Below are 109,146 nucleotides of genomic sequence, written 5' to 3'. Positions count from 1 at the left end.
GGGGGGGGGATTGTTTGTTGTGGTAGCAGGGATTAAGCCCATGGCCTTAGCACTGAGCTACATCCCTAGCCCTTTCTAGTTTAGTCAGTGTCTCACAAAGTCACTAAGTTGCCTGGACTGGGTTGGAACTTGTGATTCTCCTGTCACCGCCTCCCAGAATGCTGGGATCACGGCAGTGCGTCCCAGCAGCAGCTTGTGGAGAGTTTCAAGGAGAGGTGTGGCTGGTCTGAGCTTAACCCCGGCCCCACCCTCACAGCAGAGGGCGCAGGGCGTCCAGTTTATGCCAGGCAGGCCCATTTGGCTTTTTGCAACCAGCCGGTCATCAGCAAATAACCACAGGGCCCTGCACAGGTGCTGTAGCTTTGGAGTGTTCCTAGCCCCATCTAGAATGAGAAGCACACAGCAGTCACCTGCACTGGCACTCACAGGGTCACTGGGAGGCACAGTGCAGTCGCAGAAGGTGGCTTTTCCAGGAAGCCTTGCCTTGGGTGGTGATGAGAGCAGGCAGGGCTTCGCACTCAGGAAAAAGGCTGGGAGTCAGGTGGCAGAAGGTGGTGTACAGAGGGCATAGAAGTGTGTGACAGCCTGGCAGGCTGGGCACCACATACATGACTCAAGGGGTGAGGCCAGCAAGGTGTGTAGGGCTGGAGGGCCTGACTGCCTTCTTGGTCAGGGAAGGCAGAGTGAGCCACTGGAAAGGCCAGGGAGGGTTGGTCATGAGCTGTTTTGTTTGGGGAGGCCTGAGCTTCCAGGTGAAGGACTGGCCAGTAGGCTGCAGACAACAGGCTGAGGGTGGGGACACTGAGCAGCCTGGTCATTTGGAGAGGCATAAAGGAAAGAGCAAGGCTGAGGATGATGCAGATATGACTGTGAGCCTTCCAGGCCAGGACTGTCTCCCTCCTGACTGGTGTCCAGGAGAACATGTAGTCCAAGTGCTGCCTGACCTGCAGGCATTGGGTGCGTGTCCTCCCTCCTGCTTCTTAACCTTGGTTCCCTCCCTTATTCTCCACTTCATCATGTTCTCGAGTGCAAAACCCATAAAGTGCTTTTGCTTCTGTTTTACTGTTTTCTGGGGAATGACAGTGTGCCTAAGGCTGGGAAACTGACAAGGGGTTTATTTTATTTTTGAGACAAGGTCTTGCTATGCAGTTCATGCTGGCCTTGAGCTCACTTTGTAACCCAGGCTGGTCTCGAACTCTCGCAACAGTCCACCCACCTCAACCTCCCAAGTGCTGGGATTACAGGGGTGAGCCACCACACCCGGCTAGGGGTTTATTTTAGTTTACACTGTGATGCTGGGAGTGCAAAAAACATGGCACTGGCATCTTCTCAGCTTCTGCAGATGGGCAAGCATGCACGTGCGAGAGAAACCCCAGGGCAAGTGCCAGTGTGGACCACTGTGAGAACAGTGCTAGAACAATGCTACACCCAAGCCAAATACCTCCCAACACCGCTGCCTTGAGAACAAAGCTGCAAGGTGAGTTGGGATGGGGACAAACTATATTCAACCATAGCAGCTTCCAGTTTTGGATTCCTATAGGAACCTTGAGAGATAAGAACCCATTTTACAGGTACCAGTAGGCTCAGAGACAGGAAACAATCTGCTCAGGGCTCTTGAACCTTGGCACCCAAAGCAGTTATGGACCTGATGAATAGCCTCTGCTCCAAGGCCAATGAACACAGCACGCTCTGATAGAAAGACGGCATGAGAGTTGGGGCGCCTTTGAGGAACACACTTCCACTGGTTTCATGTATGACCATATGACTGTGGTCGAGGTCCAGCGCCCTCTTGAGCTCTGTTACGCTGCATCCTTATCAGGAAGATGTGAGAAAGCTGACCTGCCTTCCAAGATCCACAGGGCCTATAGTTAGGCTCAGAGAGGCAGTTTGCAAACATGGATTGGTTGTGCAGATGGCTTTCCCCATGGGAAGATGATTGTGCAGTGAACTTTATAGGTGTTTCATCCCCTAAGAGAGCTTAGATCAGAGCCACTTGGGCTCATGTCTCAATAGAGTCTCACCATACCCCCTCGCTAAAGCTGAACCCTAAATCTGTTTCCATCTCTGACCTCTGCTGAGTTCAATGCAGTACAGCTGTCTTAGTCTACCAGGCAGTTGTAACCGAGCACCACAGACTTCGTGGCTTAGGAGCTACATTGATTTTGAAGAGGTTACAGGCCTAGGAAGTCCAAGGTCAGGCCACTGACAGATTTGATGTGAAGTTTCGTGCTTCACAGATGCTATCTTTACTGTGTCCTCCTGTGGTGGGAAGGATGAGGGAGCTCTCTGGAGTCTTTTATAGAGGCCAATGCCATCTGTTAATCCCAAGTCACTTTTCTGTAATCTCCAGTAGTGGGGATTGAACCCAGGGCCTTCGTACTGAGCCCCGTCTGCTGCCCTTTTTAAATTTTTTATGTTGAGGCAGGGTCTCACTAAGTTGCCCAGGTGGGACTTAAACTTGAAATCCTCCCACATGGGCCTTACAAGCATGTGCCTCCTTGTCCAGCTCATGCATACATTTTTCAGTGTACTTTTCTCACCCTGCACAAGGTTTAAGGTCCCCCAGGTGCTGTGTGACTCTCAGTGCCTCTAACTACACTTGGGACTCCATGGAGCTCATTCTGTCCCCAAGGACAGTACCAGACTGCCTCTTTCCCCTGCATGACAGACACTGCAGTGGATGTCCTCGTACATCTCTTGCAGGGGACCTAGAGAAGGGTCCCTTGAGATAGGTACCCCCTGGTGGAGCTGCTGAGAGCTATATGTAAAGTTACTGTGCCTGAACAGTGACAGAGCCCTGTCCAGAGTATCTGCAGCAGTCTTCCCTCCCCCCAGCAACACCAGGGGGCTATTGCATCCCCATAAGGAAGGAACCTTTTCCTTTTTCTTTTTTAAGGTACAGCCTTGCTGTGCAGTCGAAGCTAGCCTTGAATTCTATGTAGCTCAGGCTGGCCTTGGCCTTGGATCCTCTTGGATCCTCAGCCTCTCTAGTGCTGAGATAACAGCCTAGCTGAGGATAGAGCATCCTAAAGCCAACATCTGCCCACATCTGTTCCTTGCTTAGCATCCTGCAGTGCCTTTCCATGCTCCCTGGATGAAGTCTCCCGCCCAGCACAGCTCTGAGGCCTACGTGCTATGTCCCATCCCCTGCTGTTCCCTGCTCACTGGACTCCACGGCCCTACAGACCTGCAGGTGTCCACACACCCTGCTCCACTGCACACAGGCCCAGCACGTGGCCATCTTTTCAAAGCCCTGGGGGTCTGTTCTCTGAGCAGCCTTCCCTAACATGGCAACAACCCATCTGGCCTAGTGTGTCCTCTGTACCCCACAGCCCCCCTGACTCCCTGCCATGCCCTTGGTGTCTTTCATGTCCCTGATACTTCCATTAAGCCAAAACTCCTCAACTGTAGCTCTTTAGATAATGTGGACAGGGAGCCCTGCTACAGGAGGATCCTGCACACTGTAGGCCGTTTACCGGCCTCCCTGGCCTCTGTGGAGTCAATGTTAATAGCATTGCCACCCTCAAGTGACAACAACCAGAAATGTCTCCAGACACTGCTGAATATTCCCTGGAGTCAAGAGCACCCTTGCTTGAGAGCCACTGCCCAGGGCCTGGTGCTGGATCCTGCTCTGGTCTGTACCCGTGGCACCTAGAGCAGGCCTGGCCAGGTTAGGAGCTCACCAGTGACTGCTGGAATCAGCAGTGGTCAATGCAGGGCCAGGGCCTAGGAGTGGGGCTCACACTCAGGGTTCACAGAGTGGGAGGAGGCTCTGCTTTCCTTCTCCTTTCCCCAAGGGCCACCCAAATCATCACCTCACTTTGCTCCTGCAGTGTGAAAAGAGGGAAGCTGAGATGTCCAGTAGACTTACTGTGTGACCTTGGACAGGCCACTTGGCCTCTCTGAGCCTCGGCATCCCCAGGGACACAGAGACAAAACAGCCTGCGTGCCTCAGTGAATTGCAGTGTAGTCAGCAAGAGAAGGCCACACCCACTCAGCTTTGCCACACACAGTGCGGCTGTGTTCAGAGCCCGCCTGTCCCATGAGGAAGTGCCCAGAATGCCCTCATGGAGCATTTATGGTGAGTTAGGAGCGCAGGGCCCGAAGTCACTGCTTCAAGGTGGTTTTCCAGGCACCCAGGGCCTGCATGATCCAGGAGCGCCGCTTGTGGGAAGTGGGCAGGTCCTCAGGGCTGGGGCTGCAGCAGTGCGAGGGGGCCGGGCCACACACCAGTGAGTCCCAGCCCGGCAGTGGCCAGGAGTTCCTCCAGCAGCTGGACAGGATGTAGTCCTGGGCTTGGGCCGCATAGATACACACAGATGCCTCTGGGTCATGTCTCAGATTCTCTAGAGCTGCATCGTGGGGAAGAGAGGCCACTCATTAAGCTCACATTCCCACGTCTTGGCTTAGGCGCCCTCTCTCAGCACCTCCTGGGCTCGCTTCCTCCCAGCTCTTTATCCACACCTTTCCAATCCTGAGTGAAAACCTGCCTCCTCTAGGAAGTCTTCCTGGCTTGCCTGTGCAACTTCATGTTCCCATCTGCTCTCCTCACTACAAAATAAACTGTGTCCTCTTAAAAGTCTATACTACCTGCTGGGTGTGGGGGTGCACACCTGTAATCCCAGCACTGGGAGGCTGAGGCAGGAGGATTACAGCAGTTCCAGGCCAGCCTGGGCTACATAGTGAGTTCAAGGCCAGCCTGCACTACCAAGGGGAACCCTGTCTCAAAAGACCAAAAAGGATTACACAGCTTCTGGCCTTGGCTTTTGTTTTGAAGGGCAGTTGGTTTTATTTGTTAGTTTTTCAGTACTAGAAATCACGACTTCGAATTTGCCAGTTAGTTTCATGAACAGAATCTTGCTGGCCTTGAACTCACTATGTAGCCCAGGCTAGACTCTTTAACAGTCCTCCTGTCTCAGCCCCGCAATCTCCGAGTGCTGGGATTCCGGGCATGAGTTACCACACCTGGCCTGACCTCAGTTTTGAGCCCCATTTCTTTAATGGAACTGTTGGCTTCTGCTCTGCACCTTGGTCACCCCAGGTACCTCACACTGCCCTCACCCCAGGTTAGGACCTGCGTGACTGAACGTCACTGAATACCTCCTCTTGGAACATGTCCCTTCCCTTCCCTTCCCATTATCCACTGACATCTACACGTGGTCTCCCTGACCCCAGAAACCCCACAACCTGGGTATGCGACTCACCAGCTTTCACTTCCTTCAGCCAGTCTTCCGTCATTATGTTCTCCAAGCAGGGCACCAGGGACCCTTGAGCATAACCAGAGAGGTGAGGGCTGGCAGCTCCTGCCTCCACCCCCCTACCCACCCTCAGAGCAGACTCCCCAGGAAACTGTCCCCACAGGACAACACAGAAAGGGAACTTCATCTGGACGTGGGACAGATTCCCCAAGGGAATCCTGAGACAGGGCAGCTGGTGCCATGGGGAAGGATGACACCAGGGCAAGGCAGATGGTGCCAACCCTGCTGTTCCCACCTGTGACATGGGAAGGGCCTCCCTGCTACCTGCCTCCAGGGAGGCTGGCTGCTGGGTGTGGCTAGCCCTGGTGGTGTGAGTCAGCCCTGTGGATACGGACCTGTTCCCAGCCTGGGCCCTGGCTTATGTAGTGCCTGCGGCCTGCAGAAGGCCAAAGGCGGTTTTCCAGGCACAGCCCCATCTGTCCTTTGTATTCTGCATACCAAGTGTCTCCTGCACAAAGTCCTCCCTCCCCAGCCCTCAGCTAGGCGAGGTGCCTGTCTAGGTTCGCAGAGTCCCTGAGACCTTTCGGGGGTATACTGGGTCATGTTTTAATTGTGATTTAGGAATCTTTGTCCCCTACCAGACCAGGAGCTTTAAACACTAGCTCCCCTTGACAGGGTGAAAGCAGGAGGGAAGTTCTCCAAGGTTCCTAAAATTGTATGCCAGATTGCTCGCATATGTGCAAGAGAAGCGTTCGCGACTTCCTGTGCAATCCCAGAGAGGGCGCACCAGGCTCCGCTCACAGCCAGGCCCTGGCACAGGTGTCAAACGGGGGCATTTTCAGGAGTGATTATTTGGGGAAAGACAAAGAAATCAGCAGTGAGAAAGCAGATGTCACTCCACAGAAGAAGCTTCTCGGGGAGCTCCCCCCACATTCTGGTGATGCCCTGTGTCCACGCAGGGGTTGTGTTAGCAGCCACCTCAGCCACCCCCCACCCACCCACTGAATCAGCATCGTTTCCAGAAGGGCTCTTCCTGTCCTTAACCTGACAGAGTGAAGTATCAATCAGTGCACAGGTGGTGGGCGGGTGAGTCTAAAATAGCAAGCAAACTGGAGAGTATGTGGCAAGGGTTACGGGCAGTAGCTTAGTGGTGAAGCATGCATAGGAATGTGGCTAACTGGGGACAGGGAGATAGAAAGGGGAAGGTGGAACCAGGAGGGCCCTGGGGGATTGGGGCAAGGGGACTTTTTTTTTTTTTTTTTTGAGATGGGGTTTCATTATGTAGCCCAGGCCGGCCTCAAACTCACAACAGTCCTCCTGCCCCAACCTCCTGAGTGCTATGATTATGGAGATGTGCCACCATGCCCAGCTATTTTTTTTTTTATTTGCTACTTTTTTTCCTAGAGAGGCAGAGAATGGGAAAGAAAATAAAGTGACTAACACAGAGCACTTTGATATTCCAAGGACCTCACATTTTAAAAAATATTCCCAGGAGGAGAAAGGGACTTAAAAAGAATATGTGTCATGTACAACGTACACCCTCCCCGTGATGAATGTAATCATTATGTACTGCAGATGTGTACTAATAAATGTAAAAACCTGAAGAAAAATATTTTCAATTTATGTGTGAAATACAAGTTGATTCCTATCTTGCAGATGAGAAAACTGAGACCCAGTTGGAGTCACACAGAAAGGAGGTCACAGAGCTGAGATTCTGCTTGGTTCTCCACCCTGCCATGTGGCTCTTGTGCCATAATCCAGGGGGCTTGGCCCTGCTCCTGCTGGACTTGGACACATGTTACATGTGCTCCAGGGGGAGGGGCAGCTTGGGCGCATACAGCTGCCAGGGTGTGGCCTGGATCCTACCTGCAGCCCACTTCCTAGAGGAGAGAACCATTCTCATGTGCTCTTGGGCTGGCTGCCTGCCCAAACCCAAAGGGAAGGGTCTTCCCAGGCTGGGAGGGCTGGAAGTGGGGAGTCAGCCAGAAGAGAGGCAGGGCCCTGGATGCAAGACTGAAGATTCGAGAACATTACCTATGAACATGACAGAGCACTTCCGGAGGGAGGCCCGTGGGTTCTTGGCATACTCCAAGCCCTGGCTGAGGAATGTCAAGGCGTTGTTTGGGTGGGTGTTCACCTGGGGCAAAGAGAAACCCCAAGGTGCTGGACCCTCCGAGAGACTCACTGCAATACTTTTTTTTTTTTTTTTTTCTGGTACCAGGAATCAAATTCAGGACCTTGCACTTGCCAGGCAGGTGCTGCACCACAGAGCTACATCCTTACCTCCGCCCTTCTTGAAGCTAGGAATAGTGAAGAATCTTGGCCCTGCCTCCTTGAAGTCTCTAGCACCCAGCCCTCCACCAAGGCCCCAGCCATCAGGCAAAATAATTTGAGAGTGGTGGTCAGGGTGGATTTGATGATGGGAATTGTCCAGCTAAGCAGCAGGAATAAGCAAATTATTGTATGTGTGGTGCTGGGGATTGAACCCAGGGCCTTGTGCACGGAAGACATAAGCTCTACAACTGAACCGCATCCCCAGCCCTCAACAGGTGAGGGACACATCAGAAATCTGATGCTGCATGTTCCGTGTTCAGCTTTCCTTCTCCCTCCACTGCTGCGACCACAAACACTGCACGGCCATGCAGTGCTGAGCCTTCCCCAGGTACCCTTCCCTCTCTGCTGCACCGGGTGAGGGGCCTCCCACCCCTCCAGCCTCAACTCAGACGCCACCTCCACGCTGAAGCCTCCCACCACCCTCCCACAGAGCCCATCTGCCCCCAAGATGCTTCTGCACATCCTGCACATGCTTGGGGTGGCCCCTGTGACAGTGGGTCAGAATGATTTACACCACCTGCTCACTGTGGAGGAACGTGCACCCCAAAGTGGCCTTTTTACTCAGCTCGTCCTCGGCTCCCTGGACAGGGCCTGTTTTGGAGCTGGAGCCCAGAGAATGTCAGGTGAAGAAATCAATGGGTGAGCCAGTGAATGAGCAATAGCTTTGTAAGCCCTTCTTAAAGCTAAGCCTAGAAGTGGACCTTGGCATGACAAAGCCTTGGGTGATGTGGAGACTCAGGAACAAAGTGAGGCTCCAGGGGCTCTGTCACAGAACAGTGACAGCCACTGTGTTTAAAATGAGCTAAACTGCTGGGCATGGAGGCATGTGCCTATAATCCCAGCATTTGGGAGGCAGAGGCAGGAGGATCACTGTGAGTTAGAGGCCAGCCTGAACTACCCTGTCTCAAATACATACATACATACATACATACATACATACATACATACGTACATAAGCAAGCTAACTTGATGTTTGATTAATGTCTTATAAATGTATATGCTTAAGTGGGTATGGTGGGGCACACCTGTAATCCTAGTACTGTGGGAATCTGAGGCAGGTGGATCACAAATTCAAACTTAGTCTGGGCAACTCAGCAATTGAGCATGCTCCTACCTAGATAAATAAAATAAAGGTTGAGGATGTAGCACAGAGTAGAGGCCCTGGGTTTAATCTGTGGCTTTGGGGTTTTTTTAATGTAGGGGTTTTTGGTTTTGTTTTTTTTTTTTCTGAGACAGTGTCTTGCTATGTATTTTTAGGCTGGCTTTGTTTTCTTGTTTGTTTGTTTTGTTTTTGCTTTTTACCAGGGATTGAACTCATGACCTTGTGCTTGCTAGGCAGGTGCTTATGCTGCTGAGCTAAATCTCTAACCCTTATTTTTGCTTTTGATACAGTCTCCACATGTAGTACAGATGAGCCTTGAACTCACTTTGTAGCCCAGGCTGGCCTCAAACTCACAGTGATTCTCCTACCTTAGCCTCCTGAATACTGGTATCACAGGCGTGCAAAACCATGCCTGGCTCAAAAAAATGTAGGTTTCTAACTGCTATGGTTAAATATCCCCCAAAAGGCTCATGTATTCAGAGGCTGGATTTTTGGAAGGTGATTACATCATGGGGTGCTAACTTTAGCAATATGGATTAGTCCACCACTGAGTTCCTCACTGAGTGGGCTTAGGAGGCAGCGGCAGCGTTGACTGGAAGGAGGAAGTCACAGGTATGCCCTTCACAAACTACATACCATCCCCAGCTATGCGTAGCTTCTCTGGCTGTTCACCCGCTCCCTGCTTCCTGGCTGCCTGGAGTTGAACAGCTTTCCTCTATCATGTCCTTCCATCGTGAGTTTTCTTTTCTTTCCTTTTGGAGACAAGATCTCACTGTAGTTCAGGATGGCTTTGAACTCACTGTGCAGCCCAGGCTGGACTCAAACTTGCAGGAATCCTCCTGCCTCAGCCTCTCAAGTGCTGGGATTACAGGCATGAACCATCATATCTGACCATTCATAGTGGAGTTTTTGTTTGTTGTTTTGTTTTGTTTGTATTTTTGAGAACGTTCTTGCTATGCAGTTCAGACCGACTTTGAACTCACTTTGTAGCCAAGGTTGGTTTTAAACTTGCAACAGTCCTCTTGCCTCAGCCTCCCTAGTGCTGGGATTACAGGCATATGCCACCACATCCGACTATTCATGGTGTTTTTAAAAGACTACCTTGGTGGTCTCATAGGGAATGGGTTGCAAGGGATGAAATTAAAGGCTGCAGGCCAACTGGCTGGCTGTGCCCATGACTCAACCATGGCTTGAACTAAGGGCAAAGACAGTGGGGATAGAGATGGAGAAAGATCCAGAGATCCTCAGGAGTGGAAGGTAAGGAGAAAAAGGAATGCAGGATGATTCGGCCTTGAGGACTCAGAGGGCCAGAGCAGAATTAAAAGGACAGGCCATGTGTTCAAAAAGAACACTCCAAGGGGCTGGGGATTTAGCTCAGTGGCGTAAGTGCCTGCTTTGCAAATGAACGGTCATGAGTTCAGATCCCTGGTACCAAAAAAAAAAAAAAAAAAGACAATTAAAAAAAAGGACATTCCAGCTCTCCACGCCTGTGGGCCATCAGTGTCCACCGTGCCTGTGCAGAGGGAACACCGGACGCAGGGAGAGAGACAGGTGAGAGGTGGAGGTGGATATTCCTGGGCCAGGACTCCAGGTCGTGGTGGAAATCACCAGTCAGGTCGCTGGTGTGGAAAGCAGGGAGGGGGAAAGGCGGGCCCCACCTGTGCATGTGCAGAAGGAAGCACTCACCAGGTACTTGCAGAGTTTAGCCACCGCCTGCTGCCTGTTGTCCCAGGACTTCCGGCTGTATGCTGTCTTAGGCAGCTCCCAAGCCATGAAGCAAGAGCAGCGGAACAGGGTCTTCAGAGACTTCTGGGGCCAGCAGGAAAAGGACACCAGAGCTATGGGATTCTGGGAGGCCCAAACGTATTCCAGAACCAAACGTGTGTCTAAACTGGGTTTTGGAAAATCAACTGCTTTTTGAAAATGTACAAATGGAGTTAACTATTCTGAAGTGGAACCCTAATGTGGACGTCTTTGGGAAACAGATCTGATGAGAAGTAAATAACTGCTCCTAGGTATGGCTTGCGACTCTCAAGCAGCCCTCACTTGGTTTCCATAACCCACAGGGCTGAGGCTAGCAGAGGTCCCCTGCCTGAGTGCACTTACCTGGCCCACCTTGGCATTGCCCTCCTGCATGATCAGCAGGAGCGGCACCAATGTATTGGTCAGCTGCTCTTCCATGGCCTGCGTGCAGGGTGGCCGAAGCTTCTGGACCACCTTCCCGTACATGTTGATGCAGGAGGCACGCACATCCTCGCTTGACTAGGGTAGACCGGAACCTCAGGGGACCCCTTCTCCAGGAAGAGGCTTCACAGCTGTCCTACCCCTCATCCCAAGGGGGCCTCCAGGCACAAGGATGCAGAGGCAAAAGCCAACCTGGGCCACCAGGAGCAGCGCTGGCCGCACGCACGCCTGGCTCTGCCATTCCCCTCAGCCAGGGCCTGCTAACCTAAAAGGTGCCTTCATGGCACCTGGGGAAAAAAAACCCTTGCTAGGACTGTTTAAAAAAAAAAAAATCTGTCCCCTTTGGATGGATCAGTGGCTTTAATAAGATCTTTTCTGGGGAGATGTCATAGAAAAGAAGAGCTCTCTCCAGGAGAACCAATTAGAACAAAAATCTTCTCTGGAGGAACCAATTGCAAAACAGCACAGGCCATTTGGAAGCAAGTGCCCCCTCCTGGGCTGGCTCCACCCTCCCCAGGCCACCCATCCCCTGGGATTCCTCACATCACTGAAATGTGGCAGCAGGACCTGCAGCATCTCCACGTAGACTGAGCTGTCCCTCTGCTTCTGGTCCTTTCCCTTAAAGATGGTCTTGAGGCTCTGGACCGCCTCCACCACCAGCACCCCATCCATATTCTTCAAACCCTTTACCATGGAGGGCAGCAGTGCCTGCACCTTGGCCATCTGTGGGGGCAGAACCCTTGAGAGCAGGGTGGCCCAGCAGGGGGGAGCCTGGCCTGATTCACCAGCATGAGCAGGGTAGCCCCCCTCCTGTCTCCAGGCCTTTGCCTGTGCCCAGCCTCCTGTTTGGAAGGCCCTCATTCGCTTTCCAGACACTGTCAGGGGCCCTCTGTATCCCCCAAGTCCTGCCTGACTTGGAGCCATCAGGCCCTGCGGTATCTTACACCTTCATGGGCACTAGAAGGGTGACATCCTCCGCTGTAAGTTAGCCTTCTGGGTTTACGTCCTATCCCTTCATCCTGGCTACGGCATGAGTCAGGGGGACAGGGTAAAGCACAGCACTGTTGTGAATGCTCAGGGTGTACCAAAGATTGGGGGGCTCAGTTGCCTGGTCTAAGAAATAAGAATGATTGCTGCCAACCTTGCTCCCCTTACACATCCATCTTTGGAGCCACTGGGGAAAATCTGGACTAGAAATTCTTTGACAAAAGATAAAATATATAGAGTTTGTGAAGGCAGATCTACTTTATAGATAAATCACTGAGGCTGGCCAGAGATGGCTTTTGCTCTAATCATCAGTGTCTGAAAGACTGTGATGGCCCAGCTCTGCCACCCTCCAGTCTGGGGCCGGGCTGGCCAGGTTTCCCTCTGCCTCGCACTCACCTTCTCTGACCTGTGAGCCAGGATCATCAGGCCCCGGATGGACAGCACCTTCATGACAGGGTTACGGTGGCCCAGGCCTTCTGTCATCCGCCCCAGAGAGTACTCCTCGGGGATCCTTCGCACCTGCTCCATCTGGAAGAGCTGGGGGTAGCAAATATAAATGACTCTCAGCCAATGGGCAAGGGGCCGCAGTCCCCATGCACTGAGTGCCCGGAAAAACCGGGCTCAGCCTCTGCCCAGAGCTGCAGACCTGGAAAACTGACATTTTTCTGGAACAGCCACCTGATGTACACCAGCTCCTCCTGGCAAAGCCATAAGCATCTCTCCCCACCTCAGGGTTCCCCATGCCTCCCCCTGCCCCTTCTTGTCCCCATAGCCTCAGTCATACCAGACCTACCCTGGAGCCCATGTCACACACCTGCCAGCCAGACTCTAACCAAGATGCCCACATTCCCCGAATGGCTCTGGCTGCGCGTCCCTTCTGTGTGAACGAGATGCCCTTCTGCCGGGACACTGCCTCCCCATCACCCTCTTGAGCTATGCTTGATGCTGCCCCTGCCCCTTCCCCAGTGCCCCCACTGCCCTGCCTGTGCCCCTACCACATAGAGGCATCTGACGGCTTCCCTGAGGACAAACGCTCAGCCGTTCCTCCTTGGGACTCTGCCACCCAACTGAGACTCTGAGATGCAGTGTGCACTCAGGGCACCCTGGGGCATGAGTTCAGGTCCATGTGAATCCCAGTTCCTCCCCCGCCATGTCCCCACTGCAGTCAGCACTGCCCCCATCTCCTCCTCCCCTGCACGGATCCCTCACAACCAGCAGGGCTTCAGCTCCTGCTGCAGTGTCCTCACCAGGACCCCTCCCTGCCCTTGTCTGACACCTGATGCCGAGGTGGACACCTGAGTCTCTGAGTCAGGGGCACTGGGGACAGAGCCATAGGAGAGACAGGACAGCTGTCTGGGGACAGGGAGCCACTGTCTGTCCTCGATCCTCCACTCACCAATACCCAGCAGAACCTGTCCACCCAGGGTCTGGGTCAGGCCTGGAAGACACGGCAGTGATGGGCCTCACCCTAGCTCCATGAGGCAGGCAGTTCCTAGTCCTCAAGTTACACGTGATGCAGTGGGAACACAGGAGACCATGTGACTCCCCCAGGTCGCACAGCTCCCTGAGCAGTTGGCCCTCCACAGGACGAGCCAGCACACACACAGGCAGTCACAGATGAGGGCCACCAGGTGTCAAGGAAGAACAACTGAGCTGTAGTGCATGGTGCAGGTCTGCTTGAAGTTCTGGGGAGCTGGGAAGACCTCTGCTCCAGGGAGGGAGGGCCAGCATGCGGGTTAAACCCAGAGTCCCTGCTTGCTGGTGCACGCAGGAAATGGCTCCTGAGTTTCACCACTTAAGAAGAAACAAAGCTAATTTTATGTTCCGTGTATTTTATCATAATAAGGATAAATTAGAGAGACAGACAGAGAAGGTTTTATATTTTTGAGACAGGGTCGACTATGCAGTTCAATTTGAACTTAACAGCGGTCCTCTGGCCTCAACCTCCAGAGTCTGAGATTACAGGCATGCAAGAAGGACCAAGAAGGGTTTAGAGTCCAAAGGTCTGGGTTTGAATCCTAGATCTGCCACTTGGCCCTGGGAAAGGTGCTGTCACCTGTGCCCAGGTCCCTTCTCAAAAGTGGCCCATGGGCTGGTCCGAGTCCCAGACTGCCTGTGACAGGGGAGTGACTGAGCAAGTGTAAAGCTCCTGAAGGCACCTGGAAAAGTAAGCGCTCAACGCTCCCCAGCAGATGCCACCAGTGAGCTCCCCCTTGCAGATCTGTCCCTTCCGACCCTTGCAGACCCACCTCCACCACCGACTCACGGAGGAAGCCCTCCTCGACACCTCCTGCCTTCCTAGAAGTCCTCTGTTCTCTCCCCACAGCCTGGACTGCTCCCGGCTTAGCACAAGTCCCTTCTTAGAACCCTCCAGTGTTGTCACCGGTAGTGTCAAATTCAAATTGGCACCTGTGGTGCCTGGCACACACAGGGGCCAGCAAAGGTTGCTGGTAGCCTGGGGGCCCCCAGAGGGTCTTGGGAAGATTGAATGGGAGGGGAAGGGACAAGGGAGGGAGACCAGGGGGCCTCGGGTTCAGGGGAGCGCTGCTCCCCGGAGGGCTCTGTAAACTGCAACCCTGTTCACACAGAAGGCCCTGAGCAAGCCTGGCCTCGTGCCTGGATCCCTGTCGTACCTCCACAAAGAAGGCGGTGGCCGTGATCTTGTGCTTCTCGTCGCCGCGCTCCAGGAGCGGGATGAGCAGGTAGAGGATGCGGCACAGCTCCTGGCAGGAGTAGTGCACCATGGCCCTGGGGAGGGGAGGCCCTCAGGTTCTGCAGCCCCGGGGGCCCACTGGGTGGGACTCTTGGGCCACCTGAGTTCCTGGGTGCCCAGGTGGTCTCAGAGGCCACCTGGTTTAACAGCTCCATTTTACAGATTAGGAAACTGAGGCTGAAAGAGGAAAAGTGATTCGCCTGAGGTCACCCAGCAAGTCAGTAAGAAGGACAGCTACAAAGGCCACACTGCAAGGAAGACAGAGGAAGAGAGATAGCAAGGGCCGGGTCCCTGAATGCCCTGAATGGAGCAACCTGACCTTTGCCTTGATACTTGTCCCACCTCCCCATCGCCCTTCCAGGCAACTGTACTGTTAGCCCCATTTCCCAGATAAGGAAACAAAGGTCAAGCACAGACTGTCAATGTCACAGAGCTGGGAAGGAAAAGCCAGAGCCCTGAACAAGGGCTCCTTACACCAGTACCCCCCAGCACTGGTGCACCGAGGGACTTGCTAGAAATGCCCATCTCGGGCCCTGGCCTGGGCCCACTGAGGCAGAAACTCAAGGCAGGGGCAGCAGGCCTTCTAGACCATTTTGGTGCATGAAGACCAGTCACAGTGAGTCCAGGGAGGTGTGAAGCGCACGTGGGGGTGGACGTGGGGCAGTCACCGCTTTCTCGTGTACAACCCCTGGCTAGTGACAGTGCTGTTCCATTTTATGGTGAGTACCAAAAGACTGTCGCATACACCTCTCTGCATGGTGCCTGGAGTGCAGTTAGCATTCAGTAAATGGGGCTGACTCGGAGACCCCTGGGGAGGGTGCAGGAGTCTCAGGAGTCAAACAAAGGACCCCCGCTGATCCCAGGGGGGCAGTGTGAGGCTGGGGGTTGACCTCTGGTCTGGTCCAGCAGGTCCTTGCCAGCTCTGGCGCTTCCCATTATGTGACCTGACATGCAGGGCTGCCCCTCTCTGGTCCCTGGCTGGATCGGTCTCTGCCCCAGTCACCATCAGGCCAACAAGACAAAACTGCATTTCGTTCTCAGCATATGCCAGGGATGTTCTGAGTACTTTAAGCCCTCCCGGCCCCTTGGAGGGTGGATGCAGACTATTTCCACACTTCTGAGGAGGAGTGGAGGGACAGGGGAATCAGTTTTGCCCTGTTGATAAGCTGGTAACTGCCCGAGACTGAGTAGAAGACAGACGTCCCCAAGGCTGCCCTCCCAAGTTCTTATTATTAGTGTGGGAACAAAATTCACACCGAAGAGGCATGTGGTGAATCACTAAGGGCTCTGCTGCTGCCCTGGCGAGGAGCCCTGGCTTCCTGGGTACCGCCCACCACCCACCTGCCAAGGGGGCAGTGTCCACCCAGCTGCAGAGAAAAGGTGATGGAGGGACTCTTCCTCCCCCGCCCTGGGTGTCCAGGCCTCACCTGGCCAGCAGTGACACTCCGAGGTGGTGGCCCTGCGCCTGCTCCATGAGATCCCAGCCACCCTCCGCCTCCACGAACGCAGCCTCCTGTGAGCAGCCCATCTTCAGCAGCAGGGTCTTGACCACTTTCACCACCCATCTGTGAGAGGGGGCCAGCACCCTGAGGCCTCTGCCCCTCGCCACAGGCTTCTCCCCACAGTGCTGGTCATCATCTAGGGCTCTTTACAAACAATAATTCACTTTGAGGACCAGAGAGGAAACAGAAGCGGAACTCCCCGCTCTGCGGAGACGGGGCTTTTTCCTCCCTGTTCCCCTAAGCGCTCTTCCGGGGGCTCCTGCAGCATCCAGCCCCTGATCATCTACTCCACAGCAAGCCCAGGACGGCATCCTCTGCTCACCTGGGCGCCCAGCCTCCCACCACGCCCAAGATTGAGTGCCTGAAGAGGAACTTTATAGATGGCTCACATTTGAGTAAAAAAGAAATTGCTCTCTCAGATCGCACTTCTGATGGAAAATTGTTTGTGACACAGTACTGTGGTATGGGTTAGTTCCTGGCATATAACTTTATTAAGGGACAGGAATACTACCTAAGACAAGTCCGCCTACAGTACTAGAAGACAGCTATCTATTGAAGAGAATGGATTGGTTGCTGACCTTAACCAGGAACCAGGGCCATTTTTATTGCAATGAACTCAAGACTGGCATGTGGTTGTTCCATTTTCATAAAATTAGAAACAATGCAGTAATAGCTTATTGTTCTTTTAAAGAAGGCAGTTTAGCCGGGCATGGTGGCTCATGCCTGTAATCCCAGCACTTGGGAGGCTGAAGCAGGAGGATTGTTGAGCGTTCAAGACTAGCCTGGTCTACAAAGTGAGCTCAAGGCCAGCCTGAACTGCATAGCAGACCCTGTCTCAAAAAGACAAAAAAAAAAAAGAAGGCAGTTTATTATCTTTTACAGAAATTTACGATTGATGTATTTTATCTATAGTTATTTACATGTTTACATGTAGCAGATAATTTATTCACAGTGGACTGAAAACTGCTTAATATGGAAATATACCAGTGTAGCTTGGTACTGTATTTTTTATATTGATCTGCTAATCCCAATTATAGGTTTAAAGACTACAGTTTCACACAACAGAAACCAGTGTATGAATTACTATTGAAGGATGTTGCAGTATTGTGTGTTCAGGAATTTGAAGCTAATTCTTTAAAGACCTGAAGTATATTTTGAAGAAAGCGCCAGGGAGAAGGAAAGTTGTAAACTGCAGGGTAATTTGGAACAGTGGGCTTTTTCTTCCATTTCTCTTTCCTATCCTTGACGTCAGGAAGAAGGGAAGGAGGTGAAGAACTGAAGCTTTCCTTATGGAGAGCTGCAGATGACTGGAATTATAAAGTGTGTCCTATGAATTCATAGTTTTATTCTGGTTCCATTTCCTAATTTTTATTTTTAAAGAAAGGCAACTTGGCACAAAAAATCCAAATAAATAAGTAAATAATCAGCCAATGCAGTTCTTCCCAGCAAAAAACCTGTGAAGCCTAGTCTTTACCACAACTTTTCTATCAGCATTCTGGTGTTCTGAGCTCTGATGAAAATCTCCCATCAAGTACAACCTAAGATGTTCAAGCTCTACTTTTTTACTGGGCATCTCCAAACCTTTCCTAACTCTTCCCCTTCCAACAAACAGCTCCAAAAACCCCTAAACCACATGGTCAAGTATAATATGGTACTTAGTACACCCTTCTTAGTACCAATGTGTTGCATTTTTTGTTGCTAAGACAAAATACCCAACACCCACAATTTAAGGGAGGAAAGGTTTACTTAGCTCACAGTTTGCAGAGATTTCAGCCCATAGTTGGCTGGCTCCAGGGCAGAGTGGCATGGAAAACAAGAATCACAGGAGAAATAGTTCATGGAAGGCAAAAAGTGGCAAAGCAAGCCACAGCCACAGCTCCTTCTGTTCTGTTCTATCCAGGCTGCTTAGGGTGAGTAGCACTCACACCCTTAATCCTAGTGCCCTCAGTCCTAGCCTTGTGGAACAAATCAATTCCAGCACCACACATTCTAGATCCAGCAACCTCTGAAAAAGTCCCATTTATGACTGCATGAGGCTTTGGAGGGACATCTAGACACAAACCGTAACACCAGGCTGCACTAGTATAGATGATACTGAGAGCTGTTATCCTCATGAATCAGAATAGAGTGCTTTAATTTTTGTTTTCATTTTAAAGAGAATAAAACCAAGCAAAATAAAACAGAATAAAGCCAATCAAAACAAACTACTGTGAGTGACACAGGACTTCAAAACAATACAAAATCAACAGTGATTACCATAATGCCTCTTGTTGTCTTCAAAATAGCTGCAGGTACCTTCAGACATAGTAAAAATCAAATAGAACAGAACCAATAAAAACAAAACAATGAATGCAATAAGGGCTTCAAAACAAGACAATAGTAAATTCAAAATGGCTACCATAATAGGTCTTATTATCTTTGAAATAGCTGCTCCTGCTATCGGATTTAACATAATCATACAAAACAAAAGAAAATAAAACCCAACCCAACAAAATAATGGAAACAATATAGGATTTCATAACAAGATCATAAGGAATCACCAATGGCTACCACCTTCAGAAGGAGATTCCCCCATAGATGCTACATTGTGTACTGTTATCCTCAGAATAGATGATCAGACTACCAGCTTAAGACCTGCAAAGTCAGTGAAACACTAAACACTACACGGAGCATTAAATTGTGTTTTACTTCAATAGCTACCATCACAGCCTGTCATTTACAGCTGGGGTGGGGTTGCGTGAGGAGGGTTAGCTCCTCTTGTTTCCCAGCCTACACACTGGAAGAGGCCGCCCTCTGGCTGTCCCCTCAGTGGCCTGCACGTGCACCGACTCACAGGGAGAGTTTGCTTCTTGTTGGCTTTTTGTTCTCTTCCCCACAGTTCGTAAACAGCCAAGACAGTGTTTCAGAGCTCAGTAATCGGACAGAATTTGCTCTTAATAAGAACAATAATGTGTGCAAATCAGTGCTTCCTGAAGGCTGAGCCTTCAGCGTTGTTTAACCTTAGTGTATGCTACCAGGAGAGTCCTGCCAGCAGTGCCTCCTCCTTCAAAATTATAAAGAAGGCAGGGAGGGAGCAGCGTGGATTCCAGGTGCCCATGTGGGCCAGGCAAACTCGTTGCCATCCTCCTCGCCCCAGAAAACCTGGCACTGACAAACAACAGAGCTGAGAGGCTCAGGTTTGCCTTGGAGAGAGAGGGTGGTTTTTCTCAATGTCAGCACTAGTGTCTTCAGCTAAAGTTAAAGAGCCACCTGCACGTGTGTCCCCACCTTCCTCGCTGGGCACAGCCCCTTCTCTGGGGGCATACTTGGTGCCTTCTCATGAACTGTCCTGGGGACAGGAGCTCAGAGAGAAACTGCTTAGGGACTTCTGTCAGCTGCAGCCAGGCCAGACCCTGCCAGGCTGAGGGTGCAGTGGGATGAGGCTGTGTAGGCTGGAGCTTCTGAGCCCAGCAGGACTCCCGACTTCTTGTCCCCCTGCAGTTCACTCACTTCCTCAACTGAGTTCCACATTTGGACAAAAACCACCTTATCCCTCCTGTTTCCCCGCCCACTCCTGAAGGTTTGCTGTAGGCCCACACAGTGCTGTCACCTGTAGATAGATAGAGTAGCCCTGCGAGGAGGGTGTGGGAAGTGCCCGTCTAATGCCCATCTGCGAGTTCATCCTCCTGGGAGATTTTCTCAGCCAAGTGGGGTAAAGGATGCCATGAGAAACCACTGTCCATGCCCCACTGGGATGGAGGAGCCACTGATCCCCTGAGGAACAGTACAACAGCCCAAAGGCTGCCTCAGGGCCCAGGTCTCAGTGTCCCTAAGACCGAGTCCAGCCAGGTTTTCCGTCCCCTTCCAGCCGCTGCATGAGGTGTCAAGGCTGGTGTCCTCAGGGCTAGCTATCACACTTATCACACACATGCCCTCCTCCTCAAGAGGATTGGGGCATGAGTGTGCACAGATAGGCAGGCATGCACCAGGTTCCCACCTCACAGTGGTGTCTGGAGCGCATACCATTCACGCCAGGGTTGAACTCCAGAATGGCAGGGTTCAGTGGCTGCAGTACCAAGTCACCATTGGGTGACTTAAAGTCATAGAAAGGAGTCTCAGTTCCAGAAGCCAGATGCCCCAAATTGGGGTGTCAGCCACACACGTGCCCTCTGGATCTCAGAGGGCTGGCCCTCCCTTGCCTGCTGCAGCTCCTTGCTTGGGGCAGGGTCCCTTGTCCACTCGCTGTCAGTATCTCCAGAACCCTCCTCCCATGTCCAAATCACTCCTCCTCTCAGAAGAGGACTCACTGTTGGATGCAGGGCCCAAGGTTAACCACGATGAGTTCCTCTGGAGATCTTTGGCCTAATGATACCCGCCAAGACTCTTCTTCCAAAAAAGTCACAGGCTCCAGGTGGATGTATCTTTTGGGGACCCTGTTTGAGCTTCCCTCCAGCCACTCCCATGGTCCTCGGCTGATCAGTGCCCTTCACCACCCAGGGAGAGTGCCTCCACTCCTTGCTCCCTTTCCTCCTCCTGTGGCATCACCGTGTCTTCCTCACATTACCTCCAGAGTCCCTCAGCTTTCCACGCAGCCCCTACGAATGCGAGGGAAATTGGAACTAGGATGGAGCTTCACAGAGGGCAGGCAGTATGATTCTATTTGGTCCTCATAACACTTCTATGAGGCAAAAACCATCACCCTGTTATGGTTTGTGTCTGGGTGACCCCCCAAGCAAGCCTCATGCAGTCATGGAAGCAACTGAATCTAGTGTTTGTGATTGGTTTGTTGTCTAGCACTGGGATTGGTGATGTGAGTGCTGCACCCGCCCAGGGGCAGGGAGCTGGCACACAATATAAGGGAGGGAGGAAGGCATCTTTTCCCTCTTTTACCCTTTTAACTTTGTTGCTTGCAGCCACTATGAGCAGCTGCCCTCAGCCATGCCGCCCTGCCTTGGAGCCAGATAGTGTGGACTAAAACCCCCCAAAACTGTAAGCTAAATAAACCTTTCCTTGCTTCACTTAGGGCATCAGGTATTTTGTCTCAACAATGAGAAAAATTAACCAAGAAACACCCTTTTCATAGGCAACGAAGTCACCCCCAAGAGGCTCACTCAGTTCACCAAACAAACAAAGCAGCAGGCAGACACTCACATCTGAGGTGACCCGACTTCAAGCCCAGCCGCACAGCAGCCCACCCTCTGCCCCTCCACCTGCACCTTGGTATGCCTACTGTGCCATGAGAGTAAAACAAGAAAAGGCTTGTCGATTTGGCTACATACAAACTTAAGTTTCGGACGGCAAAAGACCGTAAAATAATTGCAGGCTAAGTGTCAAACTGGAATGCCACGGACAAAGAGTTAATTTCCTTCCTATATTAAGAGCTTTTACAAATTAATAAGGAAAAATCTCCAAAAGTTCTATGTAAAACTGGCCAGGGGATAAGAACAGCTTATTCACAGAGGTTTATTGCACAAATAACATTTAAACCTCAATCTCACTTAAGTAAGAACACTATAAATCAAAACTATGCCAAAAATTCCTTTTTTTTCCCCTTTTACAACTTTCGAATTAGCAAAGATAAGTTTTTTTTGGGGGGTACTGGGGACCAAACTCACAACTGCATGCTTGCAAGGCAGGCACTTATGCCGCTGAGCTAAATCTCCGGCCCAATAAAAGTGTTTTGTCACTGTATTTTTAAATACAAATACTGTGAGGATCCAGAACTTGCTCCCCAGGTGTTTCCTGCTCCACCTTAACGTCCCAATGCAGGAGGCCCCAGGCCCATTCCACTTTTGAGAGCTCATTCTGCATGTAATCAAAAGTGTGCAGAACAACACACAAGCAAGTCCACGCCCTGCAGCCCTGTCTGTGATAGTCTGAGGTGGGAAGGAGCTAAAGAGGACCAGGGGCCTGGGTCAACAGTTCTGCTGCCTCAAGGCCGTCAGAATTACGAGGCAGCTATGCCGTGCTAGTCTCCAAGGCAGTGTGTGACAGGTGCACACCTGCATGCCCGCGTGAGGCCTGCGGCCCCTGCTGTAAAAACAGGATGGAAACGTGTCGCCCTTGACAGCCACTCCCAGAAGAGCAGGAAAGAGCCTGCTGGTCTTTGAGGAAGGGAACTGGAGCCAGGCAGGAAGGAGTCTCACTTTAACGTCTTTTGAGTTTTTTGCCCATGTGCACATATGACCTATTCCAGCCAAAAATTAATGAAAAATAAAATGGGTGGGGAAGGATAATGGACTTTCATCCCCGAGTCCTTGGGGGAACCTGAGTTTTTCAGGCCTTCCTGTACTGAGTGTGATAGAAGACACAGGAGCAGGTGCTCGACAGCAGCTGCTGCGTGAAGCACGGACTCTAACGGAGGTACGCTTCTGCTTCCTCTCATAATCCCAGAGCTCATTTCTGCCAGCCGGAGGCCAGCTGCAGGGGCCCTGCTGAGAGGCTTTCCCTCCCTACTGCCAGCAAGCAGGGCCCAGAGAGACGAGAGCTTACCGCACAGGCGTGAAGACGGGAGGCCACGCTTGGTCCTTGGTGTCCTTGCCAGGCACCCCGTGGCCAGGCAGCTTCAGGCCGATGTGGTAGTGGACCTGAATGAGCAGGGCCAGGAGCAGCTGGGGGTAGATGCGCTTCACTTGGCCTATGCAGCTGTTGACAGACAGGAGCTCGCACAGGCCGCTGGCTGCCTGGGGGCAAAGGGGAGGCCAGTGGCTGACCTGACCAACCTGACCCATCTTCCCAGCACGCCTGGCTGAGACCCACTCCTTGGCCTCTGCGCAGCTGGACCTGGGTCTCTGCTCTTCTCTGGCCCAGCCTGAGAAAGCCTGAATCCTATCTGCTACCTCCAGGCCCTGAACCCCAACACTAGAGCCCCAGTCCTGTCACAGCTGGCCTTTTGACTTTGCCCAGTGCCCGGGTGTTATGTAACCTCTGTGGAATCGTAGTGAGGGGACCCTTCCAGCTCCTGAGATGAACAGGGGCGTAGTCCCACTTTGCAAGTGAAAGATGGCTTGGCTCTGAAGGACAAGGCAAGTGCCGAGACCCCAAGCCCCAGGGCAGATGCTGGCTGTAGTGCACCTGGGCTCTTCCTCATGGACAGCATAGGCAGATGGGATGTGGGGTGGCCTTTTGTCCTAGACCCAGAGCCAAGCATCCAGAAGTACAAACCACTTTGTATAACCTATATGAATGAAGGAGTCACCCATGAGATAGATATTATAGAGGTGTGTGTGTGTGTGTGTGTGTGTGTGTGTGTGCTTGTGTGGCCCTGAGGATTGAACCTGAGGCCTTCACTCTGAGCTATATCACCAACCCTTTTAAAATTTTTTTATCTTGAGACCCAGCCTTGCTAAGTCATTAAGTTGCCTGGGCTGAACTCAAACTTGCAATCCTCTTGGGAATGCTAGTACACATCCCCACACCAAGCTGGGTATTATGATTATGATTATGATTATTATTGTTCACAGATGTCCAGACCAAGGCTCAGAGATGAGGTTACTTGCCTGTCTCTCAAAACAGTGACAGCAATTTTAGGACCTAAGGCCTGTGATTCCAAAATCATTCTGTTCCTGTCATCCCAATGGCACACCACAGGAGGCACTACCGGTTCACCAGGTGGGTCCCAGTGAAGGGCCCAGAGACAGGAGCCTGCCCAAGGCCACATGTTAGGCACTGGCAGGTGAGGTCCCGGTGGCCAGGGTGCCACACCCAGCAGGGGGTGGGGGCTAGAAGGGCAACAGCAGGGTGAGCTTGGGGCTCTGGCAGGTGCCCCTTACCGCCAGGGGCACAATGGAGACCCGACCCTTCTTGGAGACAGGCTTCTCCTTCAGGCTGGCCAGCAGCAGATCCAGAAGTTCTCGGACGTCACAGCTGGGCTTGCGCAGGATCAGCTGCCTCCACATCTGGGCTCCATTGCTGAGGACAGGGCAGGTGGTCAGTGGCTCCTGACCCCAGTGGCTTCAGGGTTAGGGCAAGTGAGAGCTCATGAAAGGGCACCTGTGGGCACTTCATCGAGGGTGCCTGGAATACCTCCTCAGAGCCCAGTCCTGGCTCTGCACCAGCGCTTCAGTGATGGTTGTGGTACATACACAGGCTACGCATCAGCCACTGGGAAAATCTTCAGGGATATAGCCTTGAGCATGAACTCAAACATTCTAGGTCACCAAATTCTCACAATGACCCCCAAGGTGGGTGTGGTTACTCCCATTATCCAGATGTGGAATGGAGGCCCAAAGAGGTGAAATCACCCATTCAAGACAAGACGGCACAGCAGGTGGCAGATCTGACGCCTACAGAGCCTGTACTTGCCCCTCTGTGCCAAGGAGCAGAGCTGAGACCACGGAGCTCTCAGGGGCCTGGGTAAGACTCAAGTCAGAGGGCAGCTGGGGAGCTGTCTCAGGCCCCTGCAGGGCAAATGCCCAGGCAGACAGCAGCCTGTGGCACTCCTGTGGGGGTGGGGAGGGGTTAACTGTGTGCTGAGCACGAAGAGACCTTTTGCCCTTCCATGTGAGCATCAGAACCTTCTAGCTTTCTTGATTCCCCTGGAAACCTGTTTAAGATAGTCTGTCAACTATGTTGCTAGGCAATATTTCTGATGGTATGAGCGGTCATCTTGTGACCACTTGGTAAATCGCATCAGTTAACTAAAGGCCCCAGTGGCAGTGCCAGCTGTAGGACTGAGCTCCTGAGGTGGCGGCAGCTGTCATGCAGAGCTTGTGCTCCCAGGGCCTCGGGAAGCAAAGCCTGTGGGGTCGGCAAGAGAGATGAGAGACTGCAGGCCTTCCAGTCCCACACCCCCAACCATGCCACGGGGGTTCCTGCATTGGCCATGGCCTGTGTCTCCTTCCCTTGTACCAGATTTCTCCTTGGGAAGCCCAGCTCTGAGGCTTAGGCCCAAGACGAGAGAGGGAAGGGCGGCAAATGTGAACCTCGTTTACTCGAATGTGGTCTGGACCTGGGGACCGTGCTCCATGCCTGGCTGCCTCCACCCTGGCCTCCCTCCTGGGTGACTGTGAGATCCAATAGGGCCTCTGTGAACCCTTTGAGTCCACTGAGTGGACCCAGAGGCCGCTCCCCAGAGGAAGTTGCAGCTGGAAAGAACTAAAGCCTTCCAGCCCAAGCAGCCTGCTTGACTCCTGGGAATGACCCAGCCGTCTTCACTGGAGCACACCCCACTCACACACCTCTGTAGGATTCTCCCATTTACACCAAACAGCCATGCTGATGCACAGATCAAACACTGCCTGATTTTTCTTGCTTAGCTTTGGTTTTGGGGGTATTTGTCTGGCGCTGTTTTGTCATCAGAAGCAGTGTCTCACGATGTAGTGCAGGCTGGCCTTGAACTCACTGTGTAGCCCAGGCTGGCTTCAAACTTGCAGCAACTCTCCTGCCTCTATCTCCGTAGTGCTGGCATTACAGGTGTGCTCTGCCTTGCTTGGCATTACTGCCTTTTTTTGTTCACCCACAGAAGGGATGTGAGTGTTTCTGAGCCCCCTGCCCACAGGCATAGCCAAAGGCCAGAGCAGCGTTCAGTGCAGCTTCCTCTCACCCCCCTCTGGGTGGGAACACAGGGACTGTTTCCTCCTTTTACCTGTGGGGAACACAGAAGCCCAAAGAGGGTAACCAGGATGCCCAAGACCATGTGATGCCAGAGGCTGAATCAGGGCCAGGACACCAAGCTCCTTCTGCAGCATCACTGAAGAGCTCTGGGCAACCCTGAGCCAGGTCCTCTACCTAGTGATAGCACAGTGGGACCCTGTGGTGGCCTGACAACTGGCAGGCAACTGGTAAGGCCCAGCTGAACTGAAGCAGTATGGTACTGAGTGTGGACGGCCCATCTGAGGACTGCTGCCAACACAACAGGGAGAACTGGAGAGGAAGAAGTGGTGTCATTGGCTCTCCTGTTGACACTGGTTCTCCTAGAGGAGTTGTCAAGCTTTTTTTCGTATATGAACTTGGCTGTTCTCATTGTCGAAGGAGCTTGGGACCTTGTCACTGAGAACGGCTGCAGTTCACTTTGGGGGGAGCTCTGGTCCCTACTGTGAGCATTGCTTCCTGGCTCTGGAGGGGAAGATGTGTGCTGTTCAGTCTCCTGGAGAAGCTTGTCATGCTGGTTTCCTGGTATGAATTTGTCTGTTCTCATCATTGGAGGGGCTCAAAATCTCACTGCCACTGAGGACGCCTGTGGTCTTTCCAGGGGAGCCTTGATCCTTACTTTGAATGCCACTTCTAGGCTCCAGTACAGAACCCTCAGATTACTGGCACAGATCCTTCATCCTGCTGGCACAGACTTTCTGGCTTCTGCTGCTGAATTTTGGTTCTTCCCAGTGCAGATCCATGAAACAGACTCGCATGAGTCATCATCATGGGCTCTAGGTCTTCAGCTGGACTCAAGCAGGATGTTGCCACGGGATCCAGGTTCTCAGCTGGATTTGGGGGGTGTCTTCAGTGTGTGGAAGATTTCCTGTATTTTTCATGATGACTATTTTGGTGACTATTATAAAACCATTCTGTAAATTATGTGTTCTGTGTTAAACTGTTTCCCTTGTAAACTTTGACTGCAATAGCTCAAAGCAAGAAACTGCCTTCAGTCTCAGTTGCATCTATAAAATGGAGCTGCTAACACCCGGCACTGCTTGGAAGGGTCTAGTGGTCACAGGGACCAAGATCACAGAACAGGGACCACTGGGGAAGGCAAGGGATTCTCTGGACAAGAGGATAGGGATGCGGGGCAGCTGGGAACCCCCTTACCCCATACCTGTCCAGCGGGAGGGGGCACATGAGCAGGGCCACCACAACCTCCGTCATGAAGGAGCTGGCCAGGAAGGAGACAGGCAGCAGGGCCAGCTCTCGGGCCCGTGGTTCCTGGATGTGGCTCAGCTGCAGGTAGATGCCCTGCATGATTTCTGGGATCTGGTGGCAGCCAGGAGCAGACAGAAGGAAGGCTCAGTGGAGAAGCTCAGGGAGAAAGGAAGGTGGGAGACAGGACAGGAACAGGGAGGAGGGTGGAGAGCAGCACAGGGCAGAAGGGCTTCTCCTCCTCTGTCTGCCCCACCCATGCCTGGGAACAGCTGAGGTCTCAGGGCAGTCCCTACCCTGCCCACGCCCAGGCAGGCCTGGGGAGGGGAGCCCAACCCCCCACCTTACCACCTCCAGCGCCTTGTGGCGGTACCACTCCAGCACAGAGCCGAGTGTGACCTCAGAGGCCAGCTGCATCATCTCCCCAGAGTCCTGCCCCTGATCCTCCACGTCGCCCCTCAGCCCCTCCACAGCTGCCAGCAGCAGGTCCTTCACCTGCTGGGGGCCCAAAAAGTCTCCGAACTCCTAGGGTACAGACAGACACAGAAGTCCCAACATGCATGGGCAGCCCCAGAACCCCACATGCGACAAGGACATGACCATGGGCACAGAGCCAGAGGCAGGGTCACGTGCACATCCTCATCCAAATCTAGGGGCAACAAGGTCCCCACACCCAGCACTGGAGAGGAGCATCACAAGAAGAAATTCACAGCTCTCAGCGGGTGGTGCAGACCCAGGAGGACAGGGCTGGGGTGGCTCCATGGTAGGGAAGGGCCCGGGCTGCCTGGGAAGCTGGCAGGCAGCGGGCGCTGGGCATTGGCCTCCCTCGCTCCCTCCCAGCTGAGCAGCAGCTGTCCCTGCAGTCACCGCGATCACACGCAGGATGTTCTGGCACGGGCTGACGGGGTTGTAGGGCCCCAGGAAGCGCTTGTTGCTCTCGTACAGCACCTTCTTGTTGGTCTCCTCCTCACCTCCGGCTCCTGCAGGAGAAGAGGCCTCACCAGCCTGCAGGACGCAGAGGCAGGAAGTCCCCAACTCCTACATAAGCAGCTAGATTGACCGTCACACGGTCAACACGCCTAGGCAGTGTAGGTCAAGAACAGAACCTGATCAGCACCCTAGATGCCCATCCTACACCCCACTTGGGATTAATCCCTCCTGCACCCAGGCAACCATATCCTGACTTTACATGCCCTGGTAGAGCCGTTTGGACAGACAGACTCAAACACCATTGTCTGTAGTGCCTGGTTCCCCTCACTCAACGTTCTGTGAGTGGTACCCATTAATGTGTCGTCAGCATTAATGTCATCAGCTCTCTCCCTCCTTCTCAGGGCTGTAGATCAAACCCAGGGCATCACACTAAAGCTTTTAACACGTTTTAAGACAGGCTTGCCCTAAGTCACTCAGTTGTTCAAGCTGATCTCGACTTGCAATCTCCCTGCCTCAGCCTCTAGAAGTGCTGAGACTACCCGTGTGCCCTATCATGCTACGTGGTTTTCCAGGGTACAAAGGTGCTACGGGCTACAGACCTGGCCCGGTGAGCACATCTCAGGCAGGTCCCTCATGAACACAATTGCACACTGGTGAGGGGCGGGCCAGAGAAGGAATGTCCAGCTCACAGGACAGACAAAGGGGCAGCTTCCGTAGACACTGGCCGCCCATTTTCCACAGTGGTTGCCGATTAGTTCCTGGGGCAGTGTCTGAGGCCCCCGTCACCACACATCTCACTGGCACGGGCCATTTACCTGTCACAGTTTTGCCATTCTCAGGGAAATGCCCTTTTTCATTTTACCTCCTGCGCTGGAGATAAAACCCAGGGCCTGCTCCAGCTAGGCGGGTGCTTTCTCAAGGTGCTCTACCCCAGCCAGGGGAAGCTGCTTAAAACTGCAGGCTCTCCAGCCCTCGGCAGTCCCTGTCCCCTCTTCTACCTTTTTCCCTTTTGTGCTTATCATCTGACAGTCTCTGCGTGTCCCTTGCTTATTTCTGGCCACTTCCTGTCTGCTGACAACATGCATCCACCAAGAGAGAATTAGTTCCCAAAGCTCCTTTCTCCCTGCTACGTCCCCAGACCCTTCTCAGCCCACAGCAGCTCTGTATTCCTGTCGTTAGAAGCACATTCTGGGCCCACTTCCAGGTGCCTCCCTGTGGCTAGGTGATGCCAAGATGCCCTCAGGATACAAAAACTCAGGCACCAGAAGGGAATATCCATGGACAAAGACCCGGAGGTCCACTGTCAGGCAGACACAGTTCCCGTCACAGGCGCCTGCCGATAGGTGACCCAGATGAGTTGTGTTACTCCTGGAGAATCGAGCAGTTGGGCTTGGCCTAGAGCTCCCACATAAAACACTAGAAATTCAGAATATACCCGAAATTCAGATCTAACTGGGTGCTCTATATTTTTAGCTAAATCCAGTAACTTTAATTTGGTCTGTGCTGTGCCTGCCCCTAAGGCTGCTCATTAATGCGACTTAACCTTCTTCATCACTCAGAAAGCATGGTGGTGCTGGGAAAAGCTCCCAGGGGGCAAGAACCAAATCTTTGCCCCAAATGCTGGAGAGCAAGAAGGGTATGGACTGTATCCCAGTACTTGTGAGGCTGGGGCAGGAGGATTGAGTTCGAGGCCAGCCTGGGCTACATAGCGAGTTCAAAAGCAGCCTAAACTACATGAGATCCTGTCTCAAAAACCAAAAAGGGGGCTGGGGACTTAGCTCAGCAGCATAAGCACCTGCCTTGCAAGCCCGAAGTCCTGAGTTTGATCCCCTGTACTGATTTTTAAAAAGGCCATGCAGGGTGTCACATAACTGTACTTCCAGCACTCAGGAGGCTGAGGCAGGAGGATCACCCTGAGTGTGAGGTCAGCCTGAGCTACATAGCAAGATTTGTCTCAAGAAAAAGAGAGAGAGAGAAAGACAGACAGAGAGAGAGAGAGAGAGAGAGAGAAACAACAACAACAACAAGAGGAGGAGTGGGACACCAGGCAGATCCCAGAGCCTGGAGGAATGGGGAAAGAGAACCCCATTTGACGGGAGCCTATGCTGGGTGGCACTGAGCTGGTCACGCACTTTCTAAACAGATCTCATTAGGTATCTCACAAAGCTCCTGGATTGTGTCCTACTGCTTCCTCTCACAGGTGGGGAAGTTTAGGCGCACACATACACACACACACACACACACACGCACACGCACACGCACACGCACACGCACGCACGCACGCACGCACATGCGCATGCACAGTGCTTCCTGAGGCCTGAGGTCGCACAGCTGAGAAGGGTCTAGCAGGTCTCCAGTGAGGGTCCTTCTGCCTCCAGAGCCAGGGGAACTTAAACAATAGGCCAGCGTCCCCTAGATGGGAGCAGAGCTGGGGCTACAGACAAAGGAAAGAGGCAGGAGACAGCGGACACCGACCATCCCGACCATCCCAGGAGTGGGGAGCAGTGGCAGCGGGACTCCCTGGAGCTGCCACGGCGAGCTTTCCCGCTCCAGGCTCGGGCGCACCACATTGTGAGACAGGCCCTACTCTGGCCGTTCACGCAGGAGCACCCGTGCCCTGCGCCAGGCCTGGCCTCCACCTGGGAGCCCGGCGGTGACCAAGGCACAGTGCTGCCCAGTGCGCCAACAGGACTAAGCCGCAGAGAGGCAGAGCTGACTCTCCGCAGGTCGGATGGAGCTTGGCGGGTGCAAGCTCAGCTGAACCTGTCTCTGCGCATGCACCAGACAGGCCTGGCGTGGCCTCTGCCCCTGGTTCCGTGGGGACTCGACTCCATGCCACTTCCCGCAGTCCCCGCTTGACCCCGTGTGCCTTGTGCATCCTCATCTCCCTCCAGGGCCTCAGGGCCGCTCCAGCCCAGCCCAGGTGCCTTCCTCCAGACCCGTCTGTGGTGCTTACTTTTCTGGAGCTCCAGGATGGTGTAGAGGATGGTGATGCCGTCCAGAGCTTCCCGACCAATCTCCTCGTCGGGATCCCCAACACGAAGGACGAGCCTCCCCAGTAGCAGCCCAAGCGCAGGGAACCCAGAGGACACCTGACATGGCACAGGGACTGAGGTTTCTAGGCTCCACCACACTGCATGGCACTGCATGGTAACCAAGCAGTCCACACTGACAGGGGAACCCTCGGAGCCAGAGCCGAGCTGGGGAGACCCCACCTCGAGCCTCAACCCCGTGGGACACTCACGTAGAAAGGCAGGCTCAGAAGCGTGTGGTTCAGCAGGGACACGTTGCTGTTCACAGCTCGAGCACGCTCGTGGGCCTTCCCAGAGTTCATCCAGGGAGCCAGGGGCTGGGGGACAAGGGCAAGACTCAGCCCTGCTGCAGGGTGAGCAGCCAGCCTGCAGCGATCTGCAGGAAGGTGATTCCCCAAACCCACCGCCTCCTCGTAGGCATAGGGAGAGATGGGACAGGGAGCTGAGAGCCACACTTGTAGGCCAGAAGGAAGGAGGAGGAGTCCCCAGGATTGGGACAGATTGAGCCAGATGATAGCGGAGTGGGGTGGGGGGGAGCAGCAGTGAAATGTGGAGAGGGAGGGAGGATGAGGTGGGAGAGACCTGCAAGGCTAGGAATGACACATCCTGAGGTCCTATCAGTCTTCCTGGCCCAGATCCTACTGCTCTGGAGCCATTTCCCCTCTGCCCTCCACCACCCACTCCCCAGCCTCCATGCCCTGCACCTCCAAAATGCTCTTGAGCCCAGCAGGAGTGGGGTCTTCAATAAAGAGGGCATTGAGCAGGGTCTGCAGGGCATCCAAGGTCTGATGGTAAAGCGTCTGCAGACAGAAGGACCAAGCTGCAGAGTGGCTCCAGGAGCCACTGCCACCTCCGGGGACCCCACTCCCACATCGGCAGTATCTGAGAGGAACCAGCACTTGGACCCAGCCAGCACTATCCGGACTCATTTCTGAGCCTCACCTGCTGGGCACTGGACAATTACTTCCCCTCCAGAGGTCAGCGTTTCCTTACCACTCACTGTAATCTCTGCACTTCCTCCCTTAAAGGGGAAGGAAGCAGAGACCTGGAATCTACTGAGGCTCTGCTGGGGCCAGTTGAGTCCCTTTGAGCATCTAAAGATTTGCATAGCCGCGTTATTTTGTATCAAATTATCTTTCTCATTTGATAATTTAGAGCAGCAGTTCCCAACCTTTTTTTTTTTTTTCTCAGAGATGGGTTTCACAAGCTTTCTGCAGGGGTGGGGGCATCGGGATGTGCACACATTAGATCCATCATGTGTGCAGGGTTCCAGCTCCTCTGAGGATCCAGGGCCCACAGGCCTGACAGGAGCCTGAGCTCAGGAGGGAACATGAGCTGTGGAGAGTGAGCAGTATGAGCACGGAGGACACTTTCCCAGCTGCTCTCATCCTGGCTTGTAGCCGGTTTCTAAATGGCCACGGCCCAGAAGTTAGGAAGCCCTGATTTAGAAGATGCTTTTGTACAGCCACATAGGGAGTTTTAAGTGGTGAGGAGCAATAAGATGTGGGGGAAATGCTCCAGGACTATAAGAATTATGGGAGTGAGAGGGTCCATCTTTCCTTTGGGGAAATGATCTTGGTTTTTGAAATGCTACACTCAAACTCAAACAGACCCTCCATCTCCCACCAAGGAGCCCTGTGTGCTCTCCTCCTGCCAGCTCCAAGGTCTCTCAGATCACCTTTCTCCAGGCTTTCTGAGTTTGCACACCCTAGAGCTGATGATCCTTTGTGGTACACTACAACCAGGAGCAAACTTCACTGCCACTACCTCCTCCTTCCTGCCCATGCACTGCTGACTATTGTGCAGCACTTCCCTCTGCTGACACTGCCAGGTATTGCAAGAGGGTTGCTGCTCAGACCACTCAGTAGATTCCTTGCTTTCATTAAGGTCTTCTTTCCCTGCACCAGCTGGGAATCCCCCTCCTGAGGCCACCTGCTGGCTCCCCCTCCCCTTCCAGAGCTCTTGTCTCGCCCTTTGTGTTGCAGTCAGTATCTGCCCACAGACTTCCACACAGCCTTTTTCTTTCTCCTCCCCACCGCTCAGTTCCTGACCTCAGTATCTGGTTCCTGACCCAGTGTAGGCTCTCTGCTTGCAGCACTGAATCCTGGTGTGGTCTTGCATTGATTTGAATGGTCTTTCATTGCACACTGCATTTGTCGCAGGGAACTCAGCTGATACCCACTGAGTGAAAGGGTGCACCCTCAACCCTCCTCAGCCAACCACCCCCATCCCCTAAGCCTACACCAAGGGTCCTCCATCACTGGGCCTAGGACTGCACTGCGAGGTGTGAAGAGCTCTCTCCGAAGACCCCTGGGCTCTGCCTTCCAGGTCCCTGGCTCACTCTTTCTCAGTGTCCAGTCCTCAGCCTGCCCTCCAGGGCAGCCACCACCTCTGACTGCAGCAATATCTGCACTCCTGGGGCTGCCCAGAGGCCAACAGAGCCTCAGGCAGGGCTTCCTTCCTTTGCCAAGGCCTAGAGTGACGAGCTGGGTCTCCTGGGCCACAGAACCGCACAGCAAGGGCTTTCTCAGAGGCCTTGATGTGCGGGCCCACCGAATGGGCACAGGCACTCACCTGGATGGCCTCAGCCTCAGCCTCAGCGTGCTCCTTCATGGCCCGCAGGGAGGGCAGCGAGAACACACTGTGAACACACACGCTCACCAGCTGCACCCGCTCCTGTCCACCCAGCGCAGGGCTCCTGCGGCTGCAGGAAGACAGTGGGCAGGCAAGGTGCTGGTTAGGAGGTTGTGGGCACCTGCAGAGGCCGGGGAGAGGAGGCCCCCAATACAGGGAAGGGCAGGCACCTCAGCTGGGTCAGGGTCTCCAGGGCCTGCCGGCGAACAGAGGTGGAGAGTGAGTCCAGTGGCTCCTCCTGGATCTGCCTCTGCACGGGGATGCACAGGGACAGTGGGCATCCAACCAGGCAAGGTCATCAGACACACCCATACTTCCGTACCCCACAGCCCTGTGCCCCACAGCAGCACTCAGAGGAAATGTCCCACCCTGGCCCTGGGGACCAGGGAAGAGGCCCAGAGCAGAAGGACCCAGCTCAACTCAGAAACTGTCTGGGTGGGTGCTTCAAAGCCTCTTCTCGGTCTTCCTCACTTTCAAGTAGCACCTGTACACAATAGGCCTCCGGGAGGTCCTCAGATGCAGTAGGAAGGCCAAGGAGTCTCACTCCCCCCACCCCACCCCACCCCCCCGCTTTAAGGGGCAAAGTGCCAAATATTATATGCATTTGTGACCTCTAGTGGCTAACCCAACTCATTCTGGTAGGTTTCTGAGAAAAAACTGCACTTAGCAACTCCTGACGGGGGGGGGGGGGGGATATGTTAATACATTTAATATATTTATTAAGTAACTCTTACAAGGTTGAGCATGGTGGCGCACACCTGTAATACCAGCCTCCAGAATACTGGGAGGGTCAGTGCAAAACCAGCCTGGCCTACATAATGAGTTCAGGGCCAGCCCTGGCTATATCCAAGACCCTGTCTCAAAAAATGAAAGGAAACCAAAAAGCTGCTCCCAGCTGCACTAGGTTCTACTCCCCAGCGGCTATGTCCTTTCAAGTCAATGACACAGCCATCCTCACACCATTTGTGAGTGAAGGAGGATGAGGCCAGGCCCCTCAAGGGAAGGGAGGCTCAGACAAGGGCCCAGGTGATTCCTCCTCAGTGGCCTGCAGCTGCTTCCTGTCTGCCTGGTGGGCTCAGGACTTCTGCCTGCCCACAGGGGGCTCCGCACCATCATCTTCATTATCAGCATCTTCTTCTCTCCTTCTGCTCCCTGCAGGTCCTGTGGCACAGCGTTCTCCACCTGGGGACAGCAGAGGGCGGAGCCACAGGGTGAGAGTCGCTCAGCTGTGGCCCTCTAGAGACCAGCCCGTACTTGCTCCTCCTACTAGCCAGCCCTAGCGCTGGCTCAAGGGAAAGGCCAGGTTCACACAGGGTCCCTGGGTGACCTCAGGGCAGGGGCGGGAGGGTAGACCCCTGAGGCCAGAGCAAAGAGAAGCTCACACATAGCTGAAGACAGAGAATACCTGCTTTTTTCCTTCCACTGAGGCCAGAACAGAAAGGACCCCAATATCTGGGAGTGATGACACGCTTCTAACCCCAACCAGCCTGGGCTACAAAGTGAGCTAGAGACCAGCCTGAACTGTATAGCGAGACTATCTCAAGAAGAACAAAAAAGAAAAGAAAGGACCCCAACATTTCAGGCTGGAACTCCACATCAGCAGTGCTTCCACCAGCTGCCAGGACATGCCAATCAGATTTTCTCCTCTTCCTGGGAAAGGGGACTCCTTAAGCAACGGGTAAGCCAACTACCAGTCCTCATCATTCGAGGAATGAAAAGATAAACATGACATTGCAACAGCAAGAAGAAACACTGAGAGGACAGCCAGGATTTAGAGGTGCATTTATTTTACACTGAGGAGCAATGATCAGAATCATTCCCAGAATATCAGGCCCCAAGGGCCCAGGGCAGCAGGTTTTTATGGAGGAAGGAGAAGCACAAAGGCAGAGGACTTGGCTGCCTTTGATTGGTTTTTACAGTGTGCATCACAGTGACCAGCCATTTCTAGGAGACAGAAGCAACGGGAACTGCAACCAGAACTATCACCTGGCAACTAACTGAAGCATGTTGGTTAGGATGGGGCATCTTATGTTACAAAATCAGTAAAGAGCTTCACATAGGAAAGAAAGAGGAGTTCCAGCCAGTCAGGGCACTCGGGTCTTCCCTGGCCCGGCTGCCACGCTGCCCGGAAGCCCAGGCGGGAGGAAGGAAGATGTGAGGCCCTGTGAGGGGAGTGGCACTCTTGACACACCGAGACCTGGAAATCCATCTACACTGTGTGGGCAGATGAGCCCCGAGCAAGTCTAGGCCCCGTCCTGAGTAGGCAGCCCCCCCACGCCTGCTCTCCGGTACCCATGGCCCCATGGCACCCCGGGCTGGGGTGTCAGGCAGCAGCAGCAGTTGGAGGGAAACTCAGCACAGGCTGGGCTGAGCCCTAAGTGACAGAAAAACACTGGGGGAGGATCTATCTGTCCCCCAAAAAGAGTGACAGCAGTGAGGACCCTCTTCAGCCACACTCCATCTGCCCTCGTGACCTATCTTGCACCTTTCTGATCAGGTAAAGCTGAGGCAGGAGGAATCTGGCTACTGGCCTGGGAGTGCTGTGCCTCCAGACTCCACCTGCTGGTCTTTCCTATACTCGTGTCCCCTGGCTTGTCCAGCCCAGCAGATGCTGTGCATCCGCAGCGGGCCTAGCCTCCCAGGCTGCTCGTGCCCCCACACTTGGGTCCAGCCTGCCCATTTCCTCAAGAAGCCATTTCCAGCTTCTTTGTCCCCATCACAGCCTCCCACAGTTCATTCAAATGTTTTGAAAACTGTTCAGCTGGGCACAGTGGCGCACACCTATAATCACAGATCCTCAGAAGACAGGAAGAGCATGAGTTTGAGGCCAGCCTGGGCTACTCAGTGACGGAAGGGGTGCAGTTCAGTGGTAAGCACCCCTGGGCTCAGTCAACTCCCCTGCAGAAAAAGAAGGCACCCAGTATGTGTCAAGCACTGATTTTGATGCTGAGGATAAAGCAGTAAGACAGACAAAACCCCGAAGGAGTGGAAGCCTGGTTTCTAAGCGATAAATGAGGAGCCAGGGGAATGTGTGAGCCAGGGCTCTGTGGGGGCAGAACTGCATAGAAGTGGGGCTGGGGTGCAGGATGGAGTGGGGAAGGGCACCTGGGGAGCAGGGGCCAGCCATACCAGGGCCACTTCACTGCCATCTTCTTTCTTCTCTGGCACCTTCTCCGGAGATTTGGTCACTTCATCCGAGGCTCCTGCACGGCACCAGTGCGTGGGAGAGAAGAGGGAAAGGATGGGGTACCCTGGCACGGTGGTTCCCACTCCACGGACCCAGGGCTCACTCCCCACAGCCAGACTGAGCAGTGCGGGGTGCAAACCTGCTCACAGGCCTCTCCTCCCTGATGCCCTTTGGAGAGCTCCACCTTGGAGCACACGGACCCCACCTTACAGGGCCCAGGCCCCGCCTCCCTGGCCCTCAAAGCCCGGCCTCCAGCACACTCCTGGTGCCAGGCTCTGGCCACACACTGCCTTCAGCCCCAGGCCAGCTTCCCTGGGGGCCTGGGCACTTTCCGCCCAGCGCCCTTGCTGTGTCCACTTGTTACCAGGCTCTCTTCCTTGAGCCACTTGCCTGCAGGTGGAGGCGGCCAGCCAGTCCCCCTGTGCAGGCCACTCTGCTCCTCAGTCCTCCCAGTGTTCAGCCCTGTGCTCCCCTACTCTGGGCATCTGCAGTCCACCCATCCCAAGCCTCCGCCTCTTTGGGCAAAACAGCCCCATCTTTCTGTGGACTTCCCAATCCTGTTCTGGACCCACACCTGGCCAGAGACAGTGTTGCATGCCCAGCCGCAGGGACTGGTCCAGGCAGGGCCGCTCACTGAGCAGTGCCAATAAAGACCTTTTGTTTATGGGAATCGAGGGGACACAGGAGAACAGATCTTTGTGCTCCCATGGTCACCAAGCCTGGGAAAGCCTGAACTCCAGAAGTACCCAGACTGCAAGGGCTGGAGGTTGGAATGAGGTGTGGAGAAGTGAACACAGCTTGCCTGACCTTGGCTTTTAGAAAAGGCCCCAGGCACACAAAATTACAGATCTTGGCTTTGGGCAGAGGAGGTCCAGATGAGTCTGAGAGGACTTACATCATGAAATGAGAAAGGCCCAAAGGGTAATGGGCACCTGTGAGGGGGCACAAAGGAGGAGGCCCCTGCTCCAATTAAGGACATTTTGAGTAGTGAGATAGACAATGGCAGGGCATGCTGGCACACACCTAGAATTTCAGCACTTGGGAGGCTGAGGCAGGAGGATCGCTGTAAGTTCTAGGCCAGACTGGACTACAAAGTGAGTTCAAGGCAAGCCTGACCTGCATTAGTGAAACCCTGTCTCAAAAAGACACATACTAGGGATGGGGATTTAGCTCAGTGGCCTAAATTGTGAGTTCAATCCCTGGTACCACCAAAAAGAAAAAACAGAAACACACACACACACACACACACACACACACACACACACACAACCAGGAGCCTCCAGAAGAAATACAATAAGATAACCAATATCATCTCCATGTCCATGAGAACCATCAGACCAACCTAAATCTAGGCACACAAACCTCTTTAAAAGAATGAAGACAAAATATAGATGTTTTCAGAGACATTTTCCACTGGAAAGTTCATTAAAAGAAACTCTATTTTCCAGGCCAAAGGAAATTAATTTCAAAAGAAAGTTCTTCAATGAGATAAACAGTGGAGGTGACCAAAAGAGGTTACTATCTGGGCAAACATAAAGATGAGTGATATAAAGAGGGAGTTAAGTGGGCCTAAAGTGTTCTTAAGTCTTTTTATTGTAGACTGCTGAGTTAGGGAGAAAAATTCTAGGCAGTCAGACAGGACTGGGCTCCAGAAAGTCAGTGCAGAAGATAAGAACACGTCACAACTGTGGCTGGAAGTCATCTGAAGAGTAAGGACACAGTGGCCGGATTCACCCTTCCCTAAAGGGGTAAACGGAAGCTCGAGATTGTTGGTACCCCGCTTCCGAGATTCCTGGATAAATAAACCATTAGCTCACTAGTGGTGGGCCTTTTTCTTCCACTCACTGAGACTAACACTACAGATTATCCTCCATGGTTAATGAGGTCACGCATATGCCTTAGCTACTACTGGATTGAGATTACTAAGGACTATACTTGTAATCTGACTGTTACACCATAATTTTGTCCCATCTTGTACCCACCTCACGACTCCTGTAGAAGTGGGTTCGTCAGCAACCCACTGTGGGGGACTCCTGTCTCTCAGGAGCTATTCCTGTCCTCCATTCCTATTCCCCAATAAATCTTCCTACTCTTAACCTCCGTTGTTCCTTAGAATTCATTCCTTGACTTTCAGGAACACGAACCTGATATAGCTGACGTCTAGCATTTCCTCTGTGTGGCAAAGGCGGGCAGAAACACCCAAATGACACACAGGATTTGGAGGCAGCTTTATCTACACCACAGGGACCTGACTATGATCGGTCCCGGAATATCAGGTCCAGGACCAGAGCTAGAGGCTTTCACGGAGTTGAGAGGGGACGTACAAAGGCAGACTACAGGGCTGCCTTTGATTGGTTCTTACAACATGCATCACGGTGACTAGCATTGCTAGGAGTCAGAAGCCACTGGAACTGCAATAGAAACTGTTATTACCTGGGCAACCCAAGGACACTGGCTGGACGGCACGTTCTGCTGCTTATCCTTTGTTGCTGTTGTTATCTTTGAGACAAGGTCTTGCTATATAGTTCAAACTAGCCTTGAACTCACTATGCAGTCCAGACTGGCCTTGAACTTGATGTGATCCTCCTGCCTCAGCCTCCCAAGCACTGGAGTTGTAGGCATGCACCACCATGCCCAGCTGTGTGTTTTCAAATTTCAAACCATCAGAGAGGAAGATACTGGTGTTGGGTAAATTGGACCTTGAAAATTAGTCAAATATGCACATTAAAGCTCCTCGGAATCATTAAGAGCACAGTTTATAATTTCCACACAATAAAAGGAGGAAAAGGGAAGAAAAGCACCACCTAAAAGCCAGAAAGGGGGTGAAAAGAATAAACAATGTGGTGGTGCAGTCTTGTAATCCTAGCACTCAGGAGGCTGAGGCAAGAGGATCACTATGAGTTCAAGACCAATCCGGGCTACATAGTGAGTTCAAGGCCAGCCTGAACTACACAGTGAGACTGACTCTGTCGCAAAAGAAAAAAAAAAAAAAGATTCTAAAAAAGTCACATTCAAAATCTTTACAGTAGTACACTGTCCATAAATTCAAGAACAAGCAAAATCTGGTCTATGGTGACAAACTCAAAGAGCAGTTCTGTCTCTCGGGCTGTAGTCTTCAACAGTGGAATGATTCTGCCCTTCATGCATCGTTTATCAGTGTCTGCAAACACGTTGAGGTGGCCGTGGAGGCTGCTACTACATAGTGTCCACAGACTCAGCCAGCAATGCCAAGACCACCAGCCCTGGCCAACACACCTGGCCTCGAACAGGAAGACCCCTCAAAAAAAGTCGGGGTCGTGGGCAGAGCCCCGGCCCAGGAGAAGGGTGATGACATTGAGGGGCACCAGGCCTCCCAAGCTGCCGGGAGAAGCCCTCCTCTCCCGCATTGCTGCCCAGTGTATGGCTTCCCACGCTGGACACCTGAGACTCCCTCCCACTGTCCACGTTTTACCACCACGATACACCTTAAAAAGACTTTTACAAGGTTAATGTGATCTGAAAAGCTGTCTTCCACGATGCCAACGGGCCATGCCACTTGGACCCATCTTGCTCCCTGGCCCCCAGTCCCTCACTATCTGTCCATCTGTCAGTTTTCTCCTTAGTCTGCATTCTCTCCTACGTCCCCACCCCTCATCTTGGAGCTTGCAACCCTATGCTCAGGGGTCCTCAGCATGAAAAGGCCGGCCTGGGGGTGAGGGTCCTTGCCCAAGTGTCCTGAGATGAATGTCTCCCTTGGCCTTCTGTCAGAGGAGCACCTGGCTCTGCGGGTTCACGGCTCATCTGTGAGCCACGGCTGTGGCTGCCACAGAAGAAATAAGGCCACCCGATACAGCCGTGCTGCAGGACTCGCTGGGTCACAGCCTCCAACAGGGACCAGCTCCCAGGGAGCCTGCCCTGACTCTGAGGTGACGCAGCAGCTGCGAATGAGGATACAAAGTGGACGGCTTTGTGCCACACCACTGGGCACAAAGATGGTGACCACCCGAGGCCACCTGCCTACCCAGGCCACAGGGTGATGCCGATGTGTCTTCATCGGCACTCTTGGGTACTTTAGAAAACACCCCAGAAAAATGGGCCCAGGAGCCGAGCATTCCTGTCCAAGTAGCCATGCTCCCAGCTGTGAGCCGGAAGGGTCTGGCAGACACTGAGCAACTGCGGGGCGCTGGCCACGAGGAAGCTGGGGCCACAAAAGCCCAAAGACAGAGATCCTGGAAAAGACTGGCACTTCCAGGTCCACGAGATGAATAGCCAAGACCACAGCGAGAGGCGGGAGAGGGGTTTCTGAAGCAGCTGCCTCATCTCTGAAACCCGTGCAGTCCATTTCCAAGAGCTATTTATTAATTGTAGTGTGTGTTTACTTGGCATTTCCCGTTTGTCTATAATCTACCTAAGAGGACAAACCAGTATTTAAAGCTATCAGTATTTAGAAGCAAGCAACGATCACTAAGGACATCCGACGGGCAGACCCTTCCCACTTCTGTCCCTGCAGCACCTCCCTCCCAGCCACACCTGACACGCGCCACGCTGAGCTAAGTGGTCACTCGAGTTCATGCTTCTGTGCAGAAACAGAAACCCCTGGTAACTTCTTTTGTTACTGGGGATTGAGCTCATGACCTTGCATTTGCCAGGGAGGTTCTTGTGCCGCTGAGCCATCTCCCCAACCCCGTGGGTAACTTCTGAGAGTCACAACTTCCGTGTAGCTGCTTTACAAGGAACACGAGTGGCTGTCACCTGTCAGCCTCAGGCAGCTCTGGCCAGTCCCTGCTTCCCATCTCTCCCCCTCTCGGAGTTCTCCGGTGGAGCTCAGGGCAGGCATCCATTTGTTCAAAGCCAAGCTTGGCCAGGAGGCCAAGTCCACACAGACGTGTCAGAGCTACAGGGCTTGGTTTCATGTTCATTGCCTTATATTTGCTGTGTAATTACTGCCATTTCACTTATGTTACCAAAAATAAATATAGCTACTCCAGATTAAATGTAGTATTTTTACGTAAAATTGGCTTTCCTGATACTGATATTTGTCAATCTCACAGAAAGTGTATTGGTTATTTTTTAAATTTTTTTAAGAACATGTATTTGCGCTATAAAAGTTTTTTTTTTTAATTTTGGTACCAGGAATTGAACTCAGGACCTTGTATTTTCCAGGCAATCACTTATGCCACTGAGCTATATCCCCAGCCCGAGGAAAGTGTATTTGGAAATAAAGTCAGATAAAAATTTTTTTTAACTAATAATACAAATGGCTGGGTATGGTACACACCTGTAATACCAGCCCTGGGGAAACTGAGGCAGGAGGAGCTCTGCAAATTCCAGGCCAAATTTGAGTTACATAGTGAGTTCCAGACCAGCCTGAAGTACATAGCAAGACCCTATCTAAAACAACAAAAAATGTGAAACAAAATTTAGTAATAAAAATGGTCCTATTTTTTTAAAAAAGCCCTAAATAGCCAAAACAATCTTTAAAGAAGCCTGGAATTGGAAGACTCATACTTCTGTTTTTAAAACTTACTACAAGGCTACAGTAATCAAAACAGTGTGATACTGGCATCAGGACAGACAAGTAGTTGGTTGAAACTGAATAGAGAGCCCCAAATAGATAGTCATATATATGGCCAATATTTTGAATAAAATACTAAGGACTGTTTACTTGAGTAAAGGTTAGTATTTTCAAAAAATAGTACTGGGAAAACAATATTCAGGTCCAAAGAATGAAGCAGGGCTATTAGGCATGTGTCAAGCCCCAGTCGAAGGAGAGAAAGAGTGATGCCTGCCTGGGGCAGGGAGGTGAAATGGAAAACTGCTTTTTAAAGACTGTTAAAGATTTACAAGATTTAAAAGATACTACATTTGATCTTAGCCAAAAGGTCGAGAGGTGATAGGATTTAAAAGATGAACAGAGTCCTGGAGATGCATGGCGGTGATGCCTGCACAGACACTTAGTGAACTGTCCACTTAAAAATGATGACGAAGATGAACTTGTCTCCGTGGCACCGGCTGAAGCCACGCGGGGGTCAGGGCGCTCTGCAGACTGAGGCTGCAGGAGCTGCGCAGGCGCAGGACTGCATCGCCGCCCGCGGCGCCCCAGCGCCCCCTGCCGGAGTACAGTGAGAAGCGCGATGTGTGAGCCTGATGCAGGCCAGCTGGGCCGCAAGTTTAGCGGCCGATTTGTCCCGCTGGCCCCTCTCTGCAGGCCACAGGGCCGGGGTAGGGGAGGATCGCCCCAGTTTTCCAGGAGATTTTCTTAGAACTTGAGTAATGAGCTGGTCGTGAAACGGCTGCGCCTGGTGAAGCGGTGGGAAGCAGCTTTACCAGGGATTATGCGTTTCGGCGCCCAAGAACCTCGCTGGGAAAGGCAGGAACGTTGCGCATGCTCGCGCACCTTCCTTCTCCAGTTTGGTTCCGAGCTGTCATTCTGCTGTGTAGCTGTTAGATGCAAAGTGTGGGCCCAAGTTTCCATGGCATGGATGAGGCTTTAATATTCAGGGGTCCCTTCTTTTTTTGAAGGAATGTTTTCCAATGCTAATAAATGGGCCCACAGCTTTGTAAACAATATATTACATTTGATGTTGTACGTAATATACCACAATTTCTGGAACAGACAATTTTTTGTAATATACCAGTTTTTAAAGTTGGGAAGGAAACTTTTTGCTAAAAAAGAAATAAAATTGAACTCTTAACATGTATATATGAAACTATAGACAGGTGTGGTGGTACATGTCTAAAACACCAGCATTCAGGAGGCTGAGGCAGGAGGACTGCTGTGAGTTCAAGGTGAGTCTGTGCTACAAGGTGAGTTCAAGGCCAGCTTATATTATAAAGAGAAGCTGTCTCAAAAAGCCAAGAAGAAAGGTGAAGCAAAGAAAGAAAGAGACTTCTGTGCATCAAAGAATGCTTGTCAGGAGATCAAAAAGATCACCCATAGAATTGGAGGAAATATTTTTAAGTTGCATGTCTGACAAAAGAACAATCCTTAGAATATGCAAAGGACTACAACTCAATGACAAAAGACAAAGCAATTCAAAAGCGGGCAAAGGGGTCGTGCAGAGACTTCTGCAGAGATGTCATATGGCCAGTAGGCACAGGAAACGGTGGCCCACACTATTAGTCATTAGAGATGTGCAACTCAAACCACAGTGAGCTACCATCCTACACCGCTTCAAACCACTGTCGCTGAAAAACAAAAACAAACCTGAGCGAAAACCGAAAACAAATGTTGACAAAAACGTAGAAAAATGGATCCCTCCTATGTCTCCTACACTGCTGGTACAAACGCAGAACAGGCAGCTGCCCAGGACAGAAGGCTGGCGGGTGCTCACAGAGCTGACCCTTCGCAGCAGGGCCTCCTCTTCGAGGCCTGCCTTGCTCATCTCTGAGGACAGGGTGCCTGTGCACCTGACGTCCCTCTTCAGGGGGGCAGCCACAATCAGCTGGCTGCGAGACGGCTGGCAACAACCACTACACAACCTCCAACTTCGTGTTGCTGTTGCTGGTGGTGGTGGTGGTTTGGTTCGGTTTGGTTGTTTAGTTTGGTGTTTAGACGAGGTTTTGGGAGGTAGTTCAGGCAAGCCTACTAGTAGGTAGTTCACCTACTCACTAGGAGGCCCATTTCGCTATGTTTTTATCAACATTTGTTTTCAAAAACTCAAAGAGTGAGGGGGCAGCTGACATCGAGGTCTCTACTCCAACGCCCTTCACACTGTAGAGCGTAGTTAGTTTTCCTTTCTTTCCTTCACATTTTTATTTGGCCCATACTTGCTCAGCAGAGCCTTTTTCCCTTCCTGCTTTTAGTGATTGTAAAACCTTGCTGTAGTTTGCACTCGTCTTGAACATTTGTGATACCAGCAAAAACTCTAAATCTCTAGGGTCAACCCATCAAGGGCAGCACTAGTCCTCTATGGAGAATTTTAAAATTCTAGTAAAGTATGCGCCCTACAGAAAAAAAAAAACTGAATAGGTAGCTAAACTGAGCACATTCTAATAAAATACTAGTAAGGCTTTCTTTTTCTCTTGTCTTTTTGAGACAGAGTCTCTATGAAGTTCAGGCTGGCCTTGAGCTCACTTTGTAGCCCAGGCTGGTCTTGAACTCACAACAATCCTCCTGCATCAGCCTTCTGAGTGCTGGGATTACAGGCGAGAGCCACCATGCCCAGCTTTTTTTCTTTTTTGAGGTTCTAGATAAATGTACTCTGAAATGTATGAAACCAAAAAAATGGAGGTCTCCCAATAGCTAAGTCAAAGATTTTAAACAAGACTCCTCACCCTCCTGAACACAAATACTGTGCATATTTACCAAGCCAAAGTAATTTTTCAAAAATCATAATATTGGGGGCCAGAGGTATAGCTCAGCAGCAAAGCACCTGCCTAGCAAGCACAAGGTCATGAGTTTGATTCCTGGTACCAATAAGTAAATAAATATCACAATATATGATTGGTACGTGAACAACAGAGAATTCTTGGGAGAAGATATTTATAGCACCAAAAGCTGGTGGAGGGGGTAGATTTCCAGAATGTTTACTTTTCAGGGGATAATGCAGGTTCCAGTTAGGAGCACTAAGTTTCCCAGTGAGCTGAATGGGTCAAGGGCCTGAACCTCACTGCAAGAGAGAGAGACAGAGACAGAGACAGAGACAGACACAGAGACAGACACAGAGACAGAGAGACAGAGAGAGAGAGAGAGAGAGAGAGAGGTGTAGGAGACACAGTTGTTAAACAGCCTTAGCCTGATGGGGTGCCACACTCAGAGAGGTCAGTGGCTCATTCTGTCCCTCAGGTCTCTGTGTATCATCCTGTCATGTGCTCTCCCTTCCTCCCCTCCCGGCCCTTCCCTGAGGGTCCAGCTACAGCAGTCTCCTAGGCAGGACCAACTCCACTCACCCTCAAGGAGGCAGCTGGAGGATGAGGCGTCCTGGTTCCTGGGGTCAGAGGTGGTCGGTGGCGGCGATGAGACCTGGGCTCTGTCCACGCTGGCCCCCTCACCCCAACTCTCTGGGTTCTTCAGGGGCGTGGTGAAGATCCCGCTGTCCTCTGAACCATCTTGTGGGCTGCTCAGCGTCAGGGTGGAGGTGTCACTGATCAAGAGGCTGGAGCCCATGCTCAGGGTCTCCTTGGAGCCGAGGACCAGGGTCAAGCACGAGGGTGGGGAGCAGGCTGACTGGGGCCCACGGGTGATGGAGTGCAGTCTGCTATAATCACTGGAGCTCGGGATCAGCATCAGGCTGGAGGCCCGAATGACACTCATGTTCACATTGGATCGGGAATGGCCATTCAAAGCTACGCCAATCATCCTCTGGGAAGCTGCGCTCCAGGCTGCTCCAAAGGCTCCTTTCAGGACACATTCAGACAGGTTGCGGGACACCAAAGTGACAGGCTCCTTTGTGTCTCGGATCAGGGCCCCCCAAGAACCTGCAGTGATGTTCAGGCTCTGCTTGGAGACACTTGGGCTACCCGGGTCTGGCGGCTGGCTGGAGTCAGAGCCCAGAGATGTGTCAGAGGCGGACAGGAGCAGCGCTCGTGAGCCCAGCCTCGAGAGGTGGTGGCTCAGATCCAGGCTTTCCCTGGAAGGGAGCCTTACAAATGGGTTTGACGAAGGCCTGGAAGGATTGGAGTTACTCTGACCCAACTCAAAAACCTTGCTCCCCGAGAGGGACGGGAGTGCCTCCTCAGAACTCTGCTCAGAGGGGTTCCTGGAGCCCTGATCGGTGGTCTCAAGAGAGCCAGTGCTGAGAGCAGGGCTTACAGCTGGAGATGGGGACTCCTGTGGGTCCAGCCTGGAGATGTGATTCACGTCTGGATCCGGAGCTACCAGACAATAGGAAAAGGTGGTCTGGAGGGAGACTGGAGTTGTGGCCTTGCTGCCAGTAAGTCTGGGGGTGTCATCAGTTAGTAAGCCAGGGACCTCCCCTGGTTCAGGACTCAGAGTTGGATTCAGGTCTGGAGCCAGGACCAAGCCAGGATTCAGGGGCCGATCTGAGTTAGGGGTGAGGGCTGTGTCAGAGTCAGGCCCAGGGATGCTGCCAAAGCCCAGGCCTGGGCCCTCGCAGGGCTGGAGATTTGATGTCATCTCTGGGTCTTCACAGGGCATGAGATTTGCCGTGTGTGTTGAGAGGTCTCCCAGTACCCCTGCCCCTTCAGTCCAGTGGCAGGCTGACTCACTGTGGTGCTCCTGAGAGAGAGAATGTAGCTGTGCCACGCTGTGCTGCCACGTCTTTCCCTCCTTCCTGTCACCCCATGGCAGGCTCCTCCTGCCTCCTGTGATGGTTCCCTTCTTGGGCCATACCCTGCCCTCAGGGCAGGGCCTGCTCAGAGGAAGCAACCTGGATCTGCAGCCTCCTCCATAACCTCCCACTGCTCCTGGGAGGATCCTTGTCCCCCTTCCTTCCTTCCTTCCTTCGACTCCCAAGTGACTGGCCCCTCGCTAGTGATGAGCTCTGGGTGACAAGAACACCATGCCTTGTGGACCGTAGGCATTCTAGGTCCTCACAAAGGACCAGGCTCCAAGAGGGGCTGGAAAACAGAGAAACAAGGACTGTCTTCCATTTGAAGGCAGGAGGAGGGCGGAGGAGACTCCTTGCAGGTCACCTACTCCAGCTGACCACGTGTGACTTGGTGACCACATTCACCAGCAAGGATCACTGAGCTTGGGAGTTCAGGATGCTCTAAGCCAGACACAAACTCTGAAGCCGCTAGGATTAATCTTCAGCCTCAAAGCCACCTCCCAGAGCTGCCTCTGGCCCTGGGCATCCAGCCCATTCTGGGTGAGGCAGGTGATGGGGAAGAGGGCATGATGCCATGATGGAAAATAGAACCTGCTTGACCCAGGTCTCTGACTGCCAGCCTCGCTGCACCCCACCCTGGCTCACCTCCTCTGAGGACTTGGGGCAGCTCACCTGCAAGCATGATGTTCTCAAGCAGGAGCCGGCCCCTGGGGGGAAGCAGAAGGAAGCCTAGTCAGGGCAAGAGTGACCTTTGCTATTCCTCCTAAGCAGCCCGCAGGCCAGGCAGGATGCACCAGCTCTCTGCTCCACACGTGTGTACACACACACACACATACACACACACACATGACTCCTGGAAATCAAGTATCTTTGCTCCCTTGTTACACAGAGGCAAAGGTCAGGAGGAGGAGGATCATCCACTTCACTGGCCCTCAAAGCAGCCACGAACACACCATGGCGCGCCCTGCCCATCCTCTCGTAGCTTTCCCTGGTCTTTAGGATGGAGATCTGTGTACCTGGCTCCCACCCCCTTGCCCTTCTTGGCCCTTTTCCCTCTCTGCCCCATTGATTAGGTTTGGGTTCCCACAGCTGGCATCCCTTCCCCTCCCTTTCTTCATCTGATGCTCCCAGAGTCCCCCTCTGCAGGCCCGGCAGCCTCTGCCCAGGTGAGGGCCACCTGCACTTCTCGGGGCTTCTTGTTCTTGTCCCCTTCCCTGCACACACATCTGGCTTCCTGTAGACAGTTGGTTCCATAGAGTAAGCACACATCCACCGTGTCCTCTGCCAGGTCTAGCTGAGCACTCGGCATGCAGTGAAGCTTCAGCGAAGCTTGGATTCACTGTTTCCCCTCATCCCTTCTTCACCGAGTACCCATTCCCTCGCTTGTTCACGTTCTCATGGATTCCTTTACATTCATTTATGCAATGACTCCTTCACGTGGTCATTTGCTCACTGCACACATTTTGCTCTGCACCTGTCTTTAGTAGTATGGATTTGGAACGAGCATCAATGTGGCATCACAATGCAGGCCTGAGCTCAGATCTCAGCTCAACCTCTTACTAGCCTGGGTGAGCCTGGGAAAGAAACACTCCTGCTCTACCCTTGTCCTCCTCCAGGGTGTAAATCTCTGTCTCACAGGGAGCTTGGACTTACAGCGCCCAGCAGGGAGTGGGTGACTGTCAACTCTTCCCTAAGTGATAGCTACTCACTCTGTTCTACCGAGGGCAGAGTCAGGCCAGGCACCCTGCAGGAGCTGCCTTCATTCCTAGCCTGTGTCCTCAGCCCTAGGAGCAGGAAATATGTGCCCACTGGCAGCACCCATGGGAGATTCTGTCCTGAAGCTACACATCTACGATGTCAGGCCTCCTTGGTTTCACAGACCCTTGCCAAAGCCTCGGACTTAATTTCATGTTCATAATTCTTTGACTGAAGAGGAGCCTGGGTTTTCCTTATCTACCCCTCCTCCATGTGCACAGGCACATGTACACACACGTACACACACAAACACATGCACACACATACACACACACACACACACACACACACACACACACACACACCATAGTTGGGAAGGAACACATTTTCAGGAGGGATGGAGAAACCTGGGTGGTGCATCCCAGGCAGCCAGAGGCTCCTGGGAGCCCAGTGGTGAGGCAAGTGTACCGGCTGGGTCACTGGGTAAAGACCACAAGGCTCAAGCCTGGCCACCTCTCCTCTCCCATGAGAAGAGGTCAGCTTTCCCCTGTATCTCCTGCTCCCCTATCCCCCTTCTCCTCCACAATGGCCTTCAGAACCTTGGGACAGAGACTGTCACAGAGGCTACCTCTCTACTGGACACATGCATGGAGAGTGGCAGGGGCTTTGGGGCACTGGATGGGACCCAGGATGCTAAAAGAACTCAATTCATATTGACAGCTTCAAATTGTATGTTGACCTTTGTCCCCAGCAGGCAAGGCAGAGCCTGGCCATCCAGCAGGCCCTCCTGTGCAAGCTCCACCCTCTCACACTGACCTCAGCACTCAGCTCTAGGCCCTGGATGGGGGTTAATAGAACCCCCACAGGGTGAAGCCAACCATGAATTCTAGTTTCTCAGTGTAGGACCGTGACGTGTCAGGCACGCCTGCCACCATGGCTATACACATGTACACTTGCACAGTGTCTCATGCCAAGCACCTCAGACCTAGAGAACCCACCCCCCACCAGGAGACCTCCTTAGATTCTAGCACAATCCTGAAAGAAAGCCAGGCAGAGCACCTCCCTGGCAACACTCACTCACCACACCCAGATTTGGTCAAATTCTGCTAACTCTGGCAGCAGGACAGTTTTCAGTCTCTCCTGTCTTTCCAGCCATGCTCACCTCCCAAATCCAGAGCCCATCACCTCCAGGCTGAATCTTGGAATCGTCTCAGCAGTGAGAGTTCCTGAATCTATCCCAGCTCCCAACAAACCAGTTCCAAAATGAGCCTCTACGACCTTCCTTTAAAAGCCCACGAAGCTAGGTCAAGTGGTACACACTTATAGTCTCAGCACTGTAGGAGACTGAGGCAGGAGGATCACAAATTCAAGCCTGGCCTGGGCAATGTGGTGATTTAGCAAGCCCTGTCTCAAAAAATAAAGAAGGGCTAGGGAGGTAGCTCAGTTGTAGAGTGCCACTGGGTTCATGCCCCACTACTACAAAAACAAACAAAACTAGATTAAAGAGCCAGGTGAAGCACTATATGCCCACAGTCCTACCTACTTAGGAGGCTGAGGCAAAATGTTCACAAATTCAAGGCCAGTCTGAGTAACTGAGCACAATTCCAGTTTAAAAAAGAAAGAGGAAGAGAGTAGTAGAAAAAGAAGAAGAAGAAGGAGGAGGAGGAGGAGGAGGAGGAGGAGGAGGAGGAGGAGGAGAAGAAGAAGAAGAAGAAGAAGAAGAAGAAGAAGAAGAAGAAGAAGAAGAAGAAGAAGAAGAAGAAGAAGAAGAAGAAGAAGGAGAAGAAGAAGAAAAGGAAGTAAGTCAGGCATGGTGGAGCATACCTATACTGAATCCCAGAATCCCAGCACTTGGGAGGCTGAGGCAGGAGTTCAAACACTGGGCTCTGCAGTGGGTTCAAGGCCAGTCTGAGCTGCACAGCAAGACAAAAAAACTACAAAACTCTTAGAAAACAAGCTATAAAAGTAAATCTTTACTGGAGAACCTAAGTTAGGAGAAACCCAGGTACATGGCCCATCCCCGTACACTGTAGATGGGTAACCAATGTGGGAAGCTACATTCCTCTCATCTGGAAGAACTCTGGAAAATGTCGTCAAGATGATCAAGCAAAAGGTGATCTCTGGCCTCCAGCTCAAATAGAACAAGTCCAGGGGACATGGACATGAGAGAGGAAGTCGACACCTGCAGTTTCTGGAATGATGGCAGCTGAAGTAAAGAAACTGCTTCATGATGCTGTAAAAGAAATCAGATCAGAAAAAATGACAAACATAATAAAGGAGTTGCTGAGTGTATCTAGAGAAGATGCAGATTTAAAAAAAGAAGAGTATAGGAGAATGAAGGAAACTCGGAATGAACAATATAGAGAAGAATTGGAATGCATGAAAGAGACTCAAAGAGATACCCAGGAAATTAAAAACTGCATTGAAAGCTTTCAAAATAGTTTGAAAGAAACTGAAGATAGACTTTCATACCTTGAAGACAGGATCACAGCTAGTGATCACAAAAGGAAAGATCTCTTAAAAATAACAAAGAACCAGGAAATAACAATTCAATAGCTGCAAGAAAATAGTTTAAAAATGATAGGTGTCGGTGGAAAAGCAAGAGTTAACACAAATGATATAAAGAGACTATTTACAGAAGTAATAGCTGAGAACTTACTAAGCATGGGGAAAGGATCTGCCATACAGATAAGTGAGGCATATAGAACTCCAAACAGCCATAACCAAAATAAATCTGTACCCAGACATATAATAATCAAAATCCCAGAAATTCAGCACAAGAACAGAATATTGAAGTCTGTTAAAGAAAAGAAACAAACCACTTATAAAGGAAAATACATCAGGATCACAACAGACTTTTCAACATAAAACATCGAGTTAAGAAGAGCTTGGAGTGAAGTATTTCAAGTCCTAAAAGAAAACAACTTCCAACCCATATTAATGTACCCTGAAAATGTTTCAAAACTGATGGAGAAATAAGATACTTCCATGACAGAGAACTGAAGGAATTCATGACCACCAAGCCAAACCTACAAAGAGTACTGAAGGACACTCTAGAGAGATAAAGATGACCACAGTCCTAGGAACAGCAGCAGAGGGAGTACTGAGTGGGGCAGACAATTAAATGGAGGAAGAGGGGAATAGGGAGCCAACAGAACGGGGGGGAAATGCATGGCAGAGACAAACCAGTGCTACTGGCCATAACCATTGATGGAGAAGGTCTTGATTCACCAATAAAAAGGAACACAGGCAGAGTGGATCAAGAAACAAGATCCATCAATATGTAGCATACAAGAAACAATTATCTCAAAAGAAAATTCATAGATTGAAAGTCAAAGGAGGAAAAACAATACTCCGTGTGCCAGGGAACCAGAAAAAGCAGGGCTAGCTTGTCCATCAACCACAGAGTGGATAAGAAAGACACAGCATTTTCATACAATGGAAAGCTACTCAGCTATAAAGAAGGATAGTCACAAGACTTGGTAAATAGCTGCAACTTGTGATCATGCTTTGGGCAAAATGGTTTGGACTCGCATAGGTGACCATCATGCTGCCTCCCTAATACAAAAAACTGAAGGAGTTGATGGGATCCAAAATGTACAATAGATATCATGAAGTGAAAGAGAAGAAATGTCTAAAAGGGGAAGATGGCAGCCATTGTCGATTCTCGGTTATTTTGTTTTAAAGTTCTGTATCATTTTCATTGTTTTGTTTGATTTGATTTTATTAGGTCTGATGTATGGTCAGCTCTTTTGAAGATAACAAGGAGCATTATGGCAGCTATGGTTGATTTCCTATTATCTTGTTTTGAAATCCTGTATCACTTTCACTGTTTTGATTGGTTTTCTTTTGTTTTATTTGGTTTGATTTTAATGTGTCTGATGGTATGGGCAGCTTTTTTGAAGATAGCAAGAGTTTGGTTGATTTTGCAGGACTGGGGCCGGCAGTCTCAGCATCTCTTGGGAGGATGACAGTATGCAATATAACAAACATGGGGGATTTCCTTCTGTCTTGTCTTTGAAACCTAATATTGCTCTCCGTTTTGCTTTGTTCTGATTGTTTTGCTCTATTCAATATTCTGTTTTGATTGGTTATATTATTTTGGTTTGGTTTGATTTTGCTATACCTGATGGAATGGACAATTATTGTGAAGTAACAAGATATACTATGGTAGCTATTGTCGTTTTCCTAGTATCCTGCTTTGGAGTTCTGTACCAGTTTTGCTGCTTTGTTTTGATTGGCTTTGTCCCGTTTTGTTTTGTTGGATTTTACTATCTTTAAAACAAACAAAAAAAATGAAGACAACAAGGGGCATTATTGTCTTGAAGTCCTGTATCACTTTTACTGTTTTGTTTTGATTGGTTTTATTCTCTTAAAAATAAATGTAAATCGATATAACCTTGGATTTGGGGATGGGGCAGGAGAGGGCAGGTCACTGGGGACTGAACTCAGGGCCGTCACACTGAGCTACATCTCCAACCCTTTTCTTATTTTGAGATGAGACGTTGCTAAATTCCTAAATTTCTCAGGCTGAGCTTGATATTTGTTTTGTTTTGGTTTGGTTTTTGTTGTTCTTTTGCTTTTTGGTACCAGGAATTGAACTAAGTGTTCCTCCTTTCTCAGCTTCTCAGAGGGCTTTCACCACCTATAAACATGGCAGTGGTTTCTTAGATACAATATCAGGGGCGTAAACAACAAAAGATAAAAAAAATTCATCAAATTCCAATTCATGAAAATTTATATACATTTAAGGACACAATCCACAAATAAAAAGGTAACCTACAGCCTGAGAAAAATATTAGTAAATCATATAATATATAAAGGTCTGATGTCCAGAATATAAAAGAACTCTTATAATACAGCAACAAAAAGACAACCCAATTAAAACCTGGGCAAGCTGGGTGTGGTGGTATATACCAGAATCCCAGCCCTTGGAGGCTGAGGCAGAAAGACTTGCAAATTTGAAGTCAGCCTGGGCTATTTAGTAATCCCTGTCTCAAAAAACAGATAAACAACAACAACAAAATTGAATAGGACTGGGAAGAGCTCCACTGTGTCCTGACACCTGACCCACAGCCGTGAAGACAAAATCAGGCAAGCAACTCAGACAAACATTTCTGCGAAGAAGACAGAAGGTGCACAGGCGGCCAGTAAGCCCGTGGAAATGCACTCACGGTCACTAATCATCAGAGATGTGAGTCAGAACCACAGTGGGTGTCACTTCACATCCGCTGGTCTGGCTTGCACTTCTTAGACAGAAGTACCAAGTGTCCATGAGGCAGTGTCACAGACAGAAGCTTCCCAGATGGCTGCTGGGCGCAGAAAGTCCGCACAGCCTCTGCCACCAGCCTCGGGAAGGAAGGCCAGAGCCAGCAGCCCCGCCGGGAGTCAGACCCTGATGGCCCAGCAGGTCCCTTCTGGTTACGCAGGGATCGAAAGCTGTGAAGCCAAACTGATCTACTTTTTTTCTTTCTGTCTGTCTCTATACGTGGTAAAGGGGGGACTCAAACCCAGGTCCTCTCAGCCCAGTTTTCCCCACAATGCCACAGATTCCCAGGTCACGAATTGCTCGGTGACATCACATCTTCCAGTTTCTCATTTGGGTTCCCTCCATCACTGCTGCATTCCCTACCCCGCCCCCAGGAAAAGTGCTACAAAGTCTAGGCAACAGCCTGGATTCCGAGCTCCAAACAAAACCACAGCGCTCTGGAGTCTCACAGACCCTAACAAGTCTCACAGCCCGGGGGCCACACCAGTCTTTTTCTCTTTTCTTTTCTTTTTTTTTTTTTTTTTAACGGTATCTCAGTTTGTAGCTCAGGCTGGCAATCCTCCTGCTTCAGCGTCCCGGATGCTGGGATTTCAGGCATGCATGACAAAGCCTTGCAGGTCTTAACACGTCTGATGGGACAGGGCGAAGGAAGGACAATCATAGTGCCTGGCCCAGGGTGGGCACTTGACCAATGCCCACCCCCATCTTCCTCCCCTAGGCGGGGAAGGGTAGGTATACTGGGGGAAGGGGTTAGGTCTGGTCTGTGGGTCCCCTTCTTTCTCTTCACTGCACTGCATGCCTAGTCTTTAAAACAAAAAAATTTTTGAGACAGGGTTTTACTCAGTTTCCCAGGCGAGGCTCAAATTTGGGATGATCCTCCCGCCTCAATCTGCCAGCCTGACACAACACCCAGCCTCCCCTCCCCAGTCTTTCACTCTCCTCCTCTCACCTCCCCCCTACTCCCACCCACCACAGTCTCAGGACACAGTGCCCCCTCTTTGAACCTTGAATTTCTGGTGTCAGTTCCGAGCGTTACCTTCACCTTCACAGAAAATTCAGTTTTAAATCAAAGATACAAAGTTCTAACTGCGAGATTATAGCCAAAAGGGAGCCTTTTCCCAGAGGGGTGGGGTCAACGTGGTACCTGCCTGGTGGAGGCCGACCCCACCCCTGGAAATTGCCCACAGGCACCCCTCAGTTTACCTGGCTCGGCTCCCGCAAGGCCAGGCTGGGGTTGTGTTCTTTGTGAGGTCACCAGCATCTGGAAGTTCCCCAGCCAATAAGGCCCCTGCTCCTGCCTGCATGCAGGAGAATCTGTCCCAGCACTCTTGGGGGCTGAGGCAGGAAGACTGCAAGTGTGAGGCCAGTTTAGGCAATTTATTTAGACCTTGTCTTAAAATAAAGAGTGCTGGGACTGTACCACACATAAAAGCTTTTTTATTTTTATTTTTTGGTCCTGGGGATTGAACTCACAACCTTGCAGGTTCCAGGCAGGCACTTATGCCACTGAGCTATACCCCCAGCCCAAAAACTTAAATTTTAAAAAAGTTTATGCTCAGGCCTCCCCACTCTGCCTGGAAAGAACCTCACTGACCTGCAGTATGAATGCCTGGCCTGGTGCTTAAAATGCACCATCCAAGCCGCTCACCGTACAACCTCAAACCTCTGTTGATCTTGGGGGGATGAGAGCTTTGGAACCAGGCTGCCTGGGATGAGGAAACTGAGGCCCACAGGAAGAAAACACTGGCCTAATGTCACAAACCAAGACATGTATGTGTCTTCCCAACGCCTTGATGTTTGCCTACCCCAACCTCATCCTCAGTAGATAACTGTGTGGGACAGGGCAGGAGGAGGGCAGGGCCAGGGCACAGAGACCTTGGGACAAGGAATGGAGGACCCTGTGGCTGCCGGTCTAAAGGACATCTTTTTAAGGATGACCAATCACTAAGATAATTAAGATGATAGTAACTGGATAGAAGTGTTACAACCTAAGGCCCCCTAACTATCTGTAAGGTCTGTTCTGTATAAGCCCACCTGCTGCTTCCCCTCCCCTTCTCCCTTCAAATCTAACTAGGTTAAGTTTTAATTTCCTAAAGGCCTTAAAACAAAGGCCTGAGGTACTAGCTCCTGACATCCTGGGTCTTCCCTACCCAAGACCCGGTAGCCCGTCACAAGTTGTGTTAATTACATTAGATTGTATTACACTGTACATTCTTCACAAAAATAGCTTCGTTTATATCATAGCAATACCTGTAACTTGGCCTTACTGTAAATGTGTGTTTTCCTTTCCCTCTGGGCAAAGGATTGATATGTTAATCAATGCTCTCCTCTGTAAAGAATTGTAAAATCTTACCTAATTGATATGTTAACCATTGTTGCCCTCTACAAATAGAACAGTTGTGCTAAAGTAAGGTAACTAAGGTTGTTAATTGCTGTTAGACTTCTCTATTCTTTGCTAAAAAAAAACAAGATTTCTTCTTATCTAAACTTGCTAGTATTCGGGGAGACTTGCAATTGCCGTTTCTGCTTTGTAGTGCGTCACACCCCCAGCCCGCTCCTTACATTGTGTGACCAGCAGCTGTTTGTGGATTTACAAGATAAAAAGTCCTGACTTTTAGCTGTGAGGTGCGCAGTCTCCAAATTGGCTCCAGGAGACTCGTCACCAGGCCTGGATTTTACCTAATAAAGCCTTTCTTCCCAAATTTTAATTTCTTGCTTCCTTGAATTTCATACCGGGGTCCGAGTTATCACAGAAGAACTTCAGAACTCACAAAATGAGAGAGGGAGAACCGGGTATGGTGGTGTACCCCTGCAATCCCAGCACTCAGGAGGGGGGCTGAGGCAGGAGGATTCAGCAAGTTCAAGGCCACCCTGGGCTACACAGCAATACCCTGTCTCAAAAACTTTTTTTTTTTTTTAATCTGTACCAGGGATCTAACTCACGACCGCGCTCTTGCAAGGCAAGCGCTTATGCCACTGAGCTAAATCCCCTCAAAAACGTTTTTAAAATAAAGTCCTGGGCCCACCAGGCTTTTTTTCTTTCAGCCTCTGGCTCCCTGGCATACCTTGGGCCCAAGGTTCGGTCTCCAGAGCCGTATAGTGGTGGTTTCCCTTTTCTCCACAAGTTCAGCACCAGCTGCAGTCTGATCACTGATCTGGGAAAAGTGGCTTTGTCTTTACCAGAAGCACAGCCCCTCCTTTTTGATTCTCACTTTGTTTTTCCACTTTTCTGACTTTTTTCCCTCTGATTTTCTTCCAGATTCCTGGATTTGTGTTTCTTCTCCAACTCCCCACTTGTTTTGAGGCTACATACTGTCTGCTCATTAGAGTTCCTTTAATCACTTGAACATTCATACTTCAAGTAGCAAAGTCTGAAATTAATACTACTAGCCACCTTCAGAAAATAAGCAATGAGACCAAAAAAAAAAAAAAAAATACAAGCTGAGCTTGGTGGTAAAGCCTCCCACTTTCGAGGCTGAGGCAGGAGGATCACCATGAGTTCAAGGCCAGCCTGAGCCAGAACTGCATAGCAGGACCCTGTCTCCAAAACAACAATAACAACAAAAAGAATCATGTGGAAGCTAGCGGTGATGATGCGTACCTATATCCCAGAATCCTATGAGGCTGAGGCAAGAGAATGACAAATTTGAGCCCAGCCTGGGCAATTTAGCAAGACCCTGACTCAAATTATGAAGTTTAAAAATGTCAGGTACTTAGCTTAGTGCAAAGCCCTTGGCTTGAATCCCCAGAAATCCAGGGGGGAAAAAAGCAGCATCGTGACAAGATGAGGTAAAGGTGTGATATACTTTACTACAGGGAATCAATAAATAATGTATTTTATTATTACTAATTAAAGGAAAAATACAAACCAGACCAGTGGTCACACTCATTGTGCCTCTATTTCCCTCACTAATCTGTCAACAAGCGGCCCTCTGGGTTTATCTCCAAGTAGAAGTCCCTGAGGACATCAGCTACATTTAGGCTGCAGAGGCTGACCCCTAACTTGCGTCCCATCCCGAGCACTCCTGAGCCCACCCCCATGTCCAGGGTGCCTTGACCCAGAGGTGGCCTGCAGAAGCTCAGGTCACATGCCAGGACTTGCAGGTTTGCTTTATTTATCTAATTATCTTGAGACAGAGTCTCACTATGTAGTTCAGACTGGTTTTGAGCTCACTGTGTAGCCTAGTGTTATAACCTAAGGCCCCCTAACTATCTCGCAGTAAGGTCTGTTCTGTATAAGCCCACCTGCTGCTTCCCCTCCCCTTCTCCCTTCAAATCTAACTAGGTTAAGTTTTAACTTCCTAAAGGCCATAAAACAAAGGCCTGAGGTAATAGCTTCTGACAACCCGGGTCTTCTCTACCCGGTAGCCTGTCACAAATTGTGTTAATTGCATTAGATTGTATTAGATTGTACATTCTTCACAAAAATAGCTTCGTTTGTATCATAGCAATACCTGTAACTTGGCCTTACTGTATATGTGTGTTTTCCTTTCCCTCTGGGCAAAGGATTGATATGTTAATCAATGCTCTCCTCTGTAAAGAATTGTAAAATCTTACCTAATTGATATGTTAACCATTGTTGCCCTCTACAAATAGAACAGTTGTGCTAAAGTAAGGTAACTAAGGTTGTTAATTGCTGTTAGACTTCTCTATTCTTTGCTAAGAAAAACAAGATTTCTTCTTATCTAAACTTGCTAGTATTCGGGGAGACTTGCAATTGCCGTTTCTGCTTTGTAGTGCGTCACACCCCCAGCCCGCTCCTTACATTGTGTGACCAGCAGCTGTTTGTGGATTTACAAGATAAAAAGTCCTGACTTTTAGCTGTGAGGTGCGCAGTCTCCAAATTGGCTCCAGGAGACTCGTCACCAGGCCTGGATTTTACCTAATAAAGCCTTTCTTCCCAAATTTTAATTTCTTGCTTCCTTGGATTTTATACCGGGGTCCGAGTTATCACACCTAGGCTGGCCTCAAACTCAGGGTGATCCTCCTGTCTCAACCTCCAGAGTGCTGGGATTACTGGGGTGGTCCACCATGCTCAATTTTATTTTTTCTTTTCTTTCTTTTTTTTTTTTTTTTTCCTGGTACCAGGGATTGAACTCACAACCTCACTCTTGCTAAGCAGGCACTATGCCACTGAGCTACATCCCCAGTACTATTGTTTCATTTTTTATTTTTGGTTTTCTATTTATTTATTTGGTACCAAGGATCAACTCACAGCCTCACACTTGCCAGGCAGACCTGTGATGCTGAGTTAAATCCCCATCTCTATTTATCCATTTTGGTTTATTTGCTTTTTGAAACAATTTCACTGTGTAATCCAGGCTGACCTTGAACTGCTGCACTCCTCCAGCCTCAACCTTCCAAATGCAGGAATTACAGGTGTGCCCCACCACCCAGCTCTATTTTTGATTTTCTGAGTATGTATTTGATTTTCTGAGTATGTATTTCCAACTGACCTTGAACTCCCTAAGTAGCCCATCAGAACTCCCAGTGATCTTCCTGCCTCAGCCTCTGGGATCACAGGTATATATACCACCACACCCTGGCTCAGGACTCTGGGTTCAATCCCAGTCCAATCAACCAGGATCTCAGATAGAAAGAAAAGTCACATCCTTGGGGCAGATCTAATCTGTCTTTGTTGCCAACCCTTGCCCGCTAGGGAGTCCTTGGGTGGGGCAGAAAGGGCTCAAATTAGAAGAGTGAGGGATGGTAGAGATCACTCAGTGCTCAAAGGTCATTTAGGGGAAGACAGGATTTTCTGCTTGACCTGCTGAGATACAGTGAGGGTGTGGGAGGAGGAGGGACTTCAGGTGCTATCTCCACCAGGGGCAGGAGTGACCCAGCATTACAAGAGCCCGAAGGCCCCGGGAAGAATTCTGCCCAGCCTGGGCTCCTGCCCCCGCTGATCCGAGCCTCAGGACACCTCAGAGTCTCCAGTCTGGGGATCCTCCAAAGACAGCCTTCATGGGCTGCTGGAAGCAGTGTCTGGACAGGCCGACCAAGTATGCCCTGGTGAGCGGTATCATCGTGACCCTGGCATTAACTGTCGGGATGGTCCTCGCCTTGACGCTGGACTGGGGCTCCCAGTCAGGTAGGTGCCATGCTGACCAGCTTGGCCGCCTCTTTCCCACCCCAAGTGTGTGGAGGCAGAAAGTTCCTTTGGCCTTCTTTCTCCGGTTAGGTTGCCTGGAGACCAGCCCCCAGTGCCCTGGGGCGGGGCGCTCCCCCTTGGGGATCATACCTGTGCTTTCTTTCTTGCAGAGCTCCTCTGCTTCTGCCTCCCTGGCCTCGAGCCCGCCTTTTCTTGGCCGGAGCCTTCCTGGGGGCTCCCCTCCTCTCGCCCACTTGCCTCTGAGGCCTCCAGTCTCCCCCTCCTGGCCCCTGTTTGGCCTTCCACACCTGCGCAGTCCTTCTGCCCCCACCCATGTTGCTCAGCAGCCTGCGCTAACACTGCCCACGCACATCTGTGGCGCAGGTTTACCCCTGCTGCCATGCAAGGCCTTTGCCCACCTGACCCTCGCCATCTTTCCCCTCTGCTCTGACCGTTTCTCTGTCCATCATACCAGGCCATTTCCTCTGCTCCTTTTGATGCTGAGAATGGTGCCGGGGCCTCTCATGGGACAGGCAAGCACTCTTCCACTGAGCTTGCCCCAGTCCAGTGGCCATTCTCTCAGACAGCCACACTTTTCCATGTGGTCACTTCTGCCAGTCCTTCTTCCTGAATCACCTATTCCCTCCCTTCTGCCACCCTTCGAGAGCTCCCCGAAATGTCCCCTTCTGAGTGAGCCCTGCTTTCCCGAATGCCCCAGGCCAGCACTTTTGCCCCTGTCTTATATTTCTGGGGGCCCCGGGTCCTGCAGACACTGCTGACCATGCGCTGGATGCACGAGGTCGGGTGACTGGACAAGAGCCAGGGTGGGCCGAGGCTAGCACTGACAGCCCTTTGGTGTTCATTCCAGGCTGCCAGGGGGACGTCTGCCACCCCGAAGGGGATATGCTGAGTTACCTGCTGAGCCTCGGCCAGGTCAGCAGTCCCGATGGCCTGCTGGTCACCTGGAGCCATGGGGCCAACAGCCGCACTGAGATGGAGGAGGGCCTGAGCAGTAAGTCCTTCTGCCAGGAAGCAGGGCAAGGAGGGAGGGCAGAGGCCTGCACTCCTCACGCTGCCCTAGTGAAGCAGGCACTGGGCTCAGGGTACCAGCTCAGCCTGTGGCAACACTGAGCTCAGATTTGGACCAGGTATCTGATGGCAAAGCTGCTCCCATGCTGCCCTGGCCAGCCATGTCCCTTGGCCCACCGGGCACCACCTGTCTGCCTGTGGCACCCTTTGCCCTTAAAGACAAAGGAAGCCAGAGACCTGTGCTTGAGGCCCAGCAGGGCTAAAACAACTCATGAATACCTGAGCCGGTGTGCAGCCTCTCGGCCTCAGGAGCAGAACAGTCCCAGAAGCCAGGGGCCACCTGCTGCCAGATGGGATGCCCCCAGGCCACACATGGGCCCCAGCCCAGATGGCCAACTTCCCCTCCCTGCAGTCTGCCCTGTGCACAGAGCCCAGGCTCCAGGGAGACCCCTGTTCTGCAGGACAGCTGGGAAGCAAGCACCAGTCAACCCTAAACTACAGAACATAAAGGGACTGGGCTCCAAACATGAACTTCAGGAGACTTGGGTCCTGTGGTCCCTGGTTCTGAGTGGGGTCTTCAGTTTTACCTTGTAACAAGTTCCCAGGAAACCCTAGACGCTGCTCGTCCCCGGGACCACCCTTTGCTCCAGAACAGTCTCCGGAGGTCAGAGGAAGGAGCTGGGATCCAGAGTGGGGGGAGTGTTGCCCAATGTCACACTTTAGGTCTGTGGCTTTTGCCTGTAGGGGGTTGGGTTAATGGTTCTTTCTGGCTTCCTCAAGATGATTGATACCTATTTAGAGTATCAATCCCTGATGTATGCTGCCTTTTGTCTTGAGATCTGGCTCACAGCAGAGATATCTGTCTCCTCCAAGGTTTCAAAATATCTGATCTGCACTGGCTCCCTCCAGGGCCCAGCTCTGTCTGACTTCCTAAATATTCTGTCTAACTCAGCTTGCCTATAACACTGGGACCCAATGCACCCCTCGTGGCTCATTTCTCCTTCCCTCCCTTCTTCAAGCAAATCAGCCCAGATATGGTCTCTGGAAGGCATGTAACCACCTGCAATGTGATGGGAGATTTCCCGAGTGCTGGGGCCACCGGCGGTTATCACCACTTGAGGACGCTGATGCAAAACTCAGCCACCTTTGCCCAGCAGAAATCCAAAAACCTTGGGATTTTGGTGTTTGGTTTTGGTACTGGGGTTGGACCCTAAGTTCTTCCCACAGCCCCCCAGCCCTTTTTATTTTCAGTCTTGAGACTGGGCCACTAAGCTGCCCAGGCTGGGCTAGATTCCCACTCGGTGCCTCATGCTCCCTGAGTGCAGGGAATCTAGGTGAGCTCCACCGCACCCCGGCTCGCCTAGACAGCCATCTGAAAGCTCTTTTTCACCCCTACTATGCAGGTAGTAGGAATTCAGAATCCCAGCACAGACGGAGCAAAAGGGCTGCTCCAAGAGCAGGCAGCGGGGCCTCTGTCCTGCCCGCCTGCTGCTCACAACCTGCCTTGAACTGCCAGCACTGAGGGCCCAGGGAGCCAGACCAGAGGGGAGGCTGGGAACGCGGGGTCTGATCACACAGACCATGAACCACAGGGGAGAACTTGGACTCGAAAACTCAGGACCAGGAGTTTTTGCTTTTTAACAGGAAGCGGCAGGGTCAGGTGTAGACAGTAACTTGCAGCATGCTAGATGTGTCCAGTTCCTGGTCTCACAACATCTAGGAATGAAGTAAAAAACCAAGAGAAAGGTCGAGTTTTACTGAAAATAAGAGGGACAACTTCTGAGTTTCCAGGAGAGGTTCCGAATGAGAAACACTGAAGCCCTTTGTCAAAGGTTTTTGTTTGGTTTTTTGTGTGTGTTTTTTGTTTGTTTGTGTTTGTTTTGTTTTGTCTACTTGAGACGGTCTGCTATTTGATTCAGGCTGGCCTTGAACTCACTTTGTAGCTCAGGCTGGTCTCGAACTTGCAAGCTTCCTCCTACCTCAGCCTGCCTAGTACTGGGAATACAGGAGTGCGCCATCATGCCCAGTTGACTGAGTTAATTTAGAGTTAAGTGGTGGTACCCATGGGTGGTGAGTCCAGCCATCTGGTATACCCTGGCTGAGACCATGAATCAGCATCTTGTCTGGAAAGTAACTCGGGATGAGTTTTGACCTCATTCCATTTTTGCCCCTCTGACTCAAATTCCACAAGGAGGGATCAGAAACTATCAGAAAATCAGAATACAATGTGTCTCATTATTTTCCAGTTCTAAGAAACTACAAAGTATCAAAAGTGTCTCAGTAGCAGGAGATGGGCTCCTCTCCTGGTGTTCTCAGGGCAGTTGTCCTTGTTGTCATGAGGTGCAGAAAGGAGTGTGAAACTGTGTCACAGAAACAAATTATAAATGCTGGGAAGTTTCACCTGTGCAGAAAGTAGGCAGAGACAAAAATGAAAGGAAAGGCAACAAGATGCAGACTGTGGAAATGTGGTGGGCACACTTCCCTTCCTTCTGCTTTTCTGTATTTTTCAAGTGCTCTATAGCAAAAAGGAAAGATTGAGTTTTTTTGAGACAGAGTCTCACTGCAGTTCAGGCTGGCCTCAAATCTGGGGCAATTCTCCTGTTTCAGCAAGTGCTGGGATTATAGGCGTGTATCACCACACCTGGCTCTGTAACAGATTACAATGTTTTTGATATAAAAAAATTTTTTTGGCTTTTTGAAACAGTCTTGCTGTGTCATTCAGACTGGTCTTGGACCTTGAACTCACTATGTAGCCCAGGCTGGCTTCAAACTCATGACTATCCTGCCTCTGCTTCCCAAATGATGGGCTTTACAGGTGTGAATCACCGCAGGAGGCTGGAAAATTGTTTTACAAAATGAAATGACTAAAAGTTCCCTCTTCAACAGGTGACTCCATGGTCTTGGAGGCAGATGTCAACATAGAAGGGCTTGGCACAGCCAGTGAGACAGGCATCCCCATCATGGCCCACCCGCCAGCCATCTACAGTGACAACACCCTGCAGCACTGGCTGCAGACCGTGCTAACCCACTCCCAGAAGGGTAAGGTCCCCCTGCACTAGAGGTCTGGCCTCAGGAGTTTTCTGCCTCAGCTTCCCCTCCCCAACACTCCCCATGCCCAGGCTCAAGGGAGATAGTGCTATGGGTAGTCCCTCCGGGATCCACAGATTGGGCACAACAGGCCAAAAGCCAAGCGCCACCCTGATGCCATCTGGTCCCACTGCCAGTTACAGCAGGATCTAGGCACCATCCTAACTCCCGCTTCTCCTTCAGATGCTGGGCACCAACACTGCGTAGTCACCTAGCACTAGGCCACATCCCCTGCCACCTGTCTAGCTAGCTCACTTATCTATCAGTGCAAGACTGGAGACTGAACCTAGTGGCTCTCAGCCACTAAATTACATCCCCAGTCCTTTGCCTGGTGGGACTTAAATTTGCAACCTTCCTGCCTCGGCCTCCCACATACCAACTGCTGAAATTACAGGCCCAGGCCATGTCTGCTAACTGTAAGTCCAGTGTCAGTCACATCATCTCTTGGACCTCCTTCCTCATCAGCTCTAGTGTCCCTTGACTGTGAGTACTGCTCACTTGAGCGTCTATGAGTACCCAATTATCTTGGCCTGGCTTAGATGATTTCCTGTACCACCTTGGTCTCGTCTCCCCACTACCTTGATGGGGTTCGTTCACACTGGCTGCTGTCCCTGCCTGCATTGCTCTCCACTCCCTTTCTCTGAAGCCAAGGGACCCCCTTTTAGGTTCTGGTGTCCCGAGTCCCGTCCCATCCGGGAATCATAGCCCCTCCCTCAGGCACCTCTGCTCCTGCCCACAGTGGTGTTACCGGTACCCAGGCCCTGTCTACCACCTTGCCGTCCCGCCCACTTCTCCCTCTACTCTGGAGACCTTGGGCTTCCTAAGGGCTCGCCCCCCTCCCCGCTCTCCACAGGCATCAAACTGGACTTCAAGAGCCTCAAGGCCGTAGGCCCCTCCTTGGACCTCCTTCGGCAGCTGACTGACGCTGGCAGGGTGCAAAGGCCTGTGTGGGTCAACGCTGACATCCTGCGGGGTCCCAACAATGCTATCTCCATCCCGGTCAATGCCACACAGTGAGTGTTTACCCGGACTGAAGGACCCCAGGGGACTTTGCGGAGTTTGCTCCAGTCCCTGGCATGTTGCCTCAACTTGAGGCCCCTTCTCTTTTTCTCTTGTCTTTCTCTCTCTCTCTCTCTCTCTCTCTCTCTTAAGGCAAGGTCTCACTGTGTAGTCTAAGCTGGTCTTGAACTCACAGTGATCCTCCTGCCTCAGCTTCCTGAGTGCCAGGATCACAGATTAGTGATGAGTTTCAGCCTGGTCACCGCTGCCCTCAGAAACATCTCTGGCACCCTGGGACATGGAGGGGGTCACCTATGCCCCCAACTTCCTAACAGCCCTGATGTACTGGGCAGTCACCGTTGGCTGGCAGGTTTGTCACCCCTGCCTCATGCCCTGCTCCCCTGGTGAAAAGCACAGGACTTGGCCTTCTAGAAAAATCTTAAAACCTGACTCCCTCGACACCCTCCTGGAAGTCCACCCTGCCCCTCCTCCAGCAGCCCTGTGAGCTCTGCCCATGTGGTCTACATCTGCAAAAGGTTAAGGAGCAGAGCACGAAGCAATGGAATCCTTTTGTGGCACTAGTTGGGGAAAAAAGCTCACAAGAATGTGGCTCCGTTTATTGAGTGTTTATTTTGTGTCCTGGCATGGCTTTTAAGCACTTTGTTGCACAATACCATTAACTCCCACGGTGAGAATGAGGTAGGTATTAGCCGTCTTTCATCTCAGCCTACAGGAGCTACCTGACAGAAGTCACTGCCTGCCTAGGTCTACAAGTGGCAGAGCACAGATTCAAACTGAGGCCTTTCGATGCTAAGCTCTATGCTCTCTGACCCTCCACCTCTCCCCCCACCCAGCCCTCTGTCTGTCCACTTGATACACAGATGTGCGTCCGGGAAGCAGCAGTTTGAGAATGTAGTCAATGGCCTGAGATTAATATAACCCGTCTTGCGCAGTATTAATTGTTCTCCTTCCCCTCACTGGGGAGGGGGTGACAGGCAACCCTGTTTGCCTATTGAGATTCGCATCAGGGCAAAATTCAAATTAAAAAATTACTGGGGCCGGGGATTTAGCTCAGTGGCATAAACGCCTGCTTTGCAATTGCGCAGTCATGAGTTCAATTCCTGGTACTCCCCACCCCCCAAAAAAAGAAAAACAAATTTAAAAAAATTTTTTTAAATGACACTTTAGAGACTTGCAACTGGCAGAGTCCAGATCTGCACCCCTTGGAGCTCCAGTTCGGCCTCCCATCTGGATGGGGATGTTTTAGGAAGCCCTGTCCTTCCAGAAGGGATGCTATTAGAATCTCTCAAAGTCTCATCCAAGACCTGGACCGGGACTTTGATTTCAAAGTGCACCCTCTGTGTGTGGGACTGTGAGCTGCCCCGCTGCCCTGGCATCACAGACCCCGCAGACCCTACCCCTTCCTCCCACTCCGAACACCGGGAGGGAGGGACCTGCGGGGCTCTGCATGCCAGTGTCCGCTGCTCTGCAGGTTCCTGGCACTGGTGCAGGAGAAGTACCCCAGGACCACCCTGTCCGTGGGCTGGACCACCTTGTATGCAGCCCCGCTCCTTACTGGCCCATACACCAGGGCCATGTTGGAGGAGATGCAGGCACTGGTGGGGACCATGCCACAGAAGGTTACCTTCCCTGTTCGGGCTGTCATGGTGCGAAGGGCCTGGCCCCACTTCAGCTGGCTGCTGGACCAATCTGACAGGTAAAGAACCTGAAGCTCCCATCACAGCCCCTGCTGGCTCCAAACCCAGCTCTCATTACCATGGCTGAAGGGCCCAAAACGGCACCCCCCCCACCTGCTCCCTCCATCCCCTTCCTCCTCTGGTTCTTCTGGCCCTCCCTCTCCTAAGACAGGTGTACCAGTTGGGTAACACCTCCTTCTGGCCTTTGCTTTTAGCAGCCCCAGGAGAGGTTGATGCCCAGGGAGAGGGGCTGATGGGAAGCTGGAGGGCAGACCTCCAAGCCTGGGCCTGGCCTAGGTCCCACTCTGAGTACAGGAGTGGACCTGACGGCCTCCCAGGTCCCAGAAGGGTACTAAGCTAGCTCTTTGAACCCAGGTACACCCTGACGCTGTGGCAGGGCACCACCGATCCAGTGTCCGTAGACGATCTCCTCTATATCCGGGACAACACGGAGGCCCACCGAGTCTACTATGACCTCTTTGAGCCTGTCCTGTCACAGTTCAAGCAGCTGGCTTGTAAGGAGGGCAGGTAGAACAGGGCCTGGGTGGGCTGCGCAGGGCAGCCCTTGGCGGGCACTGGAGCACAGCCGAAGGGAAGCAAGGAGTCCTAGGTACAAGGGGAGGCGGGAGTCTTTGAGTCCTTGTTGTTATATGCCAGCCCTGGGGTGACATGCCTTCACAGGTTCATACAGCCTTTGGGAAATGGAGCCCAGAACAGTTAAGGAATTTAGAGTCACCCAACTTGTTCATTGCACCCCTCAGATGAGAACCCAGCAAAGTGCAAGGCCTACACACATCCTTACTGCTTCAGAGAACACAGCCCCTCTCCATGCCAAGGCCATCAATCAGATGCACCTCTGCAAAACTCTGGTGCTCTTGACCTTGAACCTAGGCAGGTCCACAGTTAAGCCAGCCCAGGGGGTCCCATCAGACACCATTCCTGGTGGGGAGCCACAAGTGAGGGGAAAGGATGCCAGCTTTTGGGCCAGACAGCTCTGATTCAGCCTGGTTCCAGCAACTCTCAATGCTGCAGACTTTGGCACACGGCATCTGCTAATCTACCGAGTGGGAAGTGGCAGCTACCAGCAGGTTGTTCTGGGCCCAGGCACACAGAAGGCACTGTGTGAGCAGTGGCAGCCACCTCATCCAGGCACTCTGGCTTCCCACAGTGAATACCACAAGGAAGCAGGTGTACTACACAGGTGGCAGCCTGAAGCCACTTCTCCAGCCTCGAGGCTGTGATGGGCTGGGCTGGGAGTGGCTGGTTCCAGAAGTCCACGGCAATGGGGCTGAAGCCACGGTCATCTTCCCAGGTAAGTGCCTGCAGCCTGGGTGCTCCCCATAGGTCTGTGGCAATGCCCTGTGCTTGAGTGAATACCTTGGGTCTGTTACCATGGCAACACAGGCCCTGGTAAGCCACATCTTGCATACTAAATGTGGGGTGGAAGGGAGGGTGTCAGTGCCCAAGAACAGGGGGTTCCCAATCTTCAGCCCTCCAGGCCTCAGCCACACAATGCCATAGGAAGGGCGGTGCAGGCCAAGGGCTGAGCTGGCCACTGACTGTGTCAATCAGGCATAGAACGTGGAGTCCAGAACTAAGCCAGCAGGTTCCCACCACTGGAGGCAAGGCCTCCAGTTATCTCTGTCAGCCTCCACTGTATCAGCAGGGGTCTCTAACAGCCCATGATGGCCCAAACCGCAGACCCTGTATCCTCTTGCAGACAAAGATGGCATGATCCTGCTGGATATCGGCCTCCAAGGAGCTGCAACCAGAGAACCTGTGCCCATTGTACATGCCCCAGGTGGCCCTACCCTGACACTGGAAGCCTCCCTGCTAAAGCTGGCCATGCGCCCTGGGCGCTGGGGTGTCCACATGAACATAGCAGAGCCTGCAGCCCTGCGGCCAGCTCTGACCACTCTGGCACACCTCTCTTCCCTTGGCCACCTGCCCCGGCCTGTGTGGGTTGGGGCCACAGTCTCCCATGGCAGTTTTGCAGTCCCTGGCTACATGGATGGCAGAGAGCTGATCACTGCTGTGGCTGACATTTTCCCGCATGTGACACTGGCCCCAAGCTGGCCCGAGGAGGTGCTGGATGGTGGCTACAGGGAGCAACTGGTCACAGATATGCTAGAGCTATACCAGGGGCTCTGGCAACCAGTGTCCTTCCAGATACAGGCTGGGCCACTGGGGCAGAGCCCAGCAGGGGTAATGGCCACATTACTGGCGGCCTCACCCCGGGCCACTGTCACGGTGCAAAGCAGCCGTGCTAGAAGCAGCCCTGCAGTTGTTCGGGCAGGACTTGTAGCAGCCAGGGCTGAGGACAGAAGCCGGGTCTACTACAGGTTGACCCAGGAGCAGCGCCAAAACTTGCTGGCAGACCTTGGCAGGAACTGACTGCCTAGCTGTGAGCAGTGCCAGGCTGGCTAATCTCTGGGCCATGGCTTCATGGGTGGCAGGACGAATAAACACCTGGCCTTCCTCCCTACACTGTGCGTGCACCCTCAGGCAGCAGGGCTGGGCTCCTAGAGTGTCTGCAGGCTGGGGGCCAGGTCGCTCCGGTTGTCCAGGAGGAAGTGCTCGCACGCCTGGAAGGTAGAGTAGAATGCCGAGGACAGGCCAGCCACGTTGGAGGTCACATAGTTGAGAAAGCCAGGGGTGGCCTGGTTGTAGTAGGACACCTACAAGGCACAAGCTGTGCTCAGGGAGGGAACAAGGGGTGGGAGGGCCTCTGGGGAGCCTGGCCTCTGGGAGGGCAGCAACCACAAGTCAGCTCCCTTAGAAAACTGTCCAATTGGTAGATATGAAGTCCACAAGGCTCCCTGAACCCTCCCTCAGGTGGTGACCTTCACCTGCATCTTCCCTGCCAGCCAGGAGACCCCAGCGGATCCCCAGACCCCAGCACTGAATCCTTTCTAATCAGGATGCTCTGGGGTCACTCCAAGGTACTCCAGGGTACAAGTAAGTTCAGGTAGCAGCCACTGGCTGAGACCACATCCTGGCCAACCTGGGGTTCCCAAAGCTTTGAGCCATGCAGGAAGCTGTGGTCCCCCTGCTCTGCTGAGTTTCGTGGGCCCTGGGAGCCCTATAAAGCCTTCCTGGAGGAGAAAGGTCATCTAGGCAAATAAATAATAGATGGGATTTTAGATGGGACCAGGTCTTCGCAGGCAGCACCAGGGCTTTCTACAAGCCCTCGAAGCAGCCTCTGACTTCAGATCTTAATGGGGTCCGTTTCCAGCCCCCATATGCGCAGTTCTTCCAGGCTCTGATAAGCAGAAGGGTCTGGAATGTTCCCACCCCAACAGCACCCACCTCAATGAATGTGGAAGAGGCAGAGCCTCGGGGAGCAGGGGACCCCAGGTCTCACCTTGGTCAACTGGTCCCCTTCTCGCCACAGGCAGAAGCCTGAGCACAGTGTCTCCCCGCGGCGATACTCTGGCGTCTCAGGGTGCGTTGGCAGTGTGACCGACCTCAGCGCAATGATGTAGGGGTCTCTGGAGAGGAGGCAGGGCTAGAAGGAGGTGACGGTCTCCCCAACCTGGCATGAGTTCTCAAAGAGACACCTGGCTCAGGGCCAGTCTGGAGAGCAGAGGCCAGTGTGACCCCACCCTGGGGGTGGTTTCTGGGGAGACCTTTCTACCTTGGATATGCTGGGAAGAACTACAGGTTTTTGTTTTGAGGCAAGGTCTGACTATTTAAATCTGGCCTTAAACTCACTATATAATCCAGGCTGGCCTCAGACACCCTGCTTCAGCCTCCCAGGGTTACAGGTTGCCAGACAAGTAACTTTTTGCTTTTGTTTTTTCTGGTCCTGGGGACTGAACCCAGGGACTTTGTACTGAGCTATATTTCAGCCCCTTTTTTATTTTTATTTTTTTGAGACAAGGTCTCACTAAGCCCCTAGATTGCCCAGGCTGGCTTAAACTTGGGACCCTCCTGCCTCACACTCCCAGTGTGCTGGGTCACAGGTATGCACCAGTATGCTTGGCCTGAGACTTTTGTTCTTCCCCTTCCTGTCCCTGTTTACAGCAGGAGTGAAGCTATCTGTCCTGGCCTCTGATCCAACACCACTGGCAAGCTTGTTTCCTCCAGTTACAAGGCTTCCGGAGGACAGTGGCCAAGGGGTGGCCGTAGGAGAGCGCTCTGTCATAGCCTTGGGTGAGACAGACATGAGCACACGATTCATCACAGATCCTGCTCTAAGGCACAAGTGTGTACCTTTCTCTCCCACTTACTTTCTCCCAGCAAACCCACAGCCAAGAACGGGATGGCCGGAGGTCCCACTGCCAGGAGGCAGCAGAGCTCTGGCTGAGCCCTCCCCGCCAGCCACCCTACCGTGCCCCTGAAAGACAGGCACCCACCCGTTGTCACAAGGCTTCCGCCGTGAGGCCAGGATCACAAAGTCCTGGGGCTTGGCATCGCTGCCGAGGCTCGGGCTGATGACGTGGTAGATGGCATCATCATCATCCACCTGCTGCACGAGCTGCACGCTCCTGCGGGGACACCGCTGCTCAGGGCCACCAGGCCTCGCACGCCACACGCACACAGCTACCCCAGCAGCTCTTGTGCCAGGCCCTCTGCTCTCGTGGGGACACGCATGGTAGACTCTCCAGAATGCACCCCTCCTTAGGTGGCTCCCCAAGACACGCCCTCATCTAAGCCCCTAGAGAGATGCTTCAAGGTCCCAGAGCCAGGGCACCAGAAAAGCACTAGTTCAAACATCCTAAACACTGACATTTCTGTCCATTTTCCTGAAAACATTTGTCTGACTGAATTCAGGAAGATTAAAGATATAAAGAGTCAGTAAATGTAGGGAGCAGATTTCTAAAGGAATCACATCTGGATTCAAAGTCACTCACTATATTTAAGGAGAGGCTATGCATGCACCAACTTATAGGAAGGATCCGCAAATTTGGTGGATTTTGCAAATTGGCTGTTTTGTTCACTGCACTGAGCCTGGGAAGGGGCCCTCACATCCCTCTGCCTTCCAGACCAAGCGTCCCTGAACCCCCATGGCACACAGCTTGAAAGTCACTCTACCATTCCTGAGGGCAAGTCCACGGCCCACCCACCTCCGAGTGCCTATTTAAGACGGGGGAATGGAGCCTGAAAGGAAGTGACTTGCTCAAAGGCATATGCCCAGCAGGGACAGAAATGAGATGCACCTAGGCCTCCAGGTATCTTCCCTGAGGGCTCACCATCACCCTGACTCTACCTAACCCAAGCCAGCCCATGTGGCTGACAGGAGGTGCCCTACGGCAGAGAGACACTGCCCACCCGTGCCACAGCCCTCACCGGTAGTGCCTGTCCCACTCTGGCCTCCGTCGCAAGTCTGAGAGCAGCAGGAAGGCATGGGCGGCGTCCACGTGCACCAGCATCTCCAGGTGGAAGGACAGGAACTTGTCCTCCTCCAGGGTGTACAGGCGGACCTGCCCGGCAGACACAGCCTCAGTCAAGCACCCTCCAGGGCTGTGCTGGCTGGGCGGGGCCTGCTGGGACACTGGGGCTGCCAACAGGTGATGAACTCCCAAGCTATTGCGGATGGACTCGGAGAATGCCACAGAAACGGGCAGCTGCAGCAGGAACGGAGGCAGCAGTGCCATGGCCCCTCAGGGCTGGGGCCCTCAGCCCAGTGTCAGAGGCAGAGCACAGACCCATCCAAGGGCACAGCCCGGAGTGGGAGCTCGGTCTTCTCCACTGTCCATTGAGGGGATCAAAAGTCAGGGCTTCTTCACCCCGGCCTGGGGACACACGTGTTTCTAGAGCTTAAGAACTCCTGTCGCTGGCCACCAGCCTCTGCAGCCACTCGGTAAGGACAGGAGATGAGGGTGGGCTCAGCTACCTGGTTGATCTCTGAGGACAGCACCCAGTTGTCTTTGGCCACCAGCACCTTCAGCGCGGACACATTGTTGTAGCTCAGGTACACCTGGAGAGAGCACAGGGTTGAGGCAGTATAGGGTGCAGGAGAGGAGCTAGGGCTGGGAGGCTGGGGTTACTGGGGAGAGGCCCGGGCCTCCAGAAGGGAGCTCTGGCTGGCCCTGACCCCCATGAGCAGACAGTTCCCCACAGCCCTGCTCCCTGCAGGGCCCCCTCCAGACTCACTCTGACCAGCAGGGGGAGCTGGGGGGGGGGAACCCCATGGGCCTGGAGTCTGTCCCCTTGAAGCAGAGGGTATTACCTGGTTGCTAGGGTCCCAGGGCACAGAGAGCGGCACTTCCGCCTGCTTGCAGGACACAATGTACTTCCTGTGAGGGGAGAAGATGGCACTCTGGGTCCCTAGGCAGGAAGCCTCATGCTGGCCTGGCAGGAGGGGTGGGCTCCGGGTGAGCAGGTACAGGTGACCGCACACCCCATAGGACAGCTGCTGAGGGTAGGGACCTCAGCCTGCTGAGGGACAGCCTGGGCAGAGGGCAGCTGAAGGCTCAGTCCTCACACCCTTGTAGAGTGACTTCACCCTTTGCCCCAGTGTCTGCACTAAGAAATGGGGCAGAGACACCAGCCCTGAGGGTCCCACCAGGAGTGCAGCACTGATGTGTGGCAAACGCTCCAATGTGGGACACCTTTCTCCCCTCCTTCCTCCCTTCCTTGCTCCCCTTCTCTTTCTGTTACTTTATTTTTATTCGTGGGGGGTGTTGGCTTTTTGGTTTGTTTGTTTTGGCTTTGGTTTTTTTGAGACAGGGTCGCACTGTGTAGTTCAGGCAGGTCTTAAATTCACTATGTAGCCCAAGGTAACCTCAAACTCACAGTGATCCTCCTGCCTTGGTCTCCCAAAGTGCTGGGACTACAAGTGTGCACTACTACGCCTGGCTCCCCTTTGATTTTGGGGGGACATGGCCTAACTAAGTCACTAAGTTGCCCAAGCTGGGTTTAACTGGAGATCCTCCTGCCTCAGCCTCCAGCCTGCTGAGACTACAGCTCCAGTGCACTTCCGACTTACGGCACCTGTGCACCCAGCATGTCTGCAGCACCCTGCAGTTGCAAGGCGCTCAGGCGGCAGAGTCCACACATTCACGGCCTGCACACCTGCATGTCCTCTCCCAACCTGCCTGCCTTTCTCTGCCAATGGAAACACAGGCTCTGCTATCACCTGGCTGCTCAGGTTCCACTGCTGCCCACTGGCGCCACCTGCTGTGTGCCACCAAATCCTTGCCCTGTGTGTCAGGCCTGCGTAACGGGCCACAAGCCAGCTGTCTAAAGGCTGCATGGGTTTCGGGGCCCAGCCCAGTGCCTGGCTGCTCCAGAAACACAGCATGCCCAGGGTTACTTCCCCACGTCCATCCCACTCGCCTGTCCAGCCGGATCTTCTTCCTGGCTTGGGCTTCTCTGTAGCGCCGCTCACCATCCTGGAAGGAAGCAGGGACAAGCTGCAGTTGGGGAAACAGCAAGGAACTCCTGTTCTGCCCCTCCCCACATCCGCTGCACACCAGTGTGGAGCTCAGGTCTCCAGCGGAGCTGAGTTCAAATGTCCTGGCCAGGAAAGTTTGGGCACCAGCTGCCACCTTGACTCTACCAGGAGTCTGAGTGACCAGGAATGTTGCTTTCTCTCACCAGGCCTCAGTTTCCCCCTCTGTCACACAGGGACCCTCAGAGGGCACCATCATGACTGCCCATGTACTCAGGCTTTGCTATGAACCAGCCCCTTTCAAAGCCTGTCACTCCCACAGAAAATCCGATGGCCGGCATACACTCTCCCCATGACACAGGGGGAGAGACTGAGTCTGCGGTGGTAGGGTGGCTCACTGCAGGCCAGAGTACCCGGCAGAACCCAGATGACCTGGCTCAAAGCCCACTCTCACACCACCACCTCTAAGGTTCCCACTCACAAGCGTGAAAGGAAGTGCCAGCTGGCAAACACCTGTGATCACAGCTACTCGGGAGGCTGAAGCAGGAGGACTGCAAGTTCAAGTCCAGCCTGGGCAGCCTGGAAAGACCTCATTTCAAAATAAAAAGACGAGCTGGAGACACAGCTGGTGGAGGAGTGCTCATCTAACAAGGGCCTGGAGACAGGGTCAGGGCTCCCTCTCCTCTGCTGCCGTCCCTCTGGCCACCTCTCTTCCCAGCTTCACACCATAGACACAGGCTGGCATGGCTGTGCCCAGCCATAAGGCAGTCAGTGGGGACAGGGGCGCCTTCCTGGAGAGAGGCCTTCGCTGCGTCACCACCCGGCTTCTGGGAAGCAGGGATAGCCTTCTTCAGACACTGTCTCAAGCCCAGGCCCAACGGTGACCCCTGCAGGCTTGGTCCCCACAACCCCCAAACTCCACAGCCCTGAGGCAGGGTCTACAGGGCACATACTCCCAGGTGGAACTGCTGTTCACACGGCCCATTCACAGATGGCTCAGGCAATGCTCTGGCTCTGGGGACCCCTAAGTCGGGCTCTTCCCTGTCCTGCAGGTGAGGTGGATCCTTCACATCAGTAACAGCCAGGCCCCACACAGTTCTGGGTTCTGCCCGGCTGCCTTCACCGGGACATTCAAAGTAAGCTATTCTCCTCAGAGGGCCAGGGCCACCCCAAACCACTCAGACCCAAGGGCCAGAGGGGCAAGGAAGGGAGGTGCCCCCACTCACCCCTGGCTGTGGCTGGATCCATGGCAACTTCTGGGGCTGGTCATCCGCGTCCAGGACCACGAAGGTCATGAAAGCGCTGTTGATGTGGCGCCAGCGGGGCTCAGCCTCCTGGCGATAGGCCTCCACGCACACTCCCACCTCCATGCTATGGAGGAGAGGAGAGGGAGTGCTGGCCACGCCCTCCCCCCAGCAGCACGTATGCAGTCCTCACAGAGCCACGCGCACACATGCACGCACACGCATGTTCACACCCTCCTCTGTTCTAGCTCCATGCAGAAGTGTTCCCATCCACCTGTGTTTACAGAGCACCTGTGTGTGACCAGTCTGGGCACATGGATGGGAGTCAACCTGCTCGGTCCTGGCCCTCCGGGCTAATGCTAGGGAGTGACCAAGGAGGAAGCAGAGAGACACAGCGCAGTTCTAATTTCCAAGGTCTGAGAGGACGCGGGCCACCAGCAGAGGCAGATGGACTAATCAGGAACCTCACCCATTATACAGGTTCCCAGCCCTATGGTGGCCAGCTAGCCATGCCTCGTTAGTTTTATCAATTATAAAGCAGCAGCCACAGCCAGGCATGGTGGCACAGGCCTGGAATCCCAGCATTCTGGGAGGCCGAGGCAAGAGGATCTCAAATTTGCATACAGCGTGGCCAACTTAGCGAGATCCTATCTCAAAATGAAAATAAAAAGGGCTAGAGACACAGCACCCAAAGAAGGCCCTGTGTTCAATCCCCAGCATAAATAAGCAAATGCACACAGTCACCACCATTCACCATATCTTTGGAAGTTCTGTGACTGCAGAAGGGGGACTTTATACACAAGACTGGCACAGGACAAAAATTTGGCCAAGATCACAGAAACAAGGAGGAAGAGGATCCGGCAGCAGCCAGATGTATGCTGGGAGGACCTTGCCTGCCAGCCCAGTGGCTGGCCTCACCCCAGCATCCGAATTCTCCCTGCCTCCTCGGTGAGGCCTCCCAGGCTGACAGGCAACTCAGTCCCAGTGAGAGGGAGCTGGAGGAATGTGCTGAGCTCCTGAGGCCGCCAGGGACCACACAGCAGTGGCCAGGAGCCCCAAGCAGGGGAGCTACGTGTACCAGTGTGGGTACGGAGGCCCAGCCCGGACAGAGGCTGAGACTCTTCCTGCACCCCACCCCTCACCTGTGCTTGAACGCATTGTTGACAATGGCCTTGAACACCAGGCGGTCCCCGACCTGGGATGGGCCCCGGAAGTGGAACATCTCAATGGCCTTCAGTGTAGGGTGGGCCCGGCAGAGGCGGCTACGGGAACAGGAGAGATAGCCCCTGGCTTGTGGCTGCTGACCTGGGCCAGTCTCCCCTCCCCAGCGGCAACCATGTGTGCCACCCTAGGGACCAACCTAGGGACAGGTCTGCTCAGAGGACAGCGTCAAAGTCCCTGTTCACACATTTCCACATGTAGGACTGGGAAAGAGCAGAGGTCAGGGTGGCAGAAGGAAGCCTAGGACAGTCCCCAGCTTCCTTCCAGTGTTTGCCCCTTAACACCTGCCCTCCCATCCCTGGGAAGCCTTCCCTCCCCCACAGCACCTGTCATGCAAAGCCCAGGTGCTCCTCCTCCAGCAAGCCTTCCCTGACTGCCAAGATTTCACCCCCAGCCCGGGCTGCCCAACAGCCCTGCTTCTTCACTGGTTGCCTGGCCAGGCCCCAAGAATGAGGGAAGAGGACGGGAGGGAGAATCCACTGGCAGAGGAGGACACAGGGGAAGCAGCAGGTACAAAGTCAGGGAGCTTTCAGTGTCAGCTCTGGCATGCAGCTGTCAAAGGGTGCTTAAACACCCTGCAGAGGGCAGGACACGCCCCAGACCAAGAGATCGGGGACAGCTTCCACAATGGGAGGAAGGGGACAGTCAGAGGCGGCTCTGGGCAGAGCGGGGAGGTGATCATGTTGCCAGCAGACAGCACAGTGGCTGCAGGATGTCACAGGCTGAGGAGGAAAGAACGGGAAGGTGGGGTGGGGAACGGCAATGGCTGATTCTAAAAAGCGCATTCACCGGGAGGGCAGGCAAGTGAATCAAGGGTTTCTGTTTGTTTGTTGTTTTTGAAGTGCTAGCGATTGACCCCATGGCCTGGTGCACGCTGCACAAGTGTTCTACCACTAAGCGACATCCCCAGCCCACGGGAGGCTTGCCCAGGAGGCAGAGGGACTGTGGTGGAATTTATGGGTAGAGGAATAAATGGCCAGCTACCAGGAAACCATTTCTCTCAGGGCTGAATGTCCTGGGAAACCCTAACAGAATGACCAAATGATCTGAGGGCTTGAATGCCAACATCAGAAGGGGTTTCTCCGGCCCTGGGAACACCAAGGGGAGGAAAGAGGAGGCAGGCAGAGGCCGCACGCTCACCTGGCTGCAATGGTGGCCACATTCTCCATCCAGGCCATGATCTGGCCCCCAAAGGTGTTGCCCTGGTGATTGGCATGAGGCGGCAAGACCAGCTCCACACTCTCCACGCGGGTCTTCTCGGCTGGCACGGTGCGGCTGCAGTCCCTGATCTCGGGGTCTGGCCAGGCAGGGGGTGGGAAAGTGAGAGGGTCCCCCTGGGCGGTCCTGGGGCCCCACACCACCCACAGTCCTTAATCCCTCAATGTTGAGTGCACACAAGGCACAGGCGGGTCCCGGGTGAGGGACGAGACACAAGCCTGTCACAGGCAGTGGGCAGGACACCCAGTGTGAGCAGAGACACACCTGGTCTGAACCCCGGCTGTCCTACCCAGGGTGTATGACCTGGGGACTGGCACAAGGGTGCACAGTGCAGGAGTCTGCTCTGTCCTGATAGCGCTCGCACACTCCGGGAGAAGTGTGGTGGGGGTACGCAGGGCAGAGCTCCACATGCACCCGCGGCTACACCTCAGGACAACTCTTCCTACCCCTCCTGACCTTCCCTCACCCCAATGTCCTCTGTCCTCCGACATCTCCTGTCCCTGATGTCCCCTGTCCCTGGTTGCAAGAACACCCTCAGCAGGACAGGCCAGAGGACACGCAGGGCCTTGGACTTCCAGGCAGCAGGTACCGTCTATCCCACCCAACCCAAGGCGGTGCCACGTGGAGCAGGGTAGAAGAACACTGGGTTTGGGAGCAGCAGCAACACCAGGGCTGCCGGGGACAGGAGGGAGTGACCACTCTCCCCCTCTCCTGCAGCTGAGTGCCCTCCTTTCTCCTAAAGTCGCCTTCCTGGGGTTTGAACAAAGACCTGCACGGACACTCAGAGACTGTGGAGTTACCCACCGCAGTCCCCACACCCAGACTGTGACCCCTCTTGGAGGACACCGAGAGACTTCAGGGAGGAAATCAAGGGACAGGACTCTAGGTCCCGCCTCTCCGTCTTGGGTAAGAACAGGGACTAAATAAGCCCTGGATGCTGAACATTCAGAGAACACTTCTGGGAAGATATTCACACTCAGGAGCTGGGTTTCAGGACGGAGGAGTCTTGCTCTCGGTCTGTATCTTCTTTGGAGAAGAGGAAGTACGTCCACACGCCCACAGCAGTTTATCAAGCCTTCCCAGTTTATCTCAGCCCCATCTTCCCAAGCACACAGCTCTGGGGCCTGAGGTGTCCACCATGGCCACAAAGGAATGATTTCTCTACAGGTCCTCCTGCATCTGGCCAGCGCCCCGGGCAGAGCCCTGTGGGCCTCCCGCCACCCTCCCATGCCCACAGCCGCTGCTCACCGTCCTTCACAGTACAGTTAGCCAGGAGGTCCTTGATGGTGTCTGTGTAGACCAACCGCATGCGCCGGCGCTCAGCAGCCACGCTGTGCTCCATCTTCTCCTCCTCTGTCCGCGGGGTGATCTGCTTCAGCTTTACCTGGTAGCCGGGGGGGGGGGGGGCGGGCCTCAGGACAAGAGTCCTGGAACAGCACAGTCTTCCCGGCCTCCCCCATGCCGAGGTGGGCATCCACTGGCTGGGCCCCTTCCCTCTGGTGCCCACCCTCCCACTTCCACTTCGACTGCTGTGACCTATTCATTCTCCAGTCCCCCACAGCCCACCTCGGGCAAAGGACCCAGAGAGCAGCACTTGCTGTGGATCGAGAAGCCGTACTGAGGCTTGGCCCCACCTGTGCTGTAAGGGGGAGGGGGGGAAGAAGGGGTCCTGGCTTGGGTGCAGTGGGCCTCCCTTCCTCAGGCACCAAGGCACCCCGCTCTGAGCCCACCACAGGCAGCGCTGAGGGTGGCAGCAGCTGGCTACCTTGGACAGCTGCTGGTGAGCCACAAAGGTGGCCAGGGCCTTGCACACAGTCCACTGATTCTCAGAGCACAGGTCCTCGGAGGTCACCTGGATGCCCACCTTGAAAGGAAGTAGAGGTAGGAGGGATGAGGAAGGGTGACACAGAGCCCACAACCTCCGGGCCCAGGCGAACAAGGCAGGAAGGCCGTCCAGACCCAGCCTCTGGTCTTTCGGTGCCGTCTCAGGTCTGAGAGGCCAGGGATTTGGGTCGGTTCTGACTCCGTGCCCAGATCCCTGAAGAACCTGTTCCAAGCCACTTCTTCTCCCTGGGCCTCAATTTCCCACCTGTGAAGGACCATTGAGGAGACTAAAGTGACATGGTCCACCTGAGGGTTTCAGGAGGTAACTTAGTGGTAAAATGTAAAGGATGGACATCAGGGGTTCCTGGGGGCCCTTAGACATTTGTAGGGTGTTTGGAGGCACTGAAGGCCTTTGTAAGCACTCAGGAACTGACAGCCCACCTAGAGGAAGCTGCCTAGGCCTGAGCTCACGTGGGGAAGTGGAACCTCAGAGACACAAAGCTCAGAGCCCTACACCTCAGCACCAGATCCCTGTGACACAGGGCATGATCCCATTTTACAGATGAGGAGACAGAGGCCGTGTGAGGTGAGCCACCAGTGGACGCCTAGCATTCTCCTTGCCTCCTGATCAGACCCAGCAGACTCCCCCACTCCATTCCCCTGCCACTTACTGCTGGAGAGAGCACCTGGACCGGACCCCCAAGTCTGTTCCCACTGCCGAGGCCCCTGCCTGGGCTTTCATCTCTTCTCTGCTCTGTGGGTTGCTGGCCAAGAAGATCTTTGACTCTTCCTGGCCCTGCCACCCTTTCAGAAGCCTACTGCTTCACCAGGCCCTTGATATGAGTATACCAGGGCCAGGGCTGCAGGAACAAGAGGGGGACGCCAGCCCAGCCCCACCCAGCAGGCCCCACATACCTCCATGCTGGAGTTGAAGGCCCGGTTCACCTTTGCCTTGATATTCACCACTTGTCCAACACTGGGGAGAGGAAGGCAGGAGGTGAGCCTTCCTGAGGGTGCAGGGGAGGGACGGGGCCAGGATTGGCAGGGCACAGTGACACCTACAGTGTCTCCAACTCCTCCATGCAAGCCAGCAAGGCAGGGTCCGTACCCCGTTCCTCAGGTGGGAAAGCGGAGGCTGAGAGAAGTGTCCTGGTTTCACTCACACAGCCGCCATCTCCCCTTCTTTCCCTGTTGCCCTGGTCCAGTTAAGGCTGAGTGTCTCCTGCTCTCTGAGCCCCATTCCCTCCTCAGGTGGTGCTCCTGCCCTCCAAGTCCCTCTGGGTCGAGTCCCTCTGGGGAGCACCCTCCTCACACTGCTAACCTTTGTTCTAAGCTCTGCAGGGAAGGGACGGGTGTGCTACTTTGTCTTCAGGGTGTTGGGCTCAAACCAGGGTCTTGGGCGCACTAGGCAAGCACTGCACTCATGAGCCCCAGCCCCACATGCAGTCAGCACTGCTCCCCGTGACTCCGCAGCCTGGCACATAGCTCAGGGTGGGTCCTCCCTACACTGAGTGCCAGGGGCAGGAGAGGAGTGGACAGGGAACAGAGACACCAAGAGAATGCCTGCTATATCTGGTGAGGCACAATCTCATTCAAACCTCTGCATGAGCTGAGCAGACAGAGTTAGCAGGAGGTTAAGGCACCTGTCCAAGGCCCCAGCTCTGAAGCGGCCAAGCTGCGACCCCAGACACTGTGTGGCCGAGCCAGCCCCAAACTCTCTGGTGCAGCCTGGAATGTCTCTGGCAGCCAGGTGAGTCCCTGTGACACCACCTAGCTGGCCCCATGCCTTCCCAGAGGCAGCACAGAGTGACTGACTGCTCTGGAGCCAGGTCAAACCTGCTCCAGAAAGCCACCTTTGACTCCCCCAGATATATGGGAAGTGTAGCCCACTTGTTAAGAGCAAAACTCAGGGGCCAGACTCATTTCTAGTAGAATAACCTTGGTCCTCCACTTAAGCGAGTTTGACCTTAAAGTTACTTCACTTGCAACTGTTTCCTCCTCTGCAAAATGAGGATTCTAACAACTCTGACCTCACAGACACCATTAAATAGGTTAATACTTAAAAATCTTCCCAAATAAGGTGTCAATATTAGTTCATTAATTGTGATAAAGGAACCCCCTAGATACAAGGAGTTAATGGGGGGATGCGGCAGAGATGGGAACCCCACCACCTCTAGAAACAACCTTTTGTGTAAACCTGAAACTCTAGAGGAATGAAAGGTCCTTAGGACACTGTGAGGAAGCATCACACGTCACAGCTCATAGCCTGCTTCTTTTTTTTTTTTTTCTTTTGGTACCAGGGATCAAACTCATGACCTCGTGCTTGCCAGGCAGGCACCTGTGCCACTGAGCTGTATCCCCAGCCTATGGCCCGCTTCTTTGTTGCTGCTGTGGCCCAGGGCTGGGGGTCAGACTGGGGCCTCACTGAGCACACAGTGCACCCCAGCCCCAGCTCCAGTGTTCCCCTCTGAATGGAACTGATGCCTCTACAGCTGCCTCCCCAGCACCATGGGGGCTCTTGGGAACAGAGACCACTGCCCTGACCAGCAGGTGCCCCCTAACAGTCAGCATGCAGTCAAGGACAGCCGGGTGAGGACAATATGACCTCACCTTACCCTGGACATGCTGCCCCTGGCAGTCAGAACAAGCCTTGGCACCTGGTGGCCTAGCAACAGAAGGAGAGTCAGGGCCAGGCCCAGGGACAGAGTTCCGTGTACCTCCACTGCAGCCTCCAGCTCAGCCTCCTCAAGTCCAGGAGCAGGACTGGAACTGGGGTAAAGCCGTGGGAGAAGGCTCAGTGCGGTACCAAGACCTTTCCTTCCACTTCCTCTGCTTTCTCTCTCTCTCTCTCTCTCTCTCTCTCTTCTTCCTTTCTTTCTTTCTTTCTTTCTTTCTTTCTTTCTCTCTCTCTTTCTTTCTTTCTTTCCTTCTTTCCTTCTTTCTTTCTTTCTCTCCTCTTTGTAGTTTTTCTTTTTCCTTCAATACCCAGGCTTCACTCTTGCTAGCAAAGTGCCTACCACTGAACCACGAGCACGCACTTCTTTACTTCTGCGACCTCGTCAGTCGCCCAGGTTGGGCTCATGCTCGCCATCCTCCCACTCCTATCTCAGCCTCCAGAGTGCTGGGATTTTAGATGTGCACACAGGCCCAGCTCAAGGAGGAGCATTCCAGTAATCACAAATGAAACAGGTCTGCACGGCCTGCTCTGGTGCAAGCGCCCCATGACCCTGCAGGTTCTTGCAAAGACATTGACAGCCAAGCCTCCAGCTCTGGCCTCAGCACGGTGGCCTGTCTAGGGGTCTCCGGACCGTCCTGGGACCCACAGAGACTGCCTGATAACAAAAGCCCACCGACAGAGACTGACTTCCCCAAAGCCACGCTGCACTCCAGCAACTCCAACTCCAAACTGTCAGCAACTTTCCTGGCACTGTCCCTGCCGAGGGAGCCCCTCAGCCCATGGCATCTGGCGGGGGTTCAACTCCCAGGCCACAGCAGCCCAGAGACCAGCAGACAGACCCCGGCCGCACAAGCTGCCTTTCACCAGGGCTGGGCTCTGGGTGCCACACAGTCCAGCCAGGCTCTGGCTTGTGAGGGGAGAACAGGACCCCAAAACCAGAGATGCCACTTACCTGATGGTGTGGTCAAAATAGATGTCGTCCATGGAGGCTGTGACACAGGGGCAGCCTGCATGCCTCTCCGCTGGCAATGGGAGAAGAGAGATAGATGTTAGCAGCCACTCACGTCCCACGGGCCTCTCTGATCAAATGTCACCTCTTCAAAGGGCTTCCCCAGCTGCCGAGCCCGGGCCACCCCTGACCGACTTCTTTCTGGTCCTTCACTGCACCTTGACTGGTTTTATATATCTGGGCTCCACCAGTATACGTCCCCTCCCTTCAGTGAGGCTGTGAGTTACAAGGGAGCTGGGGGACTGTCCTGTCCTATTTGTGGCTATCGCCATCAATGCCTGGCACATGGCACACTCAGAGAGCAGCAGTGGATGGACACCATGCTGTCCTAGTCCCTCCTTTTTGGACACCAGAGTCTTTACCTGCTGTTTCCTCGCCTGATTTCCTCTCACCCTCGGGCCTCTCCTCAGGAGCCTGCGCCCTCTGCAAACCCCTCCCTGTCCCCAAAGCTGAGTTGATGCCTTTCAGTGGTGTAGGGGGCAGTAGAGTCACTGTGTGTCCTGCATCCAGCAGGCTGTGAGCTCCCTGAGAGGAAGGAGAGGAGCTCAGCTCTGACGGAGGAGGGAGAAGAGCAGGCGGCCCCAGCCCCAGTCTCAGCTTGGCATCTTCAAGCCAGTCATGAAGCCACCAGGCCTAAGGCTGCAAGGAAGCTGGGACCTCAAGGCATGACCCAGGCACCGGGGATTGGGGGCCCTGGGGAGAGGGATAGGCTGCCCTAGGAAACTGCAAGGACTTTTCAGGCCAGCAGGTCAGGATAAGCAAAGACTGTGGGAGAGGAACAAGTGTGCCACTCAGGGGAAGAGCGGCACCTCTGAAGTGGACAGCCCCGCCCTCGAGCCCGGGCCTCACCAGATAGGCAGGCCGTGGTGTCAATCCACTTGAGCAGCTGCCCGACGCTCAGCTCGCCGCGCTGATTGGTGTGGCAGGGCAGCACTAGCTGGCTCATCTGCACCTCCGTGGGGTTCCGGTCATCCTTGCTGTCACCCATGGCACCCTCATCCCCTGAGTGGGAGGCCAACTTCCGGGATGTGCGGCTTGAGAACACAGAGGCGAAGCTCTAGGGAACACAAGGGGACAGGGAGGTCAACTCTTTCCAGGTGAAGACCCAGGGCCTGAGGAAGAGGAGCCTGAGGCCACCGTGGAGTCAGAGCCCTGGGCTCTCCGGGTGTCACCACAGCCTGGTTTCCTTCTGGCCAACAATTCCATGTCAGCACACCCTCGGACCCCCGGTGACGAGGGGAAGGGAGGGAAGAACACGGGGAATCCACCTCCTCGCTTCAATTTTGCTTTATTTTTTGTTTTTAATTTAATTTTAATTCAAACTTAGGGCCTCGCACTTGCCAGGCAGGCACTTTGGTTTTGCTTTAGATGATCTCCATTCTTTGTTTGTTTGGCTTTTTTTTCCTGGACCTCCATTTTTGAAAGATACCCCTCTCTGCAAAATGTGGGAGCTACGCACTGCAAGTGGATGCCACTTAGGCCTCAAGAAGAAAGGAAATTCTGTCCCATGCCCCAGAACAGATGACCTTTGAGGAGAGTACTCTAAGTGAGACAGGCCAGTCACAAAAGGACAGACGTGTGACCCCATTCTTAGAGAAGCCCAAAGCATCCACACAGAAAGTAGGATGAACAGCAGACACTGCGGGCTGGGGGGAGGCAGGAATGGAGAGAGCTACTGCAGGATAGATTCGGAGTTTCAGTTTGCAAAGATGAATAATTCTGGAGAAGGTTAGCAGTGATGGTTCCCACATTCAACAACATGGGTATGCTGAGTGCCGCAGAACTGCACCCTTAAAAATGTTTAGAATGGAGCCAGACATGGTGGTGTGCACCTGTCAGCCCCGGCACTCCGGGAGACTGAGGCAGGACGATCACAAGTTTGAGCTCAGCCTGGGTGATTTAGCCACTTAGCAAGAACCTGTCTGAAAATTAAAAATAAAAAGGGAAGGGGATGCTGCTCAGTGCAAAGGTCGGGGGTTCAAATCTTCAGTACTGTGAAAATAAAAATAATGTTTAAGATGGGCCCTTGCACGAGGCTCACCCTCACCCTGTGGAGTACACCTGTTCCCCTACTTGGCCCAAACTTCCTCTGCAATGCCTGCTTTTTTCCCTATCTTTTATAAATGTAAAACTCTGCAACTGTTTGCACTTATCTTGACCAATGCTTTATTTAGGACAGAAAGAACCTAGAAACCATCCCTAGAAGGAGACTCTAGCACCCCAAAGCCAGTAACACATTTGGTCTAGCCAGCCAGGAAGAGCTGGGGAACTCAGGAAGATTTCTCGGGGTACTGGGACAGCTTCCTGGTATGACCCCATCATGGAGTGGGGAGTGGGGAGTGCAGGGTCTCTGTATTTTTCCCAGTTGAAATTCAGGTCATTCATTTAGAGACATATATCTAAAAAATAGCCAGTCAAAGCTCAGTTCAAGTGACTATCTTCTATTTCTTCAGACCAGCCAGTAAGCCCAGCACCCCGAGGTGCCTGGACTGCACGTGATCCCTGGGATACAGAGCCTATAGCCTGTTCCAACAGAAAGACACTCTGTGAAGGCAGAGGCCTCCCTCCCTCAGCACCCTGCAAAGAACACGGGGTTTGTGTCTCTCAAGGAGAAATGAGGCAGGAGGCCAGGTGTGGCAAAGCTGCCTGGGAAGCAGGCCTGACCTGCTAATTACAAAACCCTGGGACATATTGCAGAACAGTCCTCAAAGCCCCAAGCATGGGCTTCTCATGAGGGCTCAGCCTGATTTTCAACAGGCTCAGGCCTGGCGCCAGCCTTGGTGCTATGACCAGGACGTCGCCATTGAGTTTTTGCCACTGTGTCCTCTCTTTCGAGGAGGCCCCCCCTAAGGCTGTAGGTGCACTTCTTTTCTTGCTTTTACTTGGCCCAGTCTCACTCTACAGAGTCCCTTTCCCCACCTTTAATTTTTATTTATTTATTTATTGCACCAGGGACCGAACTCATGACCTAGCACTTGCCAGGCAGGCACTCACACCACTGCACTAAATTCCTGGCCCCTCCTACCTTTAATAAATGTAAAACTCATTACTATTAATAAATAAATAAACATGTAAAACAGTAAATTTTTAAAAAGCAAATGGTGCAAAGGCTTCAACTAAAAGGGAAAAGTGTTCGTTTACATTACAAAAGTAAGATCTAGCCAGAAAGAGGACGAAAGAAAAAGAGTCAGGAAGAGAAGGAAGGCGAGAGGGAGCTGAGCTATGAGGAGACAGAAAGGGAGGAAGAAGGCGCAGCCCTTGCTGTCAGGGCGCCCAGGGGACAGTGAGCCCACAGCAGCAGCAGCAGCGGAGCTGGCACCGTCCCCCAGTGTCATCCCACAGGCCCTCCTTCACCCTTGGGTGCTGCAGAGGGCCGCGGCAGAAGGGCCTCCCGTGTGCTCAGCCCTCAGCACTTGGGTCTGTGGCCAGGAGGCTCCGGGCAGCCACTGCCCAGGGTCCAATCTGGGGCAGGACTGCAGCGGCTGCCAGCAGAGAAAGAGCTCAAATGCTGCACGAGGGATGGGCTTCTCCAGGCAGAGCAGGGGCCCGACACCCCGTCTCTCTGGGCTGCCCTTTGATTCTGACTGTGGATTTAAGAGCCACGTGTGAAGAAAACACAGACAACATGAAGAGACAACATCTCCACTGCAGTGTCCTCCTCTGAGTACCTTACAAGTATTTATCCTATTGTATTCATAGAGAAGAGGAAAATGAGGCCCAGACAAGTGTCAAAACCAGTGGCAGAGGCCTGGCTAAGAGTCTGAGCTCCTTCCACACAGGCCACCCGCCAAGCCTCCTGGAACCCAGAGGAGGAGGAGAAGGAGAAGGAGGAGGCAGGACTCTGGGCCACAATGCCACAGCAAAGAGAAAGCTGACCAGCAGAGAGCCTGCCCAGCAGCCGGGTAGGGGTGCTGGGCCTCTGCTGGGGTCTGCACAGCCTGGCTCATCTCCCCACAAAGATCCCATAGCTGATCCAATAAAAACTCAAAACACACTGCAGTGACTTTTGCAATGCCCTGGACCCCAGCAGTGGTAGGACTAAGATTTGTACCAGGCCCATCTGACCCAGAACTGTGTGAGGTTCCAGGAGATGCTGCAGCCCATTTCTGAAAGCCCTTGGGTACTGGGCGTAGTTCTGGGTACTAAAGGAAGCGAGAAGTGGCCCCAGAGCTCTCAGCCCAGGTGGAGGCCCGCAGGGTACCCGGTTGCCCAGCCCTCAGGCTCTGGCAGGCAGCTTGAAGGCTGTGAGGTCCAGGCAGCAGGACCTATCACCATGGCAACCACAGCTGAGCGTGGGTGTGCACTGGGGCCCACTTGGATGTGGCTGTGGCTACAGCTGTGGTTGGCTGGCTCCCTGGGTTTGGGAGCTGGAGAGAGGAAGCAGATAAGGAACATGTACTCACACTCTCCCCAAACTCTCCACAGTCGGAGTTCTGGGGAAAAAAAGGTCCAGCAAGGAGACATGGGAGACAAGACAGAGGATGGGCAGGCAGCACAAGAGACCAGGCCATCCAGAGCTCTTCGAGGGCTGGACGTGCCCTGGGAGCCCACGTGGTGCCCCTGCTCGGTCACACCCCAGCCCTCCCACCCCATCCTCACAAGGGAGGCAGAAGGCCGGGACTATGGGCCCATCTTACAGATGCAGAAACTGAAGGTGGGCAGTGCCAGGGCCAGCAGGCAGCACACCTGAGCTCCGGTCCTCCCGCTGCTTCTCATCCACTCCTGAAAGCTGCCTGCTTCCTGTGTGGTGAAGCAAGAGTCCACGCTTCCCCATGGACTCGGCGTGCCTGTGGTAGGACCCCTACCTCCTTCCCCTCTCTCCTCACCAAGTGCCTCTGCTGCCCCGTGCCCTGCGCCAGTGCCAAGAAGACAAAGACAAAGCAGGGCTAGGAGGACCAGGCCACTGTAGGGCCTCACCAGGGTCCACAGAGGGAGGAGTAGAGGCAGGCCTGAGCACAGAGCCCAGCTGTCCCACAGGGTGTAACCCCGAGAAGCACCCCACCTGTGCCCCCACCCTGCCCGATACCAGCATGCTGGGCCTCACCCTGCCGGCCCGATGCTGCAGAATGCAGCCTCACTGTCACCAGCCCCCAAGCAGGGCTGCAGAGCCCTGAGTTGGGCAGGCAGGAAGCAAGAACAGAGCAGCCTGGCAGTCCAGGTGCAGTCTCGAGGACTCCTCGTCTTCAGGCTCTCAGGCACTGTGCCCAAGGGGGTGGCAGCCAGCGGGAAGGAGGCCAGGCCTGGCCAATGGGACCTCAGAGCAGGGCCATTTCTTCCCGGAAAGCCGAGGCTTGGGTGTGGGCAGGGCTTTGGTGACCACACAGGGCAGTTCAGGACACTAGGGCCAGCCCAGCACTACAAGGCAGAAGGGCAGCCCGGGGGCAGAGATGTGCCCACTCTGGTGGCAGCCATGCTAGGCCCTGGGCCCAGGCCACAGCAGACTTGGCCAGATTGGAGGATCCCCACTGAGGCCTCTGTGGAGCACCCACGAGCTATGTCTTCTGCTAACATTGTTGACCTGTTACATCACAGCGGGAAAGACCCCCTGTCCTGGCCCCAGTTGGAGGCCAGGCATGGGGGGAAGGCCTGCTCAGGGTCACCTCGTGTAAGAGCCTCCCTACCCTGGGAAAACTGAGCTCCTGCGCACTGTGACATCAGGCTTTCCCTTGACACCCATCCCCAGTCTCCTAACAGCTCGGTGCACCCCTGCCCTGCCCTGCTTAGGACCTGCATGCTGGCTGGACACCCCAGAGCCTGTCCTCCCACGTGTAGCCACTCCACCTGCTCCCAGCTCCATCCAGCACTGTAAGGTTGTTCCAAAGTGAAAACCTACAGATTCAGCCATAGTCTCAACCACTTTACTCTTTGCTCTGCCCTTGGATCACACAGACCTTTCTAAGGAACAATCCTTACTAGTACCTCCTCCGCTCAAGAGCCTTTGATGGCTACCCCACTGCTCCAGGCCCAGCCACTGCAGCTCCTGCCGCAAGCCCCATGCATGCCCCCCAACTCCCCTCTCTGCCTCTGCCACGTGGACGCTGCTCCTCCCAGAATCCTTCTGTTTCAGCTGTCCCAGAAGCCCCTGCTCCTCCCTTCCACATTCCTGCCCCCACCTTTCCCAAGGAAAGTTAAGGCTTCCCAGGGTCCTGTCCCCACCATAGCACTGAGTGAGCTGCACCCCCGTCATGGCCCCCCACAAGACAGGGACCCCACCCACGGCAGACAGAAGGAGATGCTGAAGGTGGGGGGAGCAACATCTAGAGACTGGAGAGGTGGCATCGGGGCTGGGTGGGGGGGGTTAGCAGGGCTAACCTGGGAACCTCCTGGAGAAGGGTGCAGCCCACAGTGATAGTCAGCAGAGACCGCACAGTGTCTGTGGGCCCGGTGTCGGGGAGACCCGTCTGCCCCCACAGAGTGGCAGCTTGACTGGCTCGGAAATCACCACCATGACACAGGCTGTGCAGGAGCTGGGGTCGGCCTGGCTTTTGCTCGAGCCTAGTTCCAAGTAACCCATGCAGTTCCAGGCAGGCTGCGAAAACCTCTGTGAGCCTCAGTTTCCTCATCCATATAAACGGGGTAATAATAGCTACCCCAAGTGTGCTTGTGGAGATGAAACAAAAGCAGATCAAGTGTGAGGTGCTTCTAAGGTGTGACTCATCCCCACTGTGGCTGACCTTCCCAGGGTGTTCCCTGTTAGCATCACAAACCTGAGTGCAGGCTTCCCACAGCAGCGCAGCTGGAAGAGACCTACATGTGGCCGAACTAGACTGTTTGTACGGTACCCTGCCCATGAGCTCACCAGCTCGACAGGGTCCTTCAGCAACCCAAAAAGCCAGTCTGCAACCCCAAAGCAGCAGGCTGCAAAGCTGGAGCTCCCCTCTCAGCCCATCCTCCCAAGTCTCAGGGCAGGGCTGTGGGCATGGAGCCACCACCACCAGCCAGGGCCCAGGAAAGGTCCATCGTCTGAGCAAGCCCAACCCCAGGAGTGTGGGGAGCTGGAGCCAGGAGACCTGGACAGTCCATTTCCTCCCCAGAGGCCTGCAGAGACCAGTGCCACTGAGGACAGCCTCTTCGCCCAGGCAGGGCATCTGTCAATATTCTGAAGTTCTCCTTCCTGTCTATTTTTCCTTGCTTCCCAAAAAAGTTTCCACAAAGGACAGACATCTACTGGGAGCAGAAATGTAAACAAGCCAAACTAAGGAAACCAAATAAGGGAGGAGAGAATCATGGCAGGAATATAGATGCTGCCACAGAGACTGCACGTAGCACTGAGGTTCCCAGTAGTCAAGGCAAGAATGAACAGTAGAGATGCCAAACTCTCGGGTAAAAGAGGAGTATTTGTCCACGAAGCAAGCCATCTGCAGACTGAGAGGAAAGACATCAGCAGGAAGCCAGTCCCAGGGGCTTCTAATAGTCTGTAATGTAAGGTGATATCTGCATGCTAGGAGACAAATGATCCCCAGCAACCCATCAGAAACCTGAATTTTACTTCTAAGTACTTAGCTTACTCGAAACGAGTTAGAGGCTACAAGGGGAGAGACGGAGCCAGTGTCCTTCATTCAGCACCTTCTACACACATCCATTGGGTGAGCACTCACCGGACATGACTGACAGCCTCTGCCAGGGCTGTTGGACACCTGTGCCCTGGCGTCCTCACGCCTGCCTCGCAGGGTGCTGGCATCCTGCTCGTGTCACTGACGAGTGATGAGGCCTGGGAGAGGGCACACTGCCTCTGCACAGCCAGGCAGGCCCTGTCCAGGGCCAAGCTCACGTCTCCACAGCACCTCTACAGGTTTGGAGTCGGGGGGACGCTTCCCACTTGAGCCTCAGAGGAGAGCAAGACTTGGAGCCACACAGCCAGTCAGTGGTCAAGGCGAGAGCACAGTCCAGACCCCCAACTCCTAAGCCCAACCCCAACCCAACCCAAGCTGGGAGAAGCAAGTGAAGCCCCCAGGACCGGAGAGGTCAAGGGCCCGGGGCTAATGTGAGGATCATGGAGCAAGGATCTTACACCATAACAAACCCCCCTGGACAGGATGGCTACAACCACAGTCACCCTAAGTAAGACCTGCAGGCAGGCAAGGACTCCCGCGCTCCCAATAGGAACGTAAAGGTCGAGCCCCTGTGAAAACACAGACCCCGTGACCAGCGACTCCACCACTAAGCATTCACCCCCAACTCTGAGTGGGTACTAAACACACGGACACACACACACTCACAGCAGCAGTGATAGGGCTGGTACATGCTCATAATCTCAGCTGGAGGCTGAGGCAGGAGAATCTCATGAGTTCCATCCCAGCTGGAACACTATACCATGTGGGAATAAACAGGTATCACAGGATTCCATTTCTAGGAAATATTCAGCAGATTTATCCATGGAGGTAGAAAGCAGATTGGTGGTTTCCCAGGGCTGGGAAGAGAGGAACATGGAAAAACTGTTCATTAAGTTAGTTGTGAATGGTGGAAATGTTCTGGAGCTAGACAGACAGGAGGTTGCACAGCACCGAAAATGCTGTAAATATCAGTGAACTGTATGCTTTAAAATAGTTTATTGTGGGCTGAGCCCAGTGGTGCACATCTATAATCCCAGCAGTCAGGAGGCTGAAGAAGAAGGATCAAAAGTTCAAGACCAGCCTGGGCTACAAAGTGAGGTCAAGACCAGCCTAACTGCATAGCAAGATCCTGTCTCAAAGAGACATAAAAAAAAAAAAAAAAAAAATGAGGCGAATAATAATAATAAAATAGTTTAATTGTGTTATATAGATTTTACTTTAATAAATTGCTTTTAATTTTTTTTTGAGACAAAGTCTTATTATATAATCGAGGCTGGTTCAAATTCATGGTGATCCTCCTGCCTCAGCTTCCAGAGTGCTGGGATCACAGATATGCACCACCACACCCACCTAATTTTTTAAGTTTTGAGAGAAAACATTTTGGGCCAGTACCAGGTAAGTCTGCTACTTTGCATTAAATTAAAATTTAAACACCAGCTATATTTTTAAGGAAAAAAAGGTGGTAAGAAAGGCTGGACCATTCCTGTAATCCCAGCACTCGGGAGGCTGAGTCAGGAGGCTTGCCAAAGCTTGAGGCCCTCCCGGATTCCATAGTGAGACCCTGTCTCCAAAAACAAAAACAAAAGAACAAGAACAACAAAAAGATAGTAAACACAGAAAGCAAGGTAGCCAGCGTGACACCTGGAGCACACTGGGAGCTTCTTGGCCCTCTGGCCCTAGGGCAAGGAGATGGGCAGATCTGTCGTCGGGGGCATCTCACTAAGTGAGCTCCTTCCAACCATAAGAGGCCCAGCTTACGGGAAGTTCTCCAGCCCTGGTACTCACAGGACCTAGTAGTTCAGTTTTCTGTGGAGCAAATCCCCAGGTTTGTCCTCAATTACCACCCGAGAGCCCCATAGGGGTGGGGAGAAGGCAGGCCCCAAGGTCTGCTCCCATGCATGCCCCTCACCTCATTCTAGAACACAGTCAGAACATCACCTGTCTCCTTCTGTCCCCCAAAAGCAAAATAACCTTGACTGAAATCTGGCACCTACTTTGATGGGTCCATCAGGAGCTGGCCAGGGCAGAGCAGAGAGAGGCAGCTCCCAAATGCCACCTCACATCTCCTCTGACCCACTGACAGGGCATCCCAGCTCTGGGGGTCCCAGTCCTGCCCACAGGGCTCTGTCTGGACCGCAAGTCGGGACTCAGGTGCAGCCCTCCTGCTTCTGTCCACCCTGCAGCCCTGTCCTTGGCCTCCTGAGCGAGAACAGCTTAGACTTTACACAGCTGCTTTGTTGTGTGGATGGGGAAACTGAGGCACTGAGGAGCTCCCTGCCCACTCTCTGAAGCAAATGGGCTTAAGCCAGGCAGTGCTTGGGTAAGTTATCTAGAAGTTGTTTTGTCCCAGGGAGGAACAGGACAAGCAGCCCTGCCCCAGGGTGGTCTGAAGATTAAAGCCGATCCCCAAAACCAAAGGCAGCCGGTGGCAGCTATGGAGTACCACTTTCAGAGCACGCAGGAGATGGCTGGACGGGGGCTCCTCCTTCCTAGACCAGCCCCGGCCCCACAGTCTGACCCTCTCCTTAAGACATGGACACGTGGAGAAAGGAGGGGGTGGGGAGTATGGTCATCCGCATACCATGGCTGCCTCTGAGCCTGCTCAGGCCTCCTACGCTCAGTGATCTCCCCTTCCACACGCAGGCCTGCCGAGGTCCTGCTTCCTGTCCAGTAAAATGAGAACTCTGAGGACTTAGCAGGGCTGTCCAGAGGCGCAAAAGGGGAAACACAGTCAGCAGGCTTTGCCAAGCCTCAGGGTACCGCCTCTGCCCTCCTGTGAGGAAAGCTCCTGGGAGAAGGAGCCAGGGAGTCGCCCTGCTTGGTCTGCGAGCTTCACAAGGCCAGGGCTGGATGCACAGGGCGACAGGCGTGGGATGGGGCTGCCCGACCAGAGGCCAGCAGGACAGGGCCAAGACCGAGAATCCGAGTGCAGGGCCGGGCCGCAGCCTCCCCTCCCCGGGTTCCATGCTACAGATGGTAAGGCAGAGGCTTTCTGGGTAGGTTTTGCACACACAAAATCACAGCCGCACAGGGCAGAGAGGAGACTTGGAGCTGTGCCACTCAAGGCCAAGGCTGAGGCTATCTGGCCACCCTCCCCCACCCTCCGCCCTCAGCAGCTGGGCAGAGCAGCCAGGGCTGCCTCCTGGGCACAGTGGCAGCCAGGGTCATGCCAGGCCACATTCGATCCTGGAACTGGGGCTTAAAGATGCTCCCCATCTGTCCTTGAGTGCTCAGCAGGACAGAGACATACACTGTGCTCTGTGCCCAGGACACGGTCCAGCTGCACTGCCAATGAGAAAGCAACAGGCTCTCCATAAGCCCAAAGCTGTTGTTCATCAGTCCTCCACTGTCAAAAGCCGGAGAACAACCCAGAGTTGGCCAGACAGCCCAGCAACCTCATCTACCACAGCATGCACTTAGTTGCTCCCAGAGACGAGGGCTCACTCCCTTCTGACCCAGACCCTCCTCCTCAGGAGCAAGTCTGCCTGTCTCAGTTCTTCCAGCCCCCACACCATAGCTCCTCCTAGGGGTCTCCTCCTCGTCTGCCACCTCTCATTCCCCTACCTCCTGCAGGCCCAGAAAGGTCTGGAGGGTTTGAACCCAGGCACCCTGGGGCACAGCTGATTGCCTCCCAGCCCAGAATCCACATTCCTCGGCAGTCATCCACACTGAGCCTTGGCAGCAAGGTGGCCACTCAGAGGCCCTGAAGGAAAGACCAGGCCTCCTCCTCAGAGCTTTCAGGGACCTCCCCTCCCCAAGAATTCTAGGTCCTGCCTCTGGGTCACCATGGCAACAGGCAGACAGGCTCAGGCCCTGTATTCTGCAAGCCACCTCCTTCACCCTGGAGCTTGGATGAGGGAGAGAACAAGAGGGGTGGGAGGAGAGGAGAGCAGTTACCAAGAGAGAAGAAGCAAGAGTTAGAGAAGGAAGGAAAGAGGGCAGGGATTGGGAAAGCAGAAAAAAGATGGGATCAGAGGGAAAAATAAGCTGGTAAGCAGCAGAGCAAGTAGAAGACACACACTTCTGGGAGCCGCCTCCCCACTGCACGCGTACACACACATGCACATGGACAGGCATGCACACGTGCGCACACAGCCAGTTTGAGCCGCTCTCAGCCAGCAGCAGGATTCTGGCCACTGCGGGACTTCCTGCCCCAGGAAGCTGGCAGCCTGGTGCCCCTTCAAGGCCCCAGCTGAAGCTCCAGACCCCTCCTGCTGAGGGACAGTGTCCTCCTCTTCCCCTTCCAGACAGCACCTCCCCACTCAGGGTACCACCACCCCCTCCCCCCAATGCCTAAAGGTCCTTGCAGCTCTCCCACCCCTCAGCCTCCTCCTTCCCGTCCTAACCAGATTCCCTTTACACAAAACAGTGACTTCTTATTCCTCCCTGAAGTGTTCGAGGAGCTGGTCCTGAGCAGAGCAGAGCAGGCCAGGAGGGCTAGGATTTATCTCACTGCATGGGAGGTGAGGAGGTCTCAGAATAAGGCTTAGCAAGAGGACTCCAGCCCTAAACTGGCTGATATGGGGGCCGGAGAGACACCGCTGGGCCTAGCCACAGCCCGTGTGCTTTACCACAACACTGTGCACCAGGACTACACTCTCCGAGACCTCTCCAGCTTCAGACTGGCCTGGCCTGGCCTGGCCTAGCCTCACCCCATCACTGCCTTTTATGCATTGTATCAAAGGCATCTGAAGCCACAAGAAACTTCAAAGAAGAAAAATGAGAAGGGTGAAAAAAAAGAAGAGGGCCTGGGGATTTAGCTCAGCGGCATAAGCGCCTGCCTTGCAAGCAGGCAGTCATGGGTTCGATCCCTGGTACCGATAAAAAGGAAAAAGACAAAAAAAAAAAAAGAAAAAAAAGAAGAAAAACTCAGGAAAGCCCAGCAGGTTCAGAATACACCCCATTTGGCCCTGCTTCTGTGCTGCTGGACAACCCAAGCCATTACTCAAGTCCCTCTGAACCTCACTTTGCACGTCCATAAAATGGGGACAGAAACATCACAGGAAAGACTCAGTGAGACTGTGCTCAGATCAGACCCAGGACCATAGTTCTGTGCGCTTAAAAAGCCAGGGTGTCTGCACTGGATAAGAGATATTGCTAAGACTGCCAGGTCTCTGCAGGGTGGACAGGGTCAGACAGGGCCATGACTTTCACACTCCCTCCTCACTGTACCCACTGGACCCCAAATCTATCACCACAGCTCTTATCTACCCAGAACCCAGGCTGAACAGGATGGAGTCTGTGGCTCATCTCAAAGCTGCTACCCTGGGGGTGACCACTAATCGGGAAGTTCTTGGACGCTAAGGCCGTGATCACCAGAAAACAACATGGGTTCACTGAGGATGCAGCATATATATGACAGGAACAGACACAGCTGTATATTCTGAATTCACGCTGACCCAGAGCATCCACAACCTTGGTAAAAATGTGTCCCATGAACCCCAGGAGGTGTCACCAGTGGGTGTCATGTTTGCTGGCCCCTTCTGATGCTAGGTGAAACGGCCTGAAAGAAGACACGGCTGTCAGTGGGGGCCACACAAAACACCCTAACAGGAGCCCAAAGCAAAGCCCGGGGACGTGGAAGAGCCTTGACACCAGCCTGCACTTCCTCTCCCACATCACCACTTCAAGCTGTTTTCCTCCTGCTGCAGTGGCTCTAGTTTAATGGCTGTTTATGTGATTTCTTCTGTCCAGAAGCTCCACAGTGACAGCTCCAGCTAAGACTAAAGCAGAGTCCTGTGGCCAGCCTGGAAGGCTTCCCGCTCCAGAGAGGGTGGGGGTGGGTGGGGTGGGGACACCAGGCTAGGGATGCAATGACTCAGTGGGAGGAGGTGCCCCAGACTGGGGCCCTGTGCAGGCTGGAAGTCCAGGCATGGGGCGTGGCCAGGAGGGACATCTGAGAGCGGCCTGGGTCAAAGGACAGGAGGAATGCTGGCTAATGAGCTTGAAACCCAGACACACAAGGGCAGTCAGGTTAGGAAGCCCCCTGCGGCACCAACTAGGGGTCAACATGTGTCCTCAGTTCCTACAAGGCTCAGGCAGCACAACGAGAGACAGGACAGTGTCCTCACTGGCAGACAGTAAACAAAAGGAACAGGCTGGGGATTCAGCTCAGTGGCACAAGTGCCTGTCTGACAAGTGCGAGGTCATGAGTTCATGAGTTCGATCCCGGTACCAAAAAAAAAAAGATTACTAACAAAAGGAACAAGGTCAGGTTAGAGAAAGAAAAATGCTACCAGAAAGAAAAAACAGGGGCTGTGACCAAGAAAGAAGGCAGGGCGGTTTGTGGTAAAGGATGCAGGTGTAGGGGAGGAGGCTTTCAGGCTAAGACCTGGGCAAACGATAAGCAGCAATTGTGCAAGGACCTGGGGTTACAGAGTAACAGGCACGGAGAGCAGGGGTGCTAACTTCCAAGAGGTCAGGAGCCATGGCCAGTAGAGGAAGAGAAGGGACAATTCTGGGGAGCTAGGTGGGTCCCCGAAGGTCTGCCGTAGAAGAAAGGAATCCTGGTGGCTGTCGGGGAGTGAGGTGAGCAGCCCTGCACCTCAGATCTCTATGCTACTGGGTGGAGGTGCCTAGGGTGAGGGAGGGGACGGCGGGAGAAGTCCGCAGGGATGGAACCAGGACATCCCAGATGAAGCTCAGCATTTAAAGGAAAGATCAAGGCGTCCTGTGCACAGCCCAGAAGACAGGCAGCTGCAGACACAGCACGTGGGTATCTAAGACCTGCATGTCTCTGTGACCTTGTTGTAGGTTAAAGGCCACCAGTTTTTGCTATGATTCCCACTAAGAGGTAGAGTTCGAGACCCATCCCTGCATCCGAGTCACCTTTGGTCATGAGAAGTCATGCAGCTTCCACAAGGCCTTGTGGAGCTCTTTCCTCCCCTGAGATGGGAGGCCACGTGTAGGGGTTGTGACCAACAGTCCCCACTAAGCCCAATCCTGCAGCCATACTCACCACAGAGCAGTGGCACCATCTTGGAATCCCCTCTTCCCTACCAAACCCCCACCAGTGCTCCATGGGGAGGAAGCACCCAGCCAAGCCAAGTCCCAGGTCCTGACCCACAAAATCACTAGCCATCGGAAAAGGTGGTTGTTCTAAGCTACTCAGTTTCAGGGCAGCTGGCTCTGTAACCCTGGTATCTGGAACAGACATCATACCAGCAAACTGCATAAAGAGAAATTTGCGTGCGCCATAGGAAGGAAGAGCCTACCAAGGAGACAGTGGGGAACGGCCAGCCATGCAGGAGGAGCCCTGGGAAGGGTGGCTTTCCAGAAGGAGCCAAGCAGAGTCAAGGCAGATGAGGAGAGAAGCTGTCCCTGATTTGATCAAAGGAAGGAAGGTCTTGTAACTTTTCTCATTGGTGAGACAAAATACCCAACACTCGAAATTAAAGGAGAAGAGGTTTATTTAGCTCACAGTGTGCAGAGGTTTCAGTACACAGTTGGCTGGGTCCAAGGCAGGGTGGCATGGCAGAAGGGCATCAGAGAGGAGAAACAGCTCATGGCAGGCAGAAGGCATCAAAGCAGGAAGCAGCAAGAGACAGCAACCCTCTTCCTGGCCCTTGTAGCTTATCCAGGGTACCTAGCCTTAGGGCGGGTAGCACTCACACCCGGGGACAGGCAGCCTTGATCCTAGCATGGCACCAAGAGTTAACCCCAGCATCACACACCCCAGGTCCAGTCACCTCGGAAAGGCCCCATCTATGACCCCATGAGGGACATCTAGACACAAACTGTAACCGGAAGAATAGGAAGTCCAGTCACAGCGACTTGGGGAAAGGATGAGAGGTAAGCAAGTGGACAGGACACCACGAGAGAGGTCTTTCTATAAGAAGGACCAAAGAAACCAAGTAGTAGCTGGACATGGGGACGGGGAAGGGCTTTGTTGGGCTGAAGGTTGGGAACACTGCAGCTCATTTGTCTGTTAAGTGACAGAGCCAGCAGGATTCCACAGAGCTGGAAAGCTGCCCACCGGTGGGGCAGGGGCTGCCTAGGGAAAGCCTTTTAATTCTTTTAGATCCATTTTAGAAATCCATGGCTGCCATTTACTGAGACCTACTGTGTACAAGGCCCAGGGGCTCTTTTAGCTCACACCTCTGCTCTAAACAAGGAATCCTCGTTTCAGGAATGAAGCAAAGGGGACTTGGCGTTGTACTGCTTTATGGTCACCTACCCACGGCTGCGGGTGCACAGCTTTGCCTTCTTTTACATGGCCCAAACTCACTCTGCAGAGCCCAGTTTTCCCCCCTCTCTTCAACAAAACTTTGCTGCAGTTGGAGGAGAAAAAGAAAAGAAAATCTATCACCCTGGCCAGTGAAAGGCACAGGGGACTGGACTGGAGCTCTCCCAATTCCAGAGCCTGGCGGAGGAGATGCTGGCCAGGGGGAAGACAGGTCACCAGCCCAGGGCACTTCTGAGACGGAGCCTGCACTTCGCACACCCTCTGTGCCTTGCCTCTCAGCAACTCTGCCGCCCAGGCAGTGGGGGATGGAGCTGCTTGGAGAGGTAGACCCCACCAGGAGCCCCATCTGGGCTGTGGGGATGTCTAAGGTAAGGACACAGAGCTGTTACTGTCACCACGGCCACTCTGCATCCAGAGGGCCAGCCCATCTGGCTCAGAAGTCCCTCCAGCCCTCTGCAGGCCTAGCCTCAGACCTGAACCCGCAGGGGGGAGACACACCTTCTCTTTGTCTGCAGCTAGCCGGAAGCCAGCTTTTATCTTCAAAAGCAAGGGCAGGGCCAGCTCAGAGTCCCAGGGGGCCCTCGGGTGGGGCTGTAAGGGTTGAGAAGCAGGCCTGGGCCCTTGGGTCTCTTGGGGAGACTCCACCCCAGCCCCAAAGTTGCTTACCCTTGACCCTGTCTCCTGTCTGTGCCCACCCGGGCCTGGGCCCCTGGGCCCCAACCATGAAGCCAATGCTCTCAGAGCCCTAGGCTGCCGCTGGCCTCCTCTGTAAAAGCCAGCGTGGTATGCACCTGCCTCGTGACCCCTTTTCCCCATGTTATGTGCCAGGAGGCTGAGGCAGGGGAAGAATGAATGGAGAACTCAAGTCTGACGCCTGCCATCCCCCTACCTTTTCACCACCCCAGAGAAGGCAGAGAGGGCTGCCGAACACGGCCTCCCGCACTTCCAAGGAACGAAGAGAAAAACACGGACCCACCTGGTTCAGCAAGTCTGGAGTGGCTGGAAACCAGAGCAGCTTCTGAGGAAGCCCCAGGGCCACGCCCCTCCCAGACCCGAAGCCAGGCCACACCCCAGGGCGGAAACAACTAGCTCCAGCTTCCCAGGCAGCCTGCAGTTGACAGTGGAGACCCGAGCTCAGGTGCTGCCTCCCAGGCCTCCTGAGAGCTCCACCCTCCTAACCTGAGGCGGCTCTCAAACCTGGAGTTCCAGCACCAACCGACAGGTCTCTACAGACACTCCACGGTGGCCCTGTGTGCCTGGCACTGGGTTCCGCCTCACCATGCCCTGCTAGGGACAAGGATCTCTCCAGCACAGAAAAGGGAGCTGATGCTGGGCTGTCTGGAGGGAGGGGAGCTGTTTCTACTCACTAGATCCACTGGACTGCCTGCCTCTCCAAAGGACAGGTAACATAATTCACATCCACTGATGTTCATTCATAATGCGTACTTTACAGGGCACAGATTATTACCACTGAGGAAACCCCAGGTAGAAAATATAGATAGCCAAGGTGCCCGGGCAGGGTGTCCTGCAAGGTCACTGCAAAATTTTGTCACCAGTTTTTTGCTTACCTCTGACACACAGGTGTCCCTGGCTAGACCATGCTCCCTCACCTAGAAAAGCTTTTGGAGCCAATTAACTCACCACCTCCTTCGGGGAGCCTGTCCTAATATTCCCAGGGCCAGTAGAGGCCACTTCAGGGTTTCCCTTCGTCACAATCTGGCCGTGCTATGCTGCCATCCTTGGTTAAGACACATCTGGATCTCTGCATCTGCCTGAGGGCACCTGAGGACAGGTTTGGTTTGACTCATACCTGTGTCCCCAAAGTGCTAGATGCTGGCCCTTCTCATCACAGCCTCGCTGCTACCCCTCCCTGCAAGGAGGCTGCTCTGGGAATGGCAGAGTGCACAGACCAGCAGTAGGGAGCTGGCAGAGGATCCAGCTGGCAGCACCATCTGTCACTGCAGGACAGAGCAGGCACAAGACAAAGGCATGAGTTCCTAGGCTCCAGGTCAGCCCAGGACAAGGCAAGGGGCTTCAGTGCCCAGGGCCCTTGCCCAACTGAAGCCTGGGACCAGACAAGGCTTGAGTTCTCTTAAGTTCAAAGAGGCTTGGTATTCTTAACTGTGAAGCCAGCTGAAAACCAGCAAGCTTGCAAAGCTATTAGGGTATTTAAATACGCCTGGCGTTTCGTAGGTCCATGGCAGAAATGTTTGCTTTCACCCTCTCCCCTGACCAAAGGACCCTGAGGAAAGTCAAGTCCAGATCAGATGGAAAAAGGAATGACTATTTACCACGGCCAATCATGTGCAATTCTGCCAAAGCTCGGGCAAGATCTGCAGGACAGACAGATCCGGTTCCCAGGCAGGGACATTGTGGCCCCAGAGGCAAAGCAAGGTCACATCTCTAGGGCAGGTCTGGCCTCTTCCACTGTCTAGCACAGTGGTGAGCAGCTCTCCAGAGGCCCCAGGATGCCAGCATGGCCTTGCCACTGGCACAGGCACAGATGTGGGGGCAGCCTCCCCTAGACTGTGGCGTATGCATGATACAGTCAATTCAGATAGCCTGCTATAGTAAGTGTGCAAAGCTGGGAAGCTAAGGAGGAGATGAGGCTATTCACTGGGTACACATCTGGGTTCCAGCTGTTGCCCTGGCTAAGACAAGGGCTGGAGAAGCGCCAGAGTTTTTCATCAGCTGCTTGCATCAGGGTACCCCACCTCATGTCTCCATACACGTCTGCCCCAGAGGCCGGTCCTCTTCCCAGTCTGCTGTGGGGAGCCCAGGAGAGTAACTGGGTGCCTCACTGTGCTGCCCACACAGAGAAGAGGAGGCAGGACAATGCACTTCCCTGTGTCACAGAGCTCAGCCCACAGGGACTGCACCCCCTGCACCAAGCCTGGGAACATGGAGCGCCCCCCAGGAGCTCAAAGGCAGCAAAGCCCAGAACCCCACTCCTCACCAAACCCCAGTCTCTGCAGCCTCAGCTCAGCCCCTCACAGCTGCCCCAACTTACCTGCCCAAGCCACATGGGCTGCACTGAGCAGCCCGGGGCATCAACAGGTCAGCCTCTCTGGTGGGAATGCTCCTTCCACAGAGGTCCCCAAATCCCTTTGGCTCCACCTTCTCTGCCTAGATCACTGATCAGGAGAGCTGCTCGACCTCCCCCACCGCCTTCTCACAGGTTCTTCTCTCCAGCCAGCCTGAGTCTGTGCCCCGCAGTGCCACTGATTCACTGCATGACCCTGGAAAGTGACCTGTCTGCCCGAGTTTCTTCTCAATGTGGACACAATGACATTACCTGCCTCGCAGAGTTGTGAGGAATAAATGAGTTGGCACATGCTTGGCACACAGTGGGCACTCCCAAGGCGCCATTTACAGCACTTTTGCAGACTTTCACTGTTACTCATCTGACTGCCTTCCTCGTCATCACTCCCCACTAGCTGTCGCCCCGCGTGGTCACAGCCCACAGCATACTCAGTGAAGGCCGCCCGTTGGTCCTCAGTGAGCACCTGCAGAGGGAACAAGTGCACAAGTCAGAAGACGCTGTGCACCCCGAGGCCCGAAAGACAGGAACTCAGAGGGGAAGTGAAGGCCAAGTAAGTTTTAAAGGATGAAGAGTCCTCCGGACAGGCTAAGGACACTCAATGTACCTGCCCAGGCCCAGGCCCAGAGGCTACACGCTGCACTCAACCAGACTGATGCAAAGTGTCCTTCCAGGCGCCCCTGCGGCCACCCCTTCATTCTGTGGTTGTTGAGTCCTACTCTGTGATGGGCACATAGCTCTCACCTTGCTTTACATCATTAGGTCTCTCTTCCACCACACAGCCAGGACCTCCAGGAGACAGGCCCTGCCTTTTACTGTCAGGCCCCTCTGGACACATGCAAACCCTGCACAAACATTCAGAGTCTCCCATGTCAAGGCAGGGACTCCAGACTCACGCAGCACCCTGGGAACACCGGCCTGAAGCCCCTCAGGGAGGAATGGGGTTAATGTAAGAGTCTAACCCAAATGCTGCACCTCCAACCTCCCCCACACTGGGTTTGACCTCCAAGGAGGCTGGAGAGTAAGGGGAGGCCCCGCCCTCTGTCCTCAGGTTCAAGGTGAAGCCGAAGGACCAGGCTGGGGGTGCAGAGCAGCACAGAGTCTCCAGGGTGAAGACAAACCGCCACAGCCCTGTTTGAGTTCTCAGCGCCCAGCCAGCAGCACTCCCTGAGCGCATGGCGACTGGGGAGGACTGGGACAAAGAGCCCCATCCGTCATCATTTCTGCACGGAAAGAGCCCCCAAGCCCACTGAGCGCTGACCTGGCTGGGCTAGACCAAGCTAGACAGAGGGTCCCAGACCACCCCAGAGCCAGCTGCCTCCTGCAAGAGCTGTGCAGGCCCCTGCCAGCCCACTTGGGAGAGAAAAGACAAGTGCTCTTCAGGAGAGGCAAGGACTGCGGCTGGGCAGAGACCTTCCTGCAGCCCAGTCAGCACACGGCACCACAGTGGCGAGTCAAAGCCCACATACCCATTCATTCTCACTTACAAGTGCCCGGAGCTGGCTAGGCACCAGCCCGCGAACAGAAGCCCGAATCACCTGACTTCAGCGCTTGCTCCCCAGGGTATCGAAATGGGGTTACCATGCTGAGTGAGATCTCTTTTATTCCCAGCTTGACCTGGCTTCTTTAGCCCCAGTGAAGATAGTTTGGTGAGGGATTTTATTTTATTTTACTAGCTTGCTTTTATCAAAAGACACTTCGGTTCCAAGCCATAAAATAGCCCCAAACTCTCCTGTGTATCAGGAGAACACAAGAAGCAAGGGAAATCCAAGATTTGCCAACAAGGCAAGAGTTCAAAGGTGTATCAAGGCCAAAGTGTTTTTAACCAGTATGAGGGCCACACCCTTGTGCACCCCGTTTCCTCCTCAGATACCCGCCTCTGCTCCACACTCACTCTGGGCTCAGGAGCCCTAAGAGTCAGGATGTCCAGCCTTCATCTGGCAGAGTTCCCGGTTCCTTAAGATTCTAGACTCCAGTGGAGCCAGGACCACTGAGTTCAAATCCCAGGTCTGCACTTAGCAGTAAGACCCTGGGACATCACACAACCTCACCAAGCCTCCAGTTCCCACCTCATGGAGAACTGAATGAGTCTGGCACGGCATCCAGCACAGCCAGGGCAGGTGAAGCTTGGCTAACACTGCTGCCCCCATAAAGTGGTGCTAATGATGTGTATCTCTTCCCCACTGGGACGGGAAACCTTTAAATAACAGCGCTGAGAAGAGCCGGCCACCCACCATCTAGATCACACTCAACTCCAGGCGGGTGCAGGCCACAGCAAACCCCAAGAGGGCCTGCTGCTTAGATCACCAATTAGGAGCTGCTGCTCCCACTCATTTGCTGAGTTTTCCCAGGACTCTGCCCAGTTCAGCTAGAGCCAGGTACAGCTAGAGCAGCCTTGAAGAGCTGGTTGGCTGGAGGGAGCACTGGTGTGCAGGCCAAGCCTGGGTTCCACCCAGAGTGCTGGGGTAGCACCTGAGCTGAATTCGGGGCTTCAGGGAACTTGCCAGGGAGATAAACTGAGGGACGTGCAGGGAGGCTGGGTGGCTCTGGCAGAGGGTACACAGCTGTGCGCAAGGCTGGAGAGAGCAGCTCTGTGCATCTGGGCTGGGCAACACAGAGGACTGAGGGTATGGGTGGGGAGGAGTGCAGGATGGGAGTCAGCTCAACAAGATCCTTTGGTGCCACACGAGTCAAGTGCAGGTCATGCTGAAGCTGAGGAAGAACCACACTCACCCGGTGAAGGGGACACAGCAGGGGGCCGGGGGCCCATGAGGATGGGAGCTGAGGGGTGGCTGTGCAGAGGGCGGGGATCAATACAGCCAGTCTTTATTTGCCCTGGGCCCTTTTAAAAGGCTGTTGCCGCCGGCATCCTCAGCAGACAGCCACTCTGCGTCCCCACAAGCCCTCTGGTGTGTCCCAGGCCCTCTCCACACACCAGGTCAAAGGCCCCAGCAGGCACCTTGGGACCAACTCTGTCCTTGGAGTCTAATCATAGCTCCAAAGTCCCCGTGAGAGGGTTCCAGGGGAAAGTGCTCTCCAAGGTCACTTTCAGGGACGTTTTTCTGCATGGCCTGTCCCTCACGTGGTCCTGTGCCTGCTTTCTGTCCTCCCCCTGAAAGTCACTCACACGTGCACAAACACATATACTCTGCATTCCCACCAGCTCTGTTGCCCTGGAACCATGAGCCTGAAACACTTCAGAGCCCCAAGCTCAGAAGACAACAGAGAGAATGCAGGGACCTGAGCCCGGCTCACAAACGCACCCCAGCTGGACCCCAGCCATCTGCAGGCGGCTCCCTTGCATGGCCAGCCTGCAGTGTCCACTGGCCCTTGGCACTGGCTTGGGGATCACTATCTGTGATTCAGCAGCTGGAGGTTCTGCAAGTTGTCCTTCCAAAGATCTAGAAAACGGCCTGTGAAAAGTGAGCCCCAAGATGCAGAACTCCTAACTTAAAGGGGACGCAACAATGCCTTCTTGGCCCCGGCCTCCACTGCCCACCCTGAGCCTCCGTACCCTCCGCAGGTGGCTTCCCACATTCTGGATCATCGCAGGGCACCACACTCTCCCGGAGACGGAGGCTGGTCACCTGAGCCTGCAGGCAGGCTCCTCCAAAACGCCACTGCTGACTGCCTCTCGTGCTGGGCTCCACCTCCACGGCAGCTGCTCCCGCCCCCCAGACAGCTGTTATTGCCGGCCCCTTGCCCGGCCTCTCTGCAGACAGCCCTCTGTCCCCTCCTCCTAGAGCCCACGCGCCCTTCATCAAAGGCTCCTTGGGGACAGCCAGCTGGGCCACTGCCATGCCAGGGGCACAGCGCCCAGCTCCTCAGCACCCAGGCCGACTCACTTCTCACCCGCTCTCCCTTTGGGTTTGGCTCAGATAGCCCCCAGAGGCCTAAGTCCAACCGTCCACAAGGGGTCAGGAGGCTGCCAGCGGCCTCCAAGACAGACACCGGCCCCACCTGCTAAGACTTCTCACCCTGGGGAGGGCTGCCACCCACGGCCTGCTGCTGCACCTCTCCAGCCTTGCTGGCATCCAGCAGCTGCCAGCTGGAGATGGACACACCCCCGCTGCCTTAAAATAGGTGCTGCCATTCTTCTAAAAGTGGCACCTGCCAAATTCCAGCCTGATGGCCATGCAGGATTCAGCCTCCTATGGTCACCCCCATCTGAGGGACCAGCCTCTGCCTCTAGCTTCTGCAAGAGCTACTCACACTGGATTCAACAGCAAGAAAGTGGACTGGGGAGAGGGAAGGGGTGGGGAGAGGGCTAAGCAGCAGAGCTGGGGAGGGAGAACAGCAAGCACCTCTGTACGAAATGGGTCACCACACTGTCAGCCAGAACTGGGTCACAATGACGAGGCCAGCCAGGCCTCGTCCCAGGCCCGGGGAGGCTCCTGGCTGGGGGAGGTCATGTCCCCTACCCAGTGATCACCAAGGAGAAACGGACAGATCTGCCTGGCTCTGAGGCCTGCCCTTCCTTCCGTCCTAGCTGCTCCAGCTCACGCACCACTGGCCCGAGCCTGCCGATTCTTCTTTCAGCACTGTGCCCTGCGCCTCTGGGAAGGTGCCTTCCTGTCTCTGGCATTCCCTGTCCTAGGAGTGGAGTCCATCCGTGTGAGCCCAGGCATTGCTCATCCAGAGCTGGGCCTCTGTCAGCTGTTCTGTGTCCACAGATGCAACATTAAAGTCACCAAAATGACGCTCCCATATCCCTAAGGATGAGGCAACCCAGATGACTTCCTGGAGGAGACTGAGTGGGTTTGGAAGGCCTTACAGGAGCTTACAGAAATATGGCTGGGACATCAAGAAGCCTCTAAAAATGAAAATGTGCTCAACATGATGAAGGCCACATGAGGCCCAGGACAAGTGGCTGGAGTCCTCCTGAACTGGCAGGAAAGCTAACCCAGTGAAGGGACAGCTCCTGTGCCCCATAACCAGTTCCCCAAAGTACCTCATAGGCAGCGGGCCAGAGGGATGTAGAGGAAGTCTAACAAGCTCTGGCTGCAGCCTGTGCTCTGGTCACAGGTCCCAGGCTCCCTGCACCCAGCCCAGCACCCTGCTTCAAGTTGGACAGGGGAGGCCCAGAGACGGCAAGTGAGCCCCACAAGGACTCACAGGAGGAGGCTCTCTGAAATCACCACTCCAGGGGCTGGGGATTTAGCTCAGCAGCATAAGCGCCTGCCTTGCAAGCAAGCAGTCGTGAGTTAGATCCCCGCTACCGATAAAAAGGAAAAAGACAAAAAAAAAAAAAAAAAAAAAAAAGAAAGAAAGAAAGAAAGAAAGAAATCACCACTCCTGGCTGCCAGTCCAGAGCCCTGTTCACCTCACCCCACAACAAGGCTTAAAATGTAACACTCTGGTTAGACTCAGAGATGACCCAAAGTGTGGCTGAGCTTGCTCTCACAGAGGCCCCTCCAGCCCTCTCTGCACCGTTTATTACAGAACTGGCTTTCGTCTCCCTGCTGCAGCAGCTCTGTGGCATCTGTTACACAGTGATCTGCTCCTGCTCCTGGTCATCTGCAGCTCTGTGAACCACATGTGTGACTCATCTCTGTGCCCACCAAACTGGCCTTGAGATGAAGCTCTCCAGTGCAGGGGGCATGAAACACACATGGGTGAACCATCATTCTGGAAGGGTCCAAACTGCAGCCACCTGGATGGCTTCTTAAAGCACAGGCTGCTGAGCCCTAGTCCCAGAGTTTCTGACTTGGCAGAGGTGAAGGAGAGCTCAAGGTCCCAGAGGTGCTGAAGCTGCCAGTCCTTGCCAGTAAGCTCAGTCAGGTGCCCCGTCACAGCTTGGAGCATGAAGCCCAGAGATTTTATGGGCAGAACTTGACTGATACCTCACTGGCTGCAGCAGCACCACTGTGGTCCCGGTCATTATCACCCTGTCACTTGGCCCTCTTTTCACGCCCAGCACTGTGAAAGCACTTCATGTACATTTCTGGGCCTCACCGAAAAAGAAGACATTATGATTATTTTCCTACAAAGGAAAAATCACTGTTGTGACACCTGTGGTCAGTGGGCTAGCAAGGGAAGCTTCATGTTTAGAGCTGCTCTGGGCCACTCACTTTGTACCCAAGCTCTGTCTCCTATCAGATCAGTGGCATCGTTAGAACCTCAGAAGAGCCCAAGTCCTACTGTGAGCTGTACATGCAAGGGACCTAGGCTATGTGAGCTCCTTATGAGAATCTGATGCCTGAGGATCTGAGGTGGAGCAGAGATGGTGATGCTGGTGCTGGGGAACAGCTGCCAATACGGATTAACATAGCAGAGAGGTCTGTCTGTACAGAGACCATAAAAAACAACTGCTTGCAAGCTCATATCAAAGCCCTATCAGTGCACCATTATCCCTGATCTGGTGACAGGTTTTCTAGTGACAAGTGAGTTGATGCACTTCCATTGTGCAGCTGCATCTGGTAGCAGGCTGTCAGAATCCCAAACGTATTTTTGTCCACATGTGGCCTACCCATTATTTACCACCCCCAACCATGCCTCCTTCCCACATTGCATACTCATTTAGTTGTCAGTTTGGAAAGTCCACAAGCTAATCCTAGTCAAAATGAGTAAAAACCAAACATCCCTGGAGAGTTTTTAAAAGGTGGAAAGGCCCAAGGATGAGACAACAGAAGACTCTAAGAGGCCAATGAAAAGAAAGAAAATATCAAGCATTTAAAGAAAATACCAAGTTCTACTTAAATCATGTTATACTGCCAATAGGCAATTCACACCCCATATAATATGTGGTGATTGGATGCCTTGAAACCTTTGAAGCCGCTTCACCACATGGGGACCAAGCACTCTGCTTTTAGAGACCGCCTTGGGAGTTTTTCAAAGGACAAACATGTGAACCACAAGAACAGAACCAGCTACTGAAGGCCACCACTCCATCAAACGTGCCTGCACCGAGAGCACCATTCTTAGTGGCTGACCACATTGCTAAAGCTGGGGAGCCGCTCGCTCGCTACTGGCTAAGAGTTGATCCTGTCTGCTGCTAGGACCTGTGCTATGAAATTTCAGGGGAGGCTGCCGTTCAAAGGGTGGCACGTGTCCCACTTTCAGGTAGCACCGTAACTAGAAGAACTGATGAGAGAGCAGAAGGTATTTAGACACAATCATGCTACTATATACAATCTACTATATTCAATCCAGGTTGACGATTCCACAATTTTTTTTTCTTTT

The 109,146-nt window shown here is 53.3% G+C and overlaps 3 protein-coding genes across 10 annotated transcripts; 1 reads left to right on the top strand and 2 right to left on the bottom strand.

The window, feature by feature from the left end:
- Positions 1–3,928: 3,928 nt before the first annotated feature.
- Mroh7 (maestro heat like repeat family member 7) lies at positions 3,929–65,392 on the bottom strand. Of its 7 annotated transcripts, none has more exons than XM_003464057.3 (24): positions 54,896–54,961; positions 47,460–47,494; positions 45,448–46,735; positions 36,519–36,592; positions 34,500–34,571; positions 33,560–33,639; positions 33,330–33,459; positions 31,460–31,555; positions 30,968–31,072; positions 30,680–30,815; positions 27,661–27,773; positions 27,142–27,318; positions 26,753–26,907; positions 23,772–23,910; positions 22,492–22,682; positions 15,946–16,083; positions 14,439–14,553; positions 12,202–12,342; positions 11,362–11,541; positions 10,741–10,896; positions 10,321–10,443; positions 7,233–7,335; positions 5,205–5,267; positions 3,929–4,352 (listed from the first exon to the last, which is right to left on the bottom strand). In XM_003464057.3, the coding sequence occupies exons 3-24, from the start codon at positions 46,652–46,654 to the stop codon at positions 4,108–4,110; spliced, it is 3,939 nt and encodes a 1,312-aa protein (XP_003464105.2). In that variant the 5' UTR covers positions 46,655–46,735; positions 47,460–47,494; positions 54,896–54,961; the 3' UTR covers positions 3,929–4,107. The 7 variants fall into 7 exon arrangements, 5 of the variants coding, with proteins under 5 accessions (XP_003464105.2, XP_063092617.1, XP_063092616.1 ...); XM_063236546.1 differs by having other exon boundaries at positions 4,164–4,352; positions 7,233–7,297; positions 54,896–65,392; XR_010043195.1 differs by lacking the exon at positions 3,929–4,352 and adding an exon at positions 9,271–9,386 and having other exon boundaries at positions 54,896–65,392.
- On the top strand, positions 59,708–69,139 carry Fam151a (family with sequence similarity 151 member A). Its single transcript, XM_023562551.2, has 8 exons — positions 59,708–59,842; positions 60,711–60,854; positions 63,758–63,910; positions 64,812–64,971; positions 66,450–66,674; positions 67,030–67,169; positions 67,823–67,966; positions 68,375–69,139. The coding sequence occupies exons 1-8, from the start codon at positions 59,716–59,718 to the stop codon at positions 69,046–69,048; spliced, it is 1,767 nt and encodes a 588-aa protein (XP_023418319.1). The 5' UTR covers positions 59,708–59,715; the 3' UTR covers positions 69,049–69,139.
- Acot11 (acyl-CoA thioesterase 11) lies at positions 65,569–94,914 on the bottom strand. Of its 2 annotated transcripts, XM_063236551.1 has the most exons (16): positions 94,304–94,688; positions 84,036–84,243; positions 83,130–83,199; positions 80,416–80,476; positions 79,442–79,540; positions 78,925–79,060; positions 77,599–77,755; positions 76,380–76,499; positions 75,220–75,364; positions 73,935–73,994; positions 72,830–72,892; positions 72,494–72,577; positions 71,947–72,080; positions 71,013–71,144; positions 70,019–70,145; positions 65,569–69,332 (listed from the first exon to the last, which is right to left on the bottom strand). In XM_063236551.1, exons 1-16 carry the CDS (start codon positions 94,400–94,402, stop codon positions 69,177–69,179), a joined length of 1,851 nt encoding a protein of 616 aa, XP_063092621.1. In that variant the 5' UTR covers positions 94,403–94,688; the 3' UTR covers positions 65,569–69,176. The 2 variants fall into 2 exon arrangements, with proteins under 2 accessions (XP_063092621.1, XP_063092620.1); XM_063236550.1 differs by lacking the exons at positions 65,569–69,332; positions 70,019–70,145; positions 71,013–71,144; ... (1 more) ...; positions 72,494–72,577; positions 72,830–72,892 and having other exon boundaries at positions 73,503–73,994; positions 94,304–94,914.
- Positions 94,915–109,146: the final 14,232 nt, after the last annotated feature.

Source organism: Cavia porcellus, unplaced genomic scaffold (assembly GCF_034190915.1).
Source record: "Cavia porcellus strain 051 isolate PalLab524CR breed Dunkin Hartley unplaced genomic scaffold, mCavPor4.1 scaffold_25, whole genome shotgun sequence".
Lineage (NCBI taxonomy): Eukaryota > Metazoa > Chordata > Mammalia > Rodentia > Caviidae > Cavia > Cavia porcellus.
This window is presented reverse-complemented; position numbering and strand designations above follow the sequence as displayed.

Bases quoted from the DNA above. Each gene is read 5' to 3' on its own strand.
- Mroh7 (XM_003464057.3), bottom strand. From the start codon at position 46,654: ATGCCCTGTGAAGACCCAGAGATGACATCAAATCTCCAGCCCTGCGAG. The intron at 33,460-33,559 runs GTGCCTGCCCTT...GTCTTCCTGCAG, and splicing joins GAGACCCTGACCCAGCTGAG to CCGCAGGAGCCCTGCGCTGG. The intron at 26,908-27,141 runs GTAAGGTGGGGG...GGCTGCCACCAG, and splicing joins GCCACAAGGCGCTGGAGGTG to ATCCCAGAAATCATGCAGGG.
- Fam151a (XM_023562551.2), top strand. From the start codon at position 59,716: ATGGGCTGCTGGAAGCAGTGTCTGGACAGGCCGACCAAGTATGCCCTG. The intron at 64,972-66,449 runs GTGAGTGTTTAC...GCTGCTCTGCAG, and splicing joins ATCCCGGTCAATGCCACACA to GTTCCTGGCACTGGTGCAGG. The intron at 67,967-68,374 runs GTAAGTGCCTGC...ATCCTCTTGCAG, and splicing joins AGCCACGGTCATCTTCCCAG to ACAAAGATGGCATGATCCTG.
- Acot11 (XM_063236550.1), bottom strand. From the start codon at position 94,816: ATGCCTGTCCATGTGCATGTGTGTGTACGCGTGCAGTGGGGAGGCGGC. The intron at 80,477-83,129 runs GTAAGTGGCATC...TCCTCTCCCCAG, and splicing joins TATTTTGACCACACCATCAG to TGTTGGACAAGTGGTGAATA. The intron at 77,756-78,924 runs GTGAGCAGCGGC...CTGCCTGGCCAG, and splicing joins TAACTGTACTGTGAAGGACG to ACCCCGAGATCAGGGACTGC.